The 119,938-nt window shown below is 36.2% G+C and overlaps 4 protein-coding genes across 4 annotated transcripts; 2 read left to right on the forward strand and 2 right to left on the reverse strand.

Moving 5' to 3' along the window:
* Positions 1 to 385: 385 nt before the first annotated feature.
* On the forward strand, positions 386 to 34,068 carry LOC102807034 (solute carrier family 2, facilitated glucose transporter member 3-like). Its single transcript, XM_006819844.3, has 13 exons — positions 386 to 459; positions 1,286 to 1,428; positions 6,259 to 6,357; positions 11,083 to 11,246; positions 14,235 to 14,359; positions 15,927 to 16,067; positions 16,498 to 16,635; positions 21,995 to 22,182; positions 23,465 to 23,575; positions 30,860 to 30,961; positions 32,238 to 32,319; positions 32,724 to 32,851; positions 33,291 to 34,068. The coding sequence occupies exons 1-13, from the start codon at positions 441 to 443 to the stop codon at positions 33,474 to 33,476; spliced, it is 1,626 nt and encodes a 541-aa protein (XP_006819907.3). The 5' UTR covers positions 386 to 440; the 3' UTR covers positions 33,477 to 34,068.
* Positions 34,069 to 38,151: 4,083 nt separating this feature from the next.
* Positions 38,152 to 59,633, reverse strand: LOC100369773 (solute carrier family 2, facilitated glucose transporter member 1-like). Its single transcript, XM_085508307.1, has 12 exons — positions 59,458 to 59,633; positions 48,991 to 49,092; positions 48,524 to 48,681; positions 46,445 to 46,569; positions 44,482 to 44,597; positions 43,955 to 44,114; positions 40,823 to 41,010; positions 40,608 to 40,721; positions 40,226 to 40,327; positions 39,441 to 39,522; positions 38,976 to 39,103; positions 38,152 to 38,472 (listed from the first exon to the last, which is right to left on the reverse strand). Exons 1-12 carry the CDS (start codon positions 59,518 to 59,520, stop codon positions 38,275 to 38,277), a joined length of 1,536 nt encoding a protein of 511 aa, XP_085364433.1. The 5' UTR covers positions 59,521 to 59,633; the 3' UTR covers positions 38,152 to 38,274.
* Positions 59,634 to 61,944: 2,311 nt separating this feature from the next.
* On the reverse strand, positions 61,945 to 72,144 carry LOC102806912 (solute carrier family 2, facilitated glucose transporter member 1-like). The gene is made up of 12 exons (XM_006819843.2): positions 72,067 to 72,144; positions 71,455 to 71,556; positions 70,470 to 70,624; positions 69,988 to 70,112; positions 69,299 to 69,414; positions 67,636 to 67,795; positions 66,479 to 66,666; positions 65,754 to 65,867; positions 65,075 to 65,176; positions 64,002 to 64,083; positions 63,488 to 63,615; positions 61,945 to 62,960 (listed from the first exon to the last, which is right to left on the reverse strand). The coding sequence occupies exons 1-12, from the start codon at positions 72,142 to 72,144 to the stop codon at positions 62,784 to 62,786; spliced, it is 1,527 nt and encodes a 508-aa protein (XP_006819906.1). The 3' UTR covers positions 61,945 to 62,783.
* Positions 72,145 to 77,921: 5,777 nt separating this feature from the next.
* Positions 77,922 to 90,389, forward strand: LOC102801758 (solute carrier family 2, facilitated glucose transporter member 1-like). Its single transcript, XM_085508483.1, has 12 exons — positions 77,922 to 77,969; positions 78,941 to 79,042; positions 79,899 to 80,056; positions 80,846 to 80,970; positions 81,827 to 81,942; positions 82,742 to 82,901; positions 85,351 to 85,538; positions 85,746 to 85,859; positions 86,018 to 86,119; positions 86,253 to 86,334; positions 87,172 to 87,299; positions 90,195 to 90,389. Exons 1-12 carry the CDS (start codon positions 77,922 to 77,924, stop codon positions 90,387 to 90,389), a joined length of 1,518 nt encoding a protein of 505 aa, XP_085364609.1.
* Positions 90,390 to 119,938: the final 29,549 nt, after the last annotated feature.

A 119,938-nucleotide genomic window follows, 5' to 3' on the forward strand; every position in this document is an offset into this window, starting at 1 on the left:
TACATATGTAAGGGGGATACTTGTAATAAACGCGTGTGGCTCCTGGGTACTGCAACCACCGCATACCGCATTTCATGCTTGTTGTTTAATTTGTACGAATAATTGGAGTTAAGTATAGATAGAACTGATCACTGGATACCAAATAATTTTTCTTGATTTTCGCCGACGCTGTTTGCTAGGATAAAAGTATATCTCCGATATGCTGTAACATTCGCTCCGGGCATCCACCCCGGGTTCACTCGCACGGTTTTGCATCCAATCGGGTTATAATTTAGTCGCGGCCTGAATCACGGCATGTGGTGTGGAGGAAGTGTGTTGTGGGACGCCATCAGACGACGTACTGTTTAAAATGTTGACCCTTTAATACCAATGTCACCACAGGCGGCGCTCTTGTGTGTTGTGCATGGAGTCACATACTAGTAGCCACTTTGCGTTGGACCATGGAGGTAGAAAAGAGGAGTAAGGACGCTATTGTTTCTGCTGGTTTCATGATGCTTTGGGATTGTTAACTCTGTACACATTTTAATTAGTTGGCAAACACGCTGTACAATCGGCTTACGTGTTTCAGCTATATTCAGAAGCTTTGCGAGGGTTCTCGACGCACTGCGCATGCCCAAACAGACAACAATAATACAGTGAAAGACGTACGCTGAGTCACAATCTCAGTGTGACTGAGTGTAAAACCACTGAAAAAGGGCGCGATTTTCAACATCTGCACACCGATGAAAACTGCCCGTCAAAACATCTTGTTATAAACCAGATAAACTTATCATGTATTTTTAAATTTCACTGCGGAAATTTGCGGATTTTTTTATCAATGCCTAAATTTTGACTACTTTTGCGATGAAAACTATCAGGAAATAAGTAATCACTCATCTTGGAAGCGTTCGTATGCGGAATTTCCGGTACCTAAAAGTGTGAAATGACCTATGTGACCCGATAAAGGTCATTGCGCATGCACAATTCTTTTATTTATGGTTTGCGCATTCAATTTTATTGACATGTTTAAACGAAATTTTTTTTTTTCAGTTCTACTCTCTTTTTCTTGTATAAATAAGCGGCTATCATCATATTACGGAAGTGTATTGGTGCCACACTTTAGCAAAAAATAAAAACAAAATAACGAGATTTTTAAAATTATTTTGCTAAGAGTATGGCTCATATGGATAAAACGAATCCTAAATAAAAACGATAACTAGCGATGACAAAGGACGTTCATAGGATTAACACAGGCTTAAATAGCGTCCTCACTCATTCTCTTTTCTACCTCCATGGGTGCACATAGCAGTAAGTGCTGAACGACGGAACCTGTTGTTAACTATGGAAGACGAGAAAGACGAAAAGGATTTTGACGATGAAAATTATTACAGTGAACTACAAGGTAACAACGACAACGGTGACAAGAACCCTATTATCCATGTTGCACGGGTAAGCTGTTGTTTTCTTTTGTAAATAAAATTACGGTTTTCAAATTAGGTAAAACGCTTATAAAATTCCGTCTCGCAATGGTGAGACAGAGTGTGTAGAAACAGACGTGATCAATGCCGTAGCAGTTGCGATAAAAAATGTGGGCTTTCAACAAATCTTATTTAGTGTCCCGCTATCGCATATACAACGTGGACTTACGTCTATGAGAGACCGTGAAATTACTGAAAAAGAAATAATTATTCACTGGGTTTTAATTTTGCTTATTTCGCTGACTGGAAATTGCGCTAAATTAAAACCCAGTGAATATGTAAAATTTAGCATAGAACACATTATCTAAATGATAAAACCATGAATTTAAAACCCACTGAATATGCCTGAAATGGTAAATCAGCAAAATTTAAACCATGTGAAAATTAGTAATTTTACAGTACATGCTACAATTATTTTTCGAACCGAAAATATACATATCATCGCCACATATCCTAACTTATTAAATTAATCAAATTAAATTAAGTTTAAAGGGCGATGGTTATCTCGCTGCGCATGTGTGACATTAGTGTTGATAAACATTGATTTTCATACAACCAGAGGTACATTACTTGGGGTTTGCAACGTGCATAGTACTGTATGGTGACATCATGCCAAGATCCCATTCAAGTCTCATATCGTAGATAGCGAGACAGGTGCTACGACCTTCTGACATGACATAGGCGGTTTGTAATAAAACAATAAAACATGTATTACCACATTCATAGTGAAAAAATGTAATGCATCGAAAATGTACAGAAAATATAGTTATTGTAATCCGTCATATCGTGAGCAGCTATCTTGATCCACCTGAAAATCCCAGTATCCTAGTTACCTTGGGCATGCGCATTTACATTTTTCTGAATTGGAACACTTATGCGAGAGCAAGATTGAAACGGGATCTTGGTATCATGTCACCGTAGTTGCAGACCCCAAGTAATGTACCTCTGATACAACCCAATGTGCTCTTCTAATGGAAATCACAAATATGAGGTTTGACCTGTGACACAACTACTATCCCTTTTTAAAACAAATATCTGTTTGCTGCCAAAGCAATGTTTCTATCAAGGTAAACACAAACAAGAGAGCTTAGAAATAGTAAAAAATTTAAAAATTGTAATTTATATTTTTAAATTTGTATTTGCAACATGCGCCACTCAAATGTGTCGTACATTTCGGTGCAGATAGAACAAGATTGTATACTCAGATCAATTAATTTGGTATTTTTAGTTTCATAATATTTCTATGTAATACATCGTAAAACTGTAATATGTAATACTGTGTTACATATTTAGTATACATTGTTTGGTAAATACATATACATGTAGAATGCCCAGTCAATATTTCTTTTTTGCTCTTAACAATGTTCACTGATTTATACACCTGTTGAATATTTGACAAAAAAGAAAGATAAAACCAATTTTACTACAATATTTCCTTGCCTTCTTGTGATGTAATTAAAATATTTAATTTTTACTCTCATCAGTATTAGGTATTTATTTTCAATACTTTTCAATAAAAAAAACAAATTCTCCTGCATTTGTGATTTTATACAGTCCAGTTTTTACAAGATTAATATAGTCTAATTATCTACAAATTGCAGGAAAAAAAATCATGATTCACCAGGATTTAATATTCAGATCATAATCAACAATTTGTAAAAGTACACCCATAAGGATATTATTTGTAACACACCTAGTGCCTCCTAACCAATCAGAATTCTCCATTGCAGGACCTCATATACACTATGTCCTGTTTCCAAGTCTGACTCATTTTCTCAAGTCAAATTTCTCTGTTCTTTTAAATTATTCTACGACTTTTATTCAGAAAATGTGACATTATAGCGAGAGCGCTGACCAAATTATATTCTGCTTTGAAAATTCCAAGGCTGGGCGACATGTTAAGCTCATTAAACCACTATTTCAGTTATTTTTGGAATACAGCCAAAACAAAGTCAGCTTGGACGTTCAGTTGCGAGACGTAACAAAAAAAACGCAGCCAGTGATACATTTTGAAAATAAAAATACAAAATAAACGCAATCAGAGGCGCCGACCACACACGTTGGTAATATATAGAACGCGTTGTGACACAGTCTCACCAGCCTTATTCACTGACGCAATATAATTATGCTATTTCCCCAACGCACTCATATTTAATACATTGACGAAAAACACCACAAGAAAAATGTAAATCAAGCTTGTAATTACAAGTAACTCAACTCGAACGCAATATTCATCACTGTAAAAGTGGATAAATTCAAAACAGCCAGCTCATGACCGGAGATGTTCAGTCATCTTCGTTGATAACTCGCCAATTCACTATAATCGTGGTGGTGAACTGTTTAGCTGATTTTTAACAGATGGAAATTCAATTCATATTCATCCCAACTTATTTAAATATTCTTTCGAAAATTTGAGACATTGTTAAAAAATCCTGTACAGGGACATGTCTGATGTAAACTAATAATATGCAATTATCAAGGCAGTACTAGAAATTATTGCTGATACTAATCATGTTTTGTATTGGGAAGTTGGATACTTGAACGTGTAGTCCCGGGCATGTAGTAGACGAGCATAATCGTGCTGTCACATGTTTTTCGTCTTAGCCTTGTCTTTTCGTCTTAACCGTCGCAGTCCGCTTCATTGAATGTTTAGTTTGATAATTAATGAACATATATTCAGTGTGAAACTGTTGCTTTCAAGTTGTGTTGTACCGGTAATACAAAGATGATTCAAACTTGTCCCTTCTGTTGCCAACGTATTCAATATACGGAAATAGCATGTGTGTGCGTTTGCGTGAGTGAAAGGTGTAGGTGAGATTTCACGTTGCAACGCGTTCTATTTATTTCCAACGCGTGTGGTCGGCGCCTTTGATAGCGTTTATTTTGTTCTTTCATACTCGAAATCTATCGCTGGCACCATTTATTTTGTCACGTCTCACAACTGAACGTCCAAGCTGACTTTGTTTTGGCTGTAAATGATGCTTTGAATGAGATCATGAATATTCATAAGTTGATTAATATGTAGATTTTCAGCATGAAGTCTGGGCCATCTGCCACAATTTCAGTATGTAAATTTTATAAGAACATTGACTTCAAATTCAGAAAGCTTGATATATACTGCATCCACACATAGTGTAATTCATGTTTTAGACCTTCTATAGCATAATTCCATTGACAAATATTGGCATGGGTTCCATTACAAATGTTGTGTTGTACCCCATAAAGTGCAATTTACCCTAAGATAAATATTTATATCGATGGTTTGGGCCATGGATTTTCTGTTTGATAAAACCCAGGTAATCAGTCTCTTATGAATCAAAGTCATCTCCATATCATTTGTGAAGCACTAACCAAGTTTCATTTTTTCCATCAAGATATTTTGAAATGGGACATTATGTTTTGGGTTCCCTACCACACATCTGTCAGTTTGTCATCCAATGTCATTTCGCACATTACTTGGATCAGTTTTGTTAACAAAGACAAGTCATAATGGTGTACACCGTTTCGACCTTCGACCTCTGACTGGTGAATTGCTGTGAACCACATGTAATTCATACCTAGAATATTGTGATATACTGTGTCTCAACCAGCATGTAAAAGCTACACATCAACAAAATCATTGTACCTTCAATAAATCATACAAAAACAAAATATATTGGTGTTTCTACTTATAATGCACGTCAATTTAAAAAACATTAATTTTCATATTGTCAAGAGGATTTTCATAGCTTACTTGTAAATATTTTAACATACCAATATTATATATGAGAGAGCTTAGAAATAGTAAAACATTTAAAAATTGCAATTTATATTTTCAATTTGTATTTGCAACATGCGCCACTCGAATGTGTCGTACATTTCGGTGCAGATAGAACAGGATTGTATACTCAGATCAATTAATTTGGTATTGTATCGTAAAACTGTAATGTGTAATACTGTATTACATATTTAGTATACATTGTTTGGTAAATACATATAGAATGCCCAGTCAATATTTTTTTTTTTGCTCTTAACAATATTTACTGATATATTCACCTGTTGAATAATTGACAAAAAAAAGAGATAAAAAACAATTTTACTACAATATTTCCTTGCCTTTTTGTGATGTAATTGAAATTTTGATGTAATTGAATTTAATTTGTACTCTCATTAGTAATAAGAATTTAATAAAAAATGTATACATGTTGAATGCTGTAATGTTTATTAAATCCCAGCATGCATCATTTCAAATTATAGAAAAAAATAGAAACAATTGATGTGACATTCTGGCTGAAATAAAAATATAATATCTGCTTATTTGGATTATATGAATGCTACACAGCTATATACCTTTATCATAATTATATTAAAAGGAATATTTGGCACTTATTTTTTTATATCATCCATTGTGCCACTCTATTGTAAAAATGAAAACAGATTATGAAAATGAATTTTGAAAATAAAAATGGATTTTAAACACTAAAATGGATTTTTAATACAAAAATTGATTTTAAAAATGAAAACAGATTTTAACAACGATACTTGATTTAAACAATATGTTTTAAAATAAAAATCGATACTCGAACGAAAATGTGTTAAAAATCAATTTTAGAATCGAAAATGGTTATTAAAAATGATTCTCATTTAAGAATGATTCCCATTTGCATACAGAATGATTTACATTTGCATTCAGAATGATAAAATCAAAATCTATTGTAAAAATGTAAATGAATTGTAAAAATGGTTTTATAAAATGCTACGTTGTCGTACTATTGTCATTGTAATATTTTATTTTACTAGGTCATTATATCTTTATTTTCAGGATCATGTGACAGTTACTTTGATTTTTGCAGTTTCGTCTGCTGTGTGGGGTTCGTTTCAGTTTGGTTACAATACAGGTGTTGTTAATGCACCGCAAATGGTAAGCACATATTCCTTGTATTTTATACAAGCAATCCATGAAAGCAAGATAAGATAAACAAGGGATTAGAAAATGTATCTTGTTGCTAGACCAGACTGGTGTTGTGACTGACTTGACTCTTGTCATTGGTTGTAAAGCTTTCATTGTCATTAGGGTTGACTTATAACTTTTTCTCTGTCACATTATTGTAAAAATAAAAAAAAAATTGAAAATGATTTAAAATATTTTAGGACCGGAATTTGTTTATCCTTAGATCTAGAACAAAACTATTTATGTTCCTGGTCCTATGGGCATCAGTTTAACATGTGTTACTTTGTTAGAATTTTAGAAAAGCTTAAACAAAAATTCAATTTCCAAGCAAAATCAATTTTAATATATGAAAATACAGGCATGATTTAATTTGTGGAGAACTATGCTTTACTTTTTACTTTCATTTGCATACATAATGATTCACATTTGCTTACAGAATGATTCAAGTTTACTTTCAGTAAGATTACGTACAGAATTATTCATATTTGCATACAGAATGATTCACATTTGCATTCAGAATGATTCTCATTTGCATTCAGAATGATTCTCATTTGCATACAGAATGATTCACATTTGCATACAGAATGATTACATTTGCATACAGAATGATTCACATTTGCATACAGAATGATTCTCATTTGCATACAGAATGATTCTCATTTGCATACAGAATGATTAACATCTGCATACAGAATGATTCACATTTGCATTCAGAATGATTCACATTTGCGTTCAGAATGATTCACATTTGCGTTCAGAATGATTCACATTTCATTTGCATACACAATCATTCACATTTGCATACAGAATGATTTACATCTGCATACAGAATGATTTACATTTGCATACAGAATGATTCACATTTGCATACAGAATGATTTACATCTACATACAGAATGATTTACATCTGCATACAGAATGATTCACATTTGCATACAGAATGATTCAATATTGCATACAGAATGATTCAATATTGCATACAGAATGATTCACATTTGCATACAGAATGATTCACAATTGCATACAGAATGATTCACATTTACATACAGAATGATTCACATTTCATTTGCATACACAATCATTCACACTTACATACAGAATGATTCACATTTGCATTCAGAATGAATCACATTTACATACAGAATCATTCTCATTTGCATACAGAATGATTCACATTTGCATACAGAATGATTTACATCTGCATACAGAATGATTCACATTTGCATACAGAATGATTCTCATTTGCATTCAGAATGAATCACATTTACACACAGAATCATTCTCATTTGCATACAGAATGATTCACATTTGCATACAGAATGATTTACATCTGCATACAGAATGATTTACATTTGCATACAGAATGATTCTCATTTGCATACAGAATGATTCACATTTGCATTCAGAATGATTCACATTTGCATACAGAATGATTCTCATTTGCATACAGAATGATTCACATTTGCATACAGAATGATTCTCATTTGCATTCAGAATGAATCACATTTACACACAGAATCATTCTCATTTGCATACAGAATGATTCACATTTGCATACAGAATGATTTACATCTGCATACAGAATGATTTACATTTGCATACAGAATGATTCTCATTTGCATACAGAATGATTCTCATTTGCATACAGAATGATTCACATTTGCATTCAGAATGATTCACATTTGCATACAGAATGATTCTCATTTGCATACAGAATGATTCTCATTTACATACAGGATAATTCACATATGCATACAGAATGAGTTACATTTGCATACAGAATGATTTACATTTGCATACAGAATGATTCACATTTGTATTCAGAATGAATCACATTTACATACAGAATGATTCACATTTGCATACAGAATGATTCACATTTGCATTCAGAATGAATCACATTTACATACAGAATCATTTTCATTTGCATACAGAATGATTCACATTTGCATACAGAATGATTTACATCTGCATACAGAATGATTCTCATTTGCATACAGAATGATTATCATTTGCATACAGAATGATTCTCATTTGCATACAGAATGATTAACATTTGCATACAGAATGATTGACATTTGCATACAGAATGATTCTCATTTGCATACAGAATGATTCTCATTTGCATACAGAATGATTCTCATTTGCATACAGAATGATTTCATTTGCATACAGAATGATTCTCATTTACATACAGAATGATTCTCATTTACATACAGAATGATTAACATTTGCATACAGAATGATTCTCATTTGCATTCAGAATGAATCACATTCACACACAGAATCATTCTCATTTACATACAGAATGATTCACATTTGCATACAGAATGATTTACATCTGCATACAGAATGATTCACATTTGCATACAGAATGATTCTCATTTGCATACAGAATGATTCTCATTTGCATACAGAATGATTAACATTTGCATACAGAATGATTGACATTTGCATACAGAATGATTCTCATTTGCATACAGAATGATTCTCATTTGCATACAGAATGATTCTCATTTGCATACAGAATGATTCACATTTGCATACAGAATGATTCTCATTTGCATACAGAATGATTCACATTTGCATACAGAATGATTCACATTTGCATACAGAATGATTCTCATTTGCATACAGAATGATTCTCATTTGCATACAGAATGATTCACATTTGCATACAGAATGATTTACATCTGCATACAGAATGATTCTCATTTGCATACAGAATGATTCTCATTTGCATACAGAATGATTCTCATTTGCATACAGAATGATTGACATTTGCATACAGAATGATTGACATTTGCATACAGAATGATTCTCATTTGCATACAGAATGATTCTCATTTGCATACAGAATGATTTCATTTGCATACAGAATGATTCCATTTGCATACAGAATGATTCTCATTTACATACAGAATGATTAACATTTGCATACAGAATGATTCTCATTTGCATACAGAATGATTCACATTTGCATACAGAATGTTTCTCATTTGCATACAGAATGATTCTCATTTGCATACAGAATGATTTACATCTGCATACAGAATGATTCACATTTGCATTCAGAATGATTCACATTTGCATTCAGAATGATTCACATTTGCGTCCAGAATGATTCACATTTCATTTGCATACACAATCATTCACATTTGCATACAGAATCATTCACATTTGCATACAGAATGATTTACATCTGCATACAGAATGATTTACATTTGCATACAGAATGATTCACATTTGCATACAGAATGATTTACATCTACATACAGAATGATTTACATCTGCATACAGAATGATTCACATTTGCATACTGAATGATTCAATATTGCATACAGAATGATTCAATATTGCATACAGAATGATTCACATTTGCATACAGAATGATTCTCATTTGCATACAGAATGATTCACAATTGCATACAGAATGATTCACATTTACATACAGAATGATTCACATTTCATTTGCATACACAATCATTCACACTTACATACAGAATAATTCACATTTGCATTCAGAATGAATCACATTTACATACAGAATCATTCTCATTTGCATACAGAATGATTCACATTTGCATACAGAATGATTTACATCTGCATACAGAATGATTCACACTTGCATACAGAATGATTCTCATTTGCATTCAGAATGAATCACATTTACACACAGAATCATTCTCATTTGCATACAGAATGATTCACATTTGCATACAGAATGATTTACATCTGCATACAGAATGATTTACATTTGCATACAGAATGATTCTCATTTGCATACAGAATGATTCACATTTGCATTCAGAATGATTCACATTTGCATACAGAATGATTCTCATTTGCATACAGAATGATTCACATTTGCATACAGAATGATTCTCATTTGCATACAGAATGATTCTCATTTACATACAGGATAATTCACATATGCATACAGGATGAGTTACATTTGCATACAGAATGATTTACATTTGCATACAGAATGATTCACATTTGTATTCAGAATGAATCACATTTACATACAGAATGATTAACATTTGCATACAGAATGATTCTCATTTGCATTCAGAATGAATCACATTCACACACAGAATCATTCTCATTTACATACAGAATGATTCACATTTGCATACAGAATGATTTACATCTGCATACAGAATGATTCACATTTGCATACAGAATGATTCTCATTTGCATACAGAATGATTAACATTTGCATACAGAATGATTGACATTTGCATACAGAATGATTCTCATTTGCATACAGAATGATTCTCATTTGCATACAGAATGATTCTCATTTGCATACAGAATGATTCACATTTGCATACAGAATGATTCACGTTTGCATACAGAATACAGAATTATTTGCATTCTCTCATGAATGAATCCTAAGAAACAAAACCAGAGACCAATGTGTTGGCTGAGAGCCGAATGGGTGCGAGTCTCAGTGTCATTGCCGAAACCTGCTTCATGAGCCGCAGATTTGATTCACAAGAGATTGTCTCAGTTTTATTCATATGTTAATGAAGTGTATTCATAAAATTACAGGGTTTACTAATTTGATTATCAATTCAACCATGAAGGTTTACTAATTTGCATACAAACAAAATGTGTTACACTAATAATTGAATGCTTGCATGGAGCAATAGTTTTGTAACCATGGTTTCATCATTCTTTTTATTATAGCTAATTGAGACATTTATTAATGACACTTACAAAAGTCGTTACAATGTCAAGTTTATGCCAGAAGACAGAATCCAATTTCTATGGGCTTTCATTGTTGCTATATTTTCTATTGGTGGATTGTTTGGTTCATTCTGTGCTGGTAAAATAGCTAATGCTGTAGGAAGGTAATTATTAATTTTTTAGTCTTAGTTCAGGCTTTCCGTCCACCCAGTTTCCTTTACATCTCAGAAATTCTGCAGCAGATATCGATGAAACTTGGCAGATTGATGAACAAGTCACTGTTGAATATGCTTGTAATTTTTTTCTGGATCTGAAAATCCTAAGAGGGTCTTTTTCACCATTTTCAATCATCATAAATTACCTCTTCCAACAACACTGAGATAACAACTGAGCATGCTCAGAATAAATAATTAGATTAGATGCTAGGGTTGTCAATGATGTCATGACCTTGATCTGAATCAGTGACAGAAATGGACCACAGCCTGCTTTTTGTTTGTATGATAAAATTAACGCTGAAATCTTGAAAAAAAAAGTGGTCAGAAATGATGTTAAGCTGTAAAAATTGCATTCCATTATAAAGAGCCATCACTAAAATACCTTGTCACAAAGTTGAAGATCAGTGAAAACACTTTGCAGTTACTGTTTATAAATTTTGGCCAAGCACATTGACAAATGTGGTCTAAATATAGCTAGTGGATAAATGGGTCATACCATTAAGAATCTCAGAGGAAACTTAAGAGGGGGGTCAGGGCTACATTTTGATGGGAATTATAGTGGTGATACTGAAACAAACCCAGTCCTGGTAATATACAAAGACCTAAAGTAACAAAGAAGTCAAGTTGTTATTAAAGGTACATCAAGGTTTACTCAGATTTATGAATGCAGTTTCTTGAGCATGTATACATATATAAGACATAGTTTGGTTGCACTTGTGTACTCTTGAGATTTTGGACTCGGGTCAATGACAGTTTTCAGATTAAGGGAAATCACTTTATGATGAGTTGTACCCACATAGAGTACATATTAATTCACCTGTTTGCAGATGTTCTATGTATTATTTTAACATGAGTATTTTATAATTAAATGATGGGGACTGTGACATTCATGTCTTGTGTTTTCAAAATACAATGTTTTACAGTTACACTGGTGTATATCACCAATGTATTATAAATCTTTTTTTTTCATTCTTATGATACATGCATCCATTTACTGCTTTACAATTTATACAAGTGTTCATATTATACAGGTGTCCATATTGTTCAGGTGTTCATATTATACATGTGTTCATATCGTACAGGTACTCATAATGTACAGGTGTCCATATTATACAGATGTCCATATTATACAGGTGTTGATATTGTACAAGTGTTGATATTGTACAAGTGTTCATATTGTTCAGGTTTCCATATTATACAGGTGTTCATATTGTACAGGTGTTCATATTATACAGGTGTTTATATTATACAGGTGTTTATATTATACAGGTGTTTATATTATACAGGTATTCATAATGTACAGTTGTTCATTTGTACAGATGTCCATATTATACTGGTGTTCATATTGTACAAGTGTTCATATTGTTCAGGTGTCCATATTATACAGGTGTTCAACTTGTATAGGTGTCCATATTGTACAGGTGTCCATATTGTACAGGTGTTCATATTGTACAGGTGTTCAACATGTATAGCTGTCCATATTGTACAGGTGTCCATATTATATAGGTGTTCATATTATACAGGTGTTTATATTATACAGGTATTCATAATGTACAGTTGTTCATTTGTACAGATGTCCAGATTATACAGATGTCCAGATTATACAGATGTCCATATTATACAGGTGTCCATATTGTACAGGTGTTCATATTGTACAAGTGTCCATATTATACAGGTGTTCATATTATACAGGTGTTTATATTATACAGGTATTCATAATGTACAGTTGTTCATTTGTACAGATGTCCAGATTATACAGATGTCCAGATTATACAGATGTCCATATTATACAGGTGTCCATATTGTACAGGTGTTCATATTGTACAAGTGTCCATATTATACAGGTGTTCATATTGTACAGGTGTTCATATTATACTGGTGTTCATAATGGACAGTTGGTCATTTGAACAGATGTCCTTATTATACAGGTCTTTGTAATGTACAGTTGTTCATATTGTACAGATGTCCATATTATACTGATGTCCATATTATACAGGTGTTCATATTGTACAAGTGTTCATATTGTTCAGGTGTCCATATTATACAGGTGTTCATATTGTACGGGTGTTCATATTGTACGGGTGTTCAACTTGTATAGGTGTTCATATTGTATAGGTGTTCATATTGTACAGGTGTTCATTTGCACAGATGTCCACATTATACAGATGTCCATATTATACAGATGTCCATATTATACAGATGTCCATATTATACAGGTGTCCATATTATACAGGTGTTCATATTGTACAGGTGTTCATATTGTACAGGTGTTCATATTGTACAGGTGTCCATATTGTACATGTGCCCATATTATACAGATGTCCATATTATACAGGTGTTCATATTGTACAGGTGTTCATATTGTACAGGTGTTCATATTGTATAGGTGTTCAACTTGTATAGGTGTTCAACTTGTATAGGTGTTCAACTTGTATAGGTGTTCATATTGTACGGGTGTTCATAATGTACGGGTGTTCATATTGTACGGGTGTTCATATTGTACGGGTGTTCATATTGTACGGGTGTTCATATTGTACAGGTGTTCATATTGTACAGGTGTCCATATTATATAGGTGTTCATATTATACAGGTGTTTATATTATACAGGTGTTCATTTGCACAGATGTCCATATTATACAGATGTCCATATTATACAAGTGTTCATATTGTACAGGTGTTCATATTGTACAGTTGGACATTTGTACAGATGTCCACATACAGATGTTCATATTATACAGATGTTCATATTATACTGGTGTTCATATTGTACAGGTCTTCATAATGTACAGTTGTTCATTTGTACAGATGTCCACATTATACAGATGTCAATATTATACAGGTGTTCATATTGAACAGTTGTTTGCATTTACATGTGTTTACAAAGTGTTCATGTATCTGTACAAAGATGTTTACATATCATGTTTGCCAAATTGTCAGGAGTCATGGAATGCTGTTTAGTACTGTCTTATCAATACTGGCTGGGTTGTTAATGTGGTTCAGTAAACAAGCTTCTTCTTACGAAATGCTAGTAATAGGAAGATTTATCATAGGATTTTATTGTGGTGAGTCATCTTTCATTTAGTCTATGAATCGACTTTTATTTCACATACACATGTACTTTCATGTCTATACTCATCACATGTTTTACTATGTTCATGTCTATATACTCATCACATGTTTTACTATGTTCATGTCTATACTCATCACATGTTTTACTATGTTCATGTCTACCTACACTCATCGCATGTTTTACTATGTTCATGTCTATATACTCATCACATGTTTTACTATGTTCATGTCTATACTCATCACATGGTTTACTATGTTCATGTCTATATACTCATCACATGTTCATGTCTATATTCATCACTTGTTTTACTATGTTCATGTCTATATTCATCACATATTTTACTGTTCAGGTCTATATATTCATCACATGGTTTACTATGTTCATGTCTATATACTCATCACATGTTCATGTCTATATACTCATCACATGTTTTACTATGTTCATGTCTATATACTCATCACATGTTCATGTCTATATACTCATCACATGTTTTACTGTGTTCATGTCTATATACTCATCACATGTTCATGTCTATATACTCATCACATGTTTTACTATGTTCATGTCTATATACTCATCACATGTTCATGTCTATATACTCATCACATGTTTTACTATGTTCATGTCTATATACTCATCACATGTTCATGTCTATATACTCATCACATGTTTTACTATGTTCATGTCTATATACTCATCACATGTTCATGTCTATATACTCATCACATGTTTTACTATGTTCATGTCTATATACTCATCACATGTTCATGTCTATATACTCATCACATGTTTTACTATGTTCATGTCTATATACTCATCACATGTTCATGTCTATATACTCATCACATGTTTTACTATGTTCATGTCTATATACTCATCACATGTTTTACTATGTTCATGTCTATATACTCATCACGTGTTCATGTCTATATACTCATCACATGTTTTACTATGTTCATGTCTATATACTCATCACATGTTCATGTCTATATACTCATCACATGTTTTACTATGTTCATGTCTATATACTCATCACATGTTCATGTCTATATACTCATCACATGTTTTACTATGTTCATGTCTATATACTCATCACATGTTCATGTCTATATACTCATCACATATTTCACTATGTTCATGTCTATACTCATCACATATTTCACTATGTTCATGTCTATACTCATCACATATTTCACTATGTTCATGTCTATATACTCATCACATATTTCACTATGTTCATGTCTATACTCATCACATATTTCACTATGTTCATGTCTATATACTCATCACATGTTCATGTCTATATACTCATCACATATTTCACTATGTTCATGTCTATATACTCATCACATGTTCATGTCTATATACTCATCACATATTTCACTATGTTCATGTCTATATACTCATCACATATTATTCTGCATTCATAAGTATACTACAATTTTTATGACTAATCTTTTATTTTGTTCATACAAATCATTTTGTTCATACATATACATTTTTCATTTTCAATATTAATTTTAATGTAAATTACATATTTTCTGATTACTTATTTCCAGGTATTAGTACTGGATTAGTACCCATGTATTTATCGGAGATAGCACCTACTAATTTACGAGGTGCTGTGGGGGTTTTTCATCAGCTGTTTGTGACTATTGGTGTTTTAGTATCACAGATATTGGGATTGAATGAAATATTAGGTAAAGTAACCAATCATCTGTTCCCAATCAGTTGAAGAGAGACTTATACATTTACCTATTTGCTAAATTCATCTATTTATCCTGTTCAAACTTGACATGTCACTTACACATTCATTTGTTTAAAGGGCGGCAGTCGTCGTGCCGCGTCTTGTTTGATATGGGACTCATAGCAACATATACAACGCATGTAAAATACATTGTTTATTTACATGAAATTCGAACACGCGCTGCACGACAACCACCACGCTTTAACTATCTGATTCAAGATGGCTGATTGGTAGCCATTGTTGCCTTGGATTTTGTTAAAATGTTATTGAATATATTAACAGAATTCAAAAAAGCATTTCTAGAGGTATTTATTTTTTGTTCATAACACACAATCACACAATCTACCTATTACAACTATTACAGCTATGTATTTTTTCTGCAGGTACTGAACAGTATTGGCCATTGCTGCTTGGTTTAACTATTATACCTGCTGTTTACCAAATTCTAACGCTTCCATTCTGTCCTGAAAGTCCTCGTTATCTACTGTTTAATAAGCAAAAAGTAAAGGAGAGTGAAAAAGGTAATGGAGTTTTTTTACTGAGTACATACTCACGACATATTTTACTATGTTCATGTCTACAATCATCGCATGTTTTACTATGTTCATGTCTACAATCATCGCATGTTTTACTATGTTCATGTCTACAATCATCGCATGTTTTACTATGTTCATGTCTATACTCATCACATGTTTTACTATGTTCATGTCTACACTCATTGCATGTTTTACTATGTTCATGTCTATACTCATCGCATGTTTTACTATGTTCATGTCTACAATCATCGCATGTTTTACTATGTTCATGGTTACAATCATCGCATGTTTTACTATGTTCATGTCTACAATCATCGCATGTTTTACTGTGTTCATGTCTACACTCATCACATGTTTTACTATGTTCATGTCTATACTCATCGCATGTTTTACTATGTTCATGTGTACACTCATCGCATGTTTTACTATGTTCATGTGTACGCTCATCGCATGTTTTACTATGTTCATGTCTATACTCATCACATGTTTTACACATCATATCATACATATGCACATGCATTTGTTTCATGATACAATTGAAGATGGCCACATGGCGGCCATTTCAGTTCTAAAAATTTATCAAAATCCAACATTTCTGCCATCCCAGAACCGGATCAGTCATGCATAGAATTTTTTTGTTCAAACTTGGTACGCGTCTATTAAACGTAATGGGTTGTTGATGAACATCATTTCTTTTCACAGATTTCATTTAAAATGGCTGACTGATGGCCATTTTGTTCTTAATAAATGCTATTTTTGGAGCCATATTGCTAGCATGGCTGATCATAATCAAACTTTCCACACACATCATGTACCACATTTGCACATGCATCAGAATCTCATTAGTCATCAAGATAGTTTTTTTTTTGCACAAGAAATGCATTATGAATGCCATGGGAAGGAATCTCACTAATATACTGGCTTCACTTTGTATCATGTCTGTCACATTTGGATCTAATGTTGACAGACACTAAAAACTGGACAAAGATACAATTGCAATGAAAATTACATATTTATCATTATTTGAGTTTAATTACCTGTTTCAGCATAATTAATTTCTGCTTTTTTGTGTTCTTGGATATTTCTGATCCCTTGCAACCATTTTTCTGACATGCCTTCTTTTGTTTGACCATCATGGGTTTCTAGTACACTTTTATTCATGTTTTGATTTGACCATCATGGGTTTCTAGTACACTTTTATTCATGTTTTGATTTGACCATCATGGGTTTCTAGTACACTTTTATTCATGTTTTGATTTGACCATCATGGGTTTCTAGTACACTTTTATTCATGTTTTGATTTGACCATCATGGGTTTCTAGTACACTTTTATTCATGTTTTGATTTGACCATCATGGGTTTCTAGTACACTTTTATTCATGTTTTGATTTGACCATCATGGGTTTCTAGTTTCACTTTTATTCATGTTTTGATTTGACCATCATGGGTTTCTAGTACACTTTTATTCATGTTTTGATTTGACCATCATGGGTTTCTAGTACACTTTTATTCATGTTTTGATTTGACCATCATGGGTTTCTAGTACACTTTTATTCATGTTTTGATTTGACCATCATGGGTTTCTAGTACACTTTTATTCATGTTTTGATTTGACCATCATGGGTTTCTAGTTTCACTTTTATTCATGTTTTGATTTGACCATCATGGGTTTCTAGTACACTTTTATTCATGTTTTGATTTGACCATCATGGGTTTCTAGTACACTTTTATTCATGTTTTGATTTGACCATCATGGGTTTCTAGTACACTTTTATTCATGTTTTGATTTGACCATCATGGGTTTCTAGTACACTTTTATTCATGTTTTGATTTGACCATCATGGGTTTCTAGTACACTTTTATTCATGTTTTGATTTGACCATCATGGGTTTCTAGTACACTTTTATTCATGTTTTGATTTGACCATCATGGGTTTCTAGTACACTTTTATTCATGTTTTGATTTGACCATCATGGGTTTCTAGTACACTTTTATTCATGTTTTGATTTGACCATCATGGGTTTCTAGTACACTTTTATTCATGTTTTGATTTGACCATCATGGGTTTCTAGTACACTTTTATTCATGTTTTGATTTGACCATCATGGGTTTCTAGTACACTTTTATTCATGTTTTGATTTGACCATCATGGGTTTCTAGTACACTTTTATTCATGTTTTGATTTGACCATCATGGGTTTCTAGTACACTTTTATTCATGTTTTGTTTGACCATCATGGGTTTCTAGTACACTTTTATTCATGTTTTGATTTGACCATCATGGGTTTCTAGTACACTTTTATTCATGTTTTGATTTGACCATCATGGGTTTCTAGTACACTTTTATTCATGTTTTGATTTGACCATCATGGGTTTCTAGTACACTTTTATTCATGTTTTGATTTGACCATCATGGGTTTCTAGTTTCACTTTTATTCATGTTTTGTTTGACCATCATGGGTTTCTAGTACACTTTTATTCATGTTTTGATTTGACCATCATGGGTTTCTAGTACACTTTTATTCATGTTTTGATTTGACCATCATGGGTTTCTAGTACACTTTTATTCATGTTTTGATTTGACCATCATGGGTTTCTAGTACACTTTTATTCATGTTTTGATTTGACCATCATGGGTTTCTAGTACACTTTTATTCATGTTTTGATTTGACCATCATGGGTTTCTAGTTTCACTTTTATTCATGTTTTGATTTGACCATCATGGGTTTCTAGTACACTTTTATTCATGTTTTGATTTGACCATCATGGGTTTCTAGTACACTTTTATTCATGTTTTGATTTGACCATCATGGGTTTCTAGTACACTTTTATTCATGTTTTGATTTGACCATCATGGGTTTCTAGTTTCACTTTTATTCATGTTTTGATTTGACCATCATGGGTTTCTAGTACACTTTTATTCATGTTTTGATTTGACCATCATGGGTTTCTAGTACACTTTTATTCATGTTTTGATTTGACCATCATGGGTTTCTAGTTTCACTTTTATTCATGTTTTGTTTGACCATCATGGGTTTCTAGTACACTTTTATTCATGTTTTGATTTGACCATCATGGGTTTCTAGTACACTTTTATTCATGTTTTGATTTGACCATCATGGGTTTCTAGTTTCACTTTTATTCATGTTTTGATTTGACCATCATGGGTTTCTAGTACACTTTTATTCATGTTTTGATTTGACCATCATGGGTTTCTAGTACACTTTTATTCATGTTTTGATTTGACCATCATGGGTTTCTAGTTTCACTTTTATTCATGTTTTGATTTGACCATCATGGGTTTCTAGTACACTTTTATTCATGTTTTGATTTGACCATCATGGGTTTCTAGTACACTTTTATTCATGTTTTGATTTGACCATCATGGGTTTCTAGTACACTTTTATTCATGTTTTGATTTGACCATCATGGGTTTCTAGTACACTTTTATTCATGTTTTGATTTGACCATCATGGGTTTCTAGTACACTTTTATTCATGTTTTGATTTGACCATCATGGGTTTCTAGTACACTTTTATTCATGTTTTGTTTGACCATCATGGGTTTCTAGTACACTTTTATTCATGTTTTGATTTGACCATCATGGGTTTCTAGTACACTTTTATTCATGTTTTGATTTGACCATCATGGGTTTCTAGTACACTTTTATTCATGTTTTGATTTGACCATCATGGGTTTCTAGTACACTTTTATTCATGTTTTGATTTGACCATCATGGGTTTCTAGTTTCACTTTTATTCATGTTTTGTTTGACCATCATGGGTTTCTAGTACACTTTTATTCATGTTTTGATTTGACCATCATGGGTTTCTAGTACACTTTTATTCATGTTTTGATTTGACCATCATGGGTTTCTAGTACACTTTTATTCATGTTTTGATTTGACCATCATGGGTTTCTAGTACACTTTTATTCATGTTTTGATTTGACCATCATGGGTTTCTAGTACACTTTTATTCATGTTTTGATTTGACCATCATGGGTTTCTAGTTTCACTTTTATTCATGTTTTGATTTGACCATCATGGGTTTCTAGTACACTTTTATTCATGTTTTGATTTGACCATCATGGGTTTCTAGTACACTTTTATTCATGTTTTGATTTGACCATCATGGGTTTCTAGTACACTTTTATTCATGTTTTGATTTGACCATCATGGGTTTCTAGTTTCACTTTTATTCATGTTTTGATTTGACCATCATGGGTTTCTAGTACACTTTTATTCATGTTTTGATTTGACCATCATGGGTTTCTAGTACACTTTTATTCATGTTTTGATTTGACCATCATGGGTTTCTAGTTTCACTTTTATTCATGTTTTGTTTGACCATCATGGGTTTCTAGTACACTTTTATTCATGTTTTGATTTGACCATCATGGGTTTCTAGTACACTTTTATTCATGTTTTGATTTGACCATCATGGGTTTCTAGTTTCACTTTTATTCATGTTTTGATTTGACCATCATGGGTTTCTAGTACACTTTTATTCATGTTTTGATTTGACCATCATGGGTTTCTAGTACACTTTTATTCATGTTTTGATTTGACCATCATGGGTTTCTAGTTTCACTTTTATTCATGTTTTGATTTGACCATCATGGGTTTCTAGTACACTTTTATTCATGTTTTGATTTGACCATCATGGGTTTCTAGTACACTTTTATTCATGTTTTGATTTGACCATCATGGGTTTCTAGTACACTTTTATTCATGTTTTGATTTGACCATCATGGGTTTCTAGTTTCACTTTTATTCATGTTTTGATTTGACCATCATGGGTTTCTAGTACACTTTTATTCATGTTTTGATTTGACCATCATGGGTTTCTAGTACACTTTTATTCATGTTTTGATTTGACCATCATGGGTTTCTAGTACACTTTTATTCATGTTTTGATTTGACCATCATGGGTTTCTAGTACACTTTTATTCATGTTTTGATTTGATTTTTGTGTGTCATCAGCAATTTTCTCTTTTGACCAATTTTGTTTTGAGGTTTAATAAAATTTAACCAGACATTAAAAAATAAGTGTATTTTCCAATGTCTTTGATTTAATCAACTGACAGCAATACTGTTATAAATTTGTAATTGCCCTCTCCACCGTTTTTTTCTCTATTAAACTTTTTAAGTTTTTGTATAAATTTGGTAAAATTGCAAGATATAAGAATTTCTCTTGCATGCAAATTGTTTTTGTTGCAATTAAATTTCTTCAACATATTATTCCTTTTTCCTTTTGTGACCTCAAATCAATAGCATCATAGGAAATATGTCATTGACAATATCAGTCTAATTGAAAGTAATTATCTATTTGTGTTTTCATCAGCTTTACAGAGACTTAGAGGTACTTTATACGTCATGTCAGACATGAAGGAGATGAAAGAAGAATATGAAAAAGAAAAAAAAGAAGAAAAGACGAGCGTTATTGGTTTATTCAAAATAGAGTCTTTGAGGAGACCTTTAGTAATCAGCGTTGTCTTACAAATATCTCAACAGTTCAGTGGGATAAATGTGGTAGGTCAAAGGTCAACAGACATGAATGTGTTCTCATTAAAATAATGCAAATGCAGCAAAACTTGTGTATAATTAAAAATTTTCAGCAAAATTGAAAAATGTTTGTTTTTAATGTTTTGATTAAGAATATTTAATTCAACAACAAGATATAAGTTCAATTCTCAACATTTTAGTACTGATGTTTTCAAATACATCAATTGAAAGCTGATTTTGGGCAACAAAACATTCTCTGAAACAGAAAACGAAAAATTTCCCCCATTCTACCATATGTGGTGCACTTCACCAGTACACAAAATTGCGAAAAAAAGATAATGTTTCAAACTGACACGTGTTATGATGAGAAGTAAAATCTATTCTTGAATACAGAGTCTAATAATATTTACAGTCAAATAACCACGACCATATAATGACCACCTGTCTATAATAACGACTTTAGGCAATCCCAATTACCGGTATGGTACTTTGCTACCATTAAAACATAAAAAAAAAAATGATCAAAGTAAATAATTCAAAAATTGTTATTCATATTTCACATTTTTTATGGAGAAAGAAATATGCGTTTCCAAGAAATCATTTGCAAAACAATTCAAAAAGCAGCCTTTTTACATTTTCCATAGGATTTCTTGTAAACACGTTATTTCATAGATAACTTAATATTCAAAATCCAATTTTTCGTGACAGCCTTAGCCCTCATAATACTACATATCATATTTTTAGCATAGGTCACCGATTAACATTTTGAGATATGATGGTATGTTTCTGTCATAGAAAACACATTTTTGATCCGTTTTCATGATTGTTTTGTGGAAAACTTAGTTCGCTGATATATATATATTATAAATTTATTTCAGAATTTTGAACATTACAGTAACCCAATCGCTCTTGCTGGATTTCGAGAATTTCTGAATGTTTTTTAATTGTAGCATTAAGACATAAATTATAAGCAAACTGTATAAAGACCCACCTGTCTTATATGACCACATTTTCAGCAATATTTTTGCAGATTCGTCTTTTTTTATATAGAGACCAAAATAATAATTTTTAATATTTTAATTTCAAACTTATTTTATTTTGAACTAAATGTGTTTTTGTTGCAACATTTCCATTATTTATTTTCTTGACAAATATTATGTCAAATGTTTGAGTTCAGAATCCTTAAAAAAAAATAATCAATACTTTTAATAAAGACCTGTATATAATGAAGTCCTTTAGGTAGTCACTATACACAGGTTGACTGTAATAGAGAGAAATCATAAAGACTAAAAATGTTATTTTTTTTTAGGTGTTATATTATTCTACATTGTTATTTCTATCTGCTGGAATATCTGAGAAGAACAGTCAGTATGCAACTGTCAGCACAGGCATAACTCTTGTTGTTTTCACCTTAATTTCTGTGAGTTGATTGTTTGTTTTTCCTTTTCACCACCAGACTTTCTTGCCCAATTTTTTCTGCACTTTTATTTTTATATTCTGAAATAAGCACATACTGTCAATTCCGTTCCCGTCAGAAACAGTTGCAAACTGCACCTTAATAATGTTATGCTTTCTGTTTGACTTTATAATCCATGTTCCATTGAAACTTATGTTTTAAGTTCCTCAACATTATTTGTAGGATTTCCAAAAAAAAAGTCTAATTTTCATTAAATTTTGAAATAAAAATTAAGGAAATGAAAATTTGTAATTGTCAGTTTTGTGCATATCACTAAAATGTCAAAGCTCAGTATTCACATTCTTGTTCAATCATTTCTGGACAGTGTTAACACATAACCCACTGAGAGTCTCCATGGGCGGTGTTAACACATAGCCAGCTGAGAGCCTCCACAGACTGTGTTAACACATAGCCAGCTGAGAGCCTCCCCAGACAGTGTTAACACATAGCCAGCTGAGAGCCTCCACAGACTGTGTTAACACAAAGCCAGCTGAGAGCCTCCACAGACTGTGTTAACACAAAGCCAGCTGAGAGCCTCCACGGACTGTGTTAACACATAGCCAACTGAGAGTCTCCACAGACTGTGTTAACACATAGCCAACTGAGAGTCTCCATGGGCGGTGTTAACACATAGCTAGCTGAGAGCCTCCATGGACTGTGTTAACACATAACCAGCTGAGAGCCTCCATGGACTGTGTTAACACATAGCCAGCTGAGAGCCTCCACAGACAGTGTTAACACATAGCCAGCTGAGAGCCTCCACAGACTGTGTTAACACAAAGCCAGCTGAGAGCCTCCACGGACTGTGTTAACACATAGCCAACTGAGAGTCTCCACAGACTGTGTTAACACATAGCCAACTGAGAGTCTCCATGGGCGGTGTTAACACATAGCTAGATGAGAGCCTCCATGGACTGTGTTAACACATAGCTAGCTGAGAGCCTCCCCAGACGGTGTTAACACATAGCCAGCTGAGAGCCTCCATGGACTGAGTTAACAAATAGCTAGCTGAGAGCCTCCACGGACTGTGTTAACACATAGCCAGCTGAGAGCCTCCATGGACTGTGTTAACACATAGCCAGCTGAGAGCCTCCATGGACTGTGTTAACACATAGCCAGCTGAGAGCCTCCATGGACTGTGTTAACACATAGCCAGCTGAGAGCCTCCACGGACTGTGTTAACACATAGCCAGCTGAGAGCCTCCACAGACTGTGTTAACACATAGCTAGCTGAGAGCCTCCACAGACTGTGTTAACACATAGCTAGCTGAGAGCCTCCACGGACTGTGTTAACACATAGCCAGCTGAGAGCCTCCATGGAGTGTGTTAACACATAGCTAGCTGAGAGCCTCCACGGCTGTGTTAACACATAGCCAGCTGAGAGCCTCCACGGACTGTGTTAACACATAGCCAGCTGAGAGCCTCCACGGACTGTGTTAACACATAGCCAGCTGAGAGCCTCCATGGACTGTGTTAACACATAACCAGCTGAGAGCCTCCATGGACTGTGTTAACACATAGCCAGCTGAGAGCCTCCCCAGACAGTGTTAACACATAGCCAGCTGAGAGCCTCCACAGACTGTGTTAACACAAAGCCAGCTGAGAGCCTCCACGGACTGTGTTAACACATAGCCAACTGAGAGTCTCCACAGACTGTGTTAACACATAGCCAACTGAGAGTCTCCATGGGCGGTGTTAACACATAGCTAGATGAGAGTCTCCATGGACTGTGTTAACACATAGCTAGCTGAGAGCCTCCCCAGACGGTGTTAACACATAGCCAGCTGAGAGCCTCCATGGACTGTGTTAACAAATAGCTAGCTGAGAGCCTCCACGGACTGTGTTAACACATAGCCAGCTGAGAGCCTCCATGGACTGTGTTAACACATAGCCAGCTGAGAGCCTCCATGGACTGTGTTAACACATAGCCAGCTGAGAGCCTCCATGGACTGTGTTAACACATAGCCAGCTGAGAGCCTCCACGGACTGTGTTAACACATAGCCAGCTGAGAGCCTCCACGGACTGTGTTAACACATAGCCAGCTGAGAGCCTCCTTGGACTGTGTTAACACATAGCTAGCTGAGAGCCTCCATGGACTGTGTTAACACATAGCTAGCTGAGAGCCTCCACGGACTATGTTAACACATAGCCAGCTGAGAGCCTCCATGGACTGTGTTAACACATAGCCAGCTGAGAGCCTCCATGGAGTGTGTTAACACATAGCTAGCTGAGAGCCTCCACGGCTGTGTTAACACATAGCCAGCTGAGAGCCTCCACGGACTGTGTTAACACATAGCCAGCTGAGAGCCTCCACGGACTGTGTTAACACATAGCCAGCTGAGAGCCTCCATGGACTGTGTTAACACATAGCCAGCTGAGAGCCTCCATGGACTGTGTTAACACATAGCTAGCTGAGAGCCTCCATGGACTGTGTTAACACATAGCTAGCTGAGAGCCTCCATGGACTGTGTTAACAATAGCCAGCTGAGAGCCTCCATGGACTGTGTTAACACATAGCCAGCTGAGAGCCTCCATGGACTGTGTTAACACATAGCCAGCTGAGAGCCTCCACGAACTATGTTAACACATAGCTAGCTGAGAGCCTCCCCAGACGGTGTTAACACATAGCCAGCTGAGAGCCTCCATAGACGGTGTTAACACATAGCTAGCTGAGAGCCTCCATGGACTGTGTTAACACATAGCTAGCTGAGAGCCTCCACGGACTATGTTAACACATAGCCAGCTGAGAGCCTCCATGGACTGTGTTAACACATAGCCAGCTGAGAGCCTCCACGGACTGTGTTAACACATAGCCAGCTGAGAGCCTCCATGGACTGTGTTAACAATAGCTAGCTGAGAGCCTCCATGGACTGTGTTAACACATAGCCAGCTGAGAGCCTCCACGGACTGTGTTAACACATAGCCAGCTGAGAGCCTCCATGGACTGTGTTAACACATAGTTAGCTGAGAGCCTCCATGGACTGTGTTAACACATAGCTAGCTGAGAGCCTCCATGGACTGTGTTAACACATAGCTAGCTGAGAGCCTCCACGGACTATGTTAACACATAGCTAGCTGAGAGCCTCCACGGACTATGTTAACACATAGCCAGCTGACAGCCTCCATGGACTGTGTTAACACATAGCTAGCTGAGAGCCTCCACGGACTGTGTTAACACATAGCTAGCTGAGAGCCTCCACGGACTGTGTTAACACATAGCCAGCTGAGAGCCTCCATGGAGTGTGTTAACACATAGCTAGCTGAGAGCCTCCACGGCTGTGTTAACACATAGCCAGCTGAGAGCCTCCACGGACTGTGTTAACACATAGCCAGCTGAGAGCCTCCACGGACTGTGTTAACACATAGCCAGCTGAGAGCCTCCATGGACTGTGTTAACACATAACCAGCTGAGAGCCTCCATGGACTGTGTTAACACATAGCCAGCTGAGAGCCTCCCCAGACAGTGTTAACACATAGCCAGCTGAGAGCCTCCACAGACTGTGTTAACACAAAGCCAGCTGAGAGCCTCCACGGACTGTGTTAACACATAGCCAACTGAGAGTCTCCACAGACTGTGTTAACACATAGCCAACTGAGAGTCTCCATGGGCGGTGTTAACACATAGCTAGATGAGAGTCTCCATGGACTGTGTTAACACATAGCTAGCTGAGAGCCTCCCCAGACGGTGTTAACACATAGCCAGCTGAGAGCCTCCATGGACTGTGTTAACAAATAGCTAGCTGAGAGCCTCCACGGACTGTGTTAACACATAGCCAGCTGAGAGCCTCCATGGACTGTGTTAACACATAGCCAGCTGAGAGCCTCCATGGACTGTGTTAACACATAGCCAGCTGAGAGCCTCCATGGACTGTGTTAACACATAGCCAGCTGAGAGCCTCCACGGACTGTGTTAACACATAGCCAGCTGAGAGCCTCCACGGACTGTGTTAACACATAGCCAGCTGAGAGCCTCCTTGGACTGTGTTAACACATAGCTAGCTGAGAGCCTCCATGGACTGTGTTAACACATAGCTAGCTGAGAGCCTCCACGGACTATGTTAACACATAGCCAGCTGAGAGCCTCCATGGACTGTGTTAACACATAGCCAGCTGAGAGCCTCCATGGAGTGTGTTAACACATAGCTAGCTGAGAGCCTCCACGGCTGTGTTAACACATAGCCAGCTGAGAGCCTCCACGGACTGTGTTAACACATAGCCAGCTGAGAGCCTCCACGGACTGTGTTAACACATAGCCAGCTGAGAGCCTCCATGGACTGTGTTAACACATAGCCAGCTGAGAGCCTCCATGGACTGTGTTAACACATAGCTAGCTGAGAGCCTCCATGGACTGTGTTAACACATAGCTAGCTGAGAGCCTCCATGGACTGTGTTAACAATAGCCAGCTGAGAGCCTCCATGGACTGTGTTAACACATAGCCAGCTGAGAGCCTCCATGGACTGTGTTAACACATAGCCAGCTGAGAGCCTCCACGAACTATGTTAACACATAGCTAGCTGAGAGCCTCCCCAGACGGTGTTAACACATAGCCAGCTGAGAGCCTCCATAGACGGTGTTAACACATAGCTAGCTGAGAGCCTCCATGGACTGTGTTAACACATAGCTAGCTGAGAGCCTCCACGGACTATGTTAACACATAGCCAGCTGAGAGCCTCCATGGACTGTGTTAACACATAGCCAGCTGAGAGCCTCCACGGACTGTGTTAACACATAGCCAGCTGAGAGCCTCCATGGACTGTGTTAACAATAGCTAGCTGAGAGCCTCCATGGACTGTGTTAACACATAGCCAGCTGAGAGCCTCCACGGACTGTGTTAACACATAGCCAGCTGAGAGCCTCCATGGACTGTGTTAACACATAGTTAGCTGAGAGCCTCCATGGACTGTGTTAACACATAGCTAGCTGAGAGCCTCCATGGACTGTGTTAACACATAGCTAGCTGAGAGCCTCCACGGACTATGTTAACACATAGCTAGCTGAGAGCCTCCACGGACTATGTTAACACATAGCCAGCTGACAGCCTCCATGGACTGTGTTAACACATAGCTAGCTGAGAGCCTCCACGGACTGTGTTAACACATAGCCAGCTGAGAGCCTCCACGGACTGTGTTAACACATAGCCAGCTGAGAGCCTCCACAGACAGTGTTAACACATAGCCAGCTGAGAGCCTCCATAGACAGTGTTAACACATAGCCAGCTGAGAACCGTAATTGGTATAGTACAGGTGTGATGGTTCAAATACCAAAATGGCAACAGTAACAAAAAGACTTCCCTGGCGGCGATGATAAAATACGAACACGGAGCCAACAGATGAGGTTTAAACTGGTACTGGTATTACTATACTCTGCAAACATCAAGTACAATAACGCGGTAAAACTCCACTACTCAAATAACTAGATACTTAAACTCCAATACAATTCAACGAGATCTCCGATCTGATCTCAGTGCTGAACAACTCCCCTATATATATGAGTCTTGAACTTACTACCAATTTCTAGAATGTTCCATTACCTTCTATTGCCTCCTACAGTGTTCTATTACCTATTCAACCAGTTTCTAAACAAAATCTAGAATATTCCACCCAGACACAGTACGGTTCTAGAACATTCTCAGTGACACGGAAGTGGTACATAAGTCGTATGCGACACGGATTACTAATAGCTGCAAGCATTTTGACAATATGTCAGATTCAGACCAGCTTATATATACCCAAATATTATTATTCATATTTATAAATTTATTTTTGATAATGTCTTTATTCTCAGATAATTATTCACGAAAAACTGTTTGCCAGTGAAAACTCAACATTAAAGCTTTAATTTTACAGTTACTAGTGTACAATTTATGACTTATTTAATTTATGGGGTTTTAAGGTTGAACGCTACACAAAAAGTAAAAATATTGTAATTTTCTTTATTTTTACATATTTTCTATATTCTTGTTACAAAGATTAAGAATAGCATGTTTTGTCTGTTTTGGTGCATTTTACCACTGTTTCATATGGCAGGGATAAATCTCAAATTCCTAATATTTCATTGTTTTTCTCAAAAATCAGATTCATAGTGAACAAAAAAGTTCACATACGGTCAACTAATACTAAAACGAATAATTATAGACAGATTTTGAAATATTGCTACTGTTATATCGCTAAAATATGCGCACATGTAAAAAAAAACATGAGTATAATTCTACCTGTACTAATTTAGATAAACATTTAAATTATACCAATTACCATTTACATTATAAAAAAATAAACATTTAAATTATACCAACTACCATTTACATTATAAAGTTTAACCATTTAATCTATACCAACTACCATTTACATTATAAAGTTTAACCATTTAATTTATACCAATTACAATTACATTATAAAAAAAATAAACATTTAAATTATACCAATTACTATTTACATTATAAAAAATAAACATTTAATTTATTCGAATTACCATTTATAATATAAAAAATAAACATTTGAATTATACCAATTACCATTTACATTATGAAATATAAACATTTAAAGTACACCAATTACTATTTACATTATAATAAATAAACATTCAAATTATACAAATTACCATTTACATTATATCAAAATTAACATTCAAATTATACAAATTACTATTTACATTATAATAAACATTTAAATTATACGAACTACCATTTACATTATAAAGTTTAACCATTTAATTTATACCAATTACAATTACATTATAAAAAAAATAAACATTTAAATTATACCAATTACTATTTACATTATCAAAAGATAAACATTTAAATTATACCAATTACTATTTACATTATAAAAAATAAACATTCAAATTATACCAATTACCATTTACATTATATCAAAATTAACATTCAAATTATACAAATTACTATTTACATTATAATAAACAAACATTTAAATTATACCGACTACCATTTACATTATAAAAAAATAAACATTTAAATTGTTCAAATTACCATTTACATTATAAAATATACACATTTAAATCATACTAATTAACATTTACATAACAAAATATAAACATTTAACTTATACCAATTACTATTTACATTATCAAAAGATAAACATTTAAATTATACCAATTACTATTTACATTATAAAAAATAAACATTCAAATTATACAAATTACTATTTACATTATAAAGTTTAACCATTTAATTTATACCAATTACCATTTACATTACATAATGTCTTATAATTTATTATTTGTTTATCAGGTTCCTCTCATGGACAGGGTTGGTCGGCGAACTTTGCATCTTAGTGGATTGGCTGGTATGATTTGTGCTGCCACAACATTAACCCTTGGATTGATTTTATTAGTGAGTTTTGTTTAAATTAATGACATCATGACACAAACTTTGAATGCATTAACTGGAGTGTATGCAAGGCAATGCCTTCAGGTGTCCCACAATACCTCAAGCCTGACCCGGTATATACCTATGAGAATTCTAGCTCATTTAAATATTTTGCTCTTTGCATGTGAATGACATGCTTATTGGGGCCATTTGCATGATTCTTATAACACTTGAAACTGACATGCTTAATAAGTAGTCCATACACTAGCCAAAAATAAGCAGTAAGTCTATGGCATATTTACTCCACACATATTTGATCATGTCATATTCCACATGTTATAGGCATTATATTTAAATGGCATGTGTCGTCGTGCTTGGTAACATCTTAGTTTGTACTCGTTGATATGCGCAGCAGTCAAAGTTTTCATCTTTGTTTATATCTCGCACAAGGGTGGCACTACGATTACCAGACTTTAACAGAAATATAATATATGTCACATGATTACCCCACATGCTTAACAAAATAAACATGCATAGTCGTCATTCAGGGTGATATTAACACCCAAATTGACAGTGAAATCATTTTACAACATTTATAACTGTGCTGTCATTTGCATTCAGTGATGCCATTTCTCGTCATGTATGTGCAACATTGTTGCTTGGTTCAATGTAAACAAAGGAAAGCATTCAAATGCAACACAAATTGGATACATAATATCTAAATGAGGAAGATGTTCGTAGTGTTTTTGAACCTGTCCATAAAGTTTTTTTTTTTTTTACAAATGTCTATTCGTTTTTATTATCTGATTTTATAATATAATATTTTGTGATTTATTATTGTCTATGTTTTGACTGATCACATTCAAATTTAACACAAAAATTATGTAGGATGACTCACATAGGCAATTTATTTTGTTTCCCTTGATAATATACTGCATTTTGGTTCAAATTTGTTAACTTCTTAAAATAAAACGTACCAGGACTGCTACTTAGAGATGAACAGGGTGATTTCATTCAAACTTTGTATCATGATCATGTGTATTGGGTCACAGGTGCATGTTATATTTGTATTCATGTCCATGCCAGTTTTTTGAGATATAGCACCTGATTTAGGTGAAAGGTTTGTGCAAAAGTACTATAAGATATTAATTTGGTAGCTTACATTAGCTTGCATAAAATCACAATCTGTGTCGGAAAGAATTTCTCACAGATGGACTGTGCAATTTGATTCACACTTTGTATGATGGTCCTGCCCATTGTACATTATGGCTGTAAATAACTAAACTACATTTACTCATAGAAATATGATGTCTGGAATGGTGCTGCTATTATAAGTATTATTAGCACCATTGTCTTTGTTGCATCCTTCAGTATTGGACCAGGTAAGCTTGTAATTAGTGCTGCAGAAAATAGAATACCAATACTCAATGTCAATAAACAGTACACTCTGACAACATCAAAATCTACAAAGAGAGTCAAACACAGCATAGTTCAGCAAATTGTCTTGATTGAAATATGTACAGTAATATCATATCTGCTATTCAATGGAGAGTTTAGGGGCAATCCAGCATAACTAAATTAATGTATTACATATTGGTTACAATCAATAATGATGAATCACATCACAGTTTTTGCAATTCTGTTTTATCCTTCTCATAATGCATCCCTGCTAACACCATCATAAAGTGACTTCTTGTCAACAATTAAAAAGAAAATCAAACAGTCTAAATAGGTTCATTATTTAGTTAATCCTTCATACACATATTATTCTTTGTATTTTTTCCAGGTTCTATTCCTTGGTTGATTGTGGTAGAATTGTTTGCCCATGGAGAGCGTGCAGCTGCAATGAGTGTTGCTTATCCTATTAACTGGTTGTCAAATTTCTTGGTTGGCATTTCTTTTCCTGCCCTGCTTGTGAGTATATGAATTAGTATACTATACAAACACATTATTTCTTTCACTGTTGGATCCTGTGCTTGAAATCAAACGTAAAACAGGACAAACAAAGGTCATAGCATCAACAAATTGCATGGATTTAACAAACTGTGAAGTATTTTGGGCGTATTTCCAAACCTAATAATGTACATTACATATTTTGATTAAGGTAGCAATCATCTCTGAAGGATCTAGATTGAGCTATATATAAAGAAAATTTCAAATTATTTGATTTTTGCAGCTGACGTTCTGCCCATGCTTTTCATACATTACCCAAGGTCTCAAAGTGAACTGAAAATTACATATCATGTGTAGAAATAACTCCATGCTTAAAATATATCCAACAAATTCATAGTTACAAAAATAAATTTCCAAGACTTTAGTATCTTGATATCTATAATGTTTTTGTTTTTTTCAGAGTGCACTTAATGCATACGTCTTTCTGCTGTACATTGTACTGTTATTATTTTTCTGGCTATTCACATTTAAATTTGTTCCGGAAACCAAGAACAAAAGCTTTGAAGAAATTGTGTCCATATTTCGACAGCAGTCAATGAAGGACTATGGTACTAGTGATGTGACTGACAAAGATAAACCCAGTTGACAAAGTCTCATAACCAGCGTCTGAAGATAATACAATTGAGGGCTGCATAGTCCCACTGTATTGTATAGTCACGTATTTACAAATGTGAATGTATTTGAAAGTGAATATTTAGAGCATTAGGGTACAATATTGTTTAAGTTTAAATCATCATGACGTAATTTATAAATGCACGTCTTTCTTTTGGATTTTTCAAATAAATTTGCATTCGATGCATTCTCAAGTTTGAAAACTTTTCTACCAAAATGTATGACAACAGAGATAACTTCAGAAGATTTCTAAGTCGATTTCAAAATTGTCACTATAGCAATATTCCAATCTGTGGGATATGCATTTCTCAGTTAATTTATGTTAGGTGATGTATTACATATATGGTAATTTTTAAAACAAACACAGTCTCATATTTTTCACATGTATTATAATTATGTCAAACTTTTCCATTCTCCCCAACCTATGGGATCAGCATTATTCAATTAATTATGTTAAGATATGTAGTGCAATTATGTATAATGTTGAAATCGTTCTAGTCTCTTTTTTTTCTTCCTTTTGAAATAAACGTTTCTGCTAAAAGCTGGCCAACAAATATAGCAATGAACAGATGATCTTTGATCTCAGTCACTCACACACTTCATACTAGTATTCCAAATTAAGATCTTCCAAAAAGGGATTGCTCCATAAATTAAATTATTACATGGGGTAGAAAATGAAATGAACGCTTTTGCTAAAATGAGGTCAAATTGAACAAGGTTAATGGTCAAAACTTTGCACTGAACAAAGAAACTGCGATTACTGGAACCAATAAGAAGATGAATTTGCATTTTTTCATTAAATGTAAATTGTACATAGAAACAAGTAAGAAGCTTTACAGAAAACTGAGAATTTTGAATTGTTACAAAGACAAAGACAATTTTTTTTACATAATAACTGAAAATTGTAGACAAACGTTAAGTCAATCATTGCATTAAAGCATTTTCTGCTAGAGACAAAAGTAGACAAAACTTATTCTTTTTTAAAGACTGCATTGTCTGTTTTATTATTATATTTATAATATATTTTGTATCTTTACTATTCATGGCTTAATGAATGCAAAGCTGTTGATTTGAATGTTGATTTGGATGTTGCCGACATGGTTATGTGATCGTCTTCATTTTATAATTTTGATGATAATACACAGTTTGTATTTTCGTCTTATTTGTCATCAGTCAAAATATTGAAGTGGTTGTTAGTAATCGTAGTTCCTTGTAATTATTCTATGTGACCACTGACTGACTGATTACATACTACTAGTACCACCGATACACAGTCATCTGGCGCACATCTGATATAATAAAATAAATGCGATATTTACTATATGGGGGCCGCCATCTTGAATGACGCATAAAACTAAATAAGAGACTGTTATTTAGTTTTATGCGTCATTCAAGTTGGCGACCCCCATATAGTAAATATCTTATGTCTTTTATTATCACGTGTGCGCCAGCTGACTGTGCACCGATATACTATATTGCCGATACTTCATTTTGAATCTGACGTAGCCAATATGTCAGTGATATTTTTCTGTGATATGCTCAGGGATTAACATTTAGCAGGGTGTTTCTATTGTACAAGTATATTTCTTACTTAACTTGGAGGACGAAATAGTAGAGAACTTGTAACTCTCATTTAATCTGAATAAATCAACTATATAAGTGTCTCTTAAGTAAATACATTAGTAAAGAAATAACATTGATTGAATTTCTTTTTCTTCACTGTTTATGTGTGTGACCATATTAACCATAGTCAATCTGGTTCGAATATTGATATTTTATAGGGATAAGATAAAGTCGCTGTAGGTTAGTTTTTGAAGATACAAATTCTGACCCGAGATGTATTCTAAAAAAATTACTTTATCCGACGTACAATGTCGATTTGTCGTGTAATGTTACGATTAGTGAACTTTCAGATCATAAATATTGGACACTCGCCATACTTGGTGTTGTGTGATCAATACGTATTTATGGTTTACTAATAGCTCTGTCACACCATAACGTTTTGGTCAGCGTTCTCTGAACGTTCCAATCGTCCAATTTCCGAGCGTTCTGGAACGAGGTAGACACATCCAGCGTTTGATTAACCAGTGCCCCTAACGTATGACTAGCGTGTTCCTAACGCACGAGGAGCGTGTAATGAGCGACCAAGTAAGATACCCCTGGAAATCATTGACGTGTGCTAACGTGTCACTAGCGCGCGACGAACGACTTTTAAACGTTAAGTGAGCGTGTATCTAACGTTAGGTCGTTAATTTGACGTTAGTCGCACGCTTTATGTGCGCTAGGGGTACGTTCAGCGGTCGTTGATAGGTCGCTAGTGAGTTGTTCACTGCAAAGCGAGCGATTGGTAACAACTAAGTAACGCTAGAGCAACGACTGACTAACGATTGTCGAACGTTAGCAAAACGATCGAAGAACGTTATTTAATGTTTAACAGCGTTTAAAAATAAACGTTGAAGAACGCTGGTCTCAAATGAGAACTTTTGTGCATGTTCAAAACTTTTTTTTTTGGATCAGCGTTCTCCGACGATTACCGACGTTCACTAGCGTTCTAACGGCGCTCTTCTGCGCTGTCCCAGCGACTTTGGGCGACTACCAACGTTTCCTCAAACGCCAGAGAAGGCTAGCCAGAACGTCATGGTGTGACTGCGCCTTTAGCGATAATTAGTCATAACTTTACTTTACATATAGGTGTGACACTTCTCAGAGTAAATTCTTTCTTGAGAACAATAATATCAACACAAATAACAAGCATGGTAATGAAAAAATGTCATTTATGTGTTAACAATCTCAACATCTACATTTTACACGGACTTACAATCTTGCACGTGTACACGTGTGATGTAACGATCACTTGCCCACGAATCATACTCATGTCGAACACGTGTTATGTAGCGATTAATGAACCATAAACCATACTTATTTTGAATACGTGTAATGTAGCGATTAATGAATCATAAACCATACTTATGTTCGACACGTTTAATGTAGCGATTACTGAACAATAAACCATACTTATGTCAAACACGTGTAATTTAGCGATTACAGGAACATAAACCATACTTATTTTGAATACGTGTAATGTAATGACTACTGAAAATAAACCTTACTTGTGTTCGACACGTTTAATGTAGCGATTACTGAACAATAAACCATACTTATGTCAAACACGTGTAATGTAGCGATTACAGGAACATAAACTATGTTTATGTTGAACACGTTTAATGTAATGACTACTGAACATAAACTATACTCGTGTTGAACACGTGTAAAAAACTCGCAGTACTATACATGAACTATATATCATTGCATGATTTATTAAAAACATGAATGACAAATATAAAAAAACAAGATTGATTTATATTAGTCTAGTTATTTTGCAAGTATAGTATATTATCCATGACTGTAATTTTGCGATGAACATTAAAATAGAAACCCCCAAATGCATTATACTGTTTGTTTGATTATATGAATTTAGGCTTATAATATTTACAGCAAAATCACCTACCAACACAAACCTTTTTTTTTGTATACGTCACTGTTCATATGGAATGAAAAATAGCATATAAGATGAAAGAAATACTATAATAAAATTGTTGTTTTTGGACTAATGACTTTGAAAACAAAAATATTAACTTTGGATAACAAACTGAATGCCCGAGCCTAGCCAATATGTAATGCCAATGTGTATCCTCGGGGGCGGAGCTACGTCACGGACGTTCTACGTTGCTAAGACGCGCATCACTGTACCACGTATTTCTATGGGCTTTGTGCGCGCTGCTGTGGAACGCCGGTGAAAACTCGAGAAAACAACACAAACTCAACTTTGAAGTAATCCTGAACAACCAAATTCATATATGTTACACACGTAGGGCTAATCTTATTACACTGTTCAGGGGACTCTCAACCATCACAAAGTACCGTTTTCTGCGAGTTTTTGGTCTTTGTTTTCACCGCGAGGGTTGCCAGGCGGTAGAAAATGCCCGGATGTCCGCCCCCGAGGATTGGTTAATATAATGACAAAGACTGTGCAATACGCTATTGTTCATGAGCCTGTGCGGTTTTAGCGTGTTTTGTATCTGGATACGACCTACTGTAAAGTACTATATTTTTACCTGAAATTCATTAGGAATCTATCAGCGAAATTAAAATCCAGTAAAATACATTCAACTAATCAAAAATCAGTTAAAATAAACTTCATGCAATACAGTCAAAATGTCTTTTCATTGAAAATACATTTTAGTTAAAAAAAAAAGCATTTTACAATATCAAAACTATTAAAATGTCTTCTTTCTAAGGCATTCACGAACAACTAATATAGTGTACTAGATATTAAATTTGTAAAATTAAAATATTGAGACAATTACAGATATTATTAAGATTTAGCCATGTTGGCACTTTTTACAAAATAACCCCACATTTTTTTAGGCATAATGGTAGTAAAATCAAGCACATTTGGTCTAAAATTGTCCAACAAATTATAGAAAAATAAAAACGTTCAAAATTTTGCATTAAAATTTTGGCGGGAAAAATGGTGGTATTGTAGAATACAATGATTCTGCCACACTGATAACAATTCTTATCACAGTTTTTTCAGTGCTTGTAGCAAGTATCATAAGTTTGATTTGTCATAAATACGGTGTAGCATATTTCTTTTTTTCATTTGTGCAGTGAGTGTGCCGATAGTTCGGGTTTATACGTAAATTTAATGAACTTGTAAACGAAACCTCAATATTTGATTTCATACTCGTTTGCACATGCAAAGTCATGTCTCAATCAACTTTGACCCGTTCGTGTTCTGCCATTTCGATAATAGCGAGGTCATCTTCATAGATTGCGTCTTTCCTGAACTGCGAAGTGATTTCCTCAAATGTCCTATTTTTCGTTTCTGGTACCATGAAGTAATGGAACCACACAGCCAATAGTTGAAACACCATGAATATCGTGAAGACGTATTCTCCAAGAGTTTCCTGAAATACAATAGCGTTTGTTTTAAAGCGGGGAGTCGTCGTCTACGCATGCGTCACATGGGCCATAGCGTGTCATTGTTTAATAACAGGCACCCATGAGCCTGTGCGGTTTTAGCGTGTTTTGTTATCATCGCTTGGGACTCAATTCCCACGCATGCGCAGGTGACAACCCTCCCGCTTTAAATGACGTTGCCAAGGATGACGTAATGTGATTAATTAATGTCGATTTGGAAAAATTTAAATAGCAACAGACGTATTATACTGTCGTCACAACAAACCCAATCCTTTCATTTGTTTATATAAATTTCAAAATTTCAAAACTTAGAGAGGTTTCTATTGGCTGATGGAATAACATTTCGCGAGACGCTGATCGATTGTCTGATTGGATTTAACTGCCATTGAATTTTATAAATATTTATACAAATCAAGAAAATAGGTTTGCGGTTGCCATACTATAGGAAAATTTTAAGTTGGTTAGAAAGTACGTTATATTGTCAGCTCACCTGAAACACTGGGAAGAAAAAGTTGACGACGAAGTTGGACCACCAGTTGACTTGGAGCGAGAAACTCATGGCAGCGGGCCTGGGTCCCTGTGACCATAATTCAGCCACCAGAACAAAAGGTATAGGCCCTTGACAAAAAAATATTCAAATTATGGTGCATTAGAAAAATTATATAATTAGGCCAATGGTTTACCTGACAGTATTGAATGATTTAATTTTATTACTGCGAGGTAAGGTATTATTATTTTTTTTTTTAAATTCGTACAGTAACTTTACACCGTCACCTTCAGAATAGTACAACAAAATGGCGGATTCGATATTGTACTCCGAAAAAGTGATCATTTTACATTGCGCCTGGAAAATTTATATTCATTCTTAGCTTAGGTAAAGTATGTATTTCAACCATCCAGATTATATATTCATCGTGAGCATTGTAATGACGTAATGGGGTTTATTGCCCCTTACCTGGTCCTATAGCAAAACTAATTATATATCCGTATACAGAGCACAGGGCCAAATAATCCCAAACATCGTCTTCATAAGGATTCTGAAATAAAAAATATGTAAATACATTGAGTACACCATTGATCGGTAACTGTCGTCTGCGCAATCTTGCGTACGATAATCATAACTATTTATTATTATTTATTTATTATTACTTTTGGTACCATTCCTATACTTTAGTATAGCAGTCCGCGACAACTAAATTATATGTGATACTATTTTGGTATCATTCCTATAGTGAAGTATAACAGCTCCCGACAAGTAAATTATACGTGCTACTATTTTGGTACCATCCTTATAGTGAAGTATAACAGTTCCCGACAAGTAAATTAGACGTGCTACGATTTTGGTACTAATCCTCTGTCCTTACATTTGATTTGGAACACACGTTCTAATTATTGTATTCTCACGCCCAATGTTATTTTACAATCCATCCTTCTCCAATCATGTTGCAAGTAATGTTTACTACTTATCTATTGATGGCCAGGATTGTCGAGTGCAGTTAATGTCCGCTGTCTCATTAGCAGTTAATGTCCGCTGTCTCATTAGCAGTTAATGTCCGCTGTCTCATTAGCGGTATTCAATGGCGTTTATTGGCACCTCCGATGCCGCTCGCTATTGTCACTGTACCAAAATAGTGGCTTAACTGACGTCAGAAGAACTTTGACGCAAATGGTCAACGAGATCCCATTAAAAGCAAGAAATTCAAGTCTTTTACATAGGGGAGTAACCAGTTGACTACCTACCGCAAGACTCAGCGTAAACGTTACACACGCCATGAAGAAAACCATTGTCATATAGGGATATAGTAATAACGCCCGCCTTCCCGCTTTTTCTACAACAAACACCTACCGAGGTAATGAAAAAATCACAATAATACATTCAGATTGATCATGCAATGAACTAGTTGCTAGAGGTGCTCTGTGACAGACACGTTGAGTAGGACACGAACATGATATGAACATAAGATAAGTTCTGAAATGGTCAGAGTAGTCTGTGGAAAAAAAAACACGGCGAGTAGCTAGGACATGAACTGGATATGAACGAGGGTAAGTTCTGACATAGTACTCTGTCTGACTCTGTGACAAACACAGACAGAAAAACTGATTATATGGCTATTATACTTACGGCAACGATTGTGGTGAGTACGTTGATAGTTCCTGTACCGACTGTAGCAAGGTCTACCGCTTCGGGATCATTGGGCCAAATCATGTAATAGATTTCGCTGGCATAAAAAAATATCTACGTAAAAGAATAATATGAATGGTTCAGCATATTTCGTTAGAAATAGATTATTTCGTGGTATTTTTATTATGTCACCAACTAAGTAAAATGAGTATTACCGCATTGATTCCCGAGAACTGCTGAAAGAAGTGGACGAATCCGCTGATGATCAATGGTTCACGGTAGTTCTTGTTGGTAAATAGTCCGCTAAACCCAACTTTGGGTTCTTTACATTCTTCAATGTATTCTTCGATCATTTCGTCAATAGCCCACGAGACGTCTTTCTCGTCAAGATACCTTTGAAGAGCTACAATGCATGAATGAACGAATGAATGAATGAATGAATGAATGAATGAACTTTATTGTTTCCGTGTAAAAAGGAATAGGTTACATAGGGTGTTTGCAACAATAAAGAATTTTTGTTAACAAGACAATATTTTGAAACTAACTGGAAGGAATGTACTTAAAATTCACAAATAAATAAATATGTATACAAATAAATACACAAATAAATTATTAAAGAAATCTAATCTCTAATTTTGATCGCAGCTAAAATAAAGTTTGATACTTCTTGTTGAACTAATTTATCTTGATGTGAAAGTAAATATGTGAAACGAGAAATGTTATTGTCAGCCGGAACTTTAATTTTATGTAACAGTTGAGATCTCTGCTGTTCATATTTTTGACAATCTAAAAGGAAATGGATCTCATTTTCAATGCAATTATTACAAAATTGACAAAGTCTGTTATTTATTGGTACTTTTGGGATAGAATGTCTGCCTTTTTCAATAGCTGAACTATGGTCGCTAACCCTGAATTTAGTGAACATTTTTCTATTTTCACCATTCAAATTATTAAGTAAATAAGGCTCCAAATTGTGCTTTGTTTTAAATTTTGAATATGTTCTAAGTTTAGAATTTTCATTTGATATAGCAGTTCTCCGCTTGTTCACATACTTGCTTCGTAAATTTGATTGTAAAACTTTACAAATTGTTGCTGTTTGTGTTTTGAGGATTTTTCTTTTCAAAAGAAATTCTAATGACGCTTCCTGTAATATGATTTTAAGATTAATGAACCAACTATTTGATATAGATGACTTTTTCTGTTAATAGAATGCCTGTTTAGTTAGATCATCATCTAGTAATTCTACGATATGCAGCCAATATTTTATAATTTGTTTTTTGATGTCAATTAAAAGATTAAAAGAGGATATTGCCCCAATTCTGCTCTTGCTGCTAGATTACATGAGGTCCTGTTAATCTGCAAGATTTGCTTACAAAACTTCAAATGAATTTTTTCTATCGTTATTTTTCCCATTTGTTGTTGATGAAACTTTATTCCCATACCTCTGATCCATATAGAAGGATGGGTTTTATAAAAACGTTAAATAAATGTAAAGAAAGTTTAATATTTTTATTATCTCATAGTATTTTGTTCATAACAAAAAGTGCTTTTCCAGCTTTCTCTGCTATATTGGCTGTTGCCTCATTGAAATTACCATTTGAACTGAAAATAATTCTTAAATAAATATACTGTTTATTACATTTAATGCATTGGTTGCCAATAGTAAAAAAGTATCTTTTTTGCAGTGGTGATTTATTGAAAATAACAATTTCAGTTTTAGATATGTTTATTTTAAGTTGCTAATTTGAGCAATATTGTTCAAGTTCATTCAAAGCTTGTTGAAGTCCATCTGATGTAATGGATATGAGAGCCATGTCATCTGCATATATTAATGAGTTTACTGGTGTATTATTCAATGTTGGTGATTACAATAACATAACATAGCAAAGATGAGATATGGAGCGGAAAATAATGGGGGTTGATACGAACTTGATAAATTGCTCAATCATGTTTGGCCAATCAGATTATCTAGTATTGTATAGTTATTACCGGACTATTGTATGTACAGCACACCATGCTACAATATAACCCGGGGGGGGGCTACTTGCATAGAAGGGCAATACGGGTATGTGCCGCCCGACTGGGGTGTCATTTCATGTTATTTTGTTTAGAAGTGGGTAGCCGTTTATCAATGGTTTGGTTTAGAAATGTGTAGCATTATTTACTTTTTCACAGATCCTTATATTCAAAGCTAAATACTGGAAAAGGCTGAATAAAATGCATTGCCCTGATGCGCTCACTGATTGCGAAAGTTGTGAGCTGGGGTTTTTTTTTTTTTCGCTGAAAACACTTGTGTTTAGAAGTGGGTATATAAATAGAAAAAAAAATTGTTTAGAAGTGAGTATGGTTTTCGAGAGGTGGGCTTCACACCCTTACCCACTTAATGTGGAAGTAGCCCCCCCGGGCAATATAATTGCTACGCCACGCTAAACTGTCTACGCAACGCCAGGCCACGCTACTTACGTTACGCCACGCCACGCTACACTGCCTACGCTACGCCACGCCACTCTACGCTGCCTATGGTACGCCACGCCACGCTTCTATGCTACACTGCCTACGCTACGCCAGGCCACGCTACGCTTATTACGCTATGCCACGCTACACTGTTCACGATACACTGCCTACGACACACTGCCTACGCCACGCTACACTGTCTACGCTACGCCACGCCACTCTACGCTGCCTATGGTACGCCACGCCACGCTTCTATGCTACACTGCCTATGCTACGCCAGGCCACGCTACGCTGATTACGCTATGCCACGCTACACTGTCCACGCTACACTGCCTACGACACACTGCCTACGCCACGCTACACTGCCTACGCTACGCCACGCCACTCTACGCTGCCTATGGTACGCCACGCCACGCTCCTATGCTACACTGCCACGCTACGCCAGGCCACGCTACGCTGATTACGCTATGCCACGCTACACTGTCCACGCTACACTGCCTACGACACACTCACTGCCTACGCCACGCTACACTGCCTACGCCACACCACTCTACGCTGCATATGGTACGCCACGCCACGCTCGTATGCTACACTGCCTACGCTACGCTACGCCACGCCACTCTACGCTGCCTACGTTACGCCACGCCACGCTCCTATGCTACACTGCCTACGCTACGCCAGGCCACGCTACACTGCCTACGCTACGCCACGCCACTCTACGCTGATTACGCTATGCCACGCTACACTGTCCACGCTACACTGCCTACGACACACTGCCTACGCCACGCTACACTGCCTACGTTACGCCACGCCACATTACATTACGCCACGCTACACTGCCTACGTTACGCCACGCCACGTTACATTACGCCACGCTACACTGCCTTACTTACCCTTCTCAGCCGCCTTACGCTCTCTATCGATTATAAGCAGCCATCTAGGACTCTCAGGACAAAATGGCAGGAAGATTAATTGAGCCAAAGAAAATACACCAGTTAACGCAAGCAATATTTGCCAGTTATCATCTTCGTTGAGCCAGTAAAAACCACACACCTACAATACAGTGGATTTAACGTACAAGAGTAAAACTCATATACTTGGATACTAACTAAGTATGTAGAACATTGTAAACTAAACTAAAGGAGCTATATTATTATACTATGAAACAAACGCAGAATTCAAAATAATGCTGAATTTGATACATAACCCATCATAACAATTAGATATTTGTACTAAAGTGAAACAAAAACATAGATCCGCATAAATTACTATCGCTCTCAAAGGGTCAAAAACAAATGTCGCCCCCAGACGGACAGTATTTGATTGGATCATATTGTGCAACTGATTCGAAGACGATTCACACATAACGTTTTGTCAACGAGCGCCCCCATGCAATACATCATAGAAACTTTGGACCTACCTGGGCAATCAATATACCAAGGGTTATCAACAACTGATGGCACACACCGACGGCACCTCGTAAATTTTTCGGTGAAATTTCGGCTAAAAATAGTGGTACAATGGCACTCGCAGCTCCTGTTAGATTAAGCATAGATTTTTTCAATGGATTTCATGAAAGTATGAATGTTTTATATGAAAAACATTTACCACCGTAAGTGCTTAATTTAAAGGGGAAGTCAAACCAAACAACATAATGCTCTTTAAGGAAAGAGCTCCACAAATGTAGGAGAATGCAATTTACAGTTTTTATATATCACTTTTCATTCTATAGATATCTAACTTTTCACCAGTATTATGTTGTCCGCCATCTTGATTCTCCAGCAAAGGATTGTGGGTAAAGTGTGACATCATATCCACTGTTGTTATAAATTGACTTTTCCTTTAAATCCAAAATTGACGCTTTCATTGGCTATAGAAACCATTTTGTAGTGCATATTACCCATGAGTCTTTGAGGGTTTCTCCAATCATTGGCTGATTGCCAAATATATACTGGCGGTACGCGTCCACTAAAACATTGGGATCGGTCGTTTGTTGTTTTTTTCGTTTTTCAATGGGTAATTGAAAATTAGAAAATATTTCCAAATGCAAGCGACCTAATGGTCGAATTGGTTCCTCTGCCTTTGTAGAGTGTCTTCCTCAAACCAAAGTTGATGGTGTTCTGTATTTTCACCAAAAATGAAAAAGATTATTTCCCTAAAAACAGAAAACTGAAGTTATCGTCACAAAATTAATAAATCTGACAAAGGTCCACCCAAGTACCCGCAGATCAAGAATCAAAGTAATTGAGCTGGTAGTCGAAAAAAATATTTTCCAATAATAGAGAATTGAAAATATCTTCACGAAATGAACAAATCTGACAAAGATCTACCCAAGGTACCTAAGCACTATGTATCAAAGTAATTGAGCTGGTGGCAATCCGACTGGTAGTTTTCAAGAAGTAAAATAATGCAATTGACAGACGACGACGGACAATCACCTGTATCGAACCCAGAAACTCCCTGGTGCGAGGCAAACACGATAACCACTCCACCATCGTTTCTGACACTGCTTGATATTAAGTCAAATTCACACTTCTCGGGTGAACGAAAATAAAAACTGGACTGTACAGTTTTCTTAGTTATGCACTTAGCACAAATTTAAGCAAAGTGTACAATTAAATATTCACTCTCGCAGTACATTTCTATTCACCCGTTTCAATTGGCAGGTGGAGAGCAGGTGGCTCGAATCTATTATTAAGCAGTACAACTGCATCGATGTTACATAAATCTCGTGTCATACATAGTGATGGCTTCAACAAATCATAACTTTCTTAGATGTTTTTTTTTTGTGTTCATTCACATTCCTAGATCATCTATCTCTTGCTGTATCACTCGGTACGTGTTGAGAGAATATGCGTGGCAACATACTGCTTCAAATATAGCTGCATTCCCGACCCGGTATTTGGTTGGCCCAGACCTTCCCCGTTTCACGGGAACAAACATACATCTAACATTATATTTAAAAGATTATTGATATGAGATATACATCCAATGTGCATATGAAAGATCGTCAGTAGACATGTGAAATATTTCAAGTGTTCACGTGAAAAGCCTCCATGACTCACGTATAATGTCCCAAGTGTTAATACGGGAAAGCCTCAAGTGTACACGTAGAAAAACTTCCGCAGTCATGTGAATTATCCAAGTCTGAATGCCCTAAGTTTGACGCCGGCGTGGAAAACTTTCAGTAGTCACGTGGGAAGTGAAAATCTACATTCGTTTAAAGTGTTTGTGTGATAAACTTCAGCAGTAATGTGAAATGTCCAAAATGTTCGCGTGAAAAAAACAAAAAAACTTGAACGTCCCAGGTGTTCATGCAGAAAACATTTAGCAGTCACGTGACATGAGTGATTATACAGTTTAGGACATCAACTATTTCTTACCGCAGTAGAATCCGATGACGATTCGTCCCATGATAACCAATTCAAAGTTATGGGAATTGTATGAAGAACCAAACATCAACGCGGCAGATAATGAAAATACGTTAAGTAATAAAAGTCCTCCTTTTCTGAAATAGAAATAAAATAGTCAATCTATAAACTTCGATACAATCTACACGATGACAATATTTCATGATCACAGCGGGCCATCAATTACCCATCCTACGGGTAATTATAGGTTCTGGATATCTTAAAGCGGGAAGCCGTCATCGCGAATAGGCAGATGACTAAACACGTGCCAATAAGTTGTTTACACACGAGCGTATGGGTCTTTTCGTTTTAGCGTGCGTTAACGTGCGCAGGTGACGACCCTTCCGCTTTAAAATGGGGAATCGTCACCTGTGCATGCGTCAGATGGCCATGGCATATCATTGTTTACAAACAAGCGTCTACCCATTCTACGCCTTTGCATTTTTAGTGTGCGTTGTTATCGTCGCTTGGGACTCAATTCCTGCGCGTGCGCAGGTGACGACCCCTCCCGCTTGAAGAGCATAGTGTCAGAACAATTTATTTGCGTTATCCGGCTGTGCGCCTTTTTGAAAAAAAATTCATGACACATTTATAAAATGATCTTTACGTGTCTGCATTTTTGGAAATGTTTCTGTATTCATAATGTTGTCATTGCCATATTTGGGTCTGTCTGTGCAAAATATATGATACGTTTGTATTATATTATATTTCATGTTTATTGTGATTGTGTCATCGTTCTATTTTATATGTATTTTTGTAATATTTGGCAGTGTGTATGTCATTTTTATATTTTTATGGCAATTATATTATTGTGAATTGTTTATGGCGTGTTTGTAATATTTGGCAATGTACATGCCATTCTTTGATTGGCTTTAACTATTTAAATGTTTATAACTTTTTATGAGCCGTCAGTGATATGTTTTCATTCTTTGCCCATTTTATGACAAGCGCGAATCAGTTTACTATTTGTTTGTGTTATTTAACAATGTTTATGTTTTTAATGAGTCAATCTATTTCGCAGTTACGTTATAAGAATGAGAGCATAGGAAGTGAGGATTCTCTTGGCTGAAGATATTGACAACGAAATATATGTTTACAATATCTACGCTAAACACGCAAGTTGTTGACTCTAAATGATCTTACAATATCGTTCGAACGCATCGTTTGTACGTGATGTCACTATTCAAGAATATGCGTGTATAAAGAACATACGTTTGTCCTGATTCTGGACTGGTGGTAGCGCTAAAGAAAGTGATAGATAAATAATATGTACAACTGGGTTTTCATAGCAATGTGACAAGTCGACCGATGATTGCACATTGGTGACGGTTTTAAAAACTGTTTTCCAATCAAGAATATATTCACTATATGTGAAATATATTACAGCAAGATTATCTTTAACGGTTTTTTCCTTTCAGCGACACGTCTTAGGGAATTCATTTTACTGAACGCTTCTTGACAGAAATGGGTTCATTTAGGGTTGTTAGCCATAAGGAACCAATAAATCCGCTGGTCAGAATTGACCCAATGAACGAGACTTTCGGTGGGTTCTTGCGCCATCGACGCATAATATGCCTGATCTGATAATTATATTTTTCGAGGGATTTAACATCGATTTACTTATATTTGTGGCGAGCAAATAGTCAGTATAATTTCGTCCCTCTAAGAAATCGATTTGTAGGTATTTCTTCAATATCTTTTATAGATAATATGCAAAATAACGTATTGTTTTATTTTTTAGAAACACAAACTGATTTCACTAAAAATATATAACTATAAACGACAACCATGTATTTGCTCGAAATTTCTTGTTAAACAATTCTTGTGGTCTAAACAAAGCTTTTTAGGTTCCATCGATTTTAGATAGTCATACTTATAATTTTATTCACGAATCCTGTAACCAGACACGATTGATAAAAAAAAACATATATTGCCTCAATACAAGAACCCAACTTGCAATAAACATTTTGATTTAATTTGTTTTCAAAACAACACTTTTTATTTTTTATTTTTTGTTAAATACTTATGGTTTGTTTGCGGTGAACCACCAACCTGCCAAGGATGTCAGCAAAGGGAGGCACGGCAAGCGCACCAAAGGCGCCACCAACGGCATAAAGTGAAATCGTCCAAGCCCATAGCCACATAAGGCCGTCCTCAGAAATCTCTCCGTACCGGTCTGTGTATGACTGATTGTAGAAGTCTTCAATATACTACAAGAAAATGTGTTTATGTACTTTTTTAAACACTCGCTGGGGTTGGGATCGAATAATTCTTCCTAGTACCTAGCATCTCGCTAGTAATCTCACTGGTAAAAATAATGTATCTATTTGATAGCGTCCAGAGAGTAAAGCAAATGTATATCCATTTAACAATGACATCCGTGATTAAATTTCACTTCTTAGCAAGCTACAGAATCACTGCCACAATCTCACTTAAATAACTTTAAAAAAAAATATTTATCTATCGGCATGACTGTCTACATTACCAATACAAATAAAAAAGTTTCACGTCATACTTACCAGAGAGGGCGCGGTCATTACACCAGTATTCCAACCAAATTGAAACGAGCCAGTCATAGTAATGACACTTGTCGTGTAAATAAGCCAACTTGTTAATTTACCCTATAATGAATAAAAATAGCATGTGTATGTTTCATAATAATAATAATATCATGAGGTACGCTCTGAATTTCATTCAGGACAACTGCGATTTAGGGATTGGTCAGTTACTTCGGCCTTGGGGGGGGGGAGTCGGTGGATCAGTACGGGGGTTACCCTGTTTTTGATTGTGCGTGACCCCTGTTTTTGATATCATGTTTTCCACAATTCACACGCGCTCATGCATATATTTTTTTAAATGTTATTTCAGAACAAACGATAAAAAAGTTAATCGTACAAATGTGTTCTTAATAACTATTACCTATATTGCCTATAAATTTGTTGATGCAAGAAATGTTATAGGCTAAATATTTTGAGGTTAAAGTTGCCAAATAACTAACAGATTATGCAATGCGCCTAGAACCCCAATTATACAGTTAAGTTTTAAACACATCCCAAGTCCATGTGCTGCTGACATCAGATTATTTTATTTAAAGTCTGAAGTCACCATTGCATAAGATATTTACTGGATTTATCCAATTATAACAGGAGACGGAAAGACAACACAGCAATTAGTACAAAGAACAGTGACAGTTTTTGTTCAGCAAATCAAAAAAGTTAAATTTGTGAAAATGCTGATATATAAATTAAAATAAATGATGAACAAATAAATAAATAGTTTTTTTTGTTTTTTTAACTTTTAATTTGTGCATATTTTGCTCTGTAAAATACCAAAATCCAACACAAATTTAAGCAAAAATTAAAGTTTTCTTTGTTTTCATAAGCACAGATTGTGCTTCGGTTGTAAAGCTTTCCTGGTCTATAAGATATGAAAGATATTTTAAATCCAGCTTAGTTTTCAAAGAGTTCAAACCGCCTAGATTCAAATCCTCTTTTCCTATCTTATAAGGGCGTTTATCGAGTGAGTACTCCACAGCTTTGCTTTTATTTACTATCTTTAGCAACATAGATTTCCCTCCTTCCTGCAGCCTTTTCTGTAATCGTTTTTTGGCTTTATGCTTCCCCTCCCCTCCTAAGGTCTATTAAATGCAAACGCTAAAAATAATGTCAAAATTATGGCAAACCATGATATTTTCAATGCACATATAATACATTTTGTAATCATGTCAGAGCCAAAACTGTTAATGTTTCTTTGTTCTTTTTTGGGGGGTCAGCATGTTTTAAGTTTTAAAATATAATGTTGGGGGGGGGGATCACCCACTTTTTTTTTATTTGATAGGGGTGGGTCAACTGAGATTTACAGCTGGCAAAATGGAATCTGCCGACCCCCCCTAGGCCGAAGTAACTGACCAATCCCTTACTGCTATTGGTTATAATAGTTTCCCCAATCACTACATAGAGGGCGTTTGAGAAGCATGCTGGGAACAAACGCCCTCTGTGTAGAGAGTTCAATTTCTTATCATTTACATAAAACGTGTCTACGAGGGCATATGCACGTATGTTTTTATTTCGCATTGAATATAACCTAAAAATAAGCAGGAAACATATGTTATATTTTTTAGACATTTATTTTCAAGCTGGTTGCTGTGCAGTTCTGCAATTGTAAAATTAGGTTGGGACCGTTTAATAACACTACTTCTTTGCGCTGCTCAAAAAATTATATGTTTTACTGTAAACTTAATTATCCATAACTCCTCTATTTTTGTTAATGAGTAAAATATTTTAAATTCAGTCTAAGTGAACATGTAACATAACCGTACAACTCAATGATTTTCGTGCCAAATTTGTTGAACTTAATGAAAATGCTAAAAACATCGATGTAGTGAAATTAAATATTTTACAGTAATATCTCTGTATTATGTTCCCTGGCAACACAATACTTTATTTTTATGCCATGCTCTATTGATTTCAATAATTTTACAATTTGAAAAAATAACCACATTGTTAGCTATTGTCCTTGGCAGTTCGATGGTTTAATCATTAATTTATTGTGAGTGTTTAACTCATCGGATCATCGGTTCAAGGATTCTCTGGGTGATGCAATGTGATAAGTCAATAGTGAACGCAACAATTTACAACACTTGATAAACTGAATGTGAATAGATGTGGAGTACAAATCGCCAAAATTCTTAAAACACGTTTCAGTAATGTTGAACTTATCGTACAGTAGTTGATTGTGGATGTACTACCATTTTGTTTATAGTGTTCACATGGTAGGGGAATAGTATTATTATTTCATTCACTGCGAGTTGTTTTATATCATAGACGTATATTTCATGCATTTCAATTCTAAAGAGACTTGGTCAGATATGTCTTATACTAGATCGGCCATCCTAGTGTTCCTAGTAGTCTTGTTATTTACATTGACTGTTAGGTGGTGTTTCTGTGGTTGTTGTATCATATGGTCCTTGTTCGATATTAACTTCAAGAATGCCATTACTTCAAGTTCAACCAGTTCGACACGGCAAATTAATAGTATAGAGGTAGATTTTCTAAAATAATAGACGTCTGTATTGTCACTTACGCAAGGTGCACGTGACACTAGCGTATCCAACAAACTTCATTATTTCCTTGATTAAAGTCCATTTTAAGATAACGATAAGATACAGCAATGCTTTTTCTGTCACAATGTGTGATATATTCATGTCCTATTAGCCACTAAGAGACCAGACTGATAATTCATTATCCTCGGTAGCATGTGTGTCACGGCTGTTTACATGCACACAGTTTAATTAAACTCATTTAAAATGCAATTCAACGTAGAATTGCGTTTTAATTAAGTTTAATTAAGTTTAATCCCGTGATTTAATATAGAAATGTTTGCAAAGCTTAAGTTTAGTAAAGGGGTAGGTATGGTACAATAATAATAACACAAATTGAACCATACCTTCCCCCTTTGCTAAACCTAAACTACGCAAACTTGACTTAAATTCGATTAAATATTAATAAATTATGAAAATAGTGAGGGTCGTCACAGGTCGGTGTAAAGTTAAATTCGTCACAACGTTGGTACCTCACAAGCCCCCCCTCGGCTGTTTACACGCACACACCTGAAATGTTTACACAGAAAGTTGCACAATACTATAGTAATATATTCACCGATTAAAACGATGAAAGCATCTCATATTTGGGTCAAATGGCAAAGATAAATAAGAAAATGTCATATAAATGATTATTGTTGACAAACACCCATCTTCAATACAAAATATTCTAAAATGTCTGACAAACGTCACAATCATAATAAAAATATGACTCTAACTTGCTAATTATGTATTCGTATACCTGAAGTACGAATATAAACAACATCCACACAAAGATAACTCTCACGACTGTTTTCTGAATTGTTTTCTTCATATGCACTCACACACTACTCCTCCTGCTGCTCCCTCTAATATCCTCTCGCACATTGGTCTCTCTACCACTGTTCCAAATGCTGCCCAAATTGCCTATTCTCACCCTACATACTCCCTCGCCCTCTGTGAGAAAAAATCTATTGCTCTGGCTTCACAACAATGTGTTAAAGGCCCAATTCACTTGCCCCGGGCAAGTGTGAATTGGAGGTGTGGCTATTCTAATGCATGGTGTTAATCACTTGCATAGCCTATGACGCATCCTGTTTCAGCGGTCCAACATCACGTGACTTTGATTGACAGTAGTAATTATTCAAGATTTGTCGCGCATCCCTTTCCCCGGTTCATGTTTTTTACTTTTATTCGCCAAAATCTCAGCTCGTACACAATTTATTGTCATAAATATTACACACAGTCACTGCTGTGATATTCATAGTCACATGCATCCACTTTGGCACGACATAATCGATGTGTAAGTTCGAGAAAACACGTTTTTACCGGAGCTTGGCTGGAGTTGTTTACTACAGCGTGACAAGCAAGGAAATAATCCCTATTGTTTAGGAGCGTATTTATAGTATACCTGGGCCTTTAAACGGCGGCGATAGTCGCGCCGCGTCCGTAAAATATACTGTTTATTTACATGAAATTCGAACACGTGCTGCGAGACGACCCCCGCCCTTTGAATGTCACATGACTGAACTATAGGAAACTGTGTTTTAGATTGAAAAAAAAACTACCGTAGCAATACAAGCAATACACCCAAATAGTCGTTTGTGCTCAGTCATTGTATATACCACAATTGTAATAAGCTCCTAAGAGTGAGTATTTTTATTCACTTTGCACAGCCTATAGAGGGACTGTGGTTTTAAATATACTTCCATAGACCATAGATTTATAATGGTTTCACTGGACACTGTCATTTTGGACATGGGTTGTTAGCCTGTATTTTGATAGGGGATTAGTGCATTAACCCAATGTTTTTGATTTCCAATTAAAACCATCATTAATTGTATTCTTACTGTGTCATATGATACAGTATATTGTTTCGATTCGTCTCTCACCTAGATTTAAAGCGGGAGGATCGTCACCTGCGCACGCGCGGGAATTGAGTCCCAAGTGTCATGGATAGACGCTTGTTTGTGAACAATGACGCACTATGGCCATCTGACGCATGCGCAGGTGACGACTCTCCCGCTTTAAGCCACTTTCTTCCCACCAAATTTTGTTCAAATACATTGCTGTACGGTTTGGGGACTTCATTCAATGTTATAAGGGAAAGACTAAGTAGAGTTATTCATATGGGTGCTTGCCCGTCTCATGCTTGTGTAGCCATATTTATGCCTCATGTATGAAACCTGGCATGAAAGCAAGATAATAAAATTGTTTTAATTACTGGATGCAACTTACCTTACGTTTTTTCTAGTGTGAACATGGTAAACATGGCAATTTTCAAGGCAATTTTCTGGTTGTTGAAATATTAGTGGCATTTATGTTGGTGGAACAAGCATTTGTAAACGTTACTTTAAAAAAATCAATGACAAAATTTGATGAATTTAAATTTGTATCTAAGCAACGAATTCTTGCTACCATTCTACAATTCATAATTAGTTCATAATTAGTCACGTGATGTGTAAGCAGCTTTTTACTCTCAGCTGATATAACATGTGTTTTCGAGAATTATATCGGTTGCTCGGACACCGAGTGTATCTTGTAATCTATGTGATCGTTTAATAGTGTACGTTTACATCGACTTGACCGGATAAGGGTTAATTTAAGAGTTATAAAATTATATTATTTTACCTGGTTGTCAGTTTCATTAAATAGCAGGGATTAAGTTATTCAGCTGGATTATTTCCAATGAGATTTCACTACACTGGTCGCACGAGTCAATATAGCAACACAGAACAACAACACAATAAATCTACACTGTCCATTATTGCAATATATCAAATGAGCAGTATAACTACACTGGTCATTATAGCGTCATAGATCAACTGGGCAATATAACTACACTGGTCATTATAGCGTCATAGATCAACTGGGCAATATAACTACACTGGTCATTATAGCGTCAAAGATCAATTGGGTAATATAACTACACTGGTCATTATAGCGTCATAGATCAACTGGGCAATATAACTACACTGGTCATTATAGCGTCATAGATCAACTGGGCAATATAACTACACTGGTCATTATAGCGTCAAAGATCAATTGGGTAATATAACTACACTGGTCATTATAGCGTCATAGATCAACTAAGCAATATAACTACACAGGTCATTATAGCGTAACATATCAACTAAGCAATATAACTACACTGGTCATTATAGCGCCATGGATCAATTGAGTAATATAACTACACTGGTCATTATAGCGCCATGGATCAATTGAGTAATATTACTACACTGGTCATTATAGCGTCATAGATCAACTAAGTAATATAACTGCACTGGTCATTATAGCGTCAAAGATCAATTGGGTAATATAACTACACTGGTCATTATAGCGTCAAAGATCAATTGGGTAATATAACTACACTGGTCATTATAGCGTCATAGATCAACTAAGCAATATAACTACACTGGTCATTATAGCGTCATAGATCAATTGGGTAATATAACTACACTGGTCATTATAGCGTCAAAGATCAATTAGGTAATATAACTACACTGGTCATTATAGCGTCATAGATCAACTAAGCAATATAACTACACTGGTCATTATAGCGTCATGGATCAATTGAGTAATATAACTACACTGGTCATTATAGCGTCATAGATCAACTAAGAAATATAACTACACTGGTCATTATAGCGTCAAAGATCAATTGGCAGTATAACTACACTGGTTATTATAGCGTCATAGATCAACTAAGTAATATAACTGCACTGGTCATTATAGAGTCATAGATCAATTGGGCAGTATAACACATTGGTCATTATAGCTTCAAAGATCAATTGGGTAATATAACCACACTGGTCATTATAGCGTCATAGATCAATTAGGTAATATATCTACACTGGTCATTATAGCGTCATAGATTAACTAAGCAGTTTAACTACACTGGTCATTATAGCGTCATAGATCAACTAAACAGTTTAACTACACTGGTCATTATAGCGTCATAGATCAACTAAGCAATATACCTATAGATCAATTGGGTAATATAACTACACTGGTCATTATAGCGTCATAGATCAATTAGGTAATATATCTACACTGGTCATTATAGCGTCAAAGATCAATTGGGTAATATAACTACACTGGTCATTATAGCGTCAAAGATCAATTGGGTAATATAACTACACTGGTCATTATAGCGTCAAAGATCAATTGGGTAATATAACTACACTTGTCATTATAGCGTCATAGATCAATTGGGCAATATAACTACACTGGTCATTATAGCGTCATAGATCAACTAAGCAGTTTAACTACACTGGTCATTATAGCGTCATAGATCAACTAAACAGTTTAACTACACTGGTCATTATAGCTTCAGAAATCAATTGGGCAATATAACTACACTGGTCATTATAGTAGCACAGATCACTGGGAAGTATAACTTCACTGGATACTATAGCAACACAACATTTGTGTAATTTGAATACCTATAAAGTCTTGTATAATGAGGTTATTGTACGGGTGTGTTCAAGACCAGAAATGTAAACAGTTTGACAACAGAATAATGTATGGACAGTACAAGTGATTCAATTGCACGAATTTATTAGTCTTCATCGAATGCAAATGTAGGCAACAACCAATAGAATCAGCAAGCCTGAATATCATCATAATGATTCAAAACACACTTATTTACACGTTTTATTTATTTTTTATCTCAATGGGCGTATACTGTGTAGATGTTTCATCCCTTCCGATTTGCAGACTTTGCTCTCTAAGATAAGATATACAAGCTAAGATAAACGAGTACTTCACGAATCTTATATCAGTTCCATACAATGTGATATTCACGCAATCTTGGATGATAGTATTTTAATTAAAACAATCATTCAAATCCACGGTCGAAACCTATCGCGATGATATAACAAGCGTCGTAGACAGGTGTCAATGGAGTAGTATGTACTAGGTGTAACGCCGCAAATATTTTAAAGCGCGGTGGTCGTCGCGCAGCGCGTGTTCGAATTTCATGTAAATAAACAATGTATTTTACACGCGTTGTATACGTCGCTATGAGTCCCATATCGAACAGGACGCGGCACGACGACTGCCGCTCTTTAAGCAAGTGTGGTGGGGCCTCTGTGCGTACAATCTGCAGAAGCAAAGGTCATCAACTGCACATACCATAAAACAAAACTTATCATTCTTGTCGAAAAATTGTACTATTTGAGGTCAATATCCGACATTATCACATAGAACACGGGTTCACTTAGAAGTGTAAGGAAAAACCAAAAAGTTGCACGAGAACACGTTGGTCGCCGTTTACGACGAGAATTCCTTCTCTGATGTGTTGGAGAAATGGCGCTAACAAAATTGTGTCTCCATTTACACCACCAGTCAGTAAGCACACTATTAAACAATATTTGCAAAGATCGATTGCCTCGTGTGTAAATAAATACTGTATACACTGTAACGGCATTGTTGTGTACGTATGCCAACCTGGTGAATTTCTTACGTAGTAGCTTTGATCCTGGCTGCCCCTCAACCTCGGTATTACAGCATGTTACCGCGTAGCTGCGCATCACGACACGTACGGTAGTTAGTAGTATAAGCAGGCAACATGTTTCAACTCGTACTCGGTGTCGTTGTTGATATGCGACGTTTTACTCACGTGTGTCGAAGAGAACTCACAATCGGATGATATTTTAGCATTTGTGTCCGTATAACACATATGCACGTTAAGGGTTATCGTTGAAATCGTGTGGTGCAGGTTTATTTGTTTTTTGTCAACAAAAAACTTCAGATCACTCGTATTTTTAATAGGAACACCTCTAACTGGAATTGGAAATCCAGTCGAAGGTGAACGGTGTCACATGTAATATTGCACATCACGATGAAGCGCCACACCCTGATCACAATCAGAATATCTTATCAGCTTCCCAATAAAACAGTCGCTACTACATGTACAGTCATAAGCCCGAAAGCTAATAAATCGTCTAATAATTAATTAATTTATATATTCTCTCTTGTGACATAAGTTTGCAAGAATATTTAATTTCCATATAAAATTTATTAAAGAGTGTTGTTTCCGCGTTTTCCTGGTCCCATGATGTAATAAACTGTTGTGTTTGGTATGTTTGGTATGTACAGCCAGCATTAGCAATTATTGTAAAAAAAATACATTTAAATAACTGCAACTTGATCGTCTGAGTCAAACTAAAGGCAGCCATACTACCATGTGATGTTTAACCATGAACATCAGAAGTAATGCACGTACGAAGAAAAAAAAAACATACCAAATGTTAGTATCAATATAGTTTATGAACAAAAAAGAATTGTGTGTGGGTCGAACTTTGGTTATTGTGGTTATTTTTTTCATGTATATTACTTCGAACTACCATGATTCATTTATTGTATATATATATATATAAAGATTTTTAACTTAATAATATTTACAATAGAGGTGTGGTCTTGACATTTGACATGTTATTAATCATGACCCAAGTACAGCAAAATACCAGGCAGGTCAGTAACTTTGCCAACAGTCTAAAAAATACATCACACAGAATAGTCGTAAATAACTTATCAGCAACATGACAACATATCTATGTATCCAGTGACTAACATTTTACCCAGTAGAGGAGTAAATAGTGAATAGACTTCAAGTGACTCAAATTTGTTCAGGCGATGAGATAAGAAATTGTTGGGGTAAATTTTGAGCAATATTAAGCCACGAAACCGACAATGGTCCACACTTTTAAATAGATTGGGTAGATAGAAAGGTCAGCTCATATTTAAAATAAGTCAGCGCGCTCTTTAAAAAACGAAGTGTAAAAAAAGCTTTTAATACATGCTGTGCATATTAGTATGTTAAAGCGGGGGAGACGTCACTTGAGCAAGCGTCAGATGGTCATAGCGTGTCATTGTTTACAAACAAGCGTCTACCCTGTGCGCAGGTAGACCCCGCTTCAAGATTTTAACTGGAAAGTGTGCTCTTACCATTATCTCTGCTATTATTTGACAATTCTGATTTCAGTGACGTCATTGATCTACTCACTAATCACACCCAGCGATACTTCCTGTATCCTTTCTTATTTGAATGTTATCCCGCTACAAGAAAATGTGACGGCAGCGTATCGTGATTTACTAATCTCGTCTCCGTGATTGACGATGATGTTTATTTCACGAGATATGCACTGTCCCGCACCACCACAACTACTCCCCCTCAACCATTATGACATTGCCTCCATGATCAAGCTAAAATTTCGCTATATTTGAGGTCGTCATATAATAAATATACGTTTGCATAACCTGTGTCACAAGGTATTCTATTGGTACGTGACAACTGTGATGCTACAGCTGTCACAGATCGTTTAATGATTTTCAAGTAGTGGGTGTGTAGCAGGCTTGGCATACACACACCCTACCTATGTCGTGCCAACTCAGCCAGGTAGCGTATCTAGCCAGTCAACGATACGATCACCTCACATCTAAAGTAGCGTCGTTTGGCTGAAATTGAAGCTATGATGACCCCAGACCGCGGTCAAGGTCAAATAAGTCCATGCAAATAAAAGAGATACACCGATCAAATGTTGTACTTGCCGATTTTTGTTAGAAGAAGCATTACACTGAGAACGTGAATCACAACCCACTAGCCAAAATTTTTGGGAGTTTCGCCCTGGAGTTTGGCTTCTGGTTTAAACGTCCATTTCGGATTGAATCACGTTGAATTAATTTCTATTTCACCACAAAAAAAGTGAATTCAGATTGAACAAATATTAAATAACCCAAATATCCAATTCGATCTGATAGATTGAGACGAATGAGTGTCTGAATGGAAATAACAATTTTGTTAATGAGCCTGCCACGGAATGGGTAGATATAAATGGCTACCACGCCGCTGAGGATCACTGATAACTACGAACTCCATAAAGTAGAACACGTGACTAATGCTTACCTTTTTCTCGTCATTGCGGGAACCACGGTCGCTGCTATCGATGGAGCTATTATCTTCACCCATGGTGAATTGTCTCTTGGTGTAGGTAAGTTTTTTTTTCGTACTCCGTCTCAGTTAATTCTGTCTCTGATGCGCTCGTTTGACCCTTCCCAACTTCGACCCAGTGAGTTAATGATTGCCCATCTATCTGTGTAGATAGTTACGAATCCATGATATACACTGTCATTGTGATTGGTTGAATACGTATTTGAACTCTTAGTGAGTGACTAGAGCAGGTACACGCTGATCGGGACATTTCGCTATTCCTGGAATGTATAAACTCTCCATCCTCATCTCCCACTGGATGGTGCTCCACGGTGATCGACCAGAATACACCAAAAAGCAACAGACCTACACGCAGATGAGTAAACGGTTATAATGTCACCCATCACAATTCAAACAAACATATTTAGGATAGAGTTGATTAAATCCACATTTAATTGTAAACAAATCCGTGCTTTATGGTGGTCAAGAATTTACCGCGATTCATCTATGTAAATCTTTGTTTTCGGTGTGCCATTGGAGAATGCAGCACCGTTGATATTTTTCCAACGAGTAACCAATGATTTGAGGTCAAACGTTGTTACATCAATTGAAGCGCCAAACTCGTAGCTGTGAGTCATGTTTAATGTCGATCATATATATGCGACGTGTTCTCAAGGGAAGAAGCACAAATCAATGAATATAATGTGTGAAGGCGTTCTAATGAGATTAATGCTTGAAATGTACATGTACCCGCTCTCCGCGTACACGCGGTGATGTTTCTTGCCGTGTTCACGTAAGAGATTTACAAACGAATGCTGTCACACTGTGTCAATATGAACGCGTATGTTAAGATAGAACGCTACACAAAAATAACAAAAAATAACGTTATTTTCTTTATTTTTACATATTTGATATTTCAGGTCACGAGGACGAAGAAAATTGAATAAAAATATGGGGTCATCGTACTCGGTTCGAAAAAAAAACGGTGCACAAAATTGGAGTAAAATTGCACGTTTTGTTTGTTTTAAAACATTTTACGATTTTTTTTTCATATAAAACTAATATTTTTACTCGGTGACATATAGTGAAAAAGGATATTATAGTTTCTTACTTTTTGATATATAGAAGTATTAAACAATTGACAATATGTTCTTTTATCCAGGAAATGTGTTTAACAGTGGGTTATGGAAACCGCTGCTAAAATGACAATTTATACATAATAATTTATGGTTTTCCTAAAAAAAATGTACAGTAAACCCAAAACAAAATCACACACTGTTGAGTAATACTAAAACAAATAATTATAGACAGATATTGACACAAAATATACTAATTACTACAGATATGTGCGCTAAAATATGCTCACATGTAACAAAAAATCTTGCTAGTAGCATTCTAATTTAATTAAGTATTTTTATTATTCTGTACACCTTATTTTCTTACTGTCATGTTGCTAGGACGCACAACAATGTAATATTATAATATTATTGGCTCTGTGCGAGCTGTTGTCATGGCGGAACGCCGGTCGTAAAGCTGGTTACAACAGTTAAGGTCGAGATAACTGCACAAACTCAAAATTGAGGTAATCACGAAAAGAAATATTTATATTTAAACAAATTGAGTGTAGTGTAGTGTAGTGTAGTGTAGTGTAGTGTAGTGTAGTGTAGTGTAGTGCATGCCTGGCACTTGTTGATAAACATTGATTTTCCCACAATTCAATGCTCTTTTAATGGAAATCACGAGTACGAGTTTTGAACTTAGCGCGACCGCCTGTTACTTAATGCTTAGTGACGTCTCGGTTTGCGGTCTGCGTAACAGTCAAAGTCGCCATCTTTGTTCATACGAGACCCATATCTCGTGTATGTCTGGCGCAACGACCACTGCCCTTTAATGTTGATTTTATTGTAATCAACCAAAGACACTTTAGAATGCGTTTCTAAATTCGATTCCGTTGGATAAAATTTCTCATGAATTGTACATGACCCAAACCCTTATGATATGATGTTTACCTTGGGAGATTGTCTGAAGATCATATACAATGCGGGAAAGTGTGATGGTCGTCGCGCCACATAAACATTGCAGTTAATTCTAGAATTCGTGACCAATGTACACAAAACAAAGTTGAAGATGAAAAACACTTTGTTTTGAATTGCCCAGCATATAGGGCAAATAGATTTATTTAACAAAGCAGAAATTCTTTCTTTATTTGTGATGTTTGACCATTTTTATCTTCACCGGGAGATGTGGTGAGTTAATAAATATTATTATGCGTGAGATATAAACAAAGATGGCGTCTCTGACAGTTGCGCAGATCAACGAGTACAAACTGAGACGTTACCAAGCTTTAACTGTGCAATTTCTTTGGTGATTAGGAGGTATCAAAGGTATCGGTGTATTTTTATATTCGTACTGCAAGTACCTTTTTTGGCAGATTGCCAAACATACCGAAAAAAACCCAGACAGTTTAACGTGTCAATCTCACACATTTATTTGAATCACTGTTGTTACCAGGAAATGACGGATTTTATTGTTGACATGACTCTTCATGAACAACCGTAGAGACTACAATACGGTTCTTAGTGTATATTCATTTGTTATGTATTAAAACTGGGGAAGTCGTCACCTGCACATGCGTCAGATGGCCATAGCGTATCACTGTTTACAAACAAGCGTCTACCCATGAGACTTTGCGCTCTTAGCGTATGTTGTTCAATTTATCGTCGCTTGGGACTCAATTCCGCGCGTGCGCAGGTGACGACCCTCCCGCTTTAACTGACTGTAGTATTATAATTGTAGCCTGATAATACAAGCAGGCAATATATGAATAAAATACGCACACGTCTGATACAGTATTTTTTTACATTTTGGCAAAAAGATAATGCACTTGATATGTTGTTCATATAGGATGTACACACATTTTAAATAGACTATTTGCGGATGTCTATACTACGTAATATTGTTGAATACATCGACTTGAAGTTGTATTTGAAAATGCACAAGACAACAGCGAACGAGCCTACAATGTACAGACGTATTCAGACACAATGTCACGTGCATCACAATCCCGCAAATACTACTAGTCTATTGTTGGACATTCTTTCAAATTATTACAATAACACCATTAACTAGCACATTGAATAGAATTCAGGCAATGATGACGTAAGAACACAGTTAGTACAATGATGTCATATTTTTTGCAGTAGAATAAAAAATTATTCAGAAAAATCGTATTATCATATTTTACCAACCAAAGCAAAATTGACTTGAACATATTCAGATATGTGTCGTGAATCACGCTAAATCTATTGGTTTGTCAAAGCTAACATAACTTCTTCGGGCTGCTTCGGGTCTTTACGGAAATTAGATACGATTTCTTCGAACGTTTTGTTTTTCGTCTCTGGTACGAAGAAAAATGTGAATACAACAGTGCAGAACAAAAAGCACATATAGATCAGAAAGGTAAATTCACCAATGCTCTCCTGTAATAAAAAAAAAACAATGTATAAATAAATACTAAGAGGATAGAAATAAACCGAGACACCAAGACAAGAAGCAACATAAACTGATACACGAATCTGACGATAGACTGGATATATTTTTTGATTACGTCAGTAACCAGGCAGGCTCGTTCGAGGTTCGTGCACGACACGCACCATCAACGGACCATGTTTGCCCAAATAGCGGCCAAATTTGTATTTGGAATGGAGCTTGTAACCAAGTAAACATATTTTGTAAAAATACGAATAGTGTACGTTTCTTTTTATCAATGCCAAAAATCGAAATTGTACGGCAATGTAATTAGGATATATTATCCTATATGACGGCTTAATGATTTTGGATGGCGTCAAACAGACATGTGATAAACATGCAGTATCAATCCATATCTAAATAAAGACATGTCCGTGGTGCTGAAACTTGTTAAATATGCGTTGGGCTCATTCTCGAAAATTATAAACAGGGCATGTTATTATGTTGCAGCGTTCTCTCGAGTTGAACTGTGACCTACCTGTAGAACTGGGAAAGTAAGACCGACTACAAAATTACACCACCAGTTGACTTGGATGGATAAACTCATGGCAGCAGGGCGTGGTCCTTGCGACCATATCTCGGCAACAAGAATATACGGTATAGGGCCTGAAATAAATACATTATATGTGTGACTCAGTAATCATTGATACGGTGCATAATCATGTTTGGAAATTATGTACTCCATTATTCCTGTCACGTGAAACTATTTGTATGTTATGTTAATACAAACACATCGGACCAATAGCAAAGCATATACTATTCGTAGACACAGGCCTAAATTTCCTTGGCCAACAGCAAATCATTTAAAACATGCGTACACGCAGGCTTGGCTTACCTGGACCAATAGCAAAGCGTGTAACATATATCGTATACACAGGCATGACTTACCTGGACCAATAGCAAAGCATATAACATATTCGTACACGCAGGCTTGGCTTACCTGGACCAATAGCAAAGCGTGTAACATATCCGTATACACTGGCATGACTTACCTGGACCAATAGCAAAGCATATAACATATCCGTATACACAGGCCAGACTTATAAATGTCCACGCATCTTGCTCGTTTGGATCCTGAGGAATACAACGATTGGTCAAGGGTCAGAGGTCGTCACGACAACATAATACAGTCACATATTTACGTTCCAGTACAGATAATGCCACAATAACCTCTTAATATCATATTTAAAGCGCGGTAGTCGTCCCGCTGCGCATGTGCGACATTTGTGTTGATAAACATTGATTTTCCCACAATCCAATGCGTTCTTCAAATGGAAATCACAAGTATGAGGTTTGACCTGGACGCGACTTGCACTGATTACCGACGGTGACTCCTTCGATACCTTCCAATCACATGAAAATTGCCTAATTAAAGCTTGGAAACGTCTCAATTCGTACTCTTTGATCCGCGCAACAGTCAAAGTCGACATCTTTGTTTATATGAGCCCCATATATCTCGCACATGCGTGGCGCGACGACTAACGCGCTTTAATGTAATTCATATTATAACACGGTTAAGTTAGTCTGAATCTGTACATCTGATTGCCTGAAGCAAGGCCTTATAATTATACCTGGCACTAGAAAACTTGTGATCCCACCGAAAATGAATACATCTAACATAATCGACATCGCACGACTGTGAACACAGTTCATAGCGATGGACCACTGACAATGTTTCTGTTGAATTACTATTTTGTTTATTTATTTAATTACCCCGACCTTCTCATGGACGAGGTGTGGGTATTACGCTCGGTGATTATCACCCGCCATATATGTTAATTTTAATTAGAGAGGTTTTAAATACTACCAAATACCCTCAATTTCTATTTCGACATTTGTACATTTATACTTTAAAAACAAAACAAAAAAATAAAGGAGGGACGTTTATATGTGTGATGTATAGTATAGAGTTGATTGTCTACATGATAAACCAGTAATATTTATTTATAAATTGTGCACGGTCATAAATTTCACATGACTCTTCGTATTGGTCATGTTATCTTGTTTTCACTCGCCAAAAAATAAATAAATAAATAATATAAATAATAAATGTCATAAGTCTTACCGTTAAACTCAGTGATAGTGTAATTATCCCACAGAAAATAACAGTACCTATATAAGGAAAAATAAGTAGTTTGCGCCGACCAGTTTTCTCAATAATAAAAACCTGAAATGAATCGTATTCAATAAACATAATTAGACATGTTAGGTATTAGCACGCATGTGCAGTCCCACAACCAAAATATTCACGTGATCAGATCCTTTTTTGCTATTCCTTACGCTCATAGCCAATAAACCACTTTCCCGGAAGTCGAAGATACGGCGTTTCGCATGCGCGCGAATGCCGTTTTGGGGTGTAACGTAAACTTGCACGCGTGATATTAAGCTTCTAGACGTACCAATCGACGTCACAAAAAATAAAATTCCCTCTATCGACTGTCAGCAAACTGACATGTTTGTATTTTTCACCATTACAAAGCAGGCGTATTTCTGCACCCTGGTCTTACAACTTCCGGGAAAGTGAACAATATCTATCCGTCATTTGGCTTATCAGAAGGCGCACTTCATTGTAAATGCCTTCTTTGCGGGGCGCGTGCTGTTCACGTACAGTTGAATCGAATATATAAAAGATAAATTGATTCGTCGAAAAAACCTGTCAACAAACAAGCTGCTCTCTGATTGGTCTGACTGTTAGGGGTTGGGGTTGAGCAGCCAATCAGGCACAATCTGATTCTTTAACTTACCGAGACTATAGTCATGAAGACGTTGATGGCGCCAGTGCCCACCGTAGCGTATTCTACCGCACTTGGATTGTTTGGCCAAATCATCTCATAAATCTCCGTCGCGTAGAAGAATATCTGTGTCGAGAGAGCAAAAGGTCAAATTGACAAATATTTGATAACGCCAAGTTAGCAAACATGTCCTTATTTGGTGACACTGTAACACGACAGGTCATTGCGAACATTTAAAAACGAGATAGTTTAATAGATTGTCCGACAATGCCGCTACACAGAAAGTCTCTAGGGCAGACCTCGCTATTGTCTGACAAAATGGCCTGCAATATAATCAGTATCGGTTGTATATTTGAGGGTTTACCTAGGGGGTGGGAAAAGCGTAAAAACAATGTTGGTTTTTACACGTATGTTACTGTACATTTGCTTTTCTATACAAAATGTGTGGTTTATTATTTTTTGTGGTAAATTTCCTTGCAGAATTTTGTTTTCAAAAATTTCTTCTACCATGATCCCTGTGTTTTGTAACAGCTAGTGTCCAAAAGGACGTTCCCATGGCCTCCTAAATCGTGTGTATACAAGGATAAACTGTATTTTGGAAACACACCGCAATGAGTGTTGACCAAGAGGCATAACAATATGTCTGACTGTCCCAGAGTACACCTCAATCACTTCATCGGAAATCTCACGAGTTGATATGCAAAAATGTAACGCATGATGGCGCTGTTTTCACTGACCGCATTTACGCCCGATAACTGTTGACCAGCGTGCGACACCACACTGATGAGTAACGGCATTCGGTAGTTGGGATTTGTGAACAGCCCTTTGACTCCAACTTTAGGTTCTTTGCTCTCCTCTAAATTCTCTATTTTCATTTCGGTAAGTGCCGCCGTCACGTCCGACGTGCCAGTGTATTTCGCGAGAGCTGATGACAAATCAAAACCACAAAAATATCAACACTTGCCAAAAGTAAACAGAAACATTTAAAGTTATGCATGAATAGACCATTGTAATATATACTGTCGTTTAAGATTATATATTTATTTTTTACTTATTTTTTTCATAGAAATATCTCGACACATATATTCAAATTAAAACAAGAGGCACTTGGGGCGCCCTTTTCCGCGAAGAGCACATTCGTATGTCAAATAAACAAATATATTTCAAACAATGGCGGTCGCAATTGACATCACTGTGACATCAGCATAAATACTAGTAAAGAACACAGAGTTGTAATATTATAAGATATTTCAACTGTGTTTAGAAATAACAAAATAACTGTAAACAACATAGTAAACGACAGCGGAGTAAATTTGTACCTCTCTCTGATTATTGTGAACATCCTGTAAAATGAGTTGGCTGAAAATCCTAAAATATTTGAGCACTGAAGTCAGATAGAGGTAGTGGTGTATGATCAACTAAAATACTGCCCAATATTGTAGTCACCCAAACGCCATTTGCATGTGTGCATACTAGTAGTTTATTTCAGGAGTGACTTCTTAATTCTACGCGCGAATTTAGGGGGAGGTGCGACAGGCGCGCGCTCCCCCCTTCAGCCGGCAAAAAAAAATTGACAAATCAATTGACAAGCCCATCCCACCGGAGGCCACGTCAATAGGACCTCCCCCCCCCCCCACACACACACCGAATTTCTGGATCCGCCAGTGAATTCAATTTCAGGACTCTGTTAGATTAAATTTATTCATTAACCGTACAAAACCTGAAGTCTGTATGATGCTTAAAGGGGTCAGGGATCGGATATAGGTTTTACGCAGCATATACAAAGCGGGAATCAGTTTTAGTACAGAGTTCTCGTTGGGCGCTTCAAGACTCAACAATTAATGAAGAGCGCCGTCTACGTTGACACAATGTCACGTGATGTGTACCGACTCACCTTGTTTGGCAGCTGTTTCATTTCGATCGATGATCAGCAGCCATCTTGGACTTTCTGGGCAAAAAGGCAATAAGAATATTTCGATAGCACCTAACACCCCTGTCAGCGATAATAAGATATACCAATTGTCCTCATCGTCCAATACGTACAGCCCCAGTACCTGTATACGAATATTGAGGTGCCAGGATGGAAGAGGTGATCACTTCCAGATGGAAGCTTTCCCTATCATTCCAACAACAAACATTATAACTATCCCGTAAGCAAAATCGATTTGAAAGCAATATAGTTAAAGACTTAAAGCGGGGAGTCGTCACCTGCGCATGCGTCAGATGGATAGCGTGTCATTGTTTACAAACAAGCGTCTACCCATGAGCCTTTGCGTTTTAGCGTGTGTTGTTATCGTCGCTTGGGATTCCCGCGTGTGCGCAGGTGACGACCCTCCCGCTTTAAAACATAAATTTCACAGCTCATGAATTGAATTTTGTTGTAATTTAATAGCACAATATTCAGCCAAGCACATCGATATACAAGGTGCAATGCTTTTATTATTTCAAAAATAGTGATAAAATTCAAAGTGGAAGAATTATATTGATTGAATTTGCAATTTCGTAAAAAAAGAAATTGTCACACCACACGAGATCTTAACATAGAATTTACATAAGGGGGGGGGGGGAAACAAACATTTGAAATCACGGGGAGGGGGACTGAAAGAGTGTGACCAGCGCAATTATTTCACGACACGATGTTTTATTTGTACATTTCCCTGAAACATTTTTGGTTGCATTTTTTTTTGTTCGGTTACTAGCTTGTACTTTTTTTTGTAAACATTTCAAATTTTAAATTGGTCAACCCTAACCATTAAACATGCCCTACTGCATTACTATACTTAGCCTTACAAGTAATTTGTGGTAAATTCCAAAAAAGTATACCGTCTGAGCAAAGCCATTGTAACATTATTTTAACGACACGCTATTCTTAGACTACTTTTTTGTCCGTCGAATCAATCAACCTCATGAATAATTAATTACATTACGTAAAGCTTAGTGGCGTCAGTCGTGGATTTCGTTATTGTATTTGGCCTGAATCAGTGGGATCACAGTCACTCTACTAGGACTGTGACTGTGGTGGGATGGTAATTGACCATTTTCCGTTCACTGCGAGAATCACGCGTTATGCGTGAAATCGAACGTAAAAACAGGACAAACAAAGGTCATAGCGTCGTAGTGGCGTCAAACATCGCGTGGGATTCGACAAACGCCAAAGTATTTTGGGGATATTTCCATTCTTAATAATGTGCTGTATTTGATGATAGACAATTTCGATGAAGTAAGGGTATTCGAAAGCAATATTCCTCTGTCGAAGAGCGGCTGGTCGATGTGAGCTACGAAATAAAGAAATTCGAGTTCAAAATCAAATCGTTCGATTTTTGCGGCAGACGTTCGACGCGCGTCTTTCACGCAACTCGCGAGATCTCGCAGTTGAACGGAAAATCACCTATTGGATCACAATGAACGCGACTTTAATGACAGCATATCCACATACAATTCACAGTGGACTTCCGCTACAGTCGCATTTGATAACAGTCACCATTGACAACCAATAATATATAATTATTTTTTATAACTTTCGCGAGGCGATCGTTACTACCCAGCATGCATCTCACCTGTGCGATCAATATTCCAACAGTGATGGCCAGCTGGTGATTGACTCCCACGGCGCCACGGATGCTCTTGGGAGAAATTTCAGCCAAAAACAAAGGTACAATAGTGATGGCGACGCCTAGCAAGAAAAATAGGTAGAATATTGATGGGGACGCCTGTTAACAAACCTTTTTACTTGGAAATGGCGAAATGGCGAAATATATATAGGTTTATAACAAATATAGAAACCACGCAATTGTGGACATGATCAAGCTCCTTTTATATCTATGATGTGACACAACAGTGGTTTGAACACATGTATGCAATGTAATGTAAGTACATATACCCCAGGTATTTATAATCGTCTTAAAATTTTTTGCGGCATCTGATAATTACGTGTAGTATTCAGTATCTTGCGAATGCACCAATCAGTGTGCCTCTCTTTCATTACAATGAACCAATCTACTTGTCGAAATCAGCGATCCGATCTAAAACGCGTGCTGATTGGTCATTTGTTATCTAGATTGCTAGTATACGTATACGATCAGGGACGGTGTATCATCACTGACACCGATACAGCTACGCTGAGTAACAGGAAGTACAAATTGTAACCGGACACAATGTTTTTCTTTTCTGAATACAATTTCAAGGTTATATTTAAACAATTAATTTGACATGCATTTCATCGAGCAAAAAATGTGACGTCACCGACCTGCATAGAATCCAATAATGATTCTTCCCATGATCAACAGTTCAAAGTTATCTGCATAATCACAGAAACCCATCATTAATCCAGCAGATATAGAAAACACATTGTTTAGAAGTAGTGCACCTTTCCTAATTGATATAAAAATGAAGTAGTGCCGGTAGTTACATTACTATTAGTTTAAAATTAAACAGTACATTGCAATACGATACAATACAATACGATGCGATGCGATGCGGTGCGATGCGATACGATGTGATGCGATGCGATGTGATGCGATGCGATGCAATGCGATGCAATGCGATGCAATGCGATGCAATGTAATGTAATGCGGTGCTGTGCGATGCAATGCAATGCAACTTAGGCAATACAATACAATACAATACAATGCAAGTGTGATGCGATGCGATGCGATGCGATGCGATGCGATGAGATGAGATGAGATACGACACGACACGACACAATATATAAACGCACTTTAAACGCACCTTCCGAGTATATCGCCCATAGGCGCCGCTGCAAGAGCACCAAAGGCGCCACCAACGGTGTATAGAGATACGGTTAAAGCATATAACCAAGTCAATCCAGTGTCAGATATCGTTCCATAGCGAGTGTAAGACGAATTTAAAAAGTCTTCTATATACTAAATAAAAAAAACCATGAATTTTATTAATCAGTAGTTAAAATAATAATACCCAATTTAATAACAATAACAAAAATACTCAATTTAACGAATTTCACTCTTTCTGTCAGCGGACGATGTTTTTTTCCGAAGTGGTTGCTTTTTGGACAAGATTAATCAATTATATTTCGGGAAAGATATGGATAAGATTAGATTTTAACATATACTGGAAGGATTTTCCCATTGCCAGATAACTCAAACAGTTATGGGCGAATTTATGACCCCTTTTGGAGAGCCTGAGGGTGCCAATGGAGATAGGAACTTGTGTAAGGATTCTCCAACATGGCAAGATAACTCAAATAGAAAATTTTCATGAAATTCTTAATTGCCGGTGACACAAGAAACAATTTTATTTTGGAAAAGTTCTGGTTCTGGTTGCCATGGAGATATTTAAGAGTAATTCATAATTGTTAGAAAAGTAATTGTTAGAAAACTTAAACAATGTTACAGGCGCTGTTGCTCTTGAGACAAAGACCAATACATTAGAATTTCGAAGACCGGTTAACATAGAAATGATGATTGTTGGAAGGATTCTTTCCCATTGCCAGGCAACTCAAAGGTTGTGGTCAAATTTTCTTGATTTTTTTAGAAGGAATTGTTCTTGAGAACGGACCAATGGATTATATATTTGGGAGAAATCTAATTCCGGTTGCGATAAAAGACAGGACGTTTGCAAAAGATTCATCACTATTGCCACATGGGGTCATTGTGAAGATAATCGGCGGTGAGAGGTTTGTAGTCTCGAAGTGTTTTCTAGTCTGTACTGTATTTGGAGTAAGAAAATAACTTACGTTAGATGGCGCTGTCATAACTCCAGTATTATATCCAAACTGGAGAGAAGAGAACGAACAGACCACAAACGTCGCATATGCAACCCATGGTGTTAGACGGCCCTGAAATATGCAAGTCATATAAAATGTCAACGATGCATACAATACATATTTTCAAAACATCGTCACGCACAATATCACACGCAGAGACAATACAATTAAACTATAAATGTATTAAACTTTTGCAGGTGTGTTGTTAAAACATAAAATCATGATTAGAAGCATGCAACAAAGTTCCACTTATCACGGTTCCAGAGAAGCCGAGGGACGTTTCTGAACTTGTTATAGTTAGTTGTAGCAAACTTGAGTGGTTACCATTCTGGTTCCTAAGCCGATAGGACGCCCTCCTGGTGCACGAAGATTTGCTGTAACGCAACTAGTTGTGCTAATTCGTTCACTCGTCATTGACGCAACAAAATGTCGTATATTGGTACAGTGAATTTACTGTAGTTATGGAATTTGTAATTTGATAAAATGAAATTCACATTTTATAAACAAAATAGGTGTAAAAACGAAACAAATCAGAAGCCACAACTTGACATTTTTTTTGCCTGAAGTTATACAGCCACATACAATTGTATTTTGTTCTTCTTGAAGACCGACTACCCCAGCAGCCAACAAGTTGTCTGAACTTGGAATTGAGGATTCCATTTTGACTCAGGATCCCTACAAAATCATTATCACATGACAAAGGCTTTTTTTCGAATGTGTCTCACAAGAGGGGGCAAGGGTTATTTTCGTTCAACGTACTAATTGCAATATTTTTTTGTTCGTACAACGTAAATAGTAAAAATTAATTCCGTAATTCTGTAATCACAGGCTAGACGTACAACGTAATCAATCAAATATTTTGTTCGTACACTGTAAAAATGTGTCATTTTTCTCGGTACGTACAAGAATTTACATCCAAATAAAAAAATCGTAAAAAATAATCCAGGGAAATTACATTTCAGAAACTGTAAAACGACTAGATGACACAATTCACTACAAAATTGATTGTCAAGACGTAAAAGGCCCTCTAACCGAATGGAGAGCATTGCGAGGGTAATATGCGCATGCGTCTCTACACACGGCACAGTAATGGCGGAGAATTCGAGTCGGAGAGCTCTTCGGACCATTCGATGTTCCATTTTTAACACTGTAAACTGTAAAAACGTCTTTTTTTTTCTTCTAAATTGTAAAAAGCCCTTTTTATTTTCCGTAAAACCGTACCAGCTACCCACCTTGCCTCCCCTCTCACAAGATACTGCGAAGCGAGAGAGCATTGCATCAACGTGACTTTTATGCAGGGTGGCGTTTATATTAACAAAACCTTTGCTCAAACAAATAAATATGTCAGAATATCAGATTTGATTTATGATTCTAAGCTGCTTGTGTTTACATTGTATCTTTACATATTTGTGTATACCCCATTAAACCATAAAATAAATAACCAAACTGTGCGGCGAAGTAAAATACAGAGGCATTTCTTTGTAAAATTAATGTCGGCACTGGTGACAGAATACCGTAATTATTATATTTGAAGCGTTAAAGTCGTCTGCCGCGCCTTGTCCGATGTGGGTCTATGCTGCGTATACAACATGCGCAGATAATCGAACATGCGCTGCATGACGAGTTTAAGATGGCGCTGCACCATGATTTATAGGAATTGTAAACAATAAATTACACCACTAACAAATAAGTTAATTTTGTCATGTTATATACCACATGAAAGCTTATTTTGCCAGCTTTTCAACAGTGACCTTTTTTTACATATAACTTATAAACCAGTATCGCCTTCATATAAACAATATATCATAAAAGCTAGCATGTATCCACATATGACGATGACTCTACAGCATTTATGACCGTTTACTTAACAAATCTATATTCAAATACACCAGCTATCGCGTTCTCACGTGTCATAAATAGAGGTGGTGGTAATCACATAGGCAACAGTATCTTGAAATTTTCGCAAGAGAAGACAACGCCCGTACTAAATAATTGTACAACCTAGTAAATACTACTTTGTCCAGCCACCAATAGCTTTGTGGTTCACTATAAATTGGTGTGACTTTGGTAGAACATGCAAGTTCGCATGTACTGTTGCGACCTGGCCTGGTTGACCCCGGGATGGCGCACTGAATTGATGTAATGTTATTTTGACAGGGAGAAGGTCACCCTGTCCTGTCGCGTAGTCATATTGAATCGATACTGTAAGCACATTAAAGGGCGGCAGTCGTCGTGCCGCGTCTTGTTCGATATGGGACTCATAGCGACGTATACAACGCGTGTAAAACACATTGTTTATTTACATGAAAATCAAACACGCGCTGCGCGACGACCACCGCGCTTTAATTATTCACTAGTTTTCAATTCAATTCAGTTTAATTTCGTTATTTTCGCTGATTTGAAAATTTGCTAAATTAAATTCACGTGAACATGTTTTCATGCCAAGTTTGTGAACTTAAAAGTTAGTGAAATCATTCAAAATATCAAAATAATGAAATTAAATGCCAGTGAAAATAAATGCTTTAGCAGTACCATGTATTTGTGTGTCAATCATTAGTAGTAATTAGTAACGGGTAAATAGCATCATACACTCATCGTCAACGTTCGGAAATGAGAACCGCGAGCTGTTCAATTAGATAAAACACATTGAAAACTAAAATAATGGCTCGGATTTTTCCAGAAAAAATCAACTAATTAGAGAAACCAGCGAGCGACATTTACATCTTTTTTTTTTTACCTCCACGCATAGTCAATTCACTTGTAAAGTTAAAGTTTTACGAAACAATAAAAATAAATACTGCTACATTAGCATAGATTCTAACATCGTCGTTGACAAAAATGTCGTTAGTTGCGAGCACAAATGTAATGACCATCATTCCATGTAAACACAATGTCAGTCAGTAAAATATTATATAACCGAGTCGGATAATGGTTCTTGTAAACGGTGAGCAAAGTTTTACTTAAATAGATTATAGGCGGATCATTTGAAATACAGTTATTTTTGTTAACACTTTTTTTAAATAGCTGTGTGAAATGAATGGCATAACGCTTTTCTTAGCTCATAAACATAAATACTGTAAAATGACTAATTTTCACTAGGTTTAAATTGCGCTCACGGATTTAGCATTTCAGGCATAATCAGTGAGTTTAAATTCACTGTTTTATCATTTAGATAATGTGTTCTATGCTAAATTTTATATATTCACTGGGTTTTAATTTAGCGCATTTTCCAGTCAGTGAAATAATCAAAATTAAAAGTGAATAATTAATCCGTTTACAGTATTTATAAAAAATGTAAATACTGATGATCAGCTCCCATTCCAATTAAAAAAAGTAATAGTGATTGGCTCAAGAGGTAAGCATTGTAGCTAACTCATAAACATTAATTTCTATGTATGGGTAATCTTGTATGAAATTATTTGTGACATTTGATCTCTATTGACGACAAGATGTGTTATCCGGTGAGCATAATAATGTCCACCAACACCTACCCTCGATCATATGCCAGTTTGTGTACACACACGACATGTACACTAACATTTGTAGCTTGCTGCTTTTATCATGCGGCAATATGATAACATATAAATATCTCAAGCTGTGGGTACAATGTGGCTGGAGTGAGGGCAGTGACTGGGTGTGTCGGCTGACATTCCATATAAAGGTATACCTGTATATGTGTTATGGGAAGACGGCACATACTCACATGGGTAGCGTAAACCGTATAAAATGTGCCCCTTTTAAAAATTACAAACTACTTTCCTGAAGTGAAAAATTTTACAATAGGGAAGATGGGTGAGCTTAGCATTGGATTATGCATATGCTGGTTTCAAAACAGACACGTTTACCCCTTTCAAGTTTATATTGGTACAATCCTCCCTCCCGTTAATTGCGGAGTTGCTAGCAGTAGTCTAAAATGAGGTAATGAAGATAATATCGTGTGTCTACAGTAAAATAATATAGTACGGTTACCGTCTTCTCCGCTTTCCCGCCGTCCGAAATGTCGTCCATAGCTCTATTGTTCGTCTGCGGCTTAGCACTGTTGATGGTAGCCATTTTATACCTTACCACCGCGAAGTGTCTCTCGTCTCAGTTGTACCGTATATATTGTATACTTTATTATAATTTATTATATTTGTATAATAATTCACTTAGAGGGCCACGTCGTGATATTTGTGTTGCGAACTTTGCCCTCTAAGAGGGAAAAGCGATGTTTGCTTTTCATAGTAATACAACATTTCTTTATTAGTATTTGCGTTATTTTAATGCAGGTGGATACTAGCCATGATAACGTCATCCAACACTTGCTGTTTTTTTTCAGTTTCTTTAAGTTCAAAATGTGGACTACTGTGAAATCGAAGTAAACTATGATAAAAGTAAGGATTCGTTGAAAAAAAAGTGAAGAAAATCCACGGACACGGCTTACAGAAACTACCGGTTGCTACCTACAGACATTCTCCGTGGTATGCAAATATGGTTATACACATAATTAAACATACTATATGCAAGTATGGAGGTGAAACCGAACGGCGATACGCCATTCCAATAGACCATTCACTGCGAGATCTCGCCTTATGCGTGAAATCGAACGTAAAAACAGGACAAACTAGCGTCGTAGTGGCGACGAACATCGCGTTAGATTCCGAGTTGACAAACGCTAAAGTATTTTGGGGGATATTTCTATGCCTAATATTGTGCTGTACACATTTGATGATGGTCAATTTCGACTGATGTAAGGGTATTCAAACGAAATATTTGCCCCGTCAAAGATCGGCCTTTCGATGTGAGCTACGAAATAAAGAAATTTGAGTTAAAAATCAGATCGTTCGATTTTTGCGGCAGACGTTCGGCGCGCGTCTTTAATTCAATTTGCGAGATCTCGCAGTTGTACGGAAAACCACCTGTACGTCGCCCTCTAGTTATGGAGCGCGCCTGTGACTAACCATCAAACTGTTAGTGCGTTATTCTCGCCAAAATCACGTGACGTTCATTTCAGAACTTTCTAAACAATGTAAACAAATAAATCTGTGTAAAATGTGAATGAACAACGTTACCGCAGACTAAAATAAATTAGCAATTTGTTTTTCAACTCCGGGTTCCACAGCGCTTTCCTCAACGCGTGAAAACCCCGTAGGCTTACACGGTGAAGTTGAAATAGTAACGTCTACCTCTTTCTTACTGCATTTTAGCAAGGGGACACTTTTGAAGTCCGCGGTCGAGATTATGAGTAAATTCGTGTAAACCGACAACCGGTTGTGTGGTCGTTCTCACCTCGAATATAGCAAAATATGACACATAACACATAATATTCCAGCGGGGGGGGGGGGGGGAGTCGTTACCTGCGCATGCGTCAGATGGCCATAGCGTGTTATTGTTTACAAACATGTGTCGCTTGGGACTCGATTCCCACGCATGCGCAGGTGACGACCCTCCCGTTTTCATTGATGGACGACTACAAATTCAAACGATATCAACGCTTTGGGCGGCTTCGTGTCACCCATGTACGTCACAGAAGTTTTAACCGTCACTAGAGGGCGTGATTTATAGGAGGGAGTGTTTGATAGCTACGGACGTGAACAGTCTTGCACCCGCTTTAAAGGGCGGTGGTCGTCACGCTGCGTCACGTCTTGTAAGTAAGCAATGTATTTTACATGCAAATAACACCGAATAAACGGCAAGGTGAATACTAAGTCAAATAATAGTAAACATGTACTGCGTGCGTGACTCGAACCGGCGCTCGAGTACGGCACATAATCGCCTAGCTTCACGCCACTAAACGTCTTCCCCTCGGCTACCGAGCATCCCCAAAAAAGAATGCTTAATAACCAGGCTAATTTGACGTAGTAGTATTTACCTTGCCGTTTATTTGGTGTTATTTGCTTACTTTACTTTCTATGTCGACAGCAACTATGAGTTTATTTTTTTTTAATTTTACACGCGTTGTTTATGAGTCCATATCGAACAGGATGCGGAGCGATGACCACCGCCCTTTAATGCTTTCCCACAGTTCCTCTGTCCCTCTATATAGAGGAGCTGTGGCTTTCCCGATATCGACTTCCTGTCTGGTTGCTTTCGTAATGTACAGTGACTGATGAAACCGAAATCTCCCTGTTTTCCTCCTGTCGTTTTTTTTTTTTTTTTTTTTGTGTTATCTTCCTTCCACTGGTTCGGTATTTTAGTCACTTAATCATGATCGAAGTATGGTTATTCAAAATTATTTAACAGTGTATTGTAATGCGTGCTTGTTTGTATTTGTTTCATTCATTCATTCATTCATTCATTCATTCATTCATTCATTCCCAGTTATAGGCGAGTGGTGAAAAACGATCAAACTATCCTTGTTATCAATAGATATCAATAAGACTGTCGATCGTGTATGCACCTTATCATGTCAATTAATATTTAACACAGTTCATTTTGCAAAGTTCAACCAGGACAATATGGCGAAACGCAGGCATAAAAAAACACCCGAGGCTACCAGTAATAAGGTCAGTTAACCGATGTCATATAGGAGTAAGAGACATTTTCCATGCGGACTCTAAAATTGTGTGCTGTTTCCCCGGGGTTGTTGCGCCTCAAAATACATTCTAGGCTTTACGTTGTTTGAACACGTGGGCACACTGTAGTGTCAGTGGTCAAATTTACGGAGGTACATTCTTGGGGTTGTTGCGCCTCAAAAAACGTTATAGACTGTACATTGTTTGAACACATGTGGGCATACTGTAGTGTCAGTGGTCAAATTTACGGAGGTACATTCTTGGGGTTGTTGCACCTCAAAAAAACGTTCTAGGCTGTACATTGTTTGAACACATGTGCCCACACTGTAGTGTCAGTGGTCAAATTTACGGAGGTACATTCTTGATTCTGATGTATTTAGTTGTACAAGGTGTGGGTATATTTCACTCTGTGCACACTGTCCGTGCTGGTACACACATCATCATGATGGAATGTAGTAGAACAATAATCCATTAATAAACACGACAGCATCAAGAACAACTGGTTCTATCATCAATAGACAAGTTTCAATTTCCGCCGCCACATTAGAAACTTGTGCGCTCTGGTGTAAAAACGTACCGATTTCGTCTGCGTGGGGGTGGGGGTGGGGGGTTGATTTGTGATTTCGCCGCGTTAACGTTTGATAGCTCATCAAAAGACCAGGAACCAATGAAACGAATAAATTGCACAATATAGAAATAACCGTTCATTCTCGCAAGGAAACCGACTGGTGGCGCTATTACTCGGAATTCGTCTGTTAGATCACCGTCACGATTACTGACGAACTCACCATGGTGATTACCAATAAGACCACATGGTGATTTATGCTTGGTTCATTATTATTCTTTACATCCATTAGTTTTGTACCATTACATACTAATGTTTACACAAGTTGTATTTATTATCCACACCCCTGACATTCCATCAGAATTGTCCAAATCAGTCCATGTAATATCTCTCACAGGTAAAGTTGACATTCTGGTTAATCTATGCTATGATGGTGGTAACACTGTGTGCTCATGGACAATATGGATACAATGTTGCAGTACTTCCAGCACCAACTGAGGTATGAAAAACAAGTATTAAAAATGTTCTATTGGTTTGAGTATAAGTTACATTATAAAGTGGCCTTGTACATAATTTTAAAGCGGGAGGGTTGTCACCTGCGCACGCGCGGGAATTGAGTTCTAAGCGACGATAACAACACACGCGAAAAACGCAAAGGCTCATGGGTAGACACTTGTTTGTAAACAATGACACGCGATGGTCATCTGACGCATGCGCAGGTGACGACTCCCCCGCTTTAATTACTCAGTTTTCCTCAAAGATCATTCTATTTTTCAATTTTAGGTATACATTGCAAGAAATACCAGAAGCAGTATATTACCCAAGACAGGGACAATTAATAACATTTACTTGAATACTAAAGTGCACACATTGTCTAAGCGTTATAATGTATTGTAAGAACGCATTCACCTAGTACACCCACTTAAAACTGTGTTTGGCGCGCATGTTTATAGCTTTATTTGTGTGCAGAATATTATACTCTTCGCGTTGTTTCTGACGTCAGAGATTCAAATTGCGCATGTTCAACTATTCATTGAAGGAACACATTCACTACACTATTTCAAGCTGTCGTTTTGGGACAGTACTTTGTGGCGTAACGTAAATATTGTAACGTAAATAAACTGGATATTACATACGCTACTGTACATCTGCCTAAGAATTTGAACATTTGTACATGTATTAAGAAAAACGAATTGTGTAATGTTTCACGTGTTTGTTTGGGCGCCATATTTTATTTATTCAAATGATTTGTGGAATTCCTGAAAATATGTATTCAACTTTAGTGAAATAAGCGTCTGAATTGTGTAATTATAATATGTGAAATGTACATTTACTAGAGTATTATACTTTTTCAGTATATGCTTGACTTTTATAACCAATCCTATACCTCTCGTTATGGTGAAATCTCTGAATCGACTCTAGACTGGTTGTGGGCACTAACAGCAGCATCGTTTGCAGTAGGAGGCGCTATTGGATCGATCTCTGCTCCGACATGCAGTGAAATTTTAGGAAGGTGAGTAGGTGTTCTGTTATTCCTGTTTTGTCATGTTGATGGTCGATAGGTAACATCCAAATCGTCACTGCCCACTGTTAAAAATGATAACCCTAAACAAGCCTGCACCACCGTCTTGTCAAATTACAGGAAAGCAGGTAGGTTACTAATAAATAAAATAAAGGAAGGTTCACTTACCATCAATGTTCCTGTCCAGTGATGTCGCAGAAAAGTAGGTAAGTTACAATAGATGAAAGTTCTCACCATAAAATGATACACTGTCGAATAATATCGTTGAAATGCAAGTAGAGTATATTAATTCTATTTTCTCACAATTACTTATCCACTGTCCATTGCAATCTTAGGAAAGATTACAAAATAATTCGTGAATGTTGAATATTTCAAATTTCATATCAAATGATCTAATTAAAAATGTATATGAACAAACAATTGCGAGACAAATAGTTGGTTCTTTATTGGCAGATATAAACGTTCTTTATTGATCCCGAAACTTAGTCAATATATGTTATCTTACATTATGCGTTAGTGCTTAGCAACTGACAAGAATTTATAGTCATAGCGCCATCTATCGGTTTGCGTGAGATAATAGGGGTGGGACTACCAACTCGGCCTTCCGATGAGCTATCGAACGTATTTATTAACACGGCGAAATCACCCCCAACACACTAACATGCGGACGAAATTGAAACGTTTTTACAGCCGAGAGCGCAGGTTTCAAAGGTAACCTCGTAACACGTGTTCTTTTTGCTGTTCTAACTAGATGTGCTAACTTCTCTCTATTGTTTGTAGGAAATTAAGCCTGCTGCTGATGAATGTGTTCTCAATTAGTGCTGGTTTAATGTTTGGAGCAAGTATCAATGCAGATAACTTTGAATTGGTTATCATGGGGCGTGTTATTATAGGATTCTACTGCGGTGAGCAATCAGGTGTCTGTAAGCAATGCGTGTTGAAAAGATGAGGCTGTGAGCAGAGATGAGTTGGTAGTCATGAGTGTGGTGGGAAACTAGAGAAATGCCAGTGTTTCATACATATCTTGGTTACATTTATTCTAGCTTTAATTGACAAACATGTTTTTCTATTGTGATTGTGTAAATCTGATAACGATGAAATCCCCAGAAACGACTTGTGACCTAAACCGTAATAAGTCTATCGAAATAAGGGAAGGCTATCTTGTTTGAAGGGCGGTTAGTGTCGTACCGCTCATGTGCGACATTTGTGCTGATAAACGTTGATTTTTCCATAATCCGATGCGCTTTTCTAATGAATCACCAGTACGAGTTTTGCCCTGGGCGCAACCTAAAGTAATTTACCGCCTGCGACTCCTTTGATACCGTCCAAACACCAGAAAAAAAACTAAAGCTTGGCAACCTCACAGTGTGTATTACTATTAGTTGGTGTGCCAACAGTAGAAAATCGCCATCTTTGTTTATGTGAGACCCATATCTCGCGCGTGCGCGGCGCGACGACTACCGCCCTTTAAGGTCCCTGTGTACCGACTTTTTGAAAACATGACACACATAAACATGAAGACCTAGTTTTCCGTTACACCAGCAATGTGTGATGAAAAAAAGATGATGTTAACAGAGATGAGTTGAGATAGTTTGGTGGACATTTGGGGGAGAAATGTTAAAAAAGAGATGATGTTAACAGAGATGAGTTGAGATAGTTTGGTGGACATTTGGGGGAGAAATGTTGAAAAAGAGATGATGTTAACACAAATTCTAGCAATGTGTTAAGTGAAATGAAAAAAAATAAAATATTTATTTGTAGGTGTGGCCATGTCAATAGTGCCATTGTTTCTATCAGAAATATCACCCAATGAGTACAGAGGTATAGTTGGTGCAGGTCAGAAGATAAACCTGGCAGTCGGTATTGTACTGGCGCAGGTAATTATTGCAATGTATACACGTGTGAATCGTTATCAGAGTTATCCAAGCCACGTATAGCAATTACACCACCTACATTGTACCATTATATCACTGTATCCATTATACCATGTACAGTTTACCAATTAAACTAAACAAACATTGCACCATGTGAATCGTCTCCATTATAACCGATTAACTATGATTTTTATACAGTTTATCAATGATACCATATACAGTCCACCAACTAAACCACTTGTGTTCACTCAACTATGTACACTTCATCGAAAAATTCATATGCAATGTACCAACTAAGCCATAATGACTGTACCCATTCAACCACGTACAACACCATATGAAATGTACCAACCAAGCCATATTGACTGTACCCATTCAACCACATACAACACCATATGAAATGTACCAACTAAGCCATATTGACTGTACTTATTCAACAACGTACAACACCATATGCAATGTACAAACTAAGCCATATTGACTGTACCCATTCAACTACGTACAACACTATATGCAATGTACCAACTAAGCCATATTGACTGTACCCATTCAACCACGTACAACATCAAATGAAATGTACCAACTAAGCCATATTGACTGTACCCATTCATCCACGTTCAACACTATATGCAATGTACCAACTAAGCCATATTGACTGTATCCATTCAACCACGTACAACACTATATGCAATGTACCAACTAAGCCATATTGACTGTACCCATTCAACCACGTACAACACCATATGTAATGTAATATTTTATTGATTACAATTCGCCGCAGTTTAATTTCTATTTTCTTTAGTGCATAGGTATATTTTGGCTTAACACAGAAGACACATGGAATATACTTCTGGCTTTGACAGCAGTATTCTCTATTTTACATCTGGTATTTTTCCCGCCATGTCCAGAGAGTCCACGATGGTCCATTATTTCTGACCGTGACGAAAAGAATGCAACATATGGTAATGACGTGCGAATTTCTCATTCCAATTACAAACAAACAAACACACACACAAACAAACATAAACATGTACAATTGTCTACTACACTTGTTTGGGTGATTGAATTTAGATAATGGAGGGGTATGTGGGCTGATAGGATTCATTCGTTAAATGAAGGTATATATATATTATATCTCGTCCTGGGTTATTGACCTTTATCTACCCTCTACAACTAAAATATGAATGACAAATGGGCTTGATTTCAGTTGAGATAAATAGTCACCTCATACTATTTCTGGCAGTAATTACAATAACTTGGGGTGGACGGATTGGCGTTCTGTCTGCAATGATCCAACGAGAAAGATTCTACTTCTGACTATCTTATCTTCATCAGTTGGTGCTGTTAATATCTTTTTCTCAATATGACTCTTTCCAGCCCTAATCCCAAACCTATCCCACGACTCAAATTATGGTCACTTCCAAGGCCTTAATGAATCTTACATTATGCTTGCCAGACGCAAAAATCAAATACAAGTAATTGTACATTTGTTTTAAGTCACGACTAGTTTCCCATTGTATCTTAATTTGCTGCATTGTCAGTAGAGTCGACTTGTTGGTGCAGTGACTTAGCATATCAGTCCAGTATACTGGAAAACAAAATATTAAAAAATATTAATTGAAATAGTTAATAACAAGTCTAACATTATATAATCTTGTTTTAGCTACAGAGATATAGCCTCGGTGAACAATTGTGACATCCCAAACCTTATAGTTAATAATTGTTTTGTCATCTCGAAGTTGATAGTTTACTTGTCAAAATTATATTGTGATTTGAACGTGCAAATGAGAGTAGAATGTCATACTGCATACTAAGGGGTATATTGTGACGTATTGCATTCCATGTGACCGGTTCTCAACCAATCAGCTTGGGTTATTAGAATATCATATCATCCGTTCTTTATTTAGTTGTCTACTGTTACTATAACAGTTGTATTAGCTGTCGTCATTCCTTTTACTGACACTCATCAGGACGGGAAAGATATGACATTTCTGTGATTGAGATACTCCAGGAAAAGAATTGGACTAGAAGTTTGGTACTATAAGCTGAAATTCAATCTGGAATCAATAGCCTGCTATAAACCTCTGCTATCCATTATTAAAGCATATACCAATATGAAATACTGAAAAGACTTCAATGCATTCAAATGATTTACTCAGCTTAAGAGAAAATGTAGAAGCAGTTCTAATACATGAGAACCATTGAAATCTGAAGTTTTCTTAATTGCCGTTTTTTGAAATTCATACTCAAATATGTAATTCATCGGAAAGCGAGAATGATAGGCCATTTAAGCGCAGAGTATAAAACAAGATACGCCCAACACATTGAAGAAGTGCACGGTGAATGTAACAACACAGAGGTACTATAATGGTAATTCCGATTTCTAAAGAAAGCGAACAGGAATTACTTTTGATCTAGTTTAAAGCCTTAAATGTTGGACGTATATAATTTTCAAACTCTAAGGACATAAAGCTGAAAGCGGTGAATACAACCATACTAGCTCAAGAAACTACATCAAGAACATCACTGACCCACTTTCATGATTGTCATGCAAGAAATCGTTCGGATCACCTGATTGTGAAAGAAAAATCAAAAGAATATTGGAGATGTGTAACCGCATATTTGTATATCTACAGTCATAAAAATGTAAGAGATGGAAAAAAAACACGAATTGTTGACAACAAATACATTTGAGAACATATTGACACTGGCAAATTTAGTTTAAACTAGATACAGTGCACTGTTGGCATACGCTTGCACACTTGCGTATGAAGATCATTGAAGGCACTAAGCAGATTGAATTTGTAATCTGGTGACTAAGAATTTGTAAAGATGCAGAAAAATAATGTCTGCAATGCGATGTATGCTGACTTAGCCCAATAGTAGTCAGGTATTGGTAGCCGACTGCCTTGCTGATGCCATCAGTGGAAATACGTTGCTCTATTGGCTACTACTTTCGATATCATGAACATGATTGCCAACAGCAGCAGTTCATATAAATTTCTGTCAAATAGTCATGGCACAAAAGAGTATTCAACTTAACCTATTTCCACCACTATGATCACAATAGAATGTTGATTTGAAATCAGTGATAGATAAAGATACAACCAGAATTAGAAAAATAACATTGTTGATATACAAATCATTCGACAGGCACTAAATAGCAAAAGAACTGGTTGTGATTACTAAAAAAAATAAGGTTCTCATCTTCTGCATTTCGTGCCTTTTGATATTAATCATCAATCTATGTTGAAGCCTGCATTGAAGCTGAGCAGGTGACAATCCCCGCCTTAACTATAATTCTATATTTATTTGATTATGTTTACTTACTTTATACATCTTTATCTTGTCTTGTAATACACATGGATGAACGATGCCCTATTATTTATATTTTTCTAATCAATTTGTTAGCTATTAGGAAATATATAGGAAAGTCTGCAATACAGAGAACAGTGAATGAAATTGTTGTTGAGCACAGAGAAGTTCTGCAGGAAGATCCAGTTGGTTATATCGCCTTATTCAAGACCAAAGAATATCGACTACCTCTTCTGATTTGCGCAACCGTCATGTCTTCAGTACAGTTCTGTGGACTTCCTGCTGTGGGTATTTATATCTAAAACTTGCATGACTCTTGCTATTCAAGTAGTAATATTCAACCGATTGAATGTCACGATTTTCCCCGCCACAATTAGGGTGCATGCTTTGAGGTTATTTTACAGGATATGATGTGGCTCACATATATATTTGCATATAATTAGCATGAATGAGAGTTTGCCAATCACATACCATCGTTTTGTTGATTCCAGATCTACCAATATGCAGCCAGTGTGTTTGAAATGATTTGGCCGAATAACCCGGATGCAGTGGACTATGGAATTGTTGGAATGGGTTTGACTGAACTGGTAGCATCTGTTTTGGCGGTAAATGAATGAATGAATGAATGAGGGAATGTAGAAATAAATGAATGAATGCATAAATAAATGAATATAGTTCAGAGAACACATGGTCATTTACGCGAATTTCCATACGACAATTAGTTTTCTTTTTTATTTATTTACATGTATTAGTTTTGTTTTAGGTATTTCTTATAGATCGTTATGGTCGACGACCATTACTTCTCTACTCACAAGCCTCTATGGTGGTGTTTAATGGTATCTTAACACTATCTCTAAATTTATCGGTAAGTTTGATTGCAATAACGCAGTACAAAAAAAAAGATTCGTTCATGTGTAGTACAAGGTATACTACCTTTACTACTATGCCTGTTTATGTTTATGATCATGTAATACGTCATCCAATATTGTTCATTTCAGAATCCCAATGATACTGGTGGTTGGGCATATGTCAGTATGATTGCAATTTATTGCAATGTAGCTGCTTTCTCAATTGGACCAGGCAAGTATATTAATATCAATAATTATTGCTTTCTTTATAACCCTGAATTAAAGCCTTATTTTCTGTATTGCGCTAGGTAGTTATTATTGCATAATTTATTGAACTAGACAAATCATCAACTCGATTTGGCTAGGCAGGTACACCTCCTGTATTGCGTTGGGCAAGTTTTAATGAATATATATTTTATTGAACTAGACAAGTATATCATCATCTTGAATTGGCTAGGCAGGTATATCTCCTGTATTGCGCTGGGCAAGTTTTAATGAATATATATTTTATTGAACTAGACAAGTATATCATCATCTTGAATTGGCTAGGCAGGTATACCTCCTGTATTACGCTGGGCAAGTTTTAATGAATATATATTTTATTGAACTAGACAAGTATATCATCATCTTGAATTGGCTAGGCAGGTATACCTCTTGTATTACGCTGGGCAAGTTTTAATGAATATATATTTTATTGAACTAGACAAGTATATCATCATCTTGAATTGGCTGGGCAGGTATACCTCCTGTATTGCTCTGGGCAAGTTTTAATGAATATATATTTTATTGAACTAGACAAGTATATCATCATCTTGAATTGGCTAGGCAGGTATACCTTCTTCTGTATTGGGTTATGCATGTACCAATGGCCATCAATGCCTTCAATATAGGTTTGGGATTTATCATGGGACATGAACTGGTCTCCGCATGACTAGTATTTAGTGGGATGTGTATTCTTATGATTCTTATATTCTTTTGTGACCCCCTCCGTTGATATTAGTTAACAATAACAGCAACAACACCATGTGACCTGCAATAACAAGCTAAATATTATATAATTTTGTTTTAGCTACTGTTTCGTTCGTGATTGCACCCGAACTTTGGTCACATGGACCTCGCCCTGCGGCTGTTAGTATTGTACTGCAGGTTAACTGGTGGTCCATGTTTGTAGTCAACTTGTTATTCCCGTTCTTTCAGGTAACTATCAGTATTATTATGTTTTTGACCGTTTTTGAATTTCAGTGAATGTTGGTTAACTGCCACGTGAACTATTTAATGCCTGACCGAAATCGTTCCTACCATGAGTCATTAGTTACATTGTCTCTGAAAAGAATGTCATTTTAAGGGCAATTTGATCGACGTTGAAACGTATGCGTTATATTCTTGCTTTTTTGGCTATCTTTTCACAAGCATGGACAATTTCACAAGAATAATTGTCAGATTTTTTTGAAATTCCAGACAAACAGCTCACGAACAAACAGCCTCAGCTTTGATTCTAGTAATTCTCTATGCATAAAAAATCAAAATGGTCATTCTAAGGACTCTATCACGGATATTTTTCCATAGTCAGTCTCAGTGAGACAGTCTCAGAGTAACAATACGATATAAGTTAATGTAGTAAAAACAATACGTATTATATTTACAATATACATCAATATAGCAAAATACATAACGTAATATATTTACAATATACGTCAATGTAGCAAATTACATAACGTAATATATTTACAATATACGTCAATGTAGCAATATACATAACGTAATATATTTACAATATATGTCAATGTAGCAATATACATAACGTAATATATTTACAATATATGTCAATGTAGCACAATACATAACGTAATATATTTACAATATACGTCAATGTAGCACAATACATAACGTAATATATTTACAATATACGTCAATGTAGCAAATTACATAACGTAATATATTTACAATACACATCAATGCAGCACAATACATAACGTAATATATTGACAATATACGTCAATGTAGCAAATTACATATCGTAATATGTTTACAATATACGTCAATATAGCAAATACATAACGTAATATATTTACAATATACGTCAATGTAGCAAATTACATAACGTAATATATTTACAATATACGTCAATGTAGCAAAATACATAACGTAATATATTTACAATATATGTCAATGTAGCACAATACATAACGTAATATATTTACAATATACGTCAATGTAGCACAATACATAACGTAATATATTTACAATATACGTCAATGTAGCAAATTACATAACGTAATATATTTACAATATACACCAATGCAGCACAATGCATAACGTAATATATTTACAATATACGTCAATGTAGCAAATTACATATCGTAATATGTTTACAATATTCGTCAATGTAGCAAAATACATAACGTAATATATTTACAATATACGTCAATGTAGCACAATACATAACGTAATATATTTACAATATACGTCAATGTAGCACAATATATAACGTAATATATTTATAATATACATCAATGCAGCACAATACATAACATAATATATTTACAATATACGTCAATGTAGCAAATTACATATCGTAATATGTTTACAATATTCGTCAATGTAGCAAAATACATAACGTGATATATTTACAATATACGTCAATGTAGCACAATACATAACGTAATATATTTACAATATACGTCAATGTAGCACAATATATAACGTAATATATTTATAATATACATCAATGCAGCACAATACATAACATAATATATTTACAATATACGTCAATGTAGCAAATTACATATCGTAATATATTTACAATATACGTCAATGTTGCAAAATACATAACGTAATATATTTACAATATACGTCAATGTAGCAAAATACATAACGTAATATATTTACAATATACGTCAATGTAGCAAATTACATATCGTAATATATTTACAATATACGTCAATGTAGCAAATTACATAACGTAATATATTTACAATATACGTCAATGTAGCAAAATACATAACGTAATATATTTACAATATACATCAATGTAGCAAAATACATAACGTAATATATTTACAATATACGTCAATGTAGCAAATTACATATCGTAATATATTTACAATATACGTCAATGTAGCAAATTACATAACGTAATATATTTACAATATACGTCAATGTAGCAAAATACACAACGTAATATATTTACAATATACGTCAATGTAGAAAAATACATAACGTAATATATTTGCAACATATTATAAATATACCTAATGTATGTGTACATGCATAATCAACTATTTTATTTTTGTAAAGTCTGCTTTTATTTCGTTTTTGTTGCTTGTCTTTTGTTGATATTTTAATCTTTTCGTTTACAACAAGGAATACAGTAACGACAACAGCAGCAGCAGCAATAACAACAATAATACACGTATGCGTCAAATTAGTCCAATACACTACGTGATATATTTACCATATACTACCATGTAATACAATGCACTACGTGATATATTTACCATATACTACCATGTAATACAATACACTACGTGATATATTTACCATATACTATCATGTAATACAATACACTACGTGATATATTTACCATATACTTCCATGTAATACAATACACTACGTGATATATTTACCATATACTACCATGTAATACAATACACTACGTGATATATTTACCATATACTACAATGTAATACAATATATTATGTAGTATATTTAACCAGTGGGCATACATACTAACCAAACATCTTTTCTGTTGCTTTTGTGATGTCTGCTTTATTTAGTTTTTTACGGTTGGACTTTTTGATCTTGTAAACTTTTCTTTTACAAATAGGAGTACAAAACAATAATACTGTAAAATGACTAATTTTCATTGGGTTTAAATTTCAGGCATATTCAGTGGGCTTTAACTTCACGGTTTTATCATTTAGATAATGTGTTCTATGCTAAATTTTACACATTAACTGGGTTTTAATTTAGCGCATTTTCCAGTCAGCGAAATAAGCAAAATTAAAACCCAGTGAATAATTAACCCCTTTACAGTATACTACAATTCATTATGTGATTATATATTTACACTATATTATTTTTTTTTTTCAGTCTTCCATGGATGCCTATATGTTTGCTATGTTCATGGTTTTTATGATTTATTATACCATATTTACGTATTTTCTGGTGCCTGAAACTAAGCAAAAAACGTTTGAGGAAATTGTTGCACAGTTTCGCCGAAAGCCAAGTTACAATTCTAGGACAAGTGAAGAAATGAAAATGACGGAACATTATAAACATCAATGACAACAAAAAATGATTACGTGATATTTGTTATTCATTTTTCTTTGTCTTCGCAAGGTAAACCAAAGTTTTTGGCAAGGTTTTATTTTTGTGTCTAAACAGTTAATTTAACCCGTAGTCACAAAATTATCAGTTCGGTTACTGGAATGAATCACAAGAATAAGCGTGGTTTGCAGAGGGAAATAAAGACAAAATGTATGAGATTTAGATACATATCTCTAGAAACCTAAAAATATTATATTTGCCCTGAGTTGATGAAAAAAAATGTATTAACTTATGTTTTCTACATTTTTATAATAAAAGCATTCACTTTTCTCGGCGTCTGCTAGATAATGGTTGCCACGCACGTGACATGCATGAAAAGACTGTCGTCTTTTTTAAAGCAACGAGAGTCAACAATAGATGATTTTCCGTACAATTGCGAGATCTCGCGAGATGCATGAAAGACGCGCGTCGAACGTCTGCCGCAAAAATCGAACGATTTGATTTTGAACTCGAATTTCCTTATTTCGTAGCTCACACCGACCGGCCGATCTTCGACAGAGGAATATTGCTTCCGAATACCCTTACTTAATCGAAATTGCCTATCATCAAATGTGGACAGCACATTATTAAGCATGGAAAATACATTCGCGTTTGTCGAATCCCACGCGATGTTTGACGCCACTACAACGCTATGACCTTTGTTTGTCCTGTTTTTACGTTCGATTTCACGCATAACGCGTGATTCTCGCAGTGTACGGAAAATGGTCTATTGTCATGTAACCGAGTCATATTGATTACACATATAATCCATATGGGAATATATAGGAACTAGTATTAAATATATATCGCAATATGTAGCACGTACTTTTCTATATAAAAAAATAGTGAAATGCAGCTTTTCTGGTTAAGCTCAGGTCCAAGTTTTGCCAGAACCGTCTCAATGTCGAATGCTTTATGTGTTTATGAATTTATACTGAATAGCATACCACAGAATGTTGTAAAATCACTAAAAAAAACGTGTTCATTGATGGACATCTGAAGATCAAAACCAGTCTGGATCAAAACGATATTTTAGCCTAACGACCTCGAAGTTCCTGTCACTCATCTATTTAGAAACACTTTGTTGATAGAGGACGCGATTTATGTCTCAGATCATCGTGACAACTCATTCTATGTTCACCAAGTTACATTGATTTATAATCTGTTCGAAGTTTACTTATTAAGATAGTACGCTAACCATAAAAACATAGAAAGGATTGATCACAGTAAATTATTCAAAAAATGTGTGATGAACCACATTCATGCAAATCATTAGAATTTAAAGTTATTACGGAAAAAGTAAAATATATTTCAGGAAAACATAATTCAAAAAGCGGCCGTTTTGAAACATTATTCAATGGATAACTTTTCTAATATTCAAAATTCTTCATTTTTTCGTAACAGCCATATGTAGCCCCCCCCCCATAACACAACATATACCTTTTTAGCATAGGACACCTAACAGCATTATGAGATCTGATGGAATGTTTCTGCCAATTGTAAACTACTCAAAACATAAATTACTGATCAGTTTACGTCGCTTTGTGGAAAAGTTAGTTCGGTGACCATATATTTTTATTTTAGAATTGTGAACATACCGACCCCTCAAACTGTTTTTCTTAATTTATCATAAATAGCGATAGTGACTCAGTATTCTTAAATAATATGAAAGATACCGTCTGTGAGCTACATGAATGTGAAAACAGTTTCTGATCTATACAAACAAACTGACAGACTAAAGAAAGATTTTTCTTGACCAAGGCTCCTTTGTGCCCTTTACTCCCGATTAAAGTACGAGTAGGGTCACGGTAATTATATGAATTTGACTAATTTTATGTATATTTTTTCTGTGTGTTGTGTGTTGTCGTAGCGTTTCTCATTTTGTACAAGGCGACAATGAACCAGTGACCTGTACAAATATAGCACCTGATTCATTTAATACCATAGTGAACTACGTGGTGCATTTATCCATGAACCATCTGCTTAACTCATGCATTGAACTGAGCATGAATTTTACACAATCTGTCATTATCCACCCAACGTCTTTTGCACATCGTTAAAACATTTTCGATAAAAATGTCAGACACAATCCTAAGAACATCTACAACATTTATATACTTAATAATGTGGTTATTAGTGGCAGCAGCAGGGGTTTATATGGACATTAAAACACAACCAATAAGACACCTTCATTGAGAAAACACCTTATCTCTAAATGAGAATTCTTTGCTTCAAGAAACGACTGAATAAATAAGTCATTCAACTAAAAATGAAAAGACTTAGTGCAAACCCCAACTAATCAATATTTGCATCTGAAATCATTAAAAGGTCATAACCAGATCATAATCAAACCAAGGATCGATTATTCTTAGCTAGCATTCAAATCCTTCAGCACTTTCATCTCCTCCTTTCATCAATTTCAAAGTTGCCAGTGCGCCTAAAACAGACAGCGATTTTCATATATCTCCACAGTGGTCAATTTTAACAATTCACATTACAGTAAAAAATAGAGCTTTACAAAATCTTTCAAGAAAATGGTGTCAGATATGAAGCACGCCACTACAGTTTATAAGCCAATTGGGTGTATCTCGTGTCTTCCCGAAGTATGGTCGCCTAACCATACTAACTGCTCATTGCATATAGCATCTACATAATTGCTATAAATCTTTTCACTACACACATCAACTGTCCAGTATTATCCTATCCCAGACCAACAGTTCTCAACTTTTGATGACCAATGTTTTCACTAGTATGTAGATCCATCACGAAGTTCATATTATGTATAGTTTGCCTCGCAGTTCTTTCTTCTTTGTTGTAAACTCTGTCTGGATGTTTATGTCACCTCCTTTTTCATTTCGTAGTTTGGGATTTGCTTTTCATCTCAACTTCAGTCTCGACCGTCCTCTTTTTCTCGACTTTTGGTTTCAGAACACCTCAACAGTTAGATTCTTGGTTAGCTTGATCAATCTGTTCATAGCAACTCTCTTCGAGACAAAGTTCAGAGCGATTTTTGATGAATAATTACCATCTTTCCAGTCTTACATGACCTCATAACAATAGGTCTGCACAACGTTTATATATCATGGCATTTTCAAGATGAATTCTGAACTGTACAACCAATGCTGAGCCTGCTTCTTCTCTGAACATCAGGTTGTAAGGACAGTCGAGTCGCTTGCATTTGTAGGCATGAATCAACACTTTCAATTAGGCATCAAATTACTCTTCTGTTCATTATCCAATGTACCCATTGTGTTATTCATCTGTTCTTATTGAGTGTTTCCTTAGTTGCCTTTGATCTCTTAAACCCTAAGACTTGACAAAGTATTTTTATGATGCATGATTTCAGACTCCGGTATTGGTCACAATGCAATGTTTATACATCTGCCCTGCTGTCATCTTCACTATCTGATTACACGTTGGTATCTCCATATGTAAACTCTGTAAAATAATCAGTAATCACCAAGATATTCTTGACTCCACCATTAGAATTGTCTGGTTGGCAATTTTTGCTCTCCCAGAATTTAAAATGTTGCGGTATAGTGTGAACAGTGTGGATAATTTCTGCAATGATCTATGACAAATTCACCTGCAACTGATCTATTAGCACTACTAGATGAGTGTAACAACTTATTCATTGGTATTTTGAACCACAATGTAAACATGTTATAATGAGACAGAACAATAAATGGCACACAATAGAATTAACATTGTTGAAACAAGAGGAAAAGGCAGCTGAATGTTACTGGCGTAACATACGTCAAACCATTCACATGGAAATATACAGAAACAAATGCAATTCACTTCATCCAATTGACTTGACAAAAATTTAATAATAAACCTCTTATAAACAAGAAAGAAAAATCACTCTACAGAATCTTCAACACAGAAATGTGGAATCACCATTACCAACTCATTCCTCACTACACGAGCGCTGTTAAAACAGAATTGACATCCTCCCGTACAGCTACCACTGATAAAGTTAGCAAGGTTATCCACAAGTCAATTAAATCATACAAACTTCATCAAATACAAACATCAATACTTAGCGTATCTTGACATATTAAGCATAAGCAACATTATTAATTTATCGTTATCTGCAGGAATTATGAAATGCACTAAAAACATCACTACTTAGTCACTCCTCCCAAGAAGAAACCACAGCTGGATTCTGACGTTTTCAATCACCACCAACCAGTTTCACATATCACGTTCATTTCAAAGATCATTGAAAACGTTGTTACAAGAGACTGACCAACCATCTAAATTACAACATCATCGATCCATTGCAGTCTGCATACAAGTAATTTCATATCACAGAGGCAGCCTTACTTCATGTCCATAATGATATTCTTACGTCACTTACCCAGAATAAACTATCTGTAGTAGTTGATATACTAAACCATTCACTACTACTCGCCTTTTAGACGGTTTTATAACTCTATATTGTCACATAATCTTGGTTTAACAATCTAATAAACTTTGATAGCTAAGATAACGTTATTTCAAATATGCTAATTTACGCATCTGGAATATTAGTTCATTTGGGAAATACCTTATTCAAGGCACAATTAAACAACTTATCCATGCCTTTTTACATCAAGAATTGATTATGCAAACAGTCTCATCTATGGCATCACTAATAGCAACATAAACAACATGCAACTTTTTCAAAAAACGGTTGCTCGTCTGATTGCTCAATACATGTTATTCACGGAACTGCACCATCATATATATTTGATTTTGTGACATTATACAAACCAAAACATAGTCTCTCACAAAGTCAACTTATGTTATCCAAACACAAGTCAAACTCGAATGCTTTTGGAAGTCATGTTTTTACAATGCTGCCTCGATTTTCAGCATGTCCGCATCAGTGTGCTGTTACTATGCTCTGGTATAATTGGCATATACCAACACTGGCGGTGTGCACAATTTTTTTTTTATAATTGAAAATTTTCATTGGAGCTTCATTATGAAAAATACATTTCAGATGTTATGTAATATGGAAATTGTTAAATGTTAATACATTACAGCACTGTTTTAAAAAATGTCGAAAGGTCAGGATGCTTTACATATAACAATCTAATTGACATAGTACAGTAATAAGTGTATTCAGTTCGCTTATAAATTACTTTGGATAATTGTTTTCAAGTAATTTCTTTATATGGCTATTTAATTTATTCCTTCTCAAAGCAATAAAGTATTCTAATTTTTGAATATGCTGTACATATGTTTTGTATCCAATGAAATCAGGATTTGTTGTTTCTTTGTCCGAGATATATAAATAAAACGTTTTGCAATTACAATAAGAAAATTAGTCAAGCAAGTTTTCTGTTCATCTCCAAGTATAATTTGTGCTGCATTGAGAGCAGTATGTAAACCAAGTTTCCTTTCCCATAACATAAAAAAGCATTCCCAAAATTCCTCAATATAACTACAATTACAAAAATGATGAATTAATGTTTCAGGTTCAGAATGTACATTTATCTGAATCAACTCGAGGAGGCGTCCATCTACACAATACAACATTTGTTGGTAAAATCTTAAATTGAAATTCTCCTACTTTATTGTCAATTGTAAGACGAAATGGCATTGAATAGATTGACTCCCAGTAATCTATGTCAACATTCAGCAAGTTAACAAAAACAATTTCTGATCTGGGAGTAGTGAAATTATAATCCACAATAGATTTGGATATATTCCTTGTATTACAATCTGACATTAATATTAATGTTAGTAGTACCAATGTTGAAATGTACAAGTTGTTCTTCTGGAATGTTACAATTATTCATGTTTGTATTTTGTTTTATCTCAACTGGTAGAGCATGTATTAGACCAAACCATTGTAAAACATATTATACTTGAAACACCCTTTTCTTGAATTTCTTCTCTTTGTAATAGACGACCAGTTTCATGAAACAGTTGTCCAACAAATATTATGTTATGGTTAAACAATTCATGTAAGAATAAAATCCACCTCCAATAAGAATGTTTCTATTATTCTATATGACTGAGTTAAGAGTGTTGTTGTTTTCTATGAATGGATAAGACTTAAAGTATGACTAAGTTGATAACAATGCGTGTAGTCAATGCTCCTTGGCAGTTTACATAGAGGTATCATCCAACTGTTCTATCTTGCGTATCTTGTCGACTGACCTAATGCGAGTTGATGCAGTTATTCTGGAATAGCTAAAGCAATTGGTACAAATCATCGACAATAGATTGATCATCGCAGAAAAGTACAAAGTTAAAGCTTACATACAGAGCACATAGTTTGTGGGAGTCGGGACACACTTGACATGTTATGGTGTGAACAATGACTTAGTTTCAATATTATGATATCATACAGAGCATACAGTTTGTGGGAGTCAGGACACACTTGACATGTTATGGTGTGAACAATGACTTGGTTTCAATATTATGATATCATACAGAGCGTACAGTTTGTGAGAGTCAGGACTCCCTCGACATGATATGGTGTGAACAATGACTTAGTTTCAATATTATGATATCATACAGAGCACACAGTTTGTGGGAGTCAGGACACACGACATGATATGGTGTGAACAATGACTTAGTTACAATATTATGATATCATACAGAGCACACAGGTTGTAGGAGTCAGGACACACTTGACATGATATGGTGTGAACAATGACTTAGTTTCAATATTATGATATCAAACAGAGCATACAGTTTGTGGGAGTCAGGTCACATTCGACATGATATGGTGTGAACAGTGACTTAGTTTCAATATTATGATATCATACAGAGCATATAGTTTGTAGGAGTCAGGACACACTCGACATGATATGGTGTGAACAATGACTTAGTTTGAATATTATATCATACAGAGCACACCGTTTGTAGGAGTCAGGACACACTCGACATGATATGGTGTGAACAATGACTTAGTTTCAATATTATGATATCATACAGCGCACACCGTTTGTAGGAGTCAGAACACACTCGACATGATATGGTGTGAACAATGACTTAGTTTCAATATTATGATATCATACACAGCATACAGTTTGTGGGAGTCAAGACACACTCGACATGATAGGTGTGAACAATGACTTGGTATCAATATTATGATATCATACAGAGCATACAGTTTGTGGGAGTCAGGACATACTCGACATGATATGGTGTGAACAATGACTTGGTTTCAATATTATGATATCATATAGAGCATACAGTTTGTGGGAGTCAAGACACACTCGACATGATATGGTGTGAACAATGACTTGGTTTCAATATTATGATATCATACAGAGCAAACAGTTTGTGGGAGTCAAGACACACTTGACATGATATGGTGTGAACAATGACTTGGTTTCAATATTATGATATCATACAGAGCATACAGTTTGTGGGAGTCAGGACACACTCGACATGATATGGTGTGAACAATGACTTGGTTTCAATATTATGATATCATACAGAGCATATAGTTTGTAGGAGTCAGGACACACTCGACATGATATGGTGTGAACAATGACTTAGTTTGAATATTATATCATACAGAGCACACCGTTTGTAGGAGTCAGGACACACTCGACATGATATGGTGTGAACAATGACTTGGTTTCAATATTATGATATCATACAGCGCACACCGTTTGTAGGAGTCAGAACACACTCGACATGATATGGTGTGAACAATGACTTAGTTTCAATATTATGATATCATACACAGCATACAGTTTGTGGGAGTCAAGACACACTAGACATGATAGGTGTGAACAATGACTTGGTATCAATATTATGATATCATACAGAGCATACAGTTTGTGGGAGTCAGGACACACTCGACATGATATGGTGTGAACAATGACTTGGTTTCAATATTATGATATCATACAGAGCAAACAGTTTGTGGGAGTCAAGACACACTCGACATGATATGGTGTGAACAATGACTTGGTTTCAATATTATGATATCATACAGAGCATACAGTTTGTGGGAGTCAGGTCACACTCGACATGATATGGTGTGAACAATGACTTGGTTTCAATATTATGATATCATATAGAGCATACAGTTTGTGGGAGTCAAGACACACTCGACATGATATGGTGTGAACAATGACTTGGTTTCAATATTATGATATCATACAGAGCATACAGTTTGTGGGAGTCAGGACACACTCGACATGATATGGTGTGAACAATGACTTGGTTTCAATATTATGATATCATACAGAGCATACAGTTTGTGGGAGTCGGGTCACACTCGACATGATATGGTGTGAACAATGACTTGGTTTCAATATTATGATATCATATAGAGCATACAGTTTGTGGGAGTCAAGACACACTCGACATGATATGGTGTGAACAATGACTTGGTTTCAATATTATGATATCATACAGAGCATACAGTTTGTGGGAGTCAGGACACACTCGACATGATATGGTGTGAACAATGACTTGGTTTCAATATTATGATATCATACAGAGCACATAGTTTGTGGGAGTCAAGACACACTCGACATGATATGGTGTGAACAATGACTTGGTTTCAATATAATGATATCAAACAGAGCACACAGTTTGTGGGAGTCAGGTCACACTCGACATATGGTGTGAACAATGACTTGGTTTCAATATTATGATATCATATAGAGCATACAGTTTGTGGGAGTCAAGACACACTCGACATGATATGGTGTGAACAATGACTTGGTTTCAATATTATGATATCATACAGAGCACACAGGTTGTAGGAGTCAGGACACACTCGACATGATATGATGTGAACAATGACTTGGTTTCAATATTATGATATCATATAGAGCATACAGTTTGTGGGAGTCAAGACACACTCGACATGATATGGTGTGAACCAGGACTTGGTTTCAATATTATGATATCATACAGAGCACACAGGTTGTAGGAGTCAGGACACACTCGACATGATATGATGTGAACAATGACTTGGTTTCAATATTATGATATCATATAGAGCATACAGTTTGTGGGAGTCAAGACACACTCGACATGATATGGTGTGAACAATGACTTGGTTTCAATATTATGATATCATATAGAGCATACAGTTTGTGGGAGTCAAGACACACTCGACATGATATGGTGTGAACAATGACTTGGTATCAATATTATGATATCATATAGAGCATACAGTTTGTGGGAGTCAAGACACACTCGACATGATATGGTGTGAACAATGACTTAGTTTCAATATTATATCATACACAGCACACAGTTTGTGGGAGTCAAGACACACTCGACATGATATGATGTGAACAATGACTTGGTTTCAATATTATGATATCATATAGAGCATACAGTTTGTGGGAGTCAGGTCACACTCGACATGATATGGTGTGAACAATGACTTGGTATCAATATTATATCATACACAGCATACAGTTTGTGGGAGTCAAGACACACTCGACATGATATGGTGTGAACAATGACTTGGTATCAATATTATATCATACACAGCATACAGTTTGTGGGAGTCAAGACACACTCGACATGATATGGTGTGAACAATGACTTGGTTTCAATATTATGATATACAGAGCACACAGTTTGTAGGAGTCAGGACACACTCGACATGATATGGTGTGAACAATGACTTGGTTTCAATATTATGATATCATATAGAGCATACAGTTTGTGGGAGTCAAGACACACTCGACATGATATGGTGTGAACAATGACTTGGTTTCAATATTATGATATCATACAGAGCATACAGTTTGTGGGAGTCAGGACACACTCGACATGTTATGGTGTGAACAATGACTTAGTTTCAATATTATGATATCAAACAGAGCATACAGTTTGTGGGAGTCAGGTCACATTCGACATGATATGGTGTGAACAGTGACTTAGTTTCAATATTATGATATCATACAGAGCATATAGTTTGTAGGAGTCAGGACACACTCGACATGATATGGTGTGAACAATGACTTAGTTTGAATATTATATCATACAGAGCACACCGTTTGTAGGAGTCAGGACACACTCGACATGATATGGTGTGAACAATGACTTAGTTTCAATATTATGATATCATACAGCGCACACCGTTTGTAGGAGTCAGAACACACTCGACATGATATGGTGTGAACAATGACTTAGTTTCAATATTATGATATCATACACAGCATACAGTTTGTGGGAGTCAAGACACACTCGACATGATAGGTGTGAACAATGACTTGGTATCAATATTATGATATCATACAGAGCATACAGTTTGTGGGAGTCAGGACACACTCGACATGATATGGTGTGAACAATGACTTAGTTTCAATATTATGATATCATACACAGCATACAGTTTGTGGGAGTCAAGACACACTCGACATGACAGGTGTGAACAATGACTTGGTATCAATATTATGATATCATACAGAGCATACAGTTTGTGGGAGTCAGGACACACTCGACATGATATGGTGTGAACAATGACTTGGTTTCAATATTATGATATCATACAGAGCAAACAGTTTGTGGGAGTCAAGACACACTCGACATGATATGGTGTGAACAATGACTTGGTTTCAATATTATGATATCATACAGAGCATACAGTTTGTGGGAGTCAGGTCACACTCGACATGATATGGTGTGAACAATGACTTGGTTTCAATATTATGATATCATATAGAGCATACAGTTTGTGGGAGTCAAGACACACTCGACATGATATGGTGTGAACAATGACTTGGTTTCAATATTATGATATCATACAGAGCATACAGTTTGTGGGAGTCAGGACACACTCGACATGATATGGTGTGAACAATGACTTGGTTTCAATATTATGATATCATACAGAGCATACAGTTTGTGGGAGTCGGGTCACACTCGACATGATATGGTGTGAACAATGACTTGGTTTCAATATTATGATATCATATAGAGCATACAGTTTGTGGGAGTCAAGACACACTCGACATGATATGGTGTGAACAATGACTTGGTTTCAATATTATGATATCATACAGAGCATACAGTTTGTGGGAGTCAGGACACACTCGACATGATATGGTGTGAACAATGACTTGGTTTCAATATTATGATATCATACAGAGCACATAGTTTGTGGGAGTCAAGACACACTCGACATGATATGGTGTGAACAATGACTTGGTTTCAATATTATGATATCAAACAGAGCACACAGTTTGTGGGAGTCAGGTCACACTCGACATATGGTGTGAACAATGACTTGGTTTCAATATTATGATATCATATAGAGCATACAGTTTGCGGGAGTCAAGACACACTCGACATGATATGGTGTGAACAATGACTTGGTTTCAATATTATGATATCATACAGAGCACACAGGTTGTAGGAGTCAGGACACACTCGACATGATATGATGTGAACAATGACTTGGTTTCAATATTATGATATCATATAGAGCATACAGTTTGTGGGAGTCAAGACACACTCGACATGATATGGTGTGAACCAGGACTTGGTTTCAATATTATGATATCATACAGAGCACACAGGTTGTAGGAGTCAGGACACACTCGACATGATATGATGTGAACAATGACTTGGTTTCAATATTATGATATCATATAGAGCATACAGTTTGTGGGAGTCAAGACACACTCGACATGATATGGTGTGAACAATGACTTGGTTTCAATATTATGATATCATATAGAGCATACAGTTTGTGGGAGTCAAGACACACTCGACATGATATGGTGTGAACAATGACTTGGTATCAATATTATGATATCATATAGAGCATACAGTTTGTGGGAGTCAAGACACACTCGACATGATATGGTGTGAACAATGACTTAGTTTCAATATTATATCATACACAGCACACAGTTTGTGGGAGTCAAGACACACTCGACATGATATGATGTGAACAATGACTTGGTTTCAATATTATGATATCATATAGAGCATACAGTTTGTGGGAGTCAGGTCACACTCGACATGATATGGTGTGAACAATGACTTGGTATCAATATTATATCATACACAGCATACAGTTTGTGGGAGTCAAGACACACTCGACATGATATGGTGTGAACAATGACTTGGTATCAATATTATATCATACACAGCATACAGTTTGTGGGAGTCAAGACACACTCGACATGATATGGTGTGAACAATGACTTGGTTTCAATATTATGATATACAGAGCACACAGTTTGTAGGAGTCAGGACACACTCGACATGATATGGTGTGAACAATGACTTGGTTTCAATATTATGATATCATATAGAGCATAAAGTTTGTGGGAGTCAAGACACACTCGACATGATATGGTGTGAACAATGACTTGGTTTCAATATTATGATATCATACAGAGCATACAGTTTGTGGGAGTCAGGACACACTCGACATGTTATGGTGTGAACAATGACTTAGTTTCAATATTATGATATCAAACAGAGCATACAGTTTGTGGGAGTCAGGTCACATTCGACATGATATGGTGTGAACAGTGACTTAGTTTCAATATTATGATATCATACAGAGCACACAGGTTGTAGGAGTCAGGACACACTCGACATGATATGATGTGAACAATGACTTGGTTTCAATATTATGATATCATATAGAGCATACAGTTTGTGGGAGTCAAGACACACTCGACATGATATGGTGTGAACCAGGACTTGGTTTCAATATTATGATATCATACAGAGCACACAGGTTGTAGGAGTCAGGACACACTCGACATGATATGATGTGAACAATGACTTGGTTTCAATATTATGATATCATATAGAGCATACAGTTTGTGGGAGTCAAGACACACTCGACATGATATGGTGTGAACAATGACTTGGTTTCAATATTATGATATCATATAGAGCATACAGTTTGTGGGAGTCAAGACACACTCGACATGATATGGTGTGAACAATGACTTGGTATCAATATTATGATATCATATAGAGCATACAGTTTGTGGGAGTCAAGACACACTCGACATGATATGGTGTGAACAATGACTTAGTTTCAATATTATATCATACACAGCACACAGTTTGTGGGAGTCAAGACACACTCGACATGATATGATGTGAACAATGACTTGGTTTCAATATTATGATATCATATAGAGCATACAGTTTGTGGGAGTCAGGTCACACTCGACATGATATGGTGTGAACAATGACTTGGTATCAATATTATATCATACACAGCATACAGTTTGTGGGAGTCAAGACACACTCGACATGATATGGTGTGAACAATGACTTGGTATCAATATTATATCATACACAGCATACAGTTTGTGGGAGTCAAGACACACTCGACATGATATGGTGTGAACAATGACTTGGTTTCAATATTATGATATACAGAGCACACAGTTTGTAGGAGTCAGGACACACTCGACATGATATGGTGTGAACAATGACTTGGTTTCAATATTATGATATCATATAGAGCATAAAGTTTGTGGGAGTCAAGACACACTCGACATGATATGGTGTGAACAATGACTTGGTTTCAATATTATGATATCATACAGAGCATACAGTTTGTGGGAGTCAGGACACACTCGACATGTTATGGTGTGAACAATGACTTAGTTTCAATATTATGATATCAAACAGAGCATACAGTTTGTGGGAGTCAGGTCACATTCGACATGATATGGTGTGAACAGTGACTTAGTTTCAATATTATGATATCATACAGAGCATATAGTTTGTAGGAGTCAGGACACACTCGACATGATATGGTGTGAACAATGACTTAGTTTGAATATTATATCATACAGAGCACACCGTTTGTAGGAGTCAGGACACACTCGACATGATATGGTGTGAACAATGACTTAGTTTCAATATTATGATATCATACAGCGCACACCGTTTGTAGGAGTCAGAACACACTCGACATGATATGGTGTGAACAATGACTTAGTTTCAATATTATGATATCATACACAGCATACAGTTTGTGGGAGTCAAGACACACTCGACATGATAGGTGTGAACAATGACTTGGTATCAATATTATGATATCATACAGAGCATACAGTTTGTGGGAGTCAGGACACACTCGACATGATATGGTGTGAACAATGACTTGGTTTCAATATTATGATATCATATAGAGCATACAGTTTGTGGGAGTCAAGACACACTCGACATGATATGGTGTGAACAATGACTTGGTTTCAATATTATGATATCATACAGAGCAAACAGTTTGTGGGAGTCAAGACACACTTGACATGATATGGTGTGAACAATGACTTGGTTTCAATATTATGATATCATACAGAGCATACAGTTTGTGGGAGTCAGGACACACTCGACATGATATGGTGTGAACAATGACTTGGTTTCAATATTATGATATCATACAGAGCATATAGTTTGTAGGAGTCAGGACACACTCGACATGATATGGTGTGAACAATGACTTAGTTTGAATATTATATCATACAGAGCACACCGTTTGTAGGAGTCAGGACACACTCGACATGATATGGTGTGAACAATGACTTGGTTTCAATATTATGATATCATACAGCGCACACCGTTTGTAGGAGTCAGAACACACTCGACATGATATGGTGTGAACAATGACTTAGTTTCAATATTATGATATCATACACAGCATACAGTTTGTGGGAGTCAAGACACACTCGACATGATAGGTGTGAACAATGACTTGGTATCAATATTATGATATCATACAGAGCATACAGTTTGTGGGAGTCAGGACACACTCGACATGATATGGTGTGAACAATGACTTGGTTTCAATATTATGATATCATACAGCGCACACCGTTTGTAGGAGTCAGAACACACTCGACATGATATGGTGTGAACAATGACTTAGTTTCAATATTATGATATCATACACAGCATACAGTTTGTGGGAGTCAAGACACACTCGACATGATAGGTGTGAACAATGACTTGGTATCAATATTATGATATCATACAGAGCATACAGTTTGTGGGAGTCAGGACACACTCGACATGATATGGTGTGAACAATGACTTAGTTTCAATATTATGATATCATACACAGCATACAGTTTGTGGGAGTCAAGACACACTCGACATGACAGGTGTGAACAATGACTTGGTATCAATATTATGATATCATACAGAGCATACAGTTTGTGGGAGTCAGGACACACTCGACATGATATGGTGTGAACAATGACTTGGTTTCAATATTATGATATCATACAGAGCAAACAGTTTGTGGGAGTCAAGACACACTCGACATGATATGGTGTGAACAATGACTTGGTTTCAATATTATGATATCATACAGAGCATACAGTTTGTGGAAGTCAGGTCACACTCGACATGATATGGTGTGAACAATGACTTGGTTTCAATATTATGATATCATATAGAGCATACAGTTTGTGGGAGTCAAGACACACTCGACATGATATGGTGTGAACAATGACTTGGTTTCAATATTATGATATCATACAGAGCATACAGTTTGTGGGAGTCAGGACACACTCGACATGATATGGTGTGAACAATGACTTGGTTTCAATATTATGATATCATACAGAGCATACAGTTTGTGGGAGTCGGGTCACACTCGACATGATATGGTGTGAACAATGACTTGGTTTCAATATTATGATATCATATAGAGCATACAGTTTGTGGGAGTCAAGACACACTCGACATGATATGGTGTGAACAATGACTTGGTTTCAATATTATGATATCATACAGAGCATACAGTTTGTGGGAGTCAGGACACACTCGACATGATATGGTGTGAACAATGACTTGGTTTCAATATTATGATATCATACAGAGCACATAGTTTGTGGGAGTCAAGACACACTCGACATGATATGGTGTGAACAATGACTTGGTTTCAATATTATGATATCAAACAGAGCACACAGTTTGTGGGAGTCAGGTCACACTCGACATATGGTGTGAACAATGACTTGGTTTCAATATTATGATATCATATAGAGCATACAGTTTGCGGGAGTCAAGACACACTCGACATGATATGGTGTGAACAATGACTTGGTTTCAATATTATGATATCATACAGAGCACACAGGTTGTAGGAGTCAGGACACACTCGACATGATATGATGTGAACAATGACTTGGTTTCAATATTATGATATCATATAGAGCATACAGTTTGTGGGAGTCAAGACACACTCGACATGATATGGTGTGAACCAGGACTTGGTTTCAATATTATGATATCATACAGAGCACACAGGTTGTAGGAGTCAGGACACACTCGACATGATATGATGTGAACAATGACTTGGTTTCAATATTATGATATCATATAGAGCATACAGTTTGTGGGAGTCAAGACACACTCGACATGATATGGTGTGAACAATGACTTGGTTTCAATATTATGATATCATATAGAGCATACAGTTTGTGGGAGTCAAGACACACTCGACATGATATGGTGTGAACAATGACTTGGTATCAATATTATGATATCATATAGAGCATACAGTTTGTGGGAGTCAAGACACACTCGACATGATATGGTGTGAACAATGACTTAGTTTCAATATTATATCATACACAGCACACAGTTTGTGGGAGTCAAGACACACTCGACATGATATGATGTGAACAATGACTTGGTTTCAATATTATGATATCATATAGAGCATACAGTTTGTGGGAGTCAGGTCACACTCGACATGATATGGTGTGAACAATGACTTGGTATCAATATTATATCATACACAGCATACAGTTTGTGGGAGTCAAGACACACTCGACATGATATGGTGTGAACAATGACTTGGTATCAATATTATATCATACACAGCATACAGTTTGTGGGAGTCAAGACACACTCGACATGATATGGTGTGAACAATGACTTGGTTTCAATATTATGATATACAGAGCACACAGTTTGTAGGAGTCAGGACACACTCGACATGATATGGTGTGAACAATGACTTGGTTTCAATATTATGATATCATATAGAGCATACAGTTTGTGGGAGTCAAGACACACTCGACATGATATGGTGTGAACAATGACTTGGTTTCAATATTATGATATCATACAGAGCATACAGTTTGTGGGAGTCAGGACACACTCGACATGTTATGGTGTGAACAATGACTTAGTTTCAATATTATGATATCAAACAGAGCATACAGTTTGTGGGAGTCAGGTCACATTCGACATGATATGGTGTGAACAGTGACTTAGTTTCAATATTATGATATCATACAGAGCATATAGTTTGTAGGAGTCAGGACACACTCGACATGATATGGTGTGAACAATGACTTAGTTTGAATATTATATCATACAGAGCACACCGTTTGTAGGAGTCAGGACACACTCGACATGATATGGTGTGAACAATGACTTAGTTTCAATATTATGATATCATACAGCGCACACCGTTTGTAGGAGTCAGAACACACTCGACATGATATGGTGTGAACAATGACTTAGTTTCAATATTATGATATCATACACAGCATACAGTTTGTGGGAGTCAAGACACACTCGACATGATAGGTGTGAACAATGACTTGGTATCAATATTATGATATCATACAGAGCATACAGTTTGTGGGAGTCAGGACACACTCGACATGATATGGTGTGAACAATGACTTGGTTTCAATATTATGATATCATATAGAGCATACAGTTTGTGGGAGTCAAGACACACTCGACATGATATGGTGTGAACAATGACTTGGTTTCAATATTATGATATCATACAGAGCAAACAGTTTGTGGGAGTCAAGACACACTTGACATGATATGGTGTGAACAATGACTTGGTTTCAATATTATGATATCATACAGAGCATACAGTTTGTGGGAGTCAGGACACACTCGACATGATATGGTGTGAACAATGACTTGGTTTCAATATTATGATATCATACAGAGCATATAGTTTGTAGGAGTCAGGACACACTCGACATGATATGGTGTGAACAATGACTTAGTTTGAATATTATATCATACAGAGCACACCGTTTGTAGGAGTCAGGACACACTCGACATGATATGGTGTGAACAATGACTTGGTTTCAATATTATGATATCATACAGCGCACACCGTTTGTAGGAGTCAGAACACACTCGACATGATATGGTGTGAACAATGACTTAGTTTCAATATTATGATATCATACACAGCATACAGTTTGTGGGAGTCAAGACACACTCGACATGATAGGTGTGAACAATGACTTGGTATCAATATTATGATATCATACAGAGCATACAGTTTGTGGGAGTCAGGACACACTCGACATGATATGGTGTGAACAATGACTTGGTTTCAATATTATGATATCATACAGAGCAAACAGTTTGTGGGAGTCAAGACACACTCGACATTATATGGTGTGAACAATGACTTGGTTTCAATATTATGATATCATACAGAGCATACAGTTTGTGGGAGTCAGGTCACACTCGACATGATATGGTGTGAACAATGACTTGGTTTCAATATTATGATATCATATAGAGCATACAGTTTGTGGGAGTCAAGACACACTCGACATGATATGGTGTGAACAATGACTTGGTTTCAATATTATGATATCATACAGAGCATACAGTTTGTGGGAGTCAGGACACACTCGACATGATATGGTGTGAACAATGACTTGGTTTCAATATTATGATATCATACAGAGCATACAGTTTGTGGGAGTCAGGTCACACTCGACATGATATGGTGTGAACAATGACTTGGTTTCAATATTATGATATCATATAGAGCATACAGTTTGTGGGAGTCAAGACACACTCGACATGATATGGTGTGAACAATGACTTGGTTTCAATATTATGATATCATACAGAGCATACAGTTTGTGGGAGTCAGGACACACTCGACATGATATGGTGTGAACAATGACTTGGTTTCAATATTATGATATCATATAGAGCATACAGTTTGTGGGAGTCAAGACACACTCGACATGATATGGTGTGAACAAGGACTTGGTTTCAATATTATGATATCATACAGAGCAAACAGTTTGTGGGAGTCAAGACACACTCGACATGATATGGTGTGAACAATGACTTGGTTTCAATATTATGATATCATACAGAGCATACAGTTTGTGGGAGTCAGGTCACACTCGACATGATATGGTGTGAACAATGACTTGGTTTCAATATTATGATATCATATAGAGCATACAGTTTGTAGGAGTCAGGACACACTCGACATGATATGGTGTGAACAATGACTTAGTTTGAATATTATATCATACAGAGCACACCGTTTGTAGGAGTCAGGACACACTCGACATGATATGGTGTGAACAATGACTTGGTTTCAATATTATGATATCATACAGCGCACACCGTTTGTAGGAGTCAGAACACACTCGACATGATATGGTGTGAACAATGACTTAGTTTCAATATTATGATATCATACACAGCATACAGTTTGTGGGAGTCAAGACACACTCGACATGATAGGTGTGAACAATGACTTGGTATCAATATTATGATATCATACAGAGCATACAGTTTGTGGGAGTCAGGACACACTCGACATGATATGGTGTGAACAATGACTTGGTTTCAATATTATGATATCATACAGAGCAAACAGTTTGTGGGAGTCAAGACACACTCGACATGATATGGTGTGAACAATGACTTGGTTTCAATATTATGATATCATACAGAGCATACAGTTTGTGGGAGTCAGGTCACACTCGACATGATATGGTGTGAACAATGACTTGGTTTCAATATTATGATATCATATAGAGCATACAGTTTGTGGGAGTCAAGACACACTCGACATGATATGGTGTGAACAATGACTTGGTTTCAATATTATGATATCATACAGAGCATACAGTTTGTGGGAGTCAGGACACACTCGACATGATATGGTGTGAACAATGACTTGGTTTCAATATTATGATATCATACAGAGCATACAGTTTGTGGGAGTCAGGTCACACTCGACATGATATGGTGTGAACAATGACTTGGTTTCAATATTATAATATCATATAGAGCATACAGTTTGTGGGAGTCAAGACACACTCGACATGATATGGTGTGAACAATGACTTAGTTTCAATATTATGATATCATACAGAGCATACAGTTTGTGGGAGTCAGGACACACTCGACATGATATGGTGTGAACAATGACTTGGTTTCAATATTATGATATCATACAGAGCACATAGTTTGTGGGAGTCAAGACACACTCGACATGATATGGTGTGAACAATGACTTGGTTTCAATATTATGATATCAAACAGAGCACACAGTTTGTGGGAGTCAGGTCACACTCGACATATGGTGTGAACAATGACTTGGTTTCAATATTATGATATCATATAGAGCATACAGTTTGTGGGAGTCAAGACACACTCGACATGATATGGTGTGAACAATGACTTAGTTTCAATATTATGATATCATACAGAGCACACAGGTTGTAGGAGTAAGGACACACTCGACATGATATGATGTGAACAATGACTTGGTTTCAATATTATGATATCATATAGAGCATACAGTTTGTGGGAGTCAAGACACACTCGACATGATATGGTGTGAACAATGACTTGGTTTCAATATTATGATATCATACAGAGCACACAGGTTGTAGGAGTCAGGACACACTCGACATGATATGATGTGAACAATGACTTGGTTTCAATATTATGATATCATATAGAGCATACAGTTTGTGGGAGTCAAGACACACTCGACATGATATGGTGTGAACAATGACTTGGTTTCAATATTATGATATCATATAGAGCATACAGTTTGTGGGAGTCAAGACACACTCGACATGATATGGTGTGAACAATGACTTAGTTTCAATATTATATCATACACAGCACACAGTTTGTGGGAGTCAAGACACACTCGACATGATATGATGTGAACAATGACTTGGTTTCAATATTATGATATCATATAGAGCATACAGTTTGTGGGAGTCAGGTCACACTCGACATGATATGGTGTGAACAATGACTTGGTATCAATATTATATCATACACAGCATACAGTTTGTGGGAGTCAAGACACACTCGACATGATATGGTGTGAACAATGACTTGGTATCAATATTATATCATACACAGCATACAGTTTGTGGGAGTCAAGACACACTCGACATGATATGGTGTGAACAATGACTTGGTTTCAATATTATGATATACAGAGCACACAGTTTGTAGGAGTCAGGACACACTCGACATGATATGGTGTGAACAATGACTTGGTTTCAATATTATGATATCATATAGAGCATACAGTTTGTGGGAGTCAAGACACACTCGACATGATATGGTGTGAACAATGACTTGGTTTCAATATTATGATATCATACAGAGCATACAGTTTGTGGGAGTCAGGACACACTCGACATGATATGGTGTGAACAATGACTTGGTTTCAATATTATGATATCATACAGAGCATACAGTTTGTGGGAGTCAGGTCACACTCGACATGATATGGTGTGAACAATGACTTGGTTTCAATATTATGATATCATATAGAGCATACAGTTTGTGGGAGTCAAGACACACTCGACATGATATGGTGTGAACAATGACTTGGTTTCAATATTATGATATCATACAGAGCATACAGTTTGTGGGAGTCAGGACACACTCGACATGATATGGTGTGAACAATGACTTGGTTTCAATATTATGATATCATACAGAGCACATAGTTTGTGGGAGTCAAGACACGCTCGACATGATATGGTGTGAACAATGACTTGGTTTCAATATTATGATATCAAACAGAGCACACAGTTTGTGGGAGTCAGGTCACACTCGACATATGGTGTGAACAATGACTTGGTTTCAATATTATGATATCATATAGAGCATACAGTTTGTGGGAGTCAAGACACACTCGACATGATATGGTGTGAACAATGACTTGGTTTCAATTTATGATATCATACAGAGCATACAGTTTGTGGGAGTCAGGTCACACTCGACATGATATGGTGTGAACAATGACTTGGTTTCAATATTATGATATCATATAGAGCATACAGTTTGTGGGAGTCAAGACACACTCGACATGATATGGTGTGAACAATGACTTGGTTTCAATATTATGATATCATACAGAGCATACAGTTTGTGGGAGTCAGGACACACTCGACATGATATGGTGTGAACAATGACTTGGTTTCAATATTATGATATCATACAGAGCACATAGTTTGTGGGAGTCAAGACACACTCGACATGATATGGTGTGAACAATGACTTGGTTTCAATATTATGATATCAAACAGAGCACACAGTTTGTGGGAGTCAGGTCACACTCGACATATGGTGTGAACAATGACTTGGTTTCAATATTATGATATCATATAGAGCATACAGTTTGTGGGAGTCAAGACACACTCGACATGATATGGTGTGAACAATGACTTGGTTTCAATTTATGATATCATACAGAGCACACAGGTTGTAGGAGTCAGGACACACTCGACATGATATGATGTGAACAATGACTTGGTTTCAATATTATGATATCATATAGAGCATACAGTTTGTGGGAGTCAAGACACACTCGACATGATATGGTGTGAACAATGACTTGGTTTCAATATTATGATATCATACAGAGCACACAGGTTGTAGGAGTCAGGACACACTCGACATGATATGATGTGAACAATGACTTGGTTTCAATATTATGATATCATATAGAGCATACAGTTTGGGGGAGTCAAGACACACTCGACATGATATGGTGTGAACAATGACTTGGTTTCAATATTATGATATCATATAGAGCATACAGTTTGTGGGAGTCAAGACACACTCGACATGATATGGTGTGAACAATGACTTGGTATCAATATTATGATATCATATAGAGCATACAGTTTGTGGGAGTCAAGACACACTCGACATGATATGGTGTGAACAATGACTTAGTTTCAATATTATATCATACACAGCACACAGTTTGTGGGAGTCAAGACACACTCGACATGATATGATGTGAACAATGACTTGGTTTCAATATTATGATATCATATAGAGCATACAGTTTGTGGGAGTCAGGTCACACTCGACATGATATGGTGTGAACAATGACTTGGTATCAATATTATATCATACACAGCATACAGTTTGTGGGAGTCAAGACACACTCGACATGATATGGTGTGAACAATGACTTGGTATCAATATTATATCATACACAGCATACAGTTTGTGGGAGTCAAGACACACTCGACATGATATGGTGTGAACAATGACTTGGTTTCAATATTATGATATACAGAGCACACAGTTTGTAGGAGTCAGGACACACTCGACATGATATGGTGTAAACAATGACTTGGTTTCAATATTATGATATCATATAGAGCATACAGTTTGTGGGAGTCAAGACACACTCGACATGATATGGTGTGAACAATGACTTGGTTTCAATATTATGATATCATACAGAGCACACAGTTTGTGGGAGTCAGGTCACACTCGACATATGGTGTGAACAATGACTTGGTTTCAATATTATGATATCATACAGAGCATACAGTTTGTGGGAGTCAGGACATACTCGACATGATATGGTGTGAACAATGACTTGGTTTCAATATTATGATATCATACAGAGCACACAGTTTGTGGGAGTCAGGTCACACTCGACATATGGTGTGAACAATGACTTAGTTTCAATATTATGATATCATACAGAGCATACAGTTTGTGGGAGTCAGGACACACTCGACATGATATGGTGTGAACAATGACTTGGTTTCAATATTATGATATCATACAGAGCACACAGTTTGTGGGAGTCAAGACACACTCGACATGATATGGTGTGAACAATGACTTGGTTTCAATATTATGATATCATACAGAGCACACAGTTTGTGGGAGTCAGGTCACACTCGACATATGGTGTGAACAATGACTTGGTATCAATATTATGATATCATACAGAGCACATTTTGTGGGAGTCAGGTCACACTCGACATGATATGGTGTGGTGTGAACAATGACTTAGTTTCAATATTATATCATACACAGCATACAGTTTGTGGGAGTCAAGACACACTCGACATGATATGGTGTGAACAATGACTTGGTATCAATATTATGATATCATACAGAGCACATAGTTTGTGGGAGTCAGGTCACACTCGACATGATATGGTGTGAACAATGACTTAGTTTCAATATTATGATATCATACTGAGCACACAGTTTGTGGGAGTCAGGTCACACTCGACATATGGTGTGAACAATGACTTGGTATCAATATTATGATATCATACAGAGCACAGTTTGTGGGAGTCAGGTCACACTCGACATGATATGGTGTGAACAATGACTTAGTTTCAATATTATGATATCATACAGAGCACACAGGTTGTAGGAGTCAGGACACACTCGACATGATATGGTGTGAACAATGACTTGGTTTCAATATTATGATATCAAACAGAGCATACAGTTTGTGGGAGTCAAGACACACTCGACATGATAGGTGTGAACAATGACTTGGTTTCAATATTATATCATACACAGCATACAGTTTGTGGGAGTCAAGACACACTCGACATGATATGGTGTGAACAATGACTTGGTTTCAATATTATGATATACAGAGCACACAGTTTGTAGGAGTCAGGACACACTCGACATGATATGGTGTGAACAATGACTTGGTTTCAATATTATGATATCATATAGAGCATACAGTTTGTGGGAGTCAAGACACACTCGACATGATATGGTGTGAACAATGACTTGGTTTCAATATTATGATATCATACAGAGCATACAGTTTGTGGGAGTCAGGACACACTCGACATGATATGGTGTGAACAATGACTTGGTTTCAATATTATGATATCACACAGAGCATACAGTTTGTGGGAGTCAGGTCACACTCGACATGATATGGTGTGAACAATGACTTGGTTTCAATATTATGATATCATATAGAGCATACAGTTTGTGGGAGTCAAGACACACTCGACATGATATGGTGTGAACAATGACTTGGTTTCAATATTATGATATCATACAGAGCATACAGTTTGTGGGAGTCAGGACACACTCGACATGATATGGTGTGAACAATGACTTGGTTTCAATATTATGATATCATACAGAGCACACAGTTTGTGGGAGTCAGGTCACACTCGACATATGGTGTGAACAATGACTTGGTTTCAATATTATGATATCATATAGAGCATACAGTTTGTGGGAGTCAAGACACACTCGACATGATATGGTGTGAACAATGACTTGGTTTCAATATTATGATATCATACAGAGCACACAGGTTGTAGGAGTCAGGACACACTCGACATGATATGATGTGAACAATGACTTGGTTTCAATATTATGATATCATATAGAGCATACAGTTTGTGGGAGTCAAGACACACTCGACATGATATGGTGTGAACAATGACTTGGTTTCAATATTATGATATCATACAGAGCACACAGGTTGTAGGAGTCAGAACACACTCGACATGATATGATGTGAACAATGACTTGGTTTCAATATTATGATATCATATAGAGCATACAGTTTGTGGGAGTCAAGACACACTCGACATGATATGGTGTGAACAAGGACTTGGTTTCAATATTATGATATCATATAGAGCATACAGTTTGTGGGAGTCAAGACACACTCGACATGATATGGTGTGAACAATGACTTGGTATCAATATTATGATATCATATAGAGCATACAGTTTGTGGGAGTCAAGACACACTCGACATGATATGGTGTGAACAATGACTTAGTTTCAATATTATATCATACACAGCACACAGTTTGTGGGAGTCAAGACACACTCGACATGATATGATGTGAACAATGACTTGGTTTCAATATTATGATATCATATAGAGCATACAGTTTGTGGGAGTCAGGTCACACTCGACATGATATGGTGTGAACAATGACTTGGTATCAATATTATATCATACACAGCATACAGTTTGTGGGAGTCAAGACACACTCGACATGATATGGTGTGAACAATGACTTGGTATCAATATTATATCATACACAGCATACAGTTTGTGGGAGTCAAGACACACTCGACATGATATGGTGTGAACAATGACTTGGTTTCAATATTATGATATACAGAGCACACAGTTTGTAGGAGTCAGGACACACTCGACATGATATGGTGTGAACAATGACTTGGTTTCAATATTATGATATCATATAGAGCATACAGTTTGTGGGAGTCAAGACACACTCGACATGATATGGTGTGAACAATGACTTGGTTTCAATATTATGATATCATACAGAGCACACAGTTTGTGGGAGTCAGGTCACACTCGACATATGGTGTGAACAATGACTTGGTTTCAATATTATGATATCATATAGAGCATACAGTTTGTGGGAGTCAAGACACACTCGACATGATATGGTGTGAACAATGACTTGGTTTCAATATTATGATATCATACAGAGCATACAGTTTGTGGGAGTCAGGACACACTCGACATGATATGGTGTGAACAATGACTTGGTTTCAATATTATGATATCATACAGAGCACACAGTTTGTGGGAGTCAGGTCACACTCGACATATGGTGTGAACAATGACTTAGTTTCAATATTATGATATCATACAGAGCATACAGTTTGTGGGAGTCAGGACACACTCGACATGATATGGTGTGAACAATGACTTGGTTTCAATATTATGATATCATACAGAGCACACAGTTTGTGGGAGTCAAGACACACTCGACATGATATGGTGTGAACAATGACTTGGTTTCAATATTATGATATCATACAGAGCACACAGTTTGTGGGAGTCAGGTCACACTCGACATATGGTGTGAACAATGACTTGGTTTCAATATTATGATATCATACAGAGCACACAGTTTGTGGGAGTCAAGACACACTCGACATGATATGGTGTGAACAATGACTTGGTTTCAATATTATGATATCATACAGAGCACACAGTTTGTGGGAGTCAAGACACACTCGACATGATATGGTGTGAACAATGACTTGGTATCAATATTATATCATACACAGCATACAGTTTGTGGGAGTCAAGACACACTCGACATGATATGGTGTGAACAATGACTTAGTTTCAATATTATATCATACACAGCATACAGTTTGTGGGAGTCAAGACACACTCGACATGATATGGTGTGAACAATGACTTGGTATCAATATTATGATATCATACAGAGCACATAGTCTGTGGGAGTCAGGTCACACTCGACATGATATGGTGTGAACAATGACTTAGTTTCAATATTATGATATCATACTGAGCACACAGTTTGTGGGAGTCAGGTCACACTCGACATATGGTGTGAACAATGACTTGGTATCAATATTATGATATCATACAGAGCACATTTTTGTGGGAGTCAGGTCACACTCGACATGATATGGTGTGGTGTGAACAATGACTTAGTTTCAATATTATATCATACACAGCATACAGTTTGTGGGAGTCAAGACACACTCGACATGATATGGTGTGAACAATGACTTGGTATCAATATTATGATATCATACAGAGCACATAGTTTGTGGGAGTCAGGTCACACTCGACATGATATGGTGTGAACAATGACTTAGTTTCAATATTATGATATCATACTGAGCACACAGTTTGTGGGAGTCAGGACACACTCGACATGATATGGTGTGAACAATGACTTGGTTTCAATATTATGATATCAAACAGAGCATACAGTTTGTGGGAGTCAAGACACACTCGACATGATAGGTGTGAACAATGACTTGGTTTCAATATTATGATATCATACAGAGCATACAGTTTGTGGGAGTCAGGTCACACTCGACATATGGTGTGAACAATGACTTGGTATCAATATTATGATATCATACAGAGCACAGTTTGTGGGAGTCAGGTCACACTCGACATGATATGGTGTGAACAATGACTTAGTTTCAATATTATGATATCATACAGAGCACACAGGTTGTAGGAGTCAGGACACGCTCGACATGATATGGTGTGAACAATGACTTGGTTTCAATATTATGATATCAAACAGAGCATACAGTTTGTGGGAGTCAAGACACACTCGACATGATAGGTGTGAACAATGACTTGGTTTCAATATTATGATATCATATAGAGCATACAGTTTGTGGGAGTCAAGACACACTCGACATGATATGGTGTGAACAATGACTTGGTTTCAATATTATGATATCATACAGAGCACACAGTTTGTGGGAGTCAGGACACACTCGACATGATATGGTGTGAACAATGACTTAGTTACAATATTATGATATCATACAGAGCACACAGGTTGTAGGAGTCAGGACACACTCGACATGATATGGTGTGAACAATGACTTAGTTTCAATATTATGATATCAAACAGAGCATACAGTTTGTGGGAGTCAGGACACACTCGACATGATATGATGTGAACAATGACTTGGTTTCAATATTATGATATCAAACAGAGCATACAGTTTGTGGGAGTCAGGTCACATTCGGCATGATATGGTGTGAACAATGACTTAGTTTCAATATTATGATATCATACAGAGCATACAGTTTGTAGGAGTCAGGACACACTCGACATGATATGGTGTGAACAATGACTTAGTTTCAATATTATGATATCATACAGAGCACACCGTTTGTAGGAGTCAGGTCACACTCGACATGATATGGTGTGAACAATGACTTAGTTTCAATATTATGATATCATACTGAGCACACAGTTTGTGGGAGTCAGGTCACACTCGACATATGGTGTGAACAATGACTTGGTATCAATATTATGATATCATACAGAGCACATTTTGTGGGAGTCAGGTCACACTCGACATGATATGGTGTGGTGTGAACAATGACTTAGTTTCAATATTATATCATACACAGCATACAGTTTGTGGGAGTCAAGACACACTCGACATGATATGGTGTGAACAATGACTTGGTATCAATATTATGATATCATACAGAGCACATAGTTTGTGGGAGTCAGGTCACACTCGACATGATATGGTGTGAACAATGACTTAGTTTCAATATTATGATATCATACTGAGCACACAGTTTGTGGGAGTCAGGTCACACTCGACATATGGTGTGAACAATGACTTGGTATCAATATTATGATATCATACAGAGCACAGTTTGTGGGAGTCAGGTCACACTCGACATGATATGGTGTGAACAATGACTTAGTTTCAATATTATGATATCATACAGAGCACACAGGTTGTAGGAGTCAGGACACACTCGACATGATATGGTGTGAACAATGACTTGGTTTCAATATTATGATATCAAACAGAGCATACAGTTTGTGGGAGTCAAGACACACTCGACATGATAGGTGTGAACAATGACTTGGTTTCAATATTATGATATCATACAGAGCATACAGTTTGTGGGAGTCAGGACACACTCGACATGATATGGTGTGAACAATGACTTGGTTTCAATATTATGATATCATACAGAG

The sequence above is a fragment of the Saccoglossus kowalevskii genome, chromosome 15, assembly GCF_978046115.1.
Source record: "Saccoglossus kowalevskii chromosome 15, keSacKowa6.1, whole genome shotgun sequence".
NCBI classification, from domain to species: domain Eukaryota; kingdom Metazoa; phylum Hemichordata; class Enteropneusta; family Harrimaniidae; genus Saccoglossus; species Saccoglossus kowalevskii.

Excerpts from the sequence above, each read along its gene's own strand:
- LOC102807034 (XM_006819844.3), top strand. Across the intron at positions 1,429-6,258 it reads CTATTATCCATGTTGCACGG|GATCATGTGACAGTTACTTT; the intron begins GTAAGCTGTTGT and ends CTTTATTTTCAG. Across the intron at positions 23,576-30,859 it reads TTGTTTTCACCTTAATTTCT|GTTCCTCTCATGGACAGGGT; the intron begins GTGAGTTGATTG and ends TTTGTTTATCAG.
- LOC100369773 (XM_085508307.1), bottom strand. The coding sequence starts at position 59,520 with ATGGGTGAAGATAATAGCTCCATCGATAGCAGCGACCGTGGTTCCCGC. Across the intron at positions 46,570-48,523 it reads TTTGCTGACATCCTTGGCAG|AAAAGGAGGACTTTTATTAC; the intron begins GTTGGTGGTTCA and ends TTTCTATTTCAG. Across the intron at positions 39,104-39,440 it reads TAGTTTTGCTATAGGACCAG|GGCCTATACCTTTTGTTCTG; the intron begins GTAAGGGGCAAT and ends TTTTTTGTCAAG.
- LOC102806912 (XM_006819843.2), bottom strand. The coding sequence starts at position 72,144 with ATGGAATCCTCAATTCCAAGTTCAGACAACTTGTTGGCTGCTGGGGTA. Across the intron at positions 66,667-67,635 it reads TGAAACAGCTGCCAAACAAG|CTCTCGCGAAATACACTGGC; the intron begins GTGAGTCGGTAC and ends ATTTGTCATCAG. Across the intron at positions 63,616-64,001 it reads ATGCTTTGCTATTGGTCCAG|GCCCTATACCGTATATTCTT; the intron begins GTAAGTCATGCC and ends TATTTATTTCAG.
- LOC102801758 (XM_085508483.1), top strand. The coding sequence starts at position 77,922 with ATGGCGAAACGCAGGCATAAAAAAACACCCGAGGCTACCAGTAATAAG. Across the intron at positions 79,043-79,898 it reads TACTTCCAGCACCAACTGAG|TATATGCTTGACTTTTATAA; the intron begins GTATGAAAAACA and ends ATACTTTTTCAG. Across the intron at positions 81,943-82,741 it reads TCGGTATTGTACTGGCGCAG|TGCATAGGTATATTTTGGCT; the intron begins GTAATTATTGCA and ends TATTTTCTTTAG.